This window comes from Numenius arquata, chromosome 1, assembly GCF_964106895.1.
Source record: "Numenius arquata chromosome 1, bNumArq3.hap1.1, whole genome shotgun sequence".
Classification (NCBI taxonomy): domain Eukaryota; kingdom Metazoa; phylum Chordata; class Aves; order Charadriiformes; family Scolopacidae; genus Numenius; species Numenius arquata.
Genome location: NC_133576.1, coordinates 138162318 through 138306496, shown reverse-complemented (window position 1 = coordinate 138306496; position 144179 = coordinate 138162318). Strand labels below are relative to the sequence as shown.

The window sequence follows — 144179 nt, the reverse complement described above, 5'->3', positions numbered from 1 at the left end:
TCCAACACCACTGCACAACCAGCAGAAGAACTGAAAGCAACAGAAGAAAAGAAAACAAGGGCTCTGCGAATGAAGAACTGCCCACAGTAGGAGAAGATCAGGTTCGAGACCTCTTAAGGAACCTGAAGGTGCATAAGTCCATGGGACCTGACGAAATCCACCCACGGGTCCTGAGGGAGCTGGCGGACGAAGTTGCTAAGCCACTTTCCATCATATTTGAGAAATCGTGGCAATCTGGTGAAGTTCCCGCTGACTGGAAAAAGGGGAACATAACCCCAATATTCAAAAAAGGAAAAAAGGAAGACCCAGGGAACTATAGGCCAGTCAGCTTCACCTCCGTGTCTGGCAAGATCATGGAGCAGATCCTCCTGGAATCTCTGCTAAGGCACATGGAAAATAAGGAGGTGATTTGAGACAGCATGGCTTCACCAAGGGCAAATCGTGCCTGACAAATCTGGTGGCCTTTTACAATACTGCCACAGGCTTGGTGGACAAGGGCAGAGCAACAGACGTCATCTACCTGGACTTATGCAAAGCGTTTGACACTGTCCTGCACGACATCCTGGTCTCAAAATTGGAAAGTCATGGGTTTGATGGATGGACCGCTCGGTGAATAAGGAACTGGCTGAATGGCTGCACTCAAAGGGTTGTGGTCAATGGTTCAATGTCCAGTTGGCGGCCAGTGACGAGTGGAGTTCCTCAGGGATCGGTACTGGGACCAGTGCTGTTCAACATCTTTGTCAGAGACATGGACAGTGGGATAGAGTGCACCCTCAGCAAGTTTGCCGACGACACCAAGCTGCATGGTGCAGTCGACACGCTGGAGAGAAGGGATGCCATCCAGAGGGACCTGGACAGGCTTGAGAGATGGGCTTGTGCAAATCGCATGAAGTTCAATCAGGCCAAGTGCAGGGTCCTGCACCTGGGACATGGCAATCCCAGGCACAAATACAGGTTGGGCGGAGAATGGCTGGAGAGCAGCCCTGAGGAGAAGGACTTGGGGGTGTTGGTGGATGAGAAGCTCAACATGAGCCGGCAGCGCACACTGGCAGCCCAGAAAGCCAACCGGATCCTGGGCTGCATCAGGAGAAGTGTGGCCAGCAGGTCGCGAGAGGTGATTCTACGCCTCTACTCCGCGCTCGTGAGACCCCACCTGGAGTACTGTGTCCAGCTTTGGAGGCCTCAACACAGGAAGGACATGGACCTGTTGGAACGGGTCCAGTGGAGGGCCACGAAGATGATCAGAGGGATGGAGCACCTCCCCTATGAAGACAGGCTGAGAGAGCTGGGCTTGTTCAGCCTGGAGAAGAGAAGGCTCTGGGGAGACCTCATAGCAGCCTTCCAATATCTGAAGGGAGCCTCCAGGAGAGCCAGAGAGGGACTCTTTGTCAGGAAGTGTAGTGACAGGACAAGGGGTAATGGTTTTAAATTGGAAGAGGGGAGACTTAGACTAGATATTAGGAGGAAATTCTTTACTGTAAGGGTAGTGAAGCACTGGAACAGGTTGCCCAGGGAAGTTGTGGCTGCCCCATCCCTGGAAGTGTTTAAGGCCAGGCTGGATGGGGCTTTGAGCAACCTGCTCTAGTGGAGGTGTCCCTGCCCATGGCAGGGGGGTTGGAACTCGATGATCTTTAAGGTCCCTTCCAACTCTAACCATTCTATGATTCTATGAACTCAGTCCATTCTCCACGGGTAAGAGAAGGTGGGTGTTGGCCTCTTTTCCCAAGTGAATAATGACAGGACCAGAGGAAATGGTCTGAAATTGCGGCAGGGGAGGTTTAGGTTAGATATTAGGAAGAATTACTTTACTGAGAGAGTGGTCAGGCACTGGAACAGCCTGCCCAGGGAGGTGGTGGAGTCGCCATCCCTGGAGGTATTTAAGAAACGTGTAGACATGGCACTTGAGGGCATGCTCTAGTGCCCGAGATTGTTGGTTTGTTTCTGTTTGTTTGGTGGTTTTTTGGGTTTTGTTTTGGGTTTTTTTTGTGGTTGGACTCGATGATCTCAAAGGTCCCTTCCAACCATGAAGATTCTGTGATTCTGTGAAACTACAGGACTAGGGACAATCCTTGTGCTAAGAGGGGACTGTGAAAAAACCATTGGGCTTTTGCCCAGAGAAGGAAATATGTCATGTTTCAAGTAGTGATCTATTCAAGACTGAAGTAAGGTACTCTTGATGGAATCTTATGTTCCACATAACACCAGCAAGAAATCTCTGTCCGCATTTGAAGAAGAGCATCAGTTTCCAGGGATAACATTCAGAAATAAGCAAGGTTAATGGAAGGAAGCTTTCCATCGTCTGCTATTTCTGTTCTGATTTTGTACTAATTTCTTTAGTGACACTAATTTCTTTAGGGAGGTCTTGGGGAGAGGTGTTCTTGACCACATGTAGTTTGATAATCCTGCCAAAGCCTTGGTATCAGTAAAAATCATAATCAGTTATTTACAGAGGACACAAACACTGGGGAAAAAAGCAAAGGATAAAGGCGAAAATTTATAACATAAGAAAACATAAAATCATATATATACAGGATCACAATTGAAATCCACACTTACAAGATGAGGAAGGTTATGAAAAGCAGCAATGCTGGAAGAGACTTGGGAGGTTGCTGCCCAGATGAACATAATCAACTGATGGCATTTCACAGTGCGCAAGTGGGGGAACTTTGTTCTGTTTCTGCTCAACAATGACTGTCTCCAGAATGAGGTACTAATTTTCAGTGTCTATTTAAAAACAACAAACCAAACAACCAAGCTTGGAAACACTCAGACAATTGAACCAAGTATAATTAAGGTGCTGAAAAATTTGCCTTGTAGCGAGAGTCACAAGGTGGTCAGACTGTGTAGCTGTCAAAGCTAGAGGGAAAAACATCTTGATCAGATTCGTACAATACTTAATTCACAAGCTGATTTAGGAGAATTTGTAGTTTTAGAGACAAAAGCAGAATGAGACCTAAAGGCTGGAGGTTAGATCTAGACAAACTGAGATTTAAAATAAAGGCAACAAGTCATTGGAACAGCTTGGAACAGGGAATGTGGTTGAATTTCCATTGCTAGCAGTTCTCCAAATCACCACAGTACATTTTTCTCCATTTCAAGCATGAATTAGCTGCCAGAAGCCTAATGGCCTCTTACGCAAGAAGTCAGACAAGACGATCACCATGGTCTCCTCTGATCTTGCAGCCTATGACTAATGTATCATGTGTTTGTTCTCTCATTGTCTCTGGGGGAGAAGGAGATGGAGTGGGCTGTTTTGTTTTGGAAGGATTATTGAGAGTTTTTAGTGTACTGTACTTATTTTAGAGGAGGTAGGTCAGAAATGTGTGTTGTAGTTGGAATGGAGAGTTGCAATGTTTGTGGGGGTTCATTGTTCCTGTGGGAGCTTGTCCCATCCTGGCCCCTGAGAACGCTCTGTATATTGTCACTCTTCTATTAGCAAGTGTGGTGGTGCCAGAAGAGATGTTCCCAGTCCTGGAGCTGTGGATGGTCTTTTGCCAGCGCCTCTGAACCCTTAAGGACTAGGGTTATGACACTGAGCTGTAGGAAACGACTGTGCACAGGAGAGGCATTGCATGCTTCTATGTCTCATGTAACTTGCTGTGGCGCTTTGGGCCCCGTGGAAAGAAATCCCATTGCTGATTTAGAAGATTCATGTTGCTCCTCTGCCCATCCACAGCCTTTCTTTCACAGAAAAGGAGCGATGTACCGCCCAGCGATGCTTGCCGAGGGGATAGCGTTGGCCCTCTGAACTGTGTCAAAAGTTCAAAGATGAGCGTCAGGGCTTCTGAGTCACTTTTCAAGTATTGAGATTGCAAGTGATATTATGAGCTATCAGCCAAAGATAACTATCTCGCTCTCATATATCCAAGCTGTGACTAATCAAAATTATTTTTAAGGGAAAAAATATTTTTCTGGGACAACAGCTTTTATTATTTTATTTTTTAATAAAAAAAGGCATTGCTTTACAGCAATGTTTAATGAAGCATGCAATATCACCCTTGCTGCTCATTTATTCTGCAAGAAAAAACTGTATTATATATAGTACATATATATACACACTATAGTGTGTATATATATACTATATTCGATTCAGGAAACACTGGAAAAAGGGAGGGCAAAGTTTTGTAAATATACAGCCAATCTTTACTATAGTGTTGAGCAAAACATTACCATCAGTCCATATAACAGTCCAATAGACCACTGAACTAAGGAGACAGTTGTTATTTTACACATAAAGAGAAGAGGACCACATGCACAAAAGGAGTCAGGTGCCTCAGTCCTCTGAAACAATAGGGACTTGGGTTTTTAAGAGTCTTTTTAGGTCCCACCACAATTAACTGGTCCAAAGTCACAGACAAAGGAATGTAATACCTGTTTGTTCATCCCAGCCTGTAAACAATAACTGCTGGATTATTTTGGTTGGTAAGACCTCAGCTTTCTGTTATGGAGGCTTTATAATTTATCCAAACCAGAGCACAAGAGCTAACAAGTCTGAATTTGAAATAAGTTTGGATTCTTATTTTAGATATGAGCTTCTTGTTTTGGTGGCCAACAGTAAAAATAGATAGGCAATGAGCATCGTGGGCAACATCTGCAATTCAAGGCACAGGGTTTAATCTGCAACCTCTTGCTGAACAACCCAGCCCTCAATGCTTTGATGAACAGAAGTAACCCACCAGGTTGAGCACTGGTTCACTATTTCTATAACAAAATCATCATTTGCCTCCAGATGTTATTCATACATGCATTAAGACTTTCTCTGAAAATCTTGCACCATGTTTTAGGGAAAACATATGGTAGAATGAATCGTTCAGTAAGAGGAGCAGAAATCAGGATTAGAACCAAGAACTTTTGAGCTTTATCATTGTGAAACTGCTCAAGAAGAGGAAATCCTCTTCCCTTCAATTCAACGGCAAAGTACCAACTTCTTGTTGGAGGTTACACACTTTGTCAAACTTATTCTTGACAGGTGCTTTTACCCTCCTCACCAGAACCCTTCCAATCTCAAAGCAAGGGTTTTTCTAAGAATGATCAATGAGAAAGTGCAGGTTCTTACTTATATTAGGCAATTTGTTAAGATGTTGTTTTGGGGCTGAACCCTGTGGGATCTATGACATGTCCCAATTCCACTGCAGCCAACTGCAGTTGGGGTGCTGAGGTCTATTTTGTGGAGTTTTGAGGGTGCCCAGCCATTCATGATTTTGCAGTTTTGAGGAAGGAAGTCAGATCAGGGAACTGATCTTGGCAAGTTTGAGTGGAAATCATGGAATAACAGAATGGTTTGGGTTGGAAGGGACCTTAAAGATCATCGAGTTCCGACTCCCCTGCCATGGGCAGGGACACCTCCCACCAGACCAGGTTGCTCAAAGACCCATCCAACCTGGCCTTGAACACCTCCAAGGATGGGGCGTGCACACCTTCTCTGGGCAACCTGTTCTAAAAATCTAAACCAGGTCCCTTCCAACTCTAACCATTCTATGATTCTATCCAAGATCAGAGCACCATAGAATGAATCATAGAATGGTTTAGGCTGGAAGGGACCTTAAAGATCATCGAGTTCCAACCCCCCTGCCATGGGCAGGGACACCTCCACTAGAGCAGGTTGCTCAAAGCCCCATCCAGCCTGTCCTTGAACACCTCCAGGGATGGGACATCCACAGCTTCTCTGGGCATTGCATCCTCTTGTTCCGTCAGATGTAGTGCTTAGAGCATCATATCCTCTCGTGCGATTCAGACCAAAGTAAGTCCTTCCCAAGAACCATTATGAGTGTTTTGCAGCAATATTTCTTTTTAAATCTCCTGTCCTTTGCAATGCCCTTTCACAGACGTGTTACGAGATTGATCCTGACACGGGCTGGTGTGAGCTCCCCGACGGTGCCAAGAACTGTGAAGTGCTTTTCGTTTCCTTTCTCCCGGCGCACTCCCGTGTTTCTGACGAATGGGCTATTGTAGTTCACATGACTCAGGTTTATTCAGCGCACTGTCAGACCTGGAGCGCTGTCAGACTTGTTTATTGCTTTTACGCTCTTCCAGGCCTTTTATAGGAAATCGCAGAAAGCCACTATTTCACCACGTACACCTCTCGTATCAACAAACCGCTGAGTAATACAGCCCTCCTTCTCTGCATGGTAGCTTGTCATATAAAATCTCACGTGGCTTGCTCACATTTCTGAAGCTAACCGGTTTTACCCGCACAGATGAAGTAGACTCAGACAAACTGACGCGTTTTTGTAACATGTCCTACACTCAGATTTGATACTCTGCACGCCATTTCTCAATTTTGGGACTGCGGAGAGGCAACAGAAAAGTGATTTAAAAAGCAGAAGTTCTTAAAATGTCTCTTTGAGATTTTTCTGCTAGCCAAGAATCACTGTATTTGGGGTAAATGCTTCCAAGCAATGTCAGTAATCACTTCAGATGTGCAAATCTTTAGAGTGTTGCTCCTTCTCAAAAGAGACAGTGTTGAGATAAAGTAAAGATTTATTCTTCAAGGGGGTTACGGGACCTTTCCTCAGACTTACAGCAAGATTTGTGCAGCCCCCTCGAGCTCAAATGGAATGACACTCCTCATCCCCTGCATGACCCCTCCTATCACTTACAGGAATGACCTTTGAAAAGCGGGTTTGAAGAAGGGGCGGTTCGGAGGTTTGGCAGCGCATCTCTGCTGACCTTTGCTGAAATCACTGCTCGCTGCTCAGCTGCCGTCGCTGTGCCTCGTCCTGCTCTCAGTCTTCCTCGGCTCCGCAGCGAAATCCTCGAGCTTAAATTTCTCCTCATGTCACGGTGGAGTTGTGCTCTTGCAGATTAAAAACTCGCACAAGCCAAGTACCAGTGCTGAGCTGACAAGCCGTAACTTCTTAACCACCCACTTGATTATATATAACTGTTTGCCTAAGGGCTTTCTTTTACTTTTCGACCCCCCATGCAGGTAGTATTTATACACATATTTAACTTTATGTATACAAGTGCCTGATGTCAATTAGCCCCCTCTGATAAATGAAGTGTAGCACATATGTAAATGTTTGCAAGAAGGAAGCTTTGATCCTGTTTATATCTTTCATATCGCTAAAGGAAAATAATCTATGGTCTGTAAATCCACTCTCTATGGAAAACTCATCTTGTCGCATCATTTTGCAATTGGCCAACGATATTACTGCTGCTGTGGGACACGAGCACTGCTAGAGGACACCGTCTGAGGGCTTGAGCCAGCCAGTCCTACGTAAAGTTCCTTCTACAACCTTTAAATATGAATCAAAAATGTCCAGAGTGAAGGAGAAGTGTCCAGAGTTCAGACATTGGGGGTAACTTTTGCCACATTCAAATCAAAGTCCTTGCTATTACTGATGGCAGAATTTTACCACTGGCATTTGGCTTTGAGCTTGTTAGAAAAAATAAATGCCAAGTTGCCAACTTCTAGTATAAAGTTAGTGTGGCACCAGGCTTAGAAATGAGGTGGAATGGGGGCTATGTTTCTGTTGAATGACATTTCAGTGTAGGGTGATGTTCCCAGAAATGACTGGGATTTGTTGCCTGAGAGGAACCATTCACCTCTAACTGTGCAAATGGTCACCCATTTTCTGACGAGACTGATCTATCCCATCCCTGCTCCTGTTGGAGAAACCTATTTAGCATAATGCTGTGGAGGACAGAGAGAGAAGAGGATCTCTGGATTTAATCCCTGATTTGGCATTTTGGTGAATGGGTAGTTAGGGTTTTAATTCCTTTTCCATACACGTAGGTAGAAATCTTTGCCTTCTCCAAAGACTAATTCTATGAATTGCGTGCTGCACTCATTTATCCATTCAACTTCACTGTAACAATATGGTAGAAGGTGATCTTCAGTCTATTTTTTTAAATAGTTTTTCTACCTTGAAATGCAAATACATTTGATTTCATCCCACTAGTTGATTAATTCCTTCTTGTTCAAAGCCAGACCAGAACTATTCTCACTGTTACAAATTTACATTTTGATGGAGGACGTACGTGGAATTTGGCTGCTGATGCAGCTTGAAGCACCCCACCGTGATTTATAATCACATAAGATTCTGGAGAATGTGCAATTTTCATTTCTACATTATCCTGTCCTCAAACCTTCCCCCTACTCCTCATCTTCTTGCTGAAACATCTGGTCTTTAGACAACCAGAAAGTGTACTGAGTTATAAACTGTGAGGTTGCTCTTCAACCTCGCACATTATCACTCAATAGCAAATATCAGAGACGCTTTACTTCTAATAAACATCACATGCATTGCAATGGCCTTGGAGAGCTTTCTCATTTGCTAGTAAGCAGGAGATACTCAGCTGCACTATCAAAACTGCAAATATTTGAGACCAAATTGCACAAGATGAGCTTTCTATTTGAACCATATTGGTGGGATTTGCCAGATTAAATATAGATGTATGTGATGTAGAAGTTTGCGTCTGAACTGCCTTTTTTTTTTGCCAGTGGAGAGAAAGAGGCACTTTTACAGAGTGATTGTAGAAGAGTCTGACCCAGCAACCGATCTTGATTCCATACGATCTTGTAGAGATACAGGCTGGGAAGGTCCCGAAGAGGTCACCTGTATCCCCACTCAGTCTCCTGGGGTGGATCAAGTACTTCTGGGTCTTCCTTAGCAAGTGTTTGTCTGAGCTGTTTCTAGTAAAAGGGAAAGACCAGGTACCGTGTTGGTTTCAGTAGAAAAAACATGCACAGGTGGCTTAACCCTACACTAATTGATGAAGTGTTAATGGTTGGATCCGACACCTTGTATTTCAGCTTCTGAAAAGTTATGTACCTGCTTTTAGTTGCTCTTCCACTATTAGCTGTAGAGAAAGAAAAGAATCTCTGAAAAACATCCTTCTTGCCCCAAAATATGTAGCATCACTCCTTGGTGACTTGACTCCTCTGGAGGTGCCTCTGTCTCTCTGTTGGCTATAGACCAACACCTCAAATTTTCTGCCCAGTTTGAAGTGTGATGGAGTGAGATGGGATGAACCCAAATATCATCAGGCCAGGACTCAGAGCCCTGATCTAAAAAAAAGATGTTCGTGAGATGACCTTGAAGGTTTTCAGATTCCAGACCAAACTGGTCCTGGTTAAAAAAAAAAAAAAAAAAGAAAAAAGAATAAAAAAAAGATAAAGTAACCTCTACCCCTCTACCAAAATGAAGACTTAATAGGCCTTTAAAATGTGTTTCTGAAAAATGTGAGCCCACAGAGCTTAGGTGGAAGAGATTAGCTATATAAAACAAAAATATCTGCCAGTGACAATCCGACCTCCTTACATGCTTAATTTGATTTAAAGGTGACATGAGAATTATTACAAGGCTGAAACCAAATGGAAAGAGCTAAATGACCAGAAGACCATCAAGTCTTCTCTCCCACGTGCTGTTATTTTCCTTCCATCTGGGCCTGATGGATAAAGTACATCTCAAAAATTCAGCACTTCTCTCTGATGGCAATAAGGAAAAGTGTTTCTGTCATTTGCAGTTGACACCAGGATATTTTCTAGGTGCCCAAGACTGTAAGTGCTGCTATTGTCATATCACATCCTTTAACAGGCATTTAAAGGGACTACTTGGGTAAGTTGAATTCACTACATTTGAAAAGCATTTTGAGTTCTGGTAAAAAAAATGAAATTGGGAAAAAAACCACAAAAAACATTTTTCTACATAGTGAAGTGAAAGGGTCTTCCTAGGAATTATTGTACTTCGTTCCTCAGTCTCAGTGCTCTAAATTCCCCATTCTGATTCTTTCAGAGCTCCCAGGTAGAGACACACTTCTTTTTTACAGGATTTTTCAATAATAGAGGTGCACATACAGTCCAAAACCTCAAAGTTAATGCCACTAACTTTGCAAAGTGCATAGGAAAGTAAATATTGTGGAAAGGAATAAGAGGATGACCATTACATAAATAAAGGAATTACTTAAGTGTCTAAGACAGGATTTCAGATGCCTGTTTGTTAATCATTACGTTATTATGCAATTTCTATATATCATTAACAGTCTCCCTTTGTAATCTGCATATTTTTCTAATATAAGATTCCTTTGATGACAGTCCATTTTATTACTCTTGGTGATGTTTCTAATTACCAGTGTCAGTGCATCGTTACTTTTGCTGTTATTGCACTCATTAATGATCTATGAAGTTTTTTTTCCTTTTTGATGTTTTTCCCAGCTCAACACATCATGAAACAGGCAACACTTTGCTGTAATGGGAAGTATAATTTTGAGAATCAAACTAATTTTTCCAATAACTTTTTTTCTGATATTTTCCCATTTTCTGTCGAAGCCTGAACACATGTTTGTAATCTCTCTTGGTGTCAGAATGCTGTCTACATGTTCTGGAAACTCTGAGAGCTGAACTGCACATTTTCCAATAGCAATGATGCAATGATTTATACCGGATCCTTTTAAGGCTGACTCTTAGTGCTTTTGATGTGCTCAACCAGTTGTACTTAAGCTTTATCTGGACTTACGTGGGTCCCACATCTTCTTCCAATCTCAAGTAATGCTGTAGAAGTAAAGGAAATCTTTCAAGTGTAAAACAGCACATCTTGAGGGTGGAATCCCAAAACTAGAACTTAATAAATATGAAGTCATTCAGCAAAATATCGAAGACATATCTGCTAGGAGTCAAAACCAGGAATAAACATTTCTAAACACAGACAACAGGTCAAATACAAGGAAGAGATTATAAGGAAAAATAAGTAGATTTTTTTACAAGAAAAAAACCCCAACCAAATACAATGTTTTGGATAACTCCTTTAAGAAAGGAACACAAACCAAGTTTGGAAGTGCAGATCCAATCTCAGTTCAGTCTTTGAAATACGGATCAAAGTTGTCTGTACCACGGAGGCGTCAGTCAGCTCTGCTCTGTTTCTGCTTCTTGAAGGCATCTGCTTTGTATTTCATCGGGACTACTGCAAAACTGCTTTGAGCCATAAATTTACAGTGACTTTTTTTTTTTTTCAGAAAACAAAAGACATAAGTGGGAGCTTATTAACAAACGAACAGTTCCTGGGCCCAGCTAAGCCTGCGTGTGCTACTCTGGAGGGTGACTGTCTCTGTCTAGAATTGAGCTGGTGGAGCTTTAGTTAATGAAGATTAAACCCATCACACATATTGCTGGTTCAGTTACCAAACAAGAAACTAAACTGGTAGATTGGAGCTGTATGATTTGATGCATTTGGACCAAAAACCAGTGAAAACGAAACCTAGGTTTATGTGCCATTCATGAAATGGAAGATCAGAAACAGCTCAATATCAGTCCCAGGGAAAAGAAATCAGAGCATCAGAGAATTGATTTGATTGGAAGAGGCCTTTAAGGTCATCAAGTCTGACCGTCGACCTCACACAGCCAAGTTACCACTAACCCATGTCCCTCAGCACCACATCTACATGTCTTTTAAATACGTCCAAGGGTGGTGACTCCACCCCTCCCCTGGGCAGCCTGTTCTAATGTTTGATAACCCTTTCTGTGAAAAATTTTTTCCTGGTATCCATTCTATACCTCTCCTGGCACAACTTGAGGCTTTTTCCTCTTGTCCTTTTGCCTATTACCTGGGAGAAGAGACCGACTCCCCCCTCACTACACCCTCCTTTCAAGTTCTTCTTTCAGAATGTCCCTGGAATAGAGATCAAGAATTCAAATCCCTTCAAGTCTCTTCTAATCAAGGGACACGCACTCCAAAAGTCTGGGGATGTCCACAGTGGTAAGTGCCATTCACTGTGCTGAGGTGGGTGGAGGACCCAGGCAACATCACAACTTCTTCCCTATTGGTAAGAGGTTCGTAGGGTTCGTGGCTCTGGAATGCGAGTACAGCTCTAAGATTTGCTTTAATATTTTAGAAAATCATTGGGTCGGAGAAGCCTGTTTCTCCTTCAGAGAGCTCTCCTTCAGGAGTTTCCTTCTTCTTTCTGGAGTGCCTGGTAGCACAGCAGTCTGAGTCATGCTTGAGAGGTTGAAAATGGGTATTGAGATGTTGTGTCTACCTTCCTGTACCCTCTCTTGGCATGGGGTCTGGATCTCCAGACCACATGCCCCATGGCAGCAACCTCCATCAGTGGCATCAGAGGAGCTGTCAGATGCATCATCATCACTCATCAGTGATGTCAGCAGCTTCATGTTGGCTTTCTATGGTTATTCATGCAAATTTTCATGTTGAAATTTGGCAGGATGTACAGCCCAGGTGCAGCCATGGTTTCAGGTTAGCCTGATGTGTTTTTTCAGAAGAAAGAAATAAGATCTCCTCAGCCTTGTTAGAGCCATGTGTCTGTGCAGTGAGGTCTCTCAAGTCTGCCAGGGTGCGTGATCAAAGCTCCACTCCACTTTCTCTTGTCCCAGCTGAGCAGAATAATGCACAAGTGACCCTTCCCTTGATTTTGCTGAACGAGATAAGATGGAGTCACATATGTGGTTCTGGGATTGTGTTGGCACGTTGGGTTAAGTCAGCAAGGCCTGATGACTGAGGTTATTTTTCCTCATTTCCATGGTAACCTCTCACAAACTGATGATACTTTATCCATATGCAAGATGCTCAACGAAGGCCATATGCAACCCAAATGTATATGACATCCTGTTCAAAAACTTTCTATACAACAACCACAGTTGACCCACTGAAATTTACCCTCTGCAGTTGGAGATCAGGCTGAGAATCTTTTGAAACTGGATTTTTCTGTCTCAGGTGGAACAGGCTAAAAATATCTACCTGTATTCCATGGACCCTGTAACAGCTTGTCATATATTTTCATGCTGTAGCAGCCTGAGCGGCTTTAGAGATCTTAAGTAAATACTGTGTATGTACAGGCACTGATAATTTTTTTTCCCCCTACTGCATGAACAGTGTCCTATTGTCTGGTTTTAATTTGTAGTTCCCTTCGTGCTCCTTTAGCTTCCTTAACGGGTTCTCAAGTTTCCTGTCTGACTTGGCAGTGGTGCCCTGGCTGGAGTCTTGCCGCCCTCTGCTTGGATACACAACCAAAACCCCAAGTGGCCCTTTTTTGGTTATGCCACCAATTAACCTTAGTGTGAAGAGTAACCTCTCCAACATGCACAACCTTTTATACTCGGGACGTCGGATAACCGTTATTTAGATGTATTGGTTAGTCTTTAGGGTATTTATTTCTCTGATGTTAGTTCTAGATTGCTGTTTATTTCTACTGGGCTGGCTAAAGCTGCCAGTTTTCAGAAATCTGAGCTCTACAAACAGTACAAGCAATGTAAACAATACAGGGATACGAGCAAGTGACTGTGACTCACAGCTTTTACATTCAATTTCCACCTACACTTCTACACTCAATTAACTCCTCCAGGGCTGAGTTTCAATATTTTACAAGAATCCAGTAGCTACATGGCAGTGCACTGTTTTGGACAGCCTAAGATGAAAGGGGCTTAGATATTCAAGCACTGATAATTAATTTAAACCCTGTAAATCAATGAATAATAATGATTAATTGGCTGTGATTTCCATTATTACCTAGTGATGACAGCTACTTGTTCTCCTCCAGACCTCTGCCCTCCCAGTGATACAATCCATGTGAACTGTGATCCGAGCCAGAATTTATGGGAAAATTGAACAAGAGGTCCCGCTAGCTCTGCAGCAAGCCAGAGCCACCTGAACAGGGAACGAGGGTGCAGCCAAAGGGAAGCTATGCCAGAAGGAAAGGTATTTGTTTTGCCTTGCAATCACCATCAATAATTGGGTAGAGAGAAAAAAGTGACAAAAAACCCCAATGAAAACCACTGTCCTGCACCCTGCGTCCTCATACACCCTCAGATTGTCCCTGCGCTACCTGGCACTTTGCAAGTGGGGGCTGGAGACCTGAAAGCATCCCAGGAAAAGAGTATCTGCTACCTTGCATGACCTCTGCCTGCACCCCGGCTGATTTCTCATGCCCCTTTGGCGATTTTCCAAGCCTCACCAACAGGGACAGTCCTCCCACTGTGAGAAAAATGTAATATTTGGCTTATTAAATAGGCTATCGTTTCTGCAGCTGATAATCAGGGAAGTGCTTATCTGTTAAACAGCCCCAGTCAGGAGCGGGCAGCCAAAGAGTCTGCATGAGTAACGTTGCTGAATCAGCCAAAAAAACCCTCCCCTGAGCTATTGAATGGCCTCTCTGCACCCCTCCCAGCCTATCTCCCCCCTCCAGGACACAGTGAGCAAAGGGCTGTGGTCTGCTTCCAGGGAGCACTTGAACCTCAGCCCCGTCCCATCTACCTCTTCGCTTTGCTGGAGTGTAACCATAATATTGCAGAAGTAACGAAAAGCTCATTGAGGTCCGGGTCACTCTTCCTCACCGGGAAGGAATGGACCGCACCCAATGCAGTCCTTAGGCGGGACAGTGGCTGATTTGTGAGAATTGACTGCAAAACTGGCTCCATCATTACTTGCTCCTTCATCTACAGGCACCAAACCTAATTCTTCAGTGGAGCATTACTACCCTGCAAAAAGCCATCGCTTTCTCCAGGACCCTAAAGGGAAATGGGGCTGCTTGTGTTGACTCATCATGCGTGCTACAGAGCAATGTACATTGGCAGCCCAGAAAGCCAACCACATCCTGGGTTGCATTAAAAGAAATGTGGCCAGCAGGTCCAGGGAAGTGATTCTGTCCCTCTACTCTGCTCTGGTGAGAACCCACCTGGAGTACTGGACAGGCTGAGAGAGTTGGGGTTGTTCAGCCTAAAGAAGCGAAAGGTCTGGAGACACCTTATAGCAGCTTTCCAGTACCTGAAGGGGGCCTACAGAAGAGCTGGGGAGGGACTCTTTTATGAGGGAGTGTAGCAACAGGAGGAGTAACGGTTTTGAACTGAAAGGGGAGATGTAGATTAGATACTAGGAAGAAATTCTTTCCTGTGAGGGTGGTGAGACGCTAGAACAGGTTGCCCAGAGAAGCTGTGGATTCCGCAGCCCTGGAGGTGTTCAAGACCAGGCTGGATGGTGCTTTGAGCAACCTGGTCTGGTGGGAGGTTTCCCTGCCCATGGAAGGGGGTTGGAACTGGATGATCTTGAAGGCCCCTTCCAACCCAAACCATTCTATGATTCTATGATTCTGTGACTCATCCCTCACATCCCAGCTGCCCGTCGGACCAGCTTGTGAGCATAACATGGGCCAAAGCCAAAGATTAACGCAGACACACAGATCGAGATACACCCCTCTTCAACTTGCTGGAGCTTCCCTACAAGCACGAGGCATGGCCAGAACATGATTCAACCCACTGTGGCTGAATAGGAGCCTTCCCTTCCCCAGGCACGGTGCAGGGCAGGCACCCTGGGCTTAGCTCTCCTGGGTTTGAGATGTTAGCGACAATCTTTGGACCATTCCCCAAATCAGACATGGTGAGCCCTGCTAGCATGCTGTGCTGTCCTTTCTGGGCTTTCTTTATGTTGGATAAAAGCGTCACTAAACACCAGAGCAATCTGTCTGGCTACTGAGTCATTGCTGCCAGCCCAAGTGGACTGAGGGATTGGCTGATTCCAGTTTTATTAGGCGTTTTCCTAATTAAATAATGAGGAGCGCTGTAGGGACAGCTACGTCACCTCCTGGCTCTTCAGACTTTGGCTTCACTTTGGGTTTGTCAGTGTAGCGAGACACTGGCAGGGCATGAGACAACCCTGTCTGGAGGCTCTGTGCCCATGAAAGCTCCTTGGTGGAAGCTGTGATCTCAGGCACATGGAGCCATGCAGATCCCAGCCAGAAGCTGGCTTGTGGCCGACCAGCTCGGCGCTCGGGTGGAGCAAATATACATCTGTCTGCACCCGTCCGTGGAGATGTACCCCTGGCGAGGTCAAAGAGAAAGACGGAGCTGCTGAGGAGGGTTGCCCAGTGCCTTTCCCCAGAAGCATTTTCGCTGGCACAAGACCTGTCTGGAGCAACCCTCCTCAGGGGGGCAGTTTCCTTAAGGGAGGAATGTACTCACAGCCTGATATAGGGTTGAGTTATAAAGACATGATTTGTGACACGTGCTTCTGTGTGAAAGGAAAACGGTAGCACCGAGTAGCCTGGGTCTGGGGAAAGCATGATTTATTCCCTACCACTGTATCTGAGAGCATCCCAGAGAGGCAGCAAGGCTGCTGCCAAGACCCCTGGAGTTGGTTTCACTCCTCCATCCCTCCATTGCAAGGAGGAGCGGCTCTTAAAAGTTACCCAAGTATTGCTAAACCAGAGAAAGGTGTTCTCTCTCATAACGTCCTAGGGGTCCAGCTCCCTTTTGGGAACCACAGATGGGTTTTCTCGACTGAAGAGAGGGAGTAGGGCAGCCGTCTGGCCAGCAGAACAGTACAAGGAAGCCCCATTCAGCCCAGCTTTGGAAAAAGAGACAATTGGTCTGGTTGGTAAACTGGAAGCTCCAAGTTTAGCTCCTACCCCGTGGGATCTGGAGAGACAGGGAATGGCCGTTGCAAGGAAATTCAGCAAAGATGCCTTGGGGTTAGTGCAGAACCCCCGCCTTGTGCACATTTTCACCCTTGGCCACTGCAAAATGCATTTTGTAGCAAAAATGGGGTGTGAGGTACCGCCACACGCTGCAGGGTGGGAGCTAATGTGCAAGCAGATATTTACTGCGTGAGGGTACTCCAAACAGAGTCACCTTGCGTAGTTTCTCTGTGTGCTTGGAGGGGGTTATGCAGGTCCTCCCCACCTGTGGAAGGAGCCAGGTTGTGCTTCTCTCCACCGATTTTTGATTGCGTTGGACTGGAAGCTCTTCAGGCAATTTTTGAAACACACATAGCACAGGGCAGTCCTGGTCCCTGCAAGACTCTTAGCGTGACTGTAATGTGAACAAATGCTCACCTGAGGAATGCAGAAAAATTATTCTTTCTCCACGTAGGTCCAAAGAGTGCATTGATTTAAAAATGAATTTTATTTAAGTTCAGAAAAAAAACCCCACCCGACTTAAAAGGATCTTTCCAGGTTTATAAGGTATTGGTTGCTGCTTTAAAGCCTCTTCTGTGTGCATGTACTGTGGATAATACACTCCACGAGCTGACAGATGAAACAAATACTTTTATCTATGCTTGGTGATCCAGACCCTGACATGGTGGAAATCAACAGATACAGGAAAATTAAAAAAACCATAAATTTCTCCCATGAAAATTTGACCTTCTACCTTTTCAGTTGGTCTATGGGTGTTTTTTTATGCCCATACTGCGAACAGTCAAGACTAGACACCATTTCCCCTTGGTCTCCATCCTGTTTTTGAGAACAATAGCTACATTTTTGACGCAGTGCCAGCCCATAATTCATGGTTGCCTGCATCCTTTAGAGCACAGACTTGGCTGATATTATAATATTTTGTTGCATTGAAATGACTGTTCCAATTTAAGCAGATTTTTTTTTTCTAATCAATAATATTATTTCTAAAAATTTACATGTTTTAGGAATGATAAACAAGGAAGAGAGGCCTCATCTCTCAATGAAATATGGGAGTATAAATTCCCTTGACCTAATCTCTCCAAGTCCGCTCAAAAATAATACAGTTCAAAAGTTCAGTTTAGGATAAAACTTCGTTGGGTTCATGTCCTGTTTGGGACAGAAAGCTTGAAACAGATGAGAAGAATCCAGTGAAGAACAAAGGGAGAAGGTGGCAGTGGTCACAATGGAGTAAACAGCACAGCTGGGGATGAAAAAGCAAGAAATGCATGAAAAGAACGAATACTCTGTACAAAGCCTCACTTTTGAAGTTGTCACCGGCTTTCAGCCAGGTTGTCATCTGAGCACAGTCCAAAAAGTTGCTGGATGCATCAAACCTGCTGAGCATCACCTGATGTCATTGTCAGTCCCCTATGGGTTGTTGGTACCATTTGTAGAGCAAAAAGTGAGTGCCAACAGCAGCGGTATCCTCACTGGTGTGAATGAAACTTTTCCACCCATGGGCTGCTCCCAGGAGGGAGTTTGGATACACCAGTTGAATTGTCCTTGGAGAAAGAAGCAGATTTTTCATTTGCAGAACAAGAAGAATTCAGGCACTCAGGATGATCTGAAAACCCTCCATGATAATTAGGGTTGTCTCAGAAGTCCTGAATAATTCACATTCCAACATCTGTAAGTCCAAAATGATGGGAAAGTGTCCACTCCCTTCCCCATGTATAAAGCCTCTTCCAGGAGTCGGTCTCTGCTGAGTTTCCCGGGTTCAGGATTGATCCCAACATACATTTATATCCACGCCACCACCAAGATTGTAAAAATCCACCCAACATTTGACTTACATTTTCTATATGTTTCTTCCTTCTTCCCTGCTGATTCAGAATGTTTAAAACATCCCTTTCTGTTTATATGCTTTAATTCTCCCCCTTCCACTGTGAACCAATTCTCATAACCTTTCTGCAGAGGTCCCATTTTTCACACCTTTCCCAGTTGCTGCTGCATCCCCTCTGAACTCTCTCACGGTGTCTGGCTGGAAAACTTTGCCAGGTTTTGTAACCTCATTCTTAAGAGAAAGTACCCGGGATCCTGAGGAGTGCATCTGGGAGCTCTTGCAAAGCGAGGCAGCAGAAAGGGGAGAGGAACAGCTGCCATGGAGCTGTCTCGTGACCTAATAAATTATCCCTGGTCAGGATGTAAATGATACTGGACATAGTATCAGCCTGTCCCATTTGTCAAGTAAAATGTGAAGATGGTTTCAACTACTTCACAAACAGGGAGAGGTAGGGGGAATTGTGAGGGCTTGGCTGGTGAACAGATTGTAACTCGAGCTCATTCACTTATGGCTCAGACAACTTCAAAACCTGCTCTGACTTAACCAGAAGAATGGTTGCCATTCCCTCCCAATGCAGAGAGGATGTTGTGCCTTTATTTCTAATTTTTCGGGGTATCTGAAACGGTGGGGTGGAAAAGCAAGGGAGATTTGGATAGTTGTATGCAAAACTTAGCTATGTTTTAGCTATGGTTTTTAGGCCTTTATTAATTACAGAATCACAGAATCACAGAATCTTTATGGTTGGAAAGGACCTCTGAGATCATCGAGTCCAACCATACACACACAAAAGACCCCCACAATCTTGGCCACTAAAGCATGCCCTGAAGTGCCACATCTACACGTTTCTTAAATACCTCCAGAGATGGTGACTCAAATAAAGCTTTTCTATTAGTATTGAAGGAGGAAAGTTAGGGAAAACTACTCATCTTATTTGATCCAAATAACACAAGATCTTTCTTTGAGATAAGACTTTATTCCCATAACAACTCTTGCTCAAGACCAAAATCCCAACAGGCGAGTTGTGAAATAAGAATTGGTCAGAAAAAAAAAAAAACACAAAACACCCAATACAACGTTTGAGCCATGAGATCCTGAAAACATTGCTCCGCAGATGGTAGTAAGTGGTTTGTTTAACTCTGCAGCACTCAGGTATATTCTGCTAGGAGACATCTGAGAAGACTTCATGTGGGTGAGCCCAGAGGTATCCTGAAGAGTAGGAAGTGCATGATGCAAACCAAATGAGGTGACACATTCTGTGGTGCACAAACACGTGATGTGACTGCGCTTTTGTTGCATTTACTCAAAAGCCTCTGCGTGAGCAGTCCAAGGAAGCAGGAGGCTGGAAAAGCAATTACACCGTGGGAAAAGAAGAAAAACAGATAACATGATATTGGATGTGCACAGGCAGAGAGTTGTGCAAAGCCTTCCTGGCTGAAAGCGGGTCTTAATTTCTGGTTTTGATTACTGTTTAAGAGGCCAAACTGACATTAGACTTCAGAGAGCAGATCTAACAGATCAACCAGTTAAAGCAAAGGCCTCAGAGAGCCTGTTTTTCAGACTGATTCTGACTTCAACAGTGGGTTTGATCGGATGCCCACAAACTGGTGTTCAGTTGCCTTTGAGATACACTGGGGTATGCTTCCTGGTCTCCAGCTGATACTCGAGAATAGCCTGGTTTTCTTTCTACCCTGTATCATACCTGCAAACTCTGTATTGATGTAGCCCAAACCCCAGGAACATCCCAAATGGCACTAGTTTCTTGCCATAAACCAAACTAGCTGCCTATTTTTAGGCAAATGACTCGTCTTTAGTTCTGGGTTAAGATTAAGGTCTGGCTTGTATCAGCAACAGTGTGTCTACTAGGACTGGGGTAGTGATCATCCCCCTGTACTGGACACTGGTGAGGCCCCACCTCAAGTGCTGGGTCCAGTTTTGGACCCCTCACTACAAGAAAGACATTGAGGTGCTGGAGTGTGTCCAGAGAAGGACAACGGAGCTGGTGAGGGGTCTGGAGAACAAGTCTTGTGAGGAGTGGCTGAGGGAGCTGGGGGTGTTCAGTCTGGAGAAAAGGAGGCTGAGGGGAGACCTTCTTGCTCTCTACAACTACCTGAAAAGAGGGTGTAGCCAGTGGGGGTTGGTCTCTTCTCCCAAGGAACAGGCGATGGGACAAGAGAAAATGGCCTCAAGTTGTGCCAGGGGAGGTTTAGATGGATATTATGAAAGATTTCCTCACCGAAAGAGTTATCAAGCATTGGAACAGGCTGCCCAGGCAAGCAGTGGAGTCACCATCCCTGGAGGTATTTAAAAGATGTATAGGTGTGGCCCTGAGGGACATGGTTTTGTGGTGGAGATGGCAGTGTTAGGTTAACGGTTGGACTTGAAGATCTTAAGGATCTTTTCCAACCTAAATGATCCTGTGATTCTAAGAGACTTAAATTTAAGTCTCTAGATGTAGACATCACCAGGTGAGCTGGTGGTCGATGCTCCTTTTGCAACTAGTGGAGATCTAGTCAATACAGTTAATGGAGGGTGAAAACAGGTTCAACTCACTATGTAGCAGGACTGTGGGTCTCCCAGAAGACCTGAGCCACAGCCTCCAGCCCCTGTAGATGTAGATGCCCTAGGGGACTTTAGATGTCTGTCAGGGGACTCAGATGTCATAATCCTTCATGATAACACCTGCCTTTTAACCTCCCTTTGTGACTTAAATGCCTTAATCTGGGTTATAGAGGGAGAGAGCACTGACTACTGGTGGGTCACATCCCTACACCTTCTGCATGAAACACAGCGATTGGAGGATGTGGTGGCTTTTCTTTCTCTTTTCCCTATAGCATATTGTTTAAAGTACCATGTAGACTAATGCACACCCTGACTCTATTTTATCCTCTGCAGAAAGGGGGTTGCTTTAATCAGTACATCAGGCAATATGGGAGCATGGTACTTCCCAAGTGTCTCGTTCAGGCTCTTCCCCTCTGCCTTCTGCAGCCCCAGTGGCCAATTTGTTGTGTTAAGGGCACAGTTCCCTCCTCCCCTCCCTCCAAGTGCTCCTTAAGGGGCATAACATTGTATAAATTGAGACAAAATTGAGGATAAATTGATAAGGTCCACCTAGCACTGCGCTTGAACTAGCAAGGAGAGCATCGCTTGAGGAGTAGAAAATACCCATCTGGGTAGGGAAGAGAATTGAACTGGGAGTCTAGGCATGGAGTTACGATGGCAGCTCTGTTTCCAGCTACACATTGTACAGAGCTTTATCTAGCAGCGATGCTTCAGCAATATCTACTTGCTTAGGAGAGTTGGCAGAGGGATGTTTGACATGAGAGCCCTGTTGGGGCTCACAAAGACATGAATAGTTTTGTGCCGTCTGCGGCGTTTCCAAATATGCCAAGGAACAGACTGTTAAACATTTCCGAATATGCCAAGGAACAGACTGTTAAATGCACAGGGAATTTCAACATCAAACATAGTCCTCGAAGAACTTTAGGCACCAGATGGAAGAATCAGCAGCTGAATGAGGACTGCAAAGATTTAGATTTTGGACTTGAATACCTAAAGTGGCAATTAAAGCACCCAAATCCTTTTCCTTCCCTTCACCTCACTGGGCATCATTCTTTCCAAATAGGAAAGGAGCTCGATTTTGGGGTGATGGGTCCAGTTCAGCAACTTGCCTGATGTCTATAACGAAACACGAGGGACAGAATAGAGGAAACATACGGTCCTGAATCACATGTGTAAGGCAAGAAACATATGCTAAGGTCTGTTACAAAGAGGTTTTTTTCTGAGAATAAGCAACAATTAATGAAGTTGAGGTTTTGAAACTCTTCAATCTGCGACTCTTGCCAGAATTTTTTGTTACAACATTTTAAAGTGAAAGGCAGTGGAGCCACAAAACTTGTAAATATTATAAAAAAGCACCAATTATCACAAAAGTACTCATGATGGAAGGAAATTTTACAATAAAAAACATTTTTGAATTAAAATCTTACCACATAGGTCTCTTCTGGACTTTCAAAAGGTTACTGGCATTATTTTATTTTATATTCTTTCTGTGCCCCAGCACTACTTCATGTATTAAAATGTGAAAAGATTTATATAGTTTCAACAGCTTAACATTTTATTTTTATTTTATTTTGTTTTGTTTTGCTTTAGTGATAATTGGGGGGGGGAGGGGTATTTAGCATGAGGCAATTGAAACATTTCCTCATCTTCTCTAGAACAAAGATAATAAAAGCAAACTGAATGTTGCAATTATTATTATTATTTTTATTATTGTATGAGAATGTGCTTGCTGCAGTAGGAAAAAAATGAATTAAAACTGAAGCTCTGGCCTTACAAAGCAAACGTTTCCCAACTTCACCTTTTTCAGAGTCCTCGTGGAAAATTTTGAAAACATTAATTTTAAATTTGAGCAATAAAAATGGAAAAAAAAAAAAAGAAACATTATGTGAACTCAGAATTCCACGCTCTAACTCACCCACACCTGACATCATCAGCTACTTTTGCCACCTCTCTGGACACTTCTACTGACAAATCCCTTCCACAGCTTCCATGCAGGGAGTAGATACCACTAACAGACCTTTGCTCAGAAGTTTCTTTGGTACTGTACTCCTCACCCAAGCGCATGGCCCATTCTTCTTGTTTTGCAAAGACTCAGAGAATAATTCAGGCTGGAAGAGGCCTCCAGAGAGCTCCAGCCCAGCACCCTGATCAAAGCAGGGCCAACTTCAATGTCAGAACTGGTTGCTCAGGGCCTTGCCCTGACGAGTTTTGAAAATCTCCAAGGATTTTCCAGAGTTTGACCTCTCTCATTATGAAGAATTTTTCCCTCTTGTTCAATCTGAACTTTCCCAGTTGCAACTCTCAGCAGTTGCATCTTGTCCTTTAACTGAGTACTCCTGGGAGGACCTGATGCTGTTTTCTTTGTAACTGCCCTCCCACTATTGATAAAAGGTTTCCCCCTAAAGACTTTCTCTTCTCCAGGCTGAACAAGCCTAGTTCCCTCCATCTCTTTCTCAGATACCATATGGTCCATATGCTGACCATCTTGGTGGCCTCTGCTGGACTCTCTCCAGTTTTTCAGTCTGTCTCTTGCACTGGGAGGCCCACAGCTGGACACAGCATCCAGATGTGTTGTTAGATGTGCCAGATAGAGGCGAGAAACAGCGTCTCTTGAGTTTCTAACTAAGCTTGTACAAATACAGCTCAGTACGCAGCTGGATTTTGTTGCCACTAGGGCATGATGTTAATTCATGGACAACTTGTCCACCCAGACCCTCAGGTTCTCTTCTGCAAAGCTGCTTTCCAGTCATCTTGTCCCTAGGCTGGAGCATTGCACAGGCTTATTCTGTCCAAGGTCCAGGTCTTTGCGGAACATCTGTAGGACCATTGCTCTGATGTGGAAGGTCCCTCTAAATAGCAGCCCTGCCCCAAACATATCAATGACTGCTCTGTTTGGTGTCATCCACAAACATGGTGAAGGTTCTGTCCCATCCGCTTAAATACAGAAATGTAGCTTAAAACGATGTGCAACCTTACTTTCCTTTATTTTTGTCTTGTAGTGCTGCACTCTCTGCTTCTGCTTTCATCTTGACCATTCCTGGTTTAGCTGTGCTTATTCCCCTTCTGTTCTCCCCACCCTATGCCTCCTGCCCAGTTGCCTGTCCCAAACCTACTTCTCCTTGATGGGTTTCCTGCCTGAAAATGGGTTTCTCTCCTTTTCTGATCTTGTCTCTGGAACCCTGGACTCCCCTTTCTACTTTGTTTTCTGGGAAAGTCAGAAACAGTAGAGGAATCCCTTCTGTTGTCACCTTCTTGAACATTTCTTCATAAAGAATACTGGAAAATGTGTGTCCTTGATGCAATGACTGCTAGAAATGGACAGGAGGAGGAAATCTGTGGAACTAACTTGGCTCTGTAACGTGACAGAACAGCCAGGATCAATAGCTTGGGAGAAAAGTGACTCTCCCAGTGCTCCAGGACTGTTCCCTTATATTTGCCAAAATTTTGTTTAGTATCATGTTGCATCAGCCGCCAAAATGTCTTTGCTCGTGAAAGAATGTTGCACAGCCCAACAGGCCCTCCTCGGAAAGTTCTTCTGTGCTTATTCAGTCTTTTTTTTCCCTCCTGTTTCGGTTTCACCCTGTTTCCTTGGTTACTATGTACTTCTGATTGTCACCCCTCGTGAGCTGATGTCCTCCTCTGGCTACATACATCACATATTTGCAGGCAGCTAGCATGTCACCCAGCCAAGGTGGCCGTGTCACCCCCTGCTCTGCACAGCTCAGCTCTGGCTGCCTCTTTGCAAAGCTTTTCCCACCCCTCTCTCTTGGATCACAGACTCACAGAATCGCAGAATGATATGGGGTTGGAAGGGACCTCTGGAGATCATCCAGTCCAACCCCCCTGCCAAAGAAGGTCCACCCAGAGCATGTTGCACTGGAACCTGTCCAGGTGGGTTTTGAATGTCTCCAGAGAAGGAGACTCCACCACCTCTCTGGGCAGCCTCTTCCAGGGCTCTGCCACCCTCAAAGTAAAGAAGTTTATCCTCATGTTTAGGTGGAACTTCTTATGTTCAAGTTTCATAGAATCACAGAATCATAGAATGGTTAGAGTTGGAAGGCACCTTAAAGATCATCGAGTTCCAACCCCCCTGCCATGGGCAGGGACACCTCCCACTAGAGCAGGTTGCTCAAAGCCCCATCCAACCTGGCCTTGAACACTTCCAGCCCAGGATGTGGGGGGCTTTCTGGGCTGTCAGTGCACATTGCCGGCTCATGTTGAACTTCTCATCCACCAGCACCCCCAAGTCCTTCTCCTCAGGGCTGCTCTCTAGCAATTCTCCACCCAACCCATTTGTGCCCATTTCCTCTTGTCCTGTCACTGGGCACCACTGAAAAAAGACCCGCCCCATCCTCTTGACACCCACCCTTTAAGTATTTATAAGCATTGATCAGATCTCCCCTCAGTCTTCTCTTCTCTAGACTAAAATGACCCAAGTCCCTCAGCCTGTCCTCGTAAGGATGCTCTTCAGTTTCCAGTTACACTTCTTGGTTACCCATCATGAAGCACTGAACTGTACTGAAATGCTCTTCTCTGTTCCATATCCCCTCCATCTTTTGCTTCTGCTATCATCCATCATTTCTGCTCCTCTGTTATCTGTCTCCTAGGCTCTCTTCTCACCTTTCCACTACAAGAGATGGGCTAAAGCTTCACAGATCTCCTCTAACCTCTTGGGCTGGGGAGAGGTGGGTAGGTACCTATTGCTGCCTGTTCCTCTGGAGTATTTTCAACTCTCCACTGCTTGGAGGGAATTACACCAACACTTTGTTTTTTCCTTTTCCCATCGCTCACCCTGAGCTCTCTGACATCTCTAAACTCCTCTCATCCCCCTTTTCTCTTACTTCTTGGCAAAATCTATTTGGATCCTCACCAATCCATGACCCTTGAGACCAAAATCTGCTCTGGCTGCATCGTTGCAGCGTTGTCAGAAGCCACAGACCCTAGACTTAATTTTTTTTTTTTTCTGATGGATAATTTTCCTCTTTCACTCAAATTAACCCACAACAGCAGGCAAAAGATTGCTCTGTGAGTGAAGAGATATTTAACTTGGTCCTTCTGAGAGCAGAAGAGGGGTTGGTGAGTAGCTTTGCTGTATTTCAGCTCTTCAGATGCTCAACACGGCTCTGACAGAGCAAGCAACTATTGTTAGAGAGCAATAAGTGAAAGAATTATAGATACCTCTGGACAATATCTTTTTTTTTCTAGGTCTTGTACAAGACATACTAAGGGTCTTGGTTTTGAGAAGAGATGGACCCAGTTTTCTGGAAAATCAGACTTATTTCAGGTGTGGCAGGATGCAGGCTGCAAATTTAGGCATCTGAAGTAAATCATTGATCGCTTTTGAAAATCTTGATCAAATTGCTTCACACAGACAGGCATGAAATCGGAATCCACAGGCACCGGCACCACGGGCTGGTTGTTATTATGGAATATCATTTAGTACAGGCTGTTCTAATTTAGGTTAAACAAAGCTAATCCTGAAGTGATGTATTTCTTACACTGACCTGCATGTGGCTGTGCCTTTGCACATGTGTGCACAAACAGAACAGGCAATTCTTTATGGAAAATAATAGATATGGCCAGAGGATACCTCACCATGCCAGGTAAGACATGTTTTTCTCTCATGTGGAGATACAGGGGATTCAGGCTGTGATTTTGCTTTTTTTCCTTCCCAGACAAGTAAAAGAGTACTGAATGGCATGGGGAGTGCACAGGAACCGGAAAGCAGATGCTCTGGGCTCCCAAAATATTAGAAGACACTTACTGGGTTTGATACTAATCCACCACGGTTGGGCAGGGTCCCTGCAGAGAGGTCTGTAACCAGAGGCTCTGGTACTCTGCTGGGGTATTGTTTGGTCTTGGGTTTGCAGGAAAAGCCAACACCTTTGGAAACTGAGACTTGACTTTCCGTGGATGGCCGACATGAGTCATGGCTTGCTGAACTTTTAGGGACTCTCTCTGGGAGTGTTTCTAGTGCTTCCAGTACTTACACCTACCTGATCCTGCCACTGAGGATCATTTTGGGGAACAAACCACAGCAAACTGTGGTAGGAAATATTTGAAAGAGATCTATTGCCCTGCCCCAGGCACACATCTGTAGAGAGGAAGCCACTAGTTGCATGCAACACTTTAAAACAAAAAAAAAAAAGAAAAAGTTTTCATTGGCTGCATAAATCCCACATGCTCTACTACATATCCTAGAATCCCAGAAGGATATCCTAGAATCCCAGAAGTATATTGCCTAGATAAGCAGCATGAGCTCTCTTTGCATCAACAGAGGCTGTTAAAAGGACTTTATGACAAAGCAGCGAATGAGGGTGTGATTTTTGATTGCAAAATCACAGTCAAAACAGCCTGTATCATGCCAGCCTACGAGGAACTTACTGGCAGGAAGATGTGCAATGTGTGAGTACTGGCTACATTTGATCCAGGATCAGGTACTTTGGCATTTTGACTTCTTGAAGGCATAGAAGCAGCCAGGAGAGGCAAGAGTTGGGCCTGTCATCTGTGTACCCATATTTTCATAGAATCACAAAATGGTTAGAGTTGGAAGGGACCTTAAAGACCATTTAATTCAACCCCCTGCCATGGGCAGAGACACCTTCCACTAGAGCAGGTTGCTCCAAGCCCCGTCCCACCTGTCCTTGAACCCCTCCAGGGATGGGGCAGGCACAGCTTCTCTGGGCAACCTGGGCCAGTGTCTCACCACCCTCATTGTGAAAAATTTCTTCCTAATATCTAATCTAAATCTCCCCTCTTCCAGTTTGAAGCCATTAACCCTTGTCCTGTCACAGCAGGCCCTGCTAAAAAGTCTATCCCCATCTTTCTTGCAGGTCCCCTTTAAGTACTGAAAGGCTGCAATAAGGTCTCCCTGGAGCCTTCTCTTCTCCAGGCTGAACCCTCCCAACTCTCTCAGCCTGTCCTCACAGCAGAGGCGCTCCAGCCCTCCCAGCATCTCCATGGCCTCCTCTGGCCCTGCTCCAACAGGTCCATGTCTCTCCTGTGCTGAGACCCCAGAGCTGGAGGCAGCACTGAGTGGGGGGGTGTCTCCCCAGAGCGGAGCAGAGGGGCAGAATCCGCCCCCCTTGCCCTGCTGGCCACGCCGCTGGGGATGCAGCCTGGGATTTTGAGGAATAATATCATTCAGACCTCACATTTCTCCCTGTTTTCCCTCTCTTTGCTCTTTTATTCATGTTTTCTTTCCCTCACACTCCTCATCCCATCCAGAATAACAGAATTAGCCAGAGCGGGCTCATGTCACTTCTTGGTTGCTTATGCTGCTAACAGAGAGATCCAAATGAGCCACGCTACACTTTACTCTAGAGGCTTATTCCTCGAGAAAGCTGTTTCTGCTCCCAGGGAAGTCAATGGAAGTCTAATTAGTCCCAGATGCTTAGTAATAACAAGCACTTCCTTTTGGTAGAGCCAAACAAAAGCAGTGTTAAAACCGTTAATTAAATGGGTTTGGCTCTGTCATCAGGTTATTAACTAGTTCCAGTCATGGCAGCCAAGCTAATACGGGCTCTCAGAAGGAGATATAATCTTACCGTGCTTGACACAAAAGGCATGAACTTATTGTGTGGGTAAATTAGCCCATGTCTGGGCACACAGCTCAGCTTACACACCAAAGGGAAAGATAACAGACTTCAGCATTGGGCTTCCATCTAATCCCCGGGTTTGCTGCTCGTACAAATTTTGTCCTACAAGAACAAGAGCTTGATCCAATGACTTCTGTAGATGTTAGATCAGGCCCTATTGCTCCTGGCTGTGCACACGCTTGCCTGCATCTTCAGTAGATCTCTTTGTTCTCCATTGTTTGCACTTTAAGATATTGAGCAGCTCCCCCTGCTTAAGGACTGGAAGGTAAAGGTCTAAGGTGAGTCTGAACACCATAGAAAAATAGGAAGACATAGCTGTTCATCTGTGGAGCATTCCAAGCTGGTGCTTTAATATATTCACAACCCTGTGCTTTTTACAAAATTCAAAGGTGGTTTTATTGTACAAAATTCCACAATGAAAACTACCAGCCAGTTTCTTACATAATCACTTTAAAAATAGAATTATACACCTCTTTGTAGTGTGTTAATTTTGACATTCACTAGCTGGAAGAAACAGAAGTGGAGCAGCAATTAGATTCTGAGTTATTTACCTGGACAGGTTTTGGTTTGACCTCTATTTCTCTTATGTGCCTTAACATACAGTTCTTGGCATTAACAGAAAACCTGATACAGCTCCTTTTGAAGCTGTTGAACCCTGTTAGTAGGTCAGGCTCCCACTGTTGATGACCTTCTTCTCTCTTCAAAAGGGTGAATCTACTATCAGAGTACAGGACATAACATATGTCAGTGCCAGCTTTTAGCAATGCAACAAGTTGGCCATGTTAAACCCATCACAGAATGAGGATCTACACAACTTTTCTTGCAGCTAGTCCTCTACTCCATAATATCTTTTTTCAGGGAGAGACAGTGGACATCTGATCTGAATAATGGTCCAGGACCAGGTTCCCTGTATTTTTTCTCACCTTTATCTTTAAAACACCTTTTTCCTGTTTAACCTGTGACCTTTAAAAATGGATATATTATTCTTTTGCATTGAAATGTAACTGTATGCAGTGAGTTCCCAACAGTTTTCCTTAGAAATATAAACATTTCAGTCCAATGTTAGCTGGTTGAAATTCATCCTCCAAGATTTTTTCTTTTAAAAAAGCATTCACCCCAGAGATGAATTTCTTCACATTAAACCCAGTTAAATATGTATTGCACGTGAGGGGCAAATTTCTCCTCTTTGAGTTGAACTGTGGACCTGTGACCTTCTGAGCAGGTCTGGGTAACGTATACTGTAGCTGTTTCACACCTGAGATTTCTCCTACATCCCTTATGGGTATTAAGTGCTAAGACTAATTGACCTCATCTACCTCTCCTGTCTGGCCCCAGTGGCTGGAGCAACATACTACAAGCAAAGAGAGGTGTCCAAAGAGGTTCCTACCTCCAAGGTTCTTGATTCCCATGGTTGGCTGTGGATTTTCTAAATGGCAGCCACGAGCACAACAGACACAAACCGTAATTTCCTTTTTTAGCTCAATTCTCATTGTTTTGGAACTCATGGGGGATTTGCAACCAACTCCAAGGAGTGAAAGATTGCATCTTGGCCTGCCCTCACGTAGGTTTGTATGATTTCAGTTTAAGAAGGAGCTGATCAGTTAGGAAAAAGCAAAGTTTAGACCAAATCAAAACATCTCATGGAGGCACGTGACTTTGAGAAGGGCTTTCCTACTCAATTGGTGTCATTTATGACTGTCATAAAAAGGTGATGCAGTTACAATGCTCAATTTTTGATAAAGTTTTTCTGTGAAGGTGACATCACAAAGTATCTCTGAACTTCGTGAAAAGTCTCAAGACCTTACAGCGCTTTTTCTTTTGGTGTGGTTTAAATTACACATCCCTCAAATCAACAGTAGAGCTTTACAGTGGTAGCCTCTTCCACCACTGTATAAGATTTTAAAGCAGATCTGCTTGTGAATGAAGCAAGTGCAAAACATGGCAAATTTTCCTTCAGTCCCTGCAACCCAGAGCACTGTAGCGGTGCAGTTGAGGGGCACTTTGAAACCATCTTAAAATCCACAGTTAAAGATCAAAGATGAGAATTTTACCCTTCATTTCTACACACCGGCAGTGTAGCACCTGATTTCTTCGGTTTTCAAGGCATTTTGTGTTCCTATGCTTTAAACTGATGGCTAAAGCTTTGTCTGCGGAAGCAAAAAAATGAACCCACACCGATGATGATCACGGATAAAACCAACACAAATGTTAATATAATTAGGAAGTTGGTTTTCTTCAGATCCTCTTTTTCACAGTCTTCTGGTCTAAGGTTCCCGATGTGTATTTCTTCCTGGTACCCAAAGTTCTGAGTGTAGTGGCATGTTAAGTGCTCCACGTTGGGGATCTGGACATTTTTGTTCTGGATCATTGACGAGAGCCAGGTGTTTCCACAGCAATTGAGTGGGTTCCCAGTGAGATACAAGTTTTTAAGGGAATTTTCTAATGCTAAAATATTGCTATTCTGTAGTGTACTAAACCTATTGTTTCGTAGGTCCAGAACTTCCAGTGGAGAGTCACTACCCCACTTAGGCAGCCAGTTCAGCTGGTTTTCAGAGAGGTTTAAATGTTTAAGGTGACTAAAACAAGGCAAGTCAATATTTAAATCTACCAGGCTATTGCCATGTAAATACAAATATTCCAGAGACTTTTCCAGTCCTGATAATGCTTTAACTTCTATTTTCAGTCCAGGGTTCATGGAGAGATCCAAGACAATCAGAGAAGTCTTGTAGAAAGTGTATGCTGGTAGGATGCTCAGCATGTTGTCAGCAAGGTACAAGTACTGAAGAGTAGGAGAATCAACAAATGATACACAACCATTTTCCTCTCCAGCAAGTCTTTGCTTGGCTAATCCTGAGTACATGCTGCAAAGGCTGATATTATTGCTCTGTAGATTAAGCAGTCTGAGGCTTGGAAGGCTCGAGAAGATATCAAATTGCAGGGTCTGGAGATGGTTGTTTTGAACATAGAGCTCCTTCAAATTTGATAACGTGCCAGCATCCAGGAGCAAGTTCTGCAAAGCATTGTAGCTCAAGTCGAGGACAGTTAGGGAGATCAATGTGCTGTCATAACTTACTGCAAATGCCTGAAGACAGTTTTTACTGAGATTAAGGGTGTGAAGGGACAACATTGATTCAAAGAACTCATCAGGAATGGATTTGATTTCATTATAACTTAAGTCTAAATATACAAGCTGGGATAAATAAAGAGAACTTTTGTTTCTACTTTGCTTCTGATCAAGAAGACGAAAAGAGGCATCCAGCCATTCATTTTCCATGTAGTCCATTTTATTACGAGGGGATTCAGCAGTGAGCTGGATTAAGTTCTTTGACAAATTCAGAGTTACCAGTTTATTTACCTGGGGGAAGACTGGGAAGTGAAGCAGTTTGTTTTCACTCAGATCCAAACATCTTAAGCTATATTCATCATCTGACTTTGCGGTGTGGAAGGTCTCAATGCTATTCCTGCTAAGGTCAAGTATCTCCAGCTGCCTGAGGTTGAAATCAGAGATGCAAGTAATTGAATTCATGGAGAGATTGAGTTTGGAAAGGTTCACTAGAGTCTCAAAAGCACCTTCTTCAATTTCCATGATGATATTGCTCTGAAGATCTATCTCCACAAGATTGGGAGATCCCTGAAACATCTTGTGAGATATCATTATAAAACTGTTGTCTGCCAAGGAAAGATACCGCAGTGCTGGAGCTTGTTTAATGAAATACTCAGCCATCCCGTTGTACAGGCTGTTGTGGGACAAGTCCAATATTTCCACCTTGGGTAAAAGTCCAATCCCCTCTGTCCCATTCTGAGCAAGCTCATATAAGTGATTGTTGGCTAAATTTATTTCCAGCAAGCTCGTCATGTGTGCAAAGACTCCAGGCGTGATGAAGCTTATCTGGTTAGAGCTTAAATCCAGGCACTGGAGGGAAGTGTAAAATGATAATGGCATTTCAGGGATGCTTTGAATCAGATTTCCAGACAGATCTATTTTGTTTACATTCGGATGGAGCCCACGAGGGATTTGGTGAAGGTCTTTGTTGTGGCACAATGCCTCCGAGTTTGCCTGCCAGAAAAAGAGAGAACAGGGGTTGTCACATGACAAATGAGAAACATCATTGCATGAAATATAAAGAAAATAGCATTCAGCATCCAGGCAGATCCTCCTTCTGAAACACTGATCACAGTATTTTCACTCAGCGTTCAGACATTAAGAACAACAATCCAAATTCTTTTTTTGCAGTTAACAGCACTCATTTCCTTTTAAAGACATTTCTGACTTGCAACAGTGAAGAGTTTTATCTGCATGTGATACCTACTAAATGTTCTCCTTTTTGTACCTTTCTCCCAGGCTCATTTTAATAGTCCTAAGTGAAGGAGTTTTGCCCTCTTTCCATCGCGATCAAGCACTGTTTCCTCACTTTTGTTTTGGTGTTTAATTTTCTCAGCTTTGCCCACCACTGTATTAGATTTTGCAAATTCTACTTGCCATACTAAGTAGTACTTACAGTAGCTCCACTCTGTTGGTAGCATAGCTCCCAAAGCAAGGAGGTGGAGAAATGTATGAGGATCCTATGGCACAAAACCCACCTCTCTCCTTTTTAATCACACCCCTTGATATTTAATCGTATCTTCCTTTGGCACAAAACCCACCTCTCCTTTTTAATCACACTCCTTGATATTTAATCGTGTCTTCCTTTAACCATGGCTTAGTTAAACAATGCATCTTTAACCAAATGGGTTGTTGAACTACTGAAACATTTCTGATGGAAGCTTCCAAACTCCTCCTCCTTTTACTATCCATGTTTATTCTCCTCCTACGGCAACAACAGTTCCCTTCTTCTTGTGTATGGAGCAAGCCTTATGAAATCACCCACACAAGACACCTGTGACAACACGGAAAAGCAAAATTATGTAAAGCTAATTTTCGAGAGGAAAAAAAAGCTGTGATGTACAGTGAGGGTGATACTTTTTCAGTCCAATTCTCAGCAGCAGAGTAGAGAAAAACCCAAGTGTCAAAGTAAAATTCAGCTTCTAGATGCATGGCTGTTTAATTGCAGCTAGCACTGAATCTGTGTCCAGAGGAAAATTTGGAGTGCGCGCTCATAAGGAACATTGGAAACATGAACATGCTCATCCTTGCATAAATGTCAAGCTGTATTTTGTTATTATGGAGAACATAGAGCAGCGGGAGGAAGTGGAATGTGAAAGGCTTAGGCAGCATTTAATTTACTGGAGGAAAACTCTTGTTATGAATATGTTTGGGTGACTGGGTCATGGACTGTTTGTAGAAAGATAAGAAAGAAAAGAAAAGAAAGAAAAAAAATCTGTTGAATCTTAACTTCTGTGGAGAAGCAGAATCCAGATTCCATGGCGCAAAGCTTTTCAGACATGAAAGAAACATGAAAAGTAAAAAAATTTTAAAAAACATCTGTTTCATGTGAACTTTTAGGTGAATGAAGTGGCAGGTCTGTTTAGGAGAAGTGGGGTAATAGTCAGCATTTTGTAAATCTCTTTTGCATCATGTGAGTTTTGGAGACCACACAAAAATGTGCCAGAGAAGTGCAAGTGCTCATCCAAACTCTAGATATACACAGGCTGCTCCGCAGTCCTTCCCATGATACAACTTTCCTCAAAGATCCCAAGTAAATGGCCTACTGAAACCTGAATCCCCTCCTTTTTTCCCTCCAACTCACTCACACAAACCTCAGCTAAATAAAAGAAGGGAAGGGAATTTTCTCGCTTCTTCCTGACATTATTTCTTTCTTGGAAAGCCACGGTAGAATTGCTTTTTTCAGCTAGAATGTGCACAGAGTTGAGTTTAGCTCCGAGGCCCAAATAACAGAGCAGGAAGTTTCTTCTTCCTTTTGTGGAAGGGGGAGAAGCCAGAAAGATGCAAAAATCCAGAGTGAAAAAGCAGCAGGCGCTTCGCAGCCTAAGGCAGATGCCAGGTTTCTTCCCACACTTTGAGCCAGATCTCAACGAGGGTTGAGCACCCTCTGCTCCCTCTGGGCACCCAGAGCACCCAGCACCTTAGCAAAGCCCTGATCCAACTCCTGTCGACGCCAGCTAGCTGGTTTTCACTGAAGTCGATGGGGGAGAGGTCAGTCCCAGTTCACCATGTATCTTGCAGGATTGGGCCTTTAATCTGCATCCACAAAACCCTCCCAGTAATAAAAGGGACTGATAAGATCTATACCTCCCACTGTCTGCCATTTGTTCCTATAACTTTTCCCCTCCCATTTTTTTTTAAACATTCATTCCTTTTCACTGACTATTTTGATCCTCGCTGAATTTCTTATCTAGTCTGTTCTGCTCCATCTTTTCTTCCCCGAGGCTCAAACTGCATGAATTTTATTCTCATCAGCGCTAGGAAGAAAAGATGAAGCACGTCTCACTGGGATGGAGCAAACAGCATCTGTTTGCATGTATCTCCCTTCCTCCCACCCCATAGCCCAATGGGTTGGCAGCCTGAGGCTGGAAAAGAGATTTTTGCCAGTCTCATGTTCTGAATTCATCATTTCTGCCAGTGCTGCCACCAGTTTGTTTGAAGTCCATTGGCAAGAACTACTGCAGGGTGGGGAGCACTTGTTCCCTTTGGTGTCTGGTCCCGTTCAGGTGCTAGTGAAAAAATGACCCAACAGCTCAAAAACTGAGCACCATTTGTATTCTAACTCCCATTCTTCACTGCTCAGCACTGGGTGGAAGTTGTCACCCAGCTTAGTAAGAGCCCTACAAAGAAAGCAGCTGGATCCAAGCCTCCGCTCATGGTCTCCTGTATCAACTCATGAGCGTTTGAAACCAAAGAATTTGGGCTGGAGCCACTTGGCACTGACTTGAACGATGTCCATGCCCATTCTCGAGAAGAACAGGAACAGGTTGCCCAGGCAAGTTGTGGATGCCCCATCCCTGGAAGTGTTTAAGGCCAGGCTGGATGGGGCTTTGAGCAACCTGCTCTAGTGGGAGGTGTCCCTGCCCATGGTAGGGGGGTTGGAACTCGATGATCTTTAAGGTCCCTTCCAACTCTAACCATTCTGTGATTCTATGATTCTATGTGGAAGATGTGTTTGTATAATCAGTGCAGCTCACTCCCGTATCAGGGGTCTGGTAGGGACTGTTTACTTCCTAACAGCTCTTTTAAAAGACTTTGGTTCAACGGCAGGAGCACCAGGGGTGACTCAGAGAGGGGCACGGGTTTCTGACTTGTGCCTCTTCCATGGGATCTGGGATGAAAAGTTCCATCTCTGAGCCTCTGCTATTCTGAAGGTATCACCACAGGGAAAGTACCATGTACAACAGCCAGGCTGTGATGAAGAGTAAACATATGAAGCAAGCAGGACTCTCAATGGACCCATCAGCTAATCCAGTAGCTCCCTCTTTCTTTAAGCTGTGTTTGGATTTACGCCCTTCTCCTTCCATTGGACCAAAGGCCCAGCAGAGGAAGATAATCAACATCGACATTAGCAATGCTGAGCTGTTAATTTATACCAGATGAACATCCCAGCCCCTGACTGCAGTGTGTTTTCTGTCAGGGCCGAATTTATCCCAGCCTCGTTGCATAGAGCCATGGGTTGTTGGCTTGATGAAAGCAGTTTATAGTGGAGTGGTGGAAACAAGCATGTGTTTACTTCTCAGCCATCGGCCTGATCTGTGACCCGTCAAGAAATGGGACGGGGCGAATCTGCTTGGATTATTGCGTGTCTCGCCCAGCCTTCATATGACTGTGATACATGGGACCCAAGCTGTCATGTTTACAGTGGCTTCATCAGTCTTCCCTCTCTAGCCAATGAATTGAGCTATCCGGTCACCTTCCCAAGATCTTTTTATATATACTAGGTCTTAATTTCTCTGGAATTCAGGAAGTGCAGCAATACAGCAGGGTGGGCCGGAATGGAATGAGTCCCATAAGGGAGATTTGTACAGCTAGCAAATTATTTTTTTTCCCTATTTTGGAAGTTCTTGAGGATTTGTGCTGAACAGTTTCAACGTTCAAAAAAAACAACAACAAACCACCATAAGTATTTTTAAATGGCCTGTTACAGTCAGCAAGCACTTGGATAGGGAAGGGAGCAAGTTCAGCTATGAATAACATTTATGATATTGCACCAGGTGCTTGCAAAAATTCAAGAAGCAAACTTTATACAGGAATAAGAGGCTTTGTCCCTTTTTCTACCTCCAGCAGAAGTCAGGTACAACTCCCCTGGCCACAATGCCGTGTCAGGGCAGAGGAGGTCAGACTCCCTGTTATTACCAAAGGGCCGGTGGAGATGTATTTTACAGAAGGTGTTTTATTTAAAGCACAAAGAACTGAGGCCTGATATAAAGGAATTGATTTTAGGTCTAAGTTCTTTCCCTGTCTCGGACACAGAATCCCTGTAGTCTTGGGCAAATCAGGTCAAATTTCTTTCAACCAGCTTCCCCTTATTAAAAAATGGAGATAATGACCTCTCTTTTTTCTCCCCTTTTATGTGCTGACAGTATAGCGAGGACATAGCCCAAGAACAGCCTGGAGAGCATCCACCAACTCAGCAAAGACCATCTCTGCTGTCATGGAGAGCCTGGTCCTGGGCGGTTTCCCTTCCCAGAGACCCGGCTACTTGTGCAGTGCCTGTAACAAATGGGTCTCCACCTCATCCAGGATCTCAAGGGGCCTGAGCAGGGAGACAGCCTTACCATTTCACAGGACGTCCCTTCCGTGGGCTGATTGTTAGAGGTTCCTCTGTTCACCACTGCCAGGAAGAAGACGATGTACAGTTTCATGGTTCTGCAAGAAAAAAGTAATTATGGTTAGATTTCAAATGTGACACGGTGGTCAATGCATGTGAAAGTTGGCACCAGATCATTGTCTAACATGGAAAAGCACACATGCAGTGCAACAAATTAACCCATCTCTGAGCCTACAGCACTTTGGACCTACCTATTCCCTTTGCATGCCTTTGAGGCTGATGGGAAAAAGAGATTTATATGAGGACTTGAAAGAGAGATCCGGTGTGATTTCAGCTTCTACCTAGAGGACACTCAGGCCACCCAATGAAGTCCAGATGCTCAAGCTGGGCCCTGTGTCTGGCATCACTGAGAAAAACAACTACCGGAGACCAAGTGACCTTCCAGAGTCACCTCACTCTGTCCATAGAAGGAGTTTAGACTCAGCCCAACTGGGCTGCAGTTTTGCTTTTGGGGTGCCAAGTCTTGACCAAAATGAATGGGTGCCACTCAGAAACACCAAACACTGGGATCAGTTTCCATTTCCACCCACAACATTTCCCACTCCTCTCATCCCAGGGTGTCAAAGGGCTTTTACAGACTCATCCAAATTTGTTGAGTCAATATAAACAGCTTAAAGAATGGACTGAGAACTTTTTGTCCGTGAAATGTCAATTTTCCATTTTATACATCCCAGGTATGGGTGTGAGCAGGCTTTTAAACACATTTGAGAGCAGATGCCTTAAAAAGAAACAGATACAAATGGTATGGTTTCACGTGAAACAAAAGATCCATCAGAGTTTAATTGTTTGGAAAGCACTCCAGAAAAAAAAGCATAGAAATAACTGCAAAAGGAGTCAAGCACGGAGGGGCCTGTCACTGGGCAATGGGAGAAAAACGCAAACAAGGCCAAGGGAAAGCATTTGTCCTTCAAATGGTTTGTTTCTAGATGGACACTACTGAGGTCTCTGCCTGTGGTCACCACTGACGTGAGCTCCAGATATCGCTTCTTTATGACAGTCCCTGTTGTAAACATGCCGAATCTGTCCGTATTTGTATGGCTTCTAGCAGGCAGGTCTGAGCTGGTCCTGCCCACATCCAGAGCCAGTGAGACACACGCCAGCTCCCCACTGGAAGCCATGCAGCAGTGCTTAGCTAGAACTGCTCTTAAGTCTTTCCAGGAGCAAGCCTGCATCTGGCAAACTCCAAACGCACGCCGATCCTGTGTGTATGTGCCGCCAAAAACCGGCATCAACGTACCATTAATCAGCGGCTTCCACCCGCAGAGCACCAGGAGGCTGGAAGCAAAAGAGATGGGATCATTCCCAGCTGGTGGAGATCCCTCAGTTTAGTCACTGTTTGAGGGACGCAGCTGATGGCCACCTTTCCGCGCAGCAATGGCAATTGCTGAACAGCAAAGCCAATGGGTTCACTATCATAGAATCATGGAATGGTTAGAGTTGGAAGGGACCTTAAATATCATTTAGTTCCAGCCCCCTGCCATGGACAGGGACACCTCCACTAGAGCAGGTTGCTCAAAGCCCCATCCAGCCTGGCCTTGAACACCTCCAGGGATGGGGTAGCCGCAGCTTCTCTGGGCAACCTGGGCCAATGTCTCACCACTCTCACAGCAAAGAATTTCTTCCTAATAATCTAAACGCCTTCCTATAATCTAAATCTCCCCTTTCAGTTTAAAACCACTACCCCTTTTCCTATAACTCCTCTCCCTCATAAAGAGTTCCTCCCCATCTCTCCTGTAGGCCCCCCTTAGGTACTGGAAGGCTGCTATAAGGTCTCACAGGAGCTTTCTCTTCTCCAGGCTGAACAATCCCAACTCTCTCAGCCTGTCCCCTGTCATGATGGGGAACCTGCCTATCCCTCCACTTCCCAACCAGAAAAAAGGTCTGTGTACTACACAGAGAGAAATCAGGGAAGTTTAGACCACAGTTGCTCTGTTTTCAGATTGTGCATTCCTCCTAGTTGAGGGAAACAGTTAGTGATGGATGATGAACTGGGACCCCAAGGTGAAAGAACTTGGAGTTTGTGTTTGGGGCTCAGCAGCAGGATCAGGATTCTGTTTCTCCTCTTCAGAACCAGACCAAGGACATTCATTCTCGACCCTTTTAATTACTGTTTGCAAAATGCACTGAAATCATCCTATGGAAGGAGGAATTGCTGGTATCACCATCTATAAAATCTCTGTCATTCCCTCTCTGCTCCTCCTTTCCTAGGCATAGAGGAGTGGGTGTCTCCTCTAAGGATAAGAAAATGAGTTTTATTGTTTGGGTATTAGCTTGCTGGAACTGAGAGAAAAGACAAATATACCAATGATTACAAGGCTTTACTCAGTGCCCTCGGGTGGAAATTGTTTCTGTTTAAATCCAATGAATTAAGCTGAGGAAATCTCCATGGGTATTACCCACAACATGGCACAACCCCGATGGAGAGTGTGAGTCCTGTGTGGTCTGCGGTGTCTTCTCTTGTCTTTGCCAATGCAAAAAATGCTCCCTTTGCTTCTTAAATGATAAACCCGACACAATCCAGGGTCTTAACATGCTTCTTTGAAACTTCCTAAATTTTAAGTTCATAAATCAACTGGGAAATTGATGTATATGAACATAAAAATGTGATTGAATGGCTTGCTGTGTAAGACAGAGCTGTAGTAAGCAAGGATGCTGTCCCTCAAGGTGTTTCTAAGGAGGCTGTCATCTGAAGCACTAGGATGTGGTGGTCTCGTCCATAAGAGACCACATGGACTCTGTCCAGAGGAGGGTAAGCCACTCCTCATGGTACAGTATGACCTCCTTGCTTATGGAGGATCCCTTCCCAAGGTGGTTTTCAGTTTAACTATCCAGATGAGGAGCTTTTCTCTGCCTGGTTTTTCTCTGGACAGCCTTTAGAGCCTCCTCAGGAACACTTATTGTGACACAGCACTGCATGCACAGGGGATGATCATAGGGCTGGAGCACCTCTGCTGTGAGGACAGGCTGAGAGAGTTGGGGTTTTTCAGCCTAGAGAAGAGAAGACTCTGGGGAGACCTCATAGCAGCCTTCCAGTCCCTAAAGGGGGCCTACAGGAGAGACGGGGAAGGACTCTTTATGAGGGAGTGGAGCCATAGGACAAGGGGTAAGGGTTTTGAACTGAAAGAAGTTAGATTTTTATTAGATCTTAGGAAGAAATTCTTTGCTGTGAGAGTGGTAAGACACTGGCCCAGGTTGCCCAGAGAAGTTGTGGCTGTCCCATCCCTGGAGGTGTTCAAGGCCAGGCTGGATGGTGCTTTGAGCAACCTGGACTGGTGGGAGGTGTCCCTGTCCATGGCAGGGGGTTGGAACTGGATGATCTTTGAGGTCCCTTCCAACCCAAACCATTCCAAGATCCCCCTCCTCTCTGCCCTCTGGACAGGTCTCAGGTGCCCACCACCCTCTCCCAGCTCAGGGCTCACAGGATCCCCATTGCCCTGGTGTCACAGAGCACCACCGCTGAACCATGCCTGCTGGCGCTGGTACTGGTGTCTCTAACTGGTGCTGGTACTGGTGTCTCTAACTGGCACTGGTGTCTCTAACAGCTCAAAAAAACAGTCCCAGAGCAACAGTAGCAGCAACTTGACCTAAAGGAGCTTTCATTGCTCTGAGGCTTTCCCAGAGGCAAAGCAGTTTCGTGCTGGGTGCCAGTTTTCTCCCGCTGGCAGCTGTGATAAAAATCCCAGCATACCTCAGAGCAGGACTCAGCTCTGAATAGCATTCAGTGTCACAGCTTTCCATCACGGTACTTCAAAATTACCCAGCCCCATCCACAGCTGAAAAATACAGGTGATTTCAGTGAGTAACTCCCCCAAGGAATCTTCTTAAGTGGGTCAAATAATTTAGCATCTAGAAAAGGCATGGTACCCGAACCACGTCAGCATATCCACTTAACACATGGGAGGGCAAAGGCAGAGAAGAGCACTGATTTGCCCCAAGACACATTTGAAACCACGGAAGAATCAGGATTTTATCTCAGTTTGCCCAGTTCCCCCTCCAAAACAATATTTGCCTCTGTCTCTGTTACAATATTAATCCTGAAACCACTTAATAAACGTTGCTTGTAACTAACAACAGCAACACCTTCCAAATTTCCCCCCAAGGTAATTTTTGTTACTGCTTAGACAATTAACAGAGACATTTTCCTGTGCCAGAGAGGTTAAATACGCGAGAACACACAAAACACAAACCAAACTCCCCAGGGTCTGATCCTTTTTCACACAAGACTCTTTGCTGCTAAATTAGAGCCTTCAGGGTTAAAAAGAGTGAATATTTCACATTTACCTTCTTCCAAGGGTTTCCCGCATCCCCAGACACTGCTTATCATGTCTTTAAAAAGCATATCCAGCTCTTCGAAACTGGCTCAGTCCCGGCACCGAATAAGTTGTTCTTCAGCTTCACGTTCACCCATTCGGGACGCCAAGAGGCTCACTCCTAACTTCGTAACGAAGGCATTTTCAGGGAAATAACCTTATTTGGGACAGTGTCTGCTTTAAATTAATGTTGCTTGTCTTCCTCCGGGCTCGTCTCCGGGCTCTTGCTGGGTCCTAGCCACCGCTGTGCTCCGGATGGAGTCAGCTACTGTGCGACATCCTGAAGCCCTTACTTGGGGCAGGCGTTGAGAAACAAGGGGGATTTTTTTTTTTTTTTTCCCCAGAGAAACTATCAGGATTGAGCCAGGGATTTGCTCAGGGGAATAAGTGACTTATCGTTGCCGATGCCATTGTTTAGCTGGATGTGTGGTGCAAGGCGGCGTGTTTACTTTAGGGTTGTGTGTCCGCCAGTTACGTTCCTGGAGGGTTGCAGCCCTCCTACCCCTCCACCTAAATCACTCTCTGCATCGTTAGGAAAGCAGCGCTCGAGGATCAAAGGTTTCACATTCACAGCTGATAAATGTAAAAACCCCAGAGTCTGGAAACCTGTCCTGGAAGAAATAACTCTTTGCAGTGGTCCCACTAATCAAAGTGTGATAGCAGTCTGCGGGCAGGACAGGGGTGACAGTGTCAGCTACAACGCACCTGATTGAAGGGTTTTTCATGGCACGAGGCAGGAACTAGGGATAAAGGTGGGGGGGGGGGGCAAACATCTGGTTAAGCTGCTGCTGAGTTTTTGGCAGCCAGTACATAGTGCTGAATCTACCTAGGAAAAATTCCCATTGCAAAAGGGATGCTTTTCTCATGCAGAAGATGATTTCAGATTGCCTGTGAGTTCAGCTTTTTATTTATTATTTTGTGCTGCCCTCTAGGGCTGGAGCAGCTGTCTAATTGCTGGTTTCCTCACTTCCTCTTGCTAATTAATACCTGCTTCTGGAAAACCTGCCTTTACATAGATTTCCCAGTTTGCTGTCTCCCAACCTCACGAGCCAGAACTGTTGCAATGCACTTTTCCCATGGTTGAAATACTAAGCCAAAGAGCTGGGCTCTTATCATCGCGTTTCCTTTGCAACGTGCCCTGAAATGAGAGGCATAAATGAAACGAAGAGGCAGCAGTATGCATGTGGGCAGGAGAAGGGCACAATTAGGTGCAATGGGTTGAAAAACCCACGTTTAGCTCTCAAGAGAGCAGGCTGGCAGTGAGATTATCACAACCCTGGACAGATTCCCCTTGACTGGGCTCTCATCAGACTGGTTTTCATCACCTTCCCCCAAGCACATGGTGTCTTGAGCTTCCCTTGGTCAGAGCTGGCTGCAGCTTGATCCCTTTGGCGCACTCCCTCGAGTCAAGCCCTCCCTCTGCAGTCCCCTTGGGGTAAGCAAAAAACTCATATCGAACCTGAGGACCGCTGTGGCGTCCAGAGGTTTAAATGCCTTTTGGATGCTCTGGGTGTAGAGTTCACCGTGTCAGCAGCATGCAACAGCACTTGAAACGCACAGCCACTTTCGCAAGGAAAACCTCAAGTATTTGAGGGCTTCAAGAAAGGAAAAATACTTCTTTTTTTTTTCTTTTTTTTTTTTTTTTTAAATAGGATATTTTGGTTTGATTTGGAGATGGAATTCAAATGTCATGCCTGTAGTGAAGAGTAGCGAGTCCCCTGGATGATTTCATCTTCACATTTTCCTACACCTGGGTGTTCAGAGCACTGTGGGAAGTTTGGACTTTCAGGGATAAAAATAGCAAGGCTTTTGTTGGTTGTGCTTTTTAAAAAGCCATATCTGCTCCTCAAGCTGTTTTACCAAGTGGCCAAGCAGCTGTGCCAGCCGAACTGTGAAGAAAAGCCTGGACAGAAACAAATGCCAAAGCAGGTGGGAATGGCACGCACTGATTCTGCTGCTCAGGACTTTGCTTCATTAAAACCACCACCTTAGAGGCCCACTGGGAAAGATCAGTGGTGTCCTTACCATCTTTGCCCCTTCCTAAAGGGGATCTGACAGTGAATAGTTTCAAAGACCTTGAAGCATTTGGCTGACTTCCTTTTTTCAATATTTCCATGCTATGGGCTGCCCAGCAGTTTATTCCCTTAAAGTGGTGTTGAAACCTTAGCATGGTGTGTGATTGGTAGCCACGTCTGCAGGGCAAGGCTCCTCTCCATCGGAGAGATTGGGTCCTCTCCATCGGTCAGATGGGAGAATCAACCTCTTTTGCCCACCTGCACAAAATAGTAAGGGCTGTCCCACCCCAGTGATGCCAAAGGGGTTGCACCTGTGACTAGGTGAAATCAGGCTCTTCCTAATTTTGCTGTGGTCTCCTCAGTGATTGCTGCCTGCCCAGTTTCTCCCAACTTCAGCCAGATTTCACCCCCCATCACACAAGGCTGGGGGCACTGTGGGGACGAGGGCTGGTGGGCACCTCATCAGACCTCTCCTCTCCTCCAAAACCCTCTTCTCAGCCTGGCCCAGAGCAAGAGGGAAAAGCAAATCCCAGCCGCTGGCTCTCGCCAGCCTGTCCGTAATCTGCTGTAGGTTCCCAAGGGTTTCGGAAAAAACAAGAATATGTCTTGACGATTATGCGTCTTGAACCTCCAGACCTTTTGGAGCCCGTCCATCTATAAGGCTGTTGCTTTCTAAGGCACTGCTTTTGGGTTGAGTCCTGCGTCGAGCCGCATGAATCAAACTCTCCAGAGAAGTAAACTAAACAAGCTCCCGCCTTAGAAAGTGGGTCTGAACTGCAAGGGCAGGAGCAGGACAAGTCTTGCTCCCTTTGGACTGGAATAGCTCCCTAGTGATTCATCCCACCAGGGAGCTGGAGATAACATTAATATTAATCCTATTAAAAAATAAATAGCCCATGCCATCTTCAGCCACAGCCTCTGAGAAGGAGGTACAAGCTCCAGCTCCTGAGACCCTACATCTCCAGGAGCTGATTCTCCTGCTTGGGTTTGCTCCTGCCATCTGCACTGTGCTTGGTCTCTCATGGGCAGATCCAGCCTCCTGCCTCTCTGGTGTCAAGTCCACACACCAAAATAGGGAGTCCTACATCTCCTGTAATCCCAGCGTGGTTTTTCTCCTGTCTCTCAAAGCTGCTGCCTGCCTGCCTTCTCTTTCTCTGTCCTCTCTCCACATGCATCTCTATCAGGTGTGCAGCCAACAGCCGTTCCCCACAAAAAATTAGCCTTTCTAATTAATTGGACACACAGCCAGTTCCCCTGCGTTATTCACCTTTTTTTTTTCCCTGCTCCTTTCTCCAGGAGAGAAAATTAAAACAAACAAGAATTGCATGAAACCCACCAGCCTGGAGACTTTGTGAGCGAGGGGCTGGGTGAAGGGACAGCAGTAGATGGGAAAATGAAAACACTTCCGTCAACAAAAACTGGTGTAAAGTGGCGTTTGAAGATTAAACTATTTGAACATTAAATACTCTCCCTGGAGAACCAAATTCCTGGAGAAACTCAAATCCAGGAACCAAACCAGAACCTTTTTCTCACCAGCTTTAATCTAAGCGCAGCCAAGAAAGAGAGAAATTGGTTTGTAATTCAGCAGTGGAGTCAGTGTTTGAGAGATGGAGTACTCAATTTATGTGATCCAACAAGAGATGAAATGAAGTGAGGAAAATTATTTCTGATAGATTTGACTTGTATGATACCGATACCCCCACCTCGAATCCATCCATCACTGTATCAGTAAAAGGCCAAGCACTGATACAGTCACTGATCTGTAACCATCTGCTTTAGAAAGAGGTGCCTGGTGGTGAATTTTTGTTACTGAAAACTAAAGGATTTCAAGCATTTTAGAACAATAAGATGATCCTAAGGTTGAAATGATGACATCTTAGTAAAAAAAAAAACAAACCAACAAATTTCCACTGTTGTGGAAAACCAAACTTTGGCTTCTATTTAAGGGAAACATGTTTTACTTTTATCAAAAATACAGCAGGGTCTGGCTTTAGAAAATTATCTGTGACTTTTACACAAACTAGGATTTTCTGAAACTTTACTCTTTCCAAATATTGTCTAAACATTAATTCCTCGTCTTAGCAGCCCAGATGCAGCAAAACACTACCAGTAAGTCACTGCTCACCCAAGGTGACATTCAAGCTGCCAGGATCTTAAGAGCAGGAAAATAGCCCTGCCATCTCACACCTCATGCTCCAGCAGGGAGAGTTCAATGACAACACGGAGAGTAAGAGGAGCAGACGAGCCAAAGAGCATTTTGTCCATTTTGCCCCCGGGGACTGTGTGATTTGCCCAAGGCTGTGTTAGGATTCGGTGTCAGAGAGAGCTGGGGGAGCAGCGTTTAATCGGCGCACGATGCTGAGCTCTGCAGCACTCCTGGTTCAGAGCGCTATAATGCAGTAACACCATAAATAGACTAAAGTCCTGTGAAGAAAGGAGAAAAAAAAAAAAAAACAAACCACCCCACCACATCTCCCCTTCTTCCACTACTGTAAACACAGAGAATAATAACAAAGCAGGCATATGACAACTGTATTGTTATAAACTAACCAGTGACTCCTTAATGTAAAGGATCTCACTCGCTGCAGTGCAAGTCCCTGATGGATTAAATATACAGCTGTGTTCATTAGAGCCCTCTACACTGTGTGTTTAGTCCCTTCCTCAGCCTATTCATAAACACAGTATATTTTATTTATACAGTACCTTCCTTAACTGTGTTATTTTTAAAAGGCTGCAGCTCTAAGTCACCGGAGCCCCCGTCTCTCCTGCCGGTGAAAGCTCAACTTTCCAGCAGGCTCCCGGTTTTCACACGCGTCTCCACATACCTGCTCTGTGGCTGGAGGAGGAGGAGGAGGAAGAGGAGTAGGAGGAGGAGGATTCGCCTCTGCTTGCAGCCTTCTGCCTCCCGGACTCTCCCAGCAGCCTTTCCAGCGCAAGCCGAGGAAGAGTTTCCTTGGGGAAGTCGTACCTCTGTTGCATGCCAGCTGACTAAAACTCTGCGAGCTCCGAGAGAAGTTTGAAGTCACAGGGAAAAAAAAAAAAATACTCCCCATAGACTGGTCCTTGAATTCATTCCTTCGCAGTCATGAGCTCTTATATATTCCCAGGCTCCCACGAGCACGTGAATACATACCTCCGTAATAGTTTTAAAATGTGTGTGTCCTCTGCGCTTCTCTTTATTTTCCATTTCGTTCATTCAACCTTGGCTTATTTCCTGCAGTTTCTCAGCTGGTAATTACGCTCCTCTCGCATTGACACATGAAACAAGTCTGTGAATACCACAAAAAATCCCCTCCGCAGGCTTCGGGGACACGTGCTTGTCTCTCTGAAGTTCACTGTGCCTGTCCCACGGATGTGAGCATGTGGCTTTCAGCTACGTGGACCTGCAGGTGCTCGGGGACAGGTCTCACCAGGGCTGAGGTAAATCACTGCCTGCAAACCCTAAACTCCACGTCCCTGCAGGATGGGGTGCGTAGGAAAAAAGTATATCAGAGGGAAGCGCCGTAATAAGGCAAACACATCGCCTTTGGTGTCCCAACAGCTCAGGTGTGTCTCTGTGGCACAGCGGTGGGATGGCCAAATGCACCCCTGGGGGAAAGGATAAATTCAATTTCACGCTTGAATGGGTAATAACATAAATACCTTCCAAAAAAGGGCAAGGGGACAGACCTTTATTTCTTTTCCTTGGGTGTGAAACTCCCTTTTACTTCAGAAGCAATGCTCTTTGTTAAATCAGTGGGACACCTGCACACTGTCCACTTCTGCTCAGAAGAAGTGCCTGGGCAGGTGTCCGCTGGTTCCATGTGCTAGTTTGCAGGAGCACGACCCTCTGATAGGGTTTTGCCAGCTCCTGACCAGGTGTCTTGGGTCCAAACTGAGTCTTGGCTTCACCAACCAGGACCCGACTTACCTTGGGCCACCCCACCAGGGATCCCCAACCAGGACCACTGCAAACCTCCTACCTTCTCCCCTAGGTCCATGAGGAACACCTCCACTGAGTGACCTCCCCCTTGGAGGAGGTGTGTGGCTTCAGCATCAGGTGTTTTCCCCCTTTTTCACCGTGATGGGCAATGATTTTCACCAAAAAAACCACAGGGTGCTGTCTCCCTTCTCCTGGAGAGCATAAATTCTGCCTCACTTTTCTGGATCTTCTTATTAAAATCAGATAAAAGCCATGTCCTTTTATACCACATGCCAAGCAGATTTGTGGATTCTGCTAAACATATGCTGCCTCCCAGCCTTTGCTTCTCTGCAACAGGTTACTGCTCATTTTCTGTAGCACACCAGCTCCTGTGAGTCAGAGTAGCTTCAGATGCTGCAGCATACTGGGAGGCTCAAGATGAAAACATCCACAGATGTGAAAGATGTGGTTCGTTAAATGTTGCAGTAAATATACTTTGCACATGTTGTTGCAATAAGTATGTAACAAGGGCAATAAATTTAATAGTAACGTGTACATAATGATCAAGAAGTAAACAATGATTTCATTACTGCAATGGCGATTGCCTGTGTGCATGTATAGCTGTATATATGTATTTATTAAAGGCCAAATGGCTTGAGGATTAGGAAGTAAATGATCTCTTATTGACTTGTCTTGGCAACAGTGGCAGATCCTATGGAGAAGCTTGCTTTTGTGCAGCAGTCCCCAAACCTTATCGATGTCCTCAGATCGGTGCTTTCAAGGTACATTGGGCAGTACCGAGGGGTGAGCTTATGATCTCAAAGTTCCATGCAAATCCTCCATGCAAATCCTAAACTGACTGTCCACTCCTGCTTCATCTTATGGCACCATGCCTAGTGAATACGGCCACACTGTTGGGTTTGGTATGAGCTCGATATTGATGCGTTGATGCTCACACCTCCCACCCAAGCCAAAACTCTCCTGTTGCTCCCTCCTAGCTTATTTGGTTGGGACTGACCCACAAAGAGACTTCACTGAGGCACAAGGGCATATTCTATCCCCGCCTGCGACCACGGCAGGCCAACCTGATGGCCAACTTGACACAGCAGCCAAGCCTGTTGGACAACTGTGGACCTGCTGCTTAGAGACATGGTTCCAATTATATTTTCCAACAAATACATGGCTAGCTAATAGGAAAATGACACAGAAAAAATCAGAAGTCTCCTGACAATAAATTTCAGACTCATATGCAAGCAGAAGTAATTATTCCCACAGATCCTGCTGTTGTTAGACTTCCATCTCTGGTGTGTGGGCCGCAGATGACTTGGGTCAACCTATGGCTGATTCTCAGTGACACCTGAGTGCTGATGCTTCTCCAGTTACGTCTCTCCCAATGAAGACGTGTCTCCGAGCATGTGATCCCTGACCTCAACCGTACAGACCTGGCCCCTCTCTAGAACAAGTTGCCCATGTCCAGATATGCAGCACTCAGATGTGTAGCTCTGTAGGGTGTCTCCACAACCCTGAGGGTCATTGTTTCACTGTTATGTGTCTTTCATGGTGCCTTGAATAATGTAGAGACAGTGTGCAAAGCCCACCGGGGTAGTGCAGGAACTCTTTGTGGAGCAGAAGAAGCCAAACCTGATGCAGGCCCTGAAGGAAACCCCAGAACTACACCCAGCTTGGAAGGAACAAGCTGGTTTGGTGGGGAAGGGCACCCATGAGAGAGCTAACCCACAATGTGGTTGACTGTGGGGAGCCAGATTATCTGACAACGTTGATGTACCCATGCAAACCCCATGAAAGAACTTGAGGACACCAGGAGGGACGCCACACCCTGAAGACTTGTAGCATCATGCCTCCAAAATTGCTTACGAGCACCAATCCTGCAATGATTTCTGCTGGTACCTGCCACACACAAATCCTGCACGCCTCCACACTGGGGCAGCAGGATGTGGTAACTGGCAAATCCCACTTCAAAAAACAAAAGGGCCACACGTCAGTACTGGTCACACAAGATCAACCCTGGGCTGTGTCCTGCCATAGGCTCAACCCCTCCAACTCTCATGGGATTCCCAGTCTTCCATGGGAGAGGTGAGCAGGCTTGGCTGGTGGGGCTGGCATGGAGACAAGCAAGTGCATAAACAGAAAGCAAAGCTCCCAGCTACTGAGATGCTCCAAGACATCACTGCCAGTATAAGCATCATTATCTTGGGCTGACGTTAACCCAGTTGCTTTTCAGAAATTACACTAAAAGAAAAAAAAAGAAACCAGCCAGGCAGAGAGGAACTGGCAGTTTCTAATGACTTGCAAAAGATAAGAGGTTGAACACGTGCTCACCTCACGCTTAAAATAGGTTGTGTCATGTCAACAGGATGCCCATCTCTAATTACAAATGATATTTCCCCAGACTAAACAAAGTTTGATATTTATGCTCCATTTCCTCCGGCTCCGATTATAGTCTGTTCTTTTAAAAAAAAATACATGAGGAAGAAGAGGGCCAAGAACTTTGCCCTGGCCACTATTTTTCTGTTCCTGCTGTTGTTCAGGGAATTTTGCCACAAGGAGCATTATGATGCTTTACATGGTAGGATTTTGGCTTGCCTTTGTGCTGATGCTGGTGTTGAGCAGGATAGAGGGGGATCCTCCTGGTCACCAGGTTAGCTCTGGTTCCTGTCCCATCTCAGACTCATCATATGGTGCTGCATCTCTCAGACACTTTGTCTTTAGTCATCCTGAAGGAAGATGCTGCTCTTGATATCTCTCAGGACCAGGCCTGGCCTAGTCCCCTCTGGTACCAACCATAGCCTTCCTCAGGTCCACCTGGCCTTGGGCCATGAAGACATTACCATTGCAAGATGCAGACAGCTCCACTTACAACTGCAAAGGAGACATACCTTAGCTAGCTCCAAATAATCTACTAGTGACCAAAGTGACTATGAAATTAATCCAAAAAGTAGGGTAAAAAACACATCTGAATCCCCTGGGACACTCCACACTCACCCACACAGATATGACTAGCTACGAAGGGGTCAGCTGTGTTCACACTACGATGTAGTGATTTGCAGGATGGGCATACTCCTGGCTCTTCTTGTCACTTGGGTGACTGCCTGTTCCCAGGCACTGCTTGATGCTTAGGCAGGCAGTGCTAGAAAATTGAATAAGAACATAATGGTGCTCAAGACATTTGTGGAGAGCTTGAGGGATGTTGTACATCACCTGGAGTAGCAAATACTGTTGAAACTCCCAGCATGAGCAGGTACCACCACATGATTTAGATGAGATGACTTTGGTGATCAGGTGACTCTTCTGCAGAGTGAGAGTCTACAGAAGATCTGAAGAGCTACGGATGTCATCTATCTGGACTTCTATAGGGCTTTTAACACCATCCCCCACAGCATCCTTCTCACTAAATGGAAGAGCTATGGGTGTGGTGGGTGAACTGGTCAGTGGATGAGGAATTGGTTGGATGTCACATCCAGAGGGTAGTGGTCAATGGCTTCATGCCCAGATGGAGACTGGTGACAAGTGGTGTCCCTCAGGGGTCCTTATTGGAACCAGTACTGTTTAATGTCTTTCATCAATGACATAGAGAGCGGGATCAAAAGCACCGTCAGCAAGTTTGCAGATGGCACCAAGCTGAGCGGTGCAGTTGAGACACCTGAGAGATGGGATGCCATCCAGAGTGACGTGGACAAGCTCGAGAACTGTGCCTATGGCAACCTCATGAGGTTCAACAAGGCCAAGTGCAAGGTTTTGCAGCTGCGTCAAGGCAACCCCCAGTATCCACACAGGCTGCGGGAGGAAGAGACTGAGAGCACCCCTGCAGAGAAGGATTTGGGTGTACTGGTGGGTGAAAAGCTGGACATGAACTGGCAATGTGTGCTGGCAGCCCAGACAGCCCCCTGCACCCTGGGCTGCATCCCCAGCAGCGTGGCCAGCAGGGCGATGGGGGGGATTCTGCCCCTCTGCTCCGCTCTGGGGAGACACCCCCCAGTGCTGCCTCCAGTTCTGGGGCCTCAGCACAGGAGAGACATGGACCTGTTGGAACGGGGCCAGAGGAGGCCATGGAGATGCTGCGAGGGCTGGAGCCCCTCTGCTGTGAGGACAGGCTGAGAGAGTTGGGGGGGTTCAGCCTGGAGAAGAGAAGGCTCCAGAGAGACCTTATTGCAGCTTTTCAGTACTTAAAGGTGTCTTATAAGAAAGATGGGGACAGGCTTTTTAGCAGGATATGTTGTGACAGGACAAGGGGTAATGGCTTCAAACTGAAAGAGGGGAGACTTAGATTAGATATCAGGAAGAAATTTTTCACAATGAGAGTGGTGAGACACAAACCCAGGTTGCTCAAAGAAGTTGTGGCTGCCCCATCCCTGCAAGTCTTCAAGGCCAAGTTGAGTGGAACTTTGAGCAACCAGGTCTAGTGGGAAGTGTCCCTGCCCGTGGCAGGGGGTTGGACTAGATAACCTTTAAAGGTTCCTTCCAACCCAAACCATTCTATGATTCTATAAGATAACACAAGTACAGTTCAGGAGGAAATGATGGCCAGGTGTGGGGGTTGATGGGACATGGGGCAGTGAGACAGTAAGCGAAAAAGAACGGGGAAAACGTGGGCAAAACTCCCAGGAAAGAAAAAGCATGATGCAGGAGCTGCAGAGAGTCCCATCATTTTGGGGGGTTGGAAAACAGGGCAAGTGGAATCTGTGTTTGTATTGTGGAGGGTCAAAACTGCCTCCAGAGTCCTCTGGTTTTACTTTCTGGTGGCTGTGGGCCTCAGACTCACACTGTTGCCCAGTGAGACTTTGAGGCACGGCTTGCAGGCAAAGTTGCCAGGTGAACACCTTGAGAAGACGAAAATAAGGGCAGAGACCTTCTGCCTTGCACTTGCCCTGCCAGATCTGGTGGTCGGAGGCAGCCTGCATCAAACACAGATTCATCAAGTGTCTCTGGGCTTTGTCTGCCCACCCCCACCCCCTCCACCCCCCCATCTCCAGGAGCGTCTTCGAGCCTGTGCTTGAAACATCCCAAGTTTTATCAACAGGTTCAGGAAATTGTGCTCTATGTGAGAAATCTGGTTTATCTTGAAATGGCAAACCAGACGAGACTGATGTGGTTTCTCTTGCAAATACTTCCCCTATCTCTGCCTGACACTGCAACAGCAGGAGGCTCTGTGAATCAGGTGGTGCCCAACAAGCTGCAGAAGAGTTTGCTCTGCCGTCTCTGTTAATGGGGTTAGAGATCATGTTTCTCTCTTTAGATCTTTTACTCCATTCAAAATGTGAAATATCATCCATTCTTTTTCCTTCTTTTCATTTTCTTTTGAGTGGAGAATGAAGAGGAAAACTGGTTTCTCACCTGGCTTTTTTAGTCCCCGCTGTTGACTCAGACCTTGCGAAAATCAACCTCCACTGAAATTACCAATTTTCCCTTTTTGTTGTCCCTTTTCTTTCCACCTCTTCACCGTGTTTACTTTGGGTAGGTGATGTCTTACTGTGGGGAAGCTATAATGAAGGCATTGCCAGCATTATATCTGGGAGGCCTTGAAGCTCATCATGAAACAGGTAATTTTCAGCTCTTGTGGAAAAGGGTTTCACCACAGTTGGTTGAGAGTGTGATCTGCCCGGTCTTTAGCTCCTTCTATGCTGATTTTTCAGGCAAACCCTGAAAAAAAGAAAGTTGCAACCGTGTCCTTGGGAGAGAAGAAATGACTTAGAAATGCTCTATTTTTGTCATGTTCCTTAAACCCTTTGATCCTTCCCATAGCCCCTTGATCCATCACTACGTCATCGCTTATTGAAAGCATTTTTTTTTATAGCCCACAGCTGGATTCTGGGTTATTTCCAAAATGTCTTTGCTTCCTGCCCAATGTGTTGGCTTTTCTTGAGTAATATAACTCCCACCCCCAATGATGTATTTTGGGTTTTTTTTGCATGGAGGGGAAAATATTTAAGCCCTAGCTTCATCCTTGCTGTGCTGACACAGTACATCATGGCAGTCCCTGCGCACAGTGCTTCGGGTGGAACATACTCCTGGAGAAGGAAGGTACCTGCACCATCTAACACCCCCCAGCCCACCAAATAATGAAGCAGGGGGTACTCTGAGAGACATGGGGGAATGAACATTAGAGTTATTTCATTGGAGAGAGAAAGCGGACATAGGGCAACAGCATGAAAAAATGTATTTTTAGACCTGCTCATTGGTCTTTCAGATTGTTCAAAACACTGGAAATTTCATTTGATGCCGAACGTCTCCTTCTAGATTTTGGAGGTGGGATGCACTCAGCAAAAGCTTTGGATCCATTGCACAGGCTGCATTTCCACTGGGAAGTTTAGTGCACAGGAGTGGTGAAATATGGAGAATATAGAAGCACAGATCACTATGCTCAAACATGTACCATCAGCCCCCTGTCGAGAACAAGCAGAAGAAGCTACAGCAGTAGCATTGAAGATCTGAGTAAATTCCTGGTCTCCTTTTTCTTATACAAATTTGTAACCCCAGAATTATGTCGTGGGTGAAAGAAGATGAGCTATCTCTGATCAAATGTAGACATCTGCAAGGTCGGCATCTATCAAATAAACCACTGATCTTGATATCCTCCAGCAGCTCATAGAGGGAAATGGAAGCTCTTCTTGCTCGTGATTCATCTCATTCTCCAGCAGATGAGTCACCCATAAGGAGCTCCTACTTTCTCCTGTGAACACAAAGGGAGTGGTGAGTGACTAATGCAGACACAGATTCAAAATTAAAGGAAATGAGTCCCTCGTGCAGTCAGGAAACAGAGAACTGGATTTTTTGCTGGTTGTGGGTATACCTCCTGCTGGTATAAATCCCAGCTTTCCTGCCCAGGTTGGACATATCAATCATTTAAAATACTTTCCAGATTTCCTTGGAAGAAGCCACTTGGGGATGGTATTGCCGGATGTGTTACAAACATTACAAGTGATTCTGCCATTCTGTTGTTGCTTTGAAGGTCTGACATCTGTCACCCCACTGAGTGAAGCACTGAGCAGGATTCCTGCCCTGAGGAGTGTCTGTACCCCTATAAAGCATCTCCTTCACAAATGCAAAGATCTTTGTGAGCAAGTTGGGATGTAACTTCTGGGGTTAGACTGTACATCCCTTTTCCTACCCAGGTCAAAGACACTGGGTTTTAGACAATGATCCTTATAGATCTCATGAACCATCATATCTAGAAGGTCTGACTGTGCCATATCATAAGCATCTCCTGGTTGGAGGACCATGTGCCTTAGGATTTACATTCTGATGTCAAGACTCCTGTATTTCTGTCCTCTCCATAGCATGAGTGAAAAGAAGATAAGCTCTTCTTTGCTCATTGTACCTATCATATAATCACAGAATGGTTTGGGTTGGAAAGGACCTTTAAAGTCCATCTAGTCCAACCCCTCTGCCATAAGCAGGGACATCTTCAACTAGATCAGGTTGCTCAGAGCCCCGTCCAACCTGACCTGGAATGTTTCCAGGCATGAGGCATCTCCCACGTCTCTAGGCAACCTGGGCCAGTGTTTCACCACCCTCATTGTAAAAAATGTCTTCCTTATATCTAGTCTGATATCGAGTCTGTCCAGAGGGTCCATGCACCTGCTAGCACACCTCGTATCTTAATGGGTGAAGTAAGCTGTTCCTAGGACTCAGGACTACGAGAGTAGCCACATTGCTTATTGGTTCACACCAACATCACTGGATTTGGATCTTGGTTGTTTTCAGCTGTTCGGTAAGACAGTCTTGATAAATGTTTAACACACCCCAGATGGGACTAGGCTTTTTACTGTACATTGGTGAATATCCACTGATTAATAGCTTATGCCCACTGAAAAGTGGAGGCATACAGCTCCCACTGACCTTCCCCTTTCTCCAGACACACACGTGCCAACATCCATTCCTCTTTCAGCCGCAGCACCGAGGAAGCTTCTCACCTTTCACATGTGACACTCCCTGTGGTTACCTCATGGTGGCCTGCTCCCAGCTCAGCCCATTTCATCCTGGAAAAATGCAGATAATTTCTAAACAAAGAAATGAAAAAAAAAAACCACCAAAACACCCAAAAAACCCCAGCGCATTGTGCAACATGAGGTTGTCTTAAGGCTTGAGATTCAGGGTAAGAAAGTCACTGGAGATGGTCAAAGAAAACATTGGCAATTCCTTTCTGGCCGCTGAAAAATTCGCTCATTGACACGTGCAGTGAACACATTGGACAACTGATTTACATATACTTTGCCTGCCCTCTGGTGGTGGATGGCTGCTGATTAATTGTATGTATACCTATCTATTTATATATACATGTTTACACATATATGTATGTACATACATATATGTATGTGCATATGCATATGCATTGACATATATGGGCGGAAAATGCTTGCACCTGAATTGTACCTTGAACCTGAATGATGCAGATGTGAGTGACAGTTAATTATTGCCACTGGCTGTAGCTGGTCTTTTTTAATGCTGAAGATTTTCCACCTTGCTGTGATTGTGTTAACATTTAGTTCAGTTAAAATAATTCGGCATGAAAATAATAGAAGTATAGTTAAACGTTTGTTCCAGCTTGGAGAGACCAGTGAGCTCTTCATGTGTCCTTTTCCTCTCTATAAATAAATTCTGGCGAAACTGGGTGAGCTGTACAAAATCAAGAGCAAAATGTTTTTCCAGGACCAGTTCTTACAGAAAATGCAGGACAGCATAAAAATAACTGCAGCAGCATGGATGTGCTTTCCCCTACACAATGCCGGGCTGGGTTAGCAAGAGGACAGAGACAAAGGTGGCCCTGGGCTGAAAGCTTGGAGGAGATATACACCTTCAGCCCCTCAACGGGGTTTATTTTTAGTTCACCAAGGGCTCAATATTGTGTTTCCACTCATTTCCCCTTGTAGCTGCGAAGAGTAGAGGGATTTCAGCTCTCCACATCTACAGATGTGTCCAGCACCTGGGCATTAGACAGTGAAGATAAGTCTGTTCCACATTGCAGTTCTCAGGACTCATATAAATATAAGAAATGTCACCTAAACTTGGTGTTCCCAGCCTTTTCTCTTAGGGATGACCTACTACAGTGGGAAGGGCATCAAAGGTGTCTTCTCAGGCTCTATTCACATTGATGGGATTTGTCTATGTCTAGAGGGAAGTGAACCAGAGAAAATTCTTGTTTCAACACCTCCATTCACCACTCAACATTTCCAAGTGAATCTACAGCCTTTCCTGTTTGGGAAAAGAACCTTCAGCCCTTGGAGACCTTGAGATTTTCAAGCCCTTCTGTAGATTAATGTCCCAATTTCATATTTGCCTTGGATTGTGTTTCAAAGCCATGCAGAGGGATGAGCATATCTTGTCCCCGGTAGCCTTAGGCAATGTGGAGGTGGTGTCCATAGTGTCCAGACCCAGCATTTATAGCACATTGTCCAATGACTGTGGCAGTACTCATCTTCCTTTCTGTCTTACAGTAGTTCCATCTGAACCAGTGACCAGTTGCTGGGTGCTGGATTCGACTGTTAAATTGCTACCACCAGTGGTCCCTTGACCAATAAGCACCACCCCAAATAATCTTGGGGCATATCTGGGACCAAAGATATTCCTACCATGTAGCTTGGGTGTTTGGGAGGGGAAGGCAGTTTATTAGCTGGCTCCAGTGCCAGGGAAGGGTGTCATTTAGTCACACAGATGTCACCATTACTTTCTGAGGAGCATCCCTTTGTGCTTTTCCATTTCTAAGGCCTCAGAAGTTTCATGCAAGGTGGATTACTCTCAATGCTCAGGGCTGCCTAATGTTCCAGATGTGGGGGAATGATTTGCTGGAGCCCTCTCAGGATATGAAACCTACTGTCCTGCCACAGCCAGAGGACTTCCCAGCTAGGGAGGTTCTTCACTCAGTTCCTTTCCACTTGCTCATCTTCTGCTGGCTGGGCACATGTGGACAACAGTGCCTGAACGTACAACCAAGGCAGGTTCATCCCATCTAAACAAAGATTTAAACAAACCTTTGTATTCTAACCTTACCTGGTCTCGTATGTCCTGTCCCGTTCCACACACACAAGTGTTGGACAGTCTGCACCCTTCCCAGTGAGACCTGGGCCACCAGGACAAAGCTACAGCAGTAGAGGTAGAGAGGAAAAGGTTTCCAGGCTGATCCCTCCTCTCCATAGCCCAAGAAGCAGCGTTAACTGGGTCATCCTGCAGGTTGGACCTGAGGCTTGGACCCACCATGAGTACTGGGTCATATTTCCCTCTTGGACTGACTGTGTTGCAGTCCTGACAGGTGCCGTCAACCAGAGCAACCTCAATGACATCCCTCCACGAATAAACTTTGGCACCTTATTTGGATAACAACCTGTGATTATTCCCTCTGGTGCTTTCTACGCGATGATGGTGTTTGGGGAGCTAGAGTTACGGATTTGACCGGGCAGACAATCACCTCCGCAGGGAGCCCACACAAGTAGGTTAAACAAAAGCTTTATTTCCACACTGCATTCTCAGGACACGGTGCCAAGATTTCGCAGACGGCTCAAAACAAGGATTGGCGAGGAATGCTCTGCTCCTGTGATGCTTTCTTTTTACAAACAGCCCTGAGTCACAAAATGCATGTTCAGAGCCAAGCCTGAACTTCCTTTAAAATCAGAAGTGTTCAGATTAATAATTTTCAGCTTTGTTCTTTAAAGCAATAATGTACCAGAGCAAAGCTCGCACGCAGAGAGACGTAAGGAGTTTCTACACCCCCAGACACTCATACATAGTTAAACCCCTCTGGTCCTACAACAGAAGAAACATTCAATAAGCCACGGTTATTAAAGCAGTTAATTGCGGTACATCTGCCATCGGATATTATTCTGTGCTACGTGACGTTCGGACGGTGCATAGCTCCTGGTGAGCAAAGACCTGAAGACCAGAGCTTCAGCCACGTTTTAGTCTGTTTCGCTGCCTTCTCTTCCTGCCCACAGTTTTCTGACTAGCACGGAGAAAGGTCAGTTGGTTTCCTGCAGGATTTCAATATTTTGAAATGTTATTTCGGCTCCAGCTTCTGAGCGAGAAAATAAATAAAGAAGGAAATTGGATGTGTGTGGAGGTTAGATCAGAGACATCTGCCTCCGGGGTTGCTTTGCAGCGAGAGGCTGGAACGGGTGATGGAGACAGCCCAGCAGACGGGCAGCTGAGCTCCCTGGCAAACAAACTGCTAGAAAACCAGACCATTTTCCATCAGAAAACTGCAGAACATTTGCAACTTGGCAAACCTTGACAATAATAGCAAAAAAAAGCTTCAGCGCTAATAAATGCCTTCTGCTCAAGACCAACTGGAATCTCATGCATCGTATCATGGTTTTCATTTGGACATCAGGTCTATGTAGATATAACACACTTCAGCTTTGGTCATTGGCCCTATATCCCTGAGCTTCTTTGCATATGTTAATGAAAAATGTTCCAGACATTTAGCTTTGTGAAAATTAGTGTATTTATTTTCAGTCTGTTGTACGTTTTTTTTTTTTAACTGTGCCTGCAGTCTGTACTATCTAGTTTGGCTCCTGGACAGCCCCAAGTTGCAAAGAGATAGTGGCAAAAGGGACATTTAATTCCTCTGAATAAAATAATTTTAGTGTGTCAATGAAGCAGTCCATAAAAGAGAACCAGCTGATAAAATTTTTCTTGACTTTCATGAGATCCTAAACAGGTCTGTACAATACAGGAGACTGTATTGCACCAAGTTATGACAAAGTGAAGGGCAAAGATCATGGATTGAGACTAATGTGGAGGCAGGAAGCAAAGAGGAGAATTGCATGACCAGGATTTATTGTGCAACAACTTTTAAGGGTGATCTTCACAGTTCCCTGCTGGGTCCTGCACTGTTTAGCAGAATTGAGAGATGCTCAGAGACCTTGGTCAAGGAAGGAAGGAGAACCAAGGGAGACTGACATCTGTAGATATCATGAAGTAAAGCTTGGGGAGGATTGTGAGGAACTCTAGTGAATGAAGAAAAAGATGGTGAATGGAATTTAATACCGAGAGCTGTAAAGTCATGCCACCAGAGGAAAAGCATTAGGTGCTTACACCACACAGAACATGGAGCTGGTTTCATCAGCTCGGGAACCCTCCCTGTGGTCACTGGAAGAAGACTGTGGGAGTACCCTGGTGTGGGACAAACCCTGAAAAGCTTCACTTACCTGCCTGACTGTCTCACTGGCCCAGGAGACCTGCGTGCTGCTGCCCACCACTGCCTGCAGGACGCTGGAGGAGAGGATTGCAATGACCCAGGTTCTGGAAATCATTCTGAATGCAATGGCTTTTGGTACATTTTGGAGGTCTGGTACAACTCTGCGCTAACCCAATCTCCCCTTACATCAGCTCTCTATCAGTGCTGTTCCCACAAGCTGACACAGCAATCCCATAGCTCTTCATCAGGCTGAGTTCTGTCTGCAAGAGCTTTATCTAAGGCCACCATTTCACAGGGCTTCATCAGGAGTGTGGAGAGTTCTATTTCCTCTGCCTTCTCCCATCTATACAATTATCTAAAAGGAAGTTGTAGAGAGGTGGGGGTCAGTCTCTTCTCCCAAGTAACAAGTGATAGGACAAAACGTAATGGCCTCAGGTTGCACCAGGGGAGGTTTAGATTGGATCTCAGGAAAAATATCTTCACCAAAACGGTTGTCAAGCATTGGAACAGACTGCCCAGGGAAGTGGTGGAGTCACCATCCCTGGAGGTATTTAGAAGCCAGGCAGATGTGGTGCTGAGGGACATGGTTTAGTGGAGGTTTTGGCAGTGTTAGGTTGATGGTTGGACTTGATGATCTGAAAAGTCCCTCCCAACCTAAATGATTCTATGTTTCTATTCTTTTATTCAAACAGTTATTTTTAATACAAATGAGGTCAGTAATGGGAGTCACACTAGGACTTTGTGGTACGACTGAAGGAAAATTTAAGGACGTGTGGCTACAACAGTAGAAAATCCTTAGCCCACCTTCACCAGAGATGTCCATGGGCTTGCATCCAGGTGATGACCACTGATACAGCATGTGAGTAGGTGGGTGAAGGAGGAGTGAGGGTTTTCCTGTGCATACCACCTTGCCAAACCATGTTCTCAGTTGCATCGAGAGAAGGGAGCAGATTGCCCTGATGCCTCCCAGGCATTCAACAAAGGGACAAATCCATTGCTGGTGTGAGGACAGACAGTTGACCGCGTAGTGACCGCGGAGCTGTCCCTGACCTCACCACTGAAGGACATGTCTCTACAATGCCAAGGTAAATAACCAGAGCTTCAGGGAAGGAGGACACGCTGATGGTTTTGCATGAGGGTGTCAGGACAAAGACAACATAGTTTCATGAGTTCAAAGAGGGGAAATGCTGTGGAAGACTTACCATCAGCCTTGTTCCTGCCCTCACCCGGCTGCAGTCCCAACCCCCCAAGAAGCACCTTGATGTTTTCCAATGAGAAATGTGCTGTGGGGAGTGGTATTGCCCCCTCTCCGCTTTAGTACCCCCTCTCATGGGAAACTTTCCTTGCAGCTGTTTTGATACCCATCCAAGCCGTGGCTACACCATACCTTCCTTGGGTTCTTCTACATCTCCTCATACCCCCTGTGCTTGACTGTCCTGCTGCTTATTTGTGTATTTGGAGGTCTTTTGGGGATCTGCCTCTAAATTACTGAATAATGGAGTGAATATGTGAACAGGGATCTCCATAGAGGTCTCCTTATCTGCTCCGAGAGCTGGAAAGTAAGCTGCGATGAGGTTAAATATACAAAGAACAGAGACTTTCAGGTGGAGGGATAGGTCTCCAAGGATCTTTATTGGCATTTGGTTTTAATTCACTGTTAAAAATACTGTATGAAATATGAACTCTACTCAGACAGTGCATATTGTGCATAAATACATCTTCTACAGCTCTCAGCGGGTTTGCATAATTATATTAAAATTCACCCTATAACGTTAGTGGTAAAACCTCTGGCAATCACATGGTAAGTTCTTGTTGATAGTGGTTTCTACAGTGTGTGCTTCACTATCCGAGAAATCCACCAAGTGACTTGTCCACAATCGCCTGAGAAGTCTGCTGTGGAGCTACAAAACTCACATTTGTTGCTTCCAGCCCCCATCTTCCTCATTACAACATCCACAGACTAGTTTTAGGAGCAAAATAACAAGAAAAGAGCTTCATGCAGTAATCATAGTTAGCATAGGAAGAAATCTCATGAGTAGACCTAAACCTGTCTAAACAGAACAATGCCAGGAAAATATAAATATATTTTATGGCTCTCTAACAGCAGAGGTTATCACACTCGGGGATGAGTCCTTGGCCTCTTCCTGTTGAAATTAAGAGGAAAAAACCCACCGGCTTCAAAGAGAATTAAGAATTATCCTGGGATTACTAAAGTCATCAGTGATCAGAACTTTGCTACTCTGCTACCCTTTCCCACAGATTTACTATTTTATTTTTTTAAATAAATTCGAAGAATGTTGTTTATTTTAGAAGACTACAGGCTGAAGAAAGAATCCAAAAACTGTGTGCAGAAGGGCAGATTGAAATCCCCTTGTTTAAATCGTCTTCAACTGGAAAATTCAGGTTTTGGCTACCCAATATTTTCTTAAAATGCATTAACAAAAACGCACACTCAAAAGATTATTTCTTAGTGGGTAATAATGAAAAAAAAACTGAGTACCCCCAAACGCAAATATATATGAATCTTTACATATGTGTAGATATGAAAGGGAGAATATATGTATAGTGGTAGATTGAAGAGTTGTGTTGGGTTTTTTTTTCCCCTCATGCATTTACAAATGTTTAATTTGATATATAGCAGAAATAGAAGGTCGTTGTCCCTCCTGCTCACTGTCACATTACCAGCTAAATGGATCAATGGGAAGGTTTTCAGGGGGAAGTCGCTTCACAGACTTTATGTTTTCTGCTCATATGTACCTTCCTTTACATCCATTTTGCCTGTGTGCTGGGAAGAACAAGTGTTTTGGAGAGGCCTAGCACATCTAGAAAAGCCAAGTGGCAGAGCTTCCAGACCCAGGGAAAAGGTCAGGGAGTCCAGCACCTCCTCTGAACCGGTGATGGTATCTATGTGGGAGTGAGGTTCATCCAACTTGACTTTAGTCATCTGTGATGTAGGTTTCTCCACCTGAGCTGATCAGTGCAGCTTCTGTTAGAGTTGACGGAAAGCACTTTTCGGGCATGGTTCAATCATCTTAATGCAGATATCTGGGGTGGCATCCATTTTCGGGTTAAGACACCTCAACTTTATTTATCTCATTAAACATACCTGTCTAGTACTATTTCAGATCTCGGGGTCTGCTGTCTGGCCTCCAGCCACCATTGCAAAAGTATCTGGTCCTGTGTCTTATTTATCAGATCTGTCTGGATGTTGCAGGTACTCTAGGGCATCCTAAATGGCATTAAGCACCTCTGTATCAGCAGCTGAATTGTATCACAGATATCTCAATTTGGGTATCTCTGCATGCATGAAGCTCCCATTGCTTGAATGAAGACACTGCCAATGGTCAGTGAAGCTTAGGGGTGACTGTGTTAGCCAGTTGTAGGCACCCATTTTAGGCTCAGCTGAGTTGCGCCAAGGGAGATTTAGATTGGATTTGAGAAAAACTTTCTTCACTGCAAGGGTTATCAAGATTTGGAACAGGCTGCCCAGGGAAGTGGTGGAGTCACCATCCCTGGAGGTATTTAAAAGATGGGTGGACATGGTGCTGAGGGACATGGGTTAGTGGTGGACTTGGTAGTGTTAGGTTAATGGATGGACTGCATGATCTTAAATGTCCCTTCCAACCGAAATGATTCTATGATTAGGCTCCTTGGACCTTTTGACTTGATGTCCATTAGCTGCAATGGGAGCTGAGACACCCATCACACACAGAGTTATCCACATGTAGGGGCCTAAGAATCACTCCTGGGAAGTGCCTGTTTCCCTTCTCTGACTGTTAGGGGACCTGTCTGGGTGATTGTCTTAGACTGTACCTTACAGGTCTATGTTTAAGCCAGATGATTCTCCTTTTGCACATCATCGTGAGTATTTCTCTTCATATGGAGGCCAGTCTTGACTACACACTGGCCTTTCCAAGCAAAACCCATTGATGCAACTCTCACTTGCATGGAAACACTGCACCAAGAGCAGAGGGAGACACCATCTGTCCCCCATAGAGAGGATGTGCTTTCTACCTGCTGCAGCTTGCAATTCTCTTTAGCCAAAACATGAGGTCAGGTTGATTGAACCCACACCATTACGTAACAGAAAAGCACTGATCAATGTTTTTGACGGGGGAAAATAATGGAAAATACATGAATTATACAGAAGTTGTTTGATTTTAAACTCACGTTTGCACAGACCAGTCCAGATAACGTCCCTCTCTGGAACTGTATATTGAGGTGTGTTGTGTCAGAAATGCCTGGCCCATGTCTCTTCCATAGGACTTTATTCCTGAATGAATTTGTAGAGGGTGAGCACAGAGGAGAAGGTTAAATCTCTCCTAAGCCCTCTTTGACAGCTCAGGTATCATATGAGCCTTTAAGAGGTGTCTTTCAAGGGTCAATTTCCCCCACCTGCAATATCAACTCTCATCACTAAATAAGCAAAAGCTTCTTTCACAAAACCAGGTGCCACAGAGTAAAATCTTGTTATTTAAGAACATTAATGATTTTCCATTCCATTTTCACTTTTCAGATGTTTATAGTCCAAACCACTCTTACTTTTGAGAGTACACGTGTTTTATACTTGCTACAATGAATTAGTTGTGAAAATAGTATCTTCTTTAACTTTGTGCAGTCTGTCTTGCCTCGTTTCATAAAGATATTTGCAATAACCAAAGAAGGTCTGGTGAGTGGTTGTTGACTATTATTTATCATCTGATTGATAAAAATCTGCTCTGGTTGCTCTGATGAGAAGAGTTCAAACTGAGCTTGAGAAAGGTCTCCATGTTTTCAATGAGCACCTTCTGGTGGTCATACTGATTAAATTACCATATCTGCTGTTCTCTTCAGCCTTGCAGAAGAGAAAATAATAATTCCCAGAAGTTTGTTAGAAGCCGGATATTGAACAGGAGTAAAAAACCTGGAAGGAGAAGTGGCCAAGAAGAAGAAAATTATTTGACCTTGATGAAGTGTGCTCTGTGAGAAATACCTACAGGCCAAATGCTGGCCCTTTGCAGAAAGGTATTCTTACCCTCTGGGAGGCTTACTTTGAAGACAAGTGCCTTTGAGACCACTTGGAGACTGGGAAGGAAGAAGATTAATGTGTCCTAGGCTTTGCACTGCTTAAGTGATGTACTTTTCATTCCCTCAGCTCCACTTTTGCAGGAAAGAAAATTCATATCTTATGAGTATTACTCAGCTAAAGGAACTGCAGAATGTCATCCTCTGCATCTTAGTTTTCCAATACCTTGGCATTCCATTTTCATCCTGCTTTGGGATGAAAAGCATAAAATGTTTTAGATATGCTATATGTGTGTGTGTATAAAGCTAAACAAAATGTTCTTCCAGTTTAGATCTGGAATTGTGAAGATGACATATTTTGACATTTTGAGCAGAATCGCATTTTGGCATTTGGAAACAAATATTGATTCATACCAAACTGTTTCATTTCAAAACTGTCATTTCAGTTTGAAAATAGCATTAAAATGGCATTTGCAGCTGAAATGTCAATTTAAAAGAAAATGTTTCAGGTTAAATTGACACAGAGCAACAAAACATTTTGATCCAAAATTTCCCCTTGTGGGGGAGTAAAAAATATTTTTTGTTGTTGTCAAAATCATTTTCTTCTCAATTGCACTGATTTTCATGAAACCATAGTTTCCTACAACAACAACAAAAAACCTATTTAATGTAAAACAGTTAAACCATTTTAGCACTTGGCATTATTGTTCAAATCCAGGCCCAACTGCAGCCGGACATGGTTGTGCTGCCGTGCAGATCTAGCTAAAATGTTTTCTGGGCTCATCCTTGTGACAGATGCTGATGGAGAACTGGCACTACCATCACCATTCCCATCGCTTTCCTCCCCAGTGGATCCTTGCCAAAAATGCAGACATACAACTGTGAGCTGGTACCCAGTTTCACAAGAATTGATGGTCAGGATTCACCTGCCTGCTCAGGTTCACCCTCTGCAAGAGCTAAGAGGCTTCATCAACTATACTGGTTTTGGCTGGAATGGAGTTAAATGGAGAGTGTGAGCTCCTCTGCTGGGTTGGCTTCAAGGTATCCACCCTGATCTTACTAGTTCTCGTGCTGTGCTCTTCTCAGATTTCATCCTCTTCAATACTTATTCCGGCCTCCTTCATGCTCCCCAGCTCTTTAAATGTTGCTTTTGTCAGTGTCCTCTTTGTGCCCCTCAGGACAGATTTGAGTTTCCTGGTCAGCACATCTGGCCAGTTGAAGCTGTAAAATGGAGAAGAGAGGAGGAGTTAGGAACCTTTGCTTGCTAAGGAATAGCCTTTCGTTTTGCATCATTTTGTGTCAGACAAAGCAGAAACATTAGATGTTCTCAAAGCCATCAAGAAGCACCAGGCAAGGAGGGATGCTGGTTGAGAACCACAAAGACGTGGTGGTCCCAGTAGACCATACAACCATGGGAGCTGTTGCATGGATTAGTGGGATACATAGAGCTTTCATCCAAGGTTACTCACTTTACAAATGTAAATTACATTTAAATAAAAAACAGGCGAGGGTTTCAGTTGCTCATGAAAAACATTCCCAAATGCACATCACAAGCCTCATAAAGCCCCTAGCTGATAATAACAGAGATTCCCTGTTCATCAGCTGAGTTTCTCTGGGTTTGAGGTCATTCACGGCCACCAATGAGAAATCTGAAGGTCCAGCTGCTCTGACAGCCCCATGATCTCACCAAGCCCCAGACAGGATGACCAAAGAAGCAGGGAGACCCGCCATCCATCTCAGATCCAGGTGTTGTTTCCCTGCCTTAGCCTGGCACTGTTCCTGGGAGAATAAGCTCTGCTGGACTTAAGAGCTGGGATAACTGAGAGACTACATCTAGGTCCAGGCTACTAAACCAATGTGAAGGGGCTGAAGAGTATCATTTGCTATGATGCCTGAAATGTTCCTGATGCCCAGGTTCTACCATCTGTCAGGAGGCACAGATTTAGCATAACATAATGGGGGTTTCAGAAACAAAAAAACTTCAAGGACTTGTGGAAGGCCAGGAGCTGAGTGTATGGCAGGGCTTTAGGTAGGTCTCAACTCTGCAGCTGTCCCGTCCTGCATAAAGCACTATATGAAACAGTAGAATAATGTATACACCATATGTATAGTAGAATAAAATATCATTCCAGCTGTTGTAAACCAAAAAGAACCAAATTCTAACCCATACTAATAACACCATTGTGATTATATAGATATTAAAAACAACTAGTTGAGAAATCATTGTGTATATACAAATATATACGGCTTTAAATTGTACACATCATTGTTGTGTACAATGAACAAGCAATTACTTTAGAACAGAAATATATGTAAAACCAACTACATGAAACAGGGGTCCCAAGACTGTAAGATGTGAGGTCTTGAAAGGAGGGGAACAAATGTTACTAAGCGCAAGGACTAGTCCCCCTAATGACCAATTATTAATATAGAATTGTTAAGCAGCCTCATGAAACTGCCTTTAATGACAGCACAGCATGAGCTGTCCTTAAAGCATCTATTAGATATCTATAAAGTATATACATACACTTTAAGGTATGTATAAGACTATAGCAAAGTCAACTAATAGCACTGGCACCAGGACCAGGTATGCAGGGTTGACCACTCAAACACCTTGTAGTGTAACACCATATATCTAATGCTTTTTTGTTATCATTCAAGGCAATTTTATTTTGTTATTTGACCTAAGGTTCTGCAGGTGGTGTTTGATAGTCTGGTTACCTGTGCTTGAGGACTGGCTATCAAATCTGGATGCAACAGGAGTAGTGCCAGGACCTCCAAACTCAGCACACATCATGGTCCCTGCACTCTCATACTCAGTGGGAGACCAAGGACAACCAAGGACAAAAACCAGGAAAGGGATCTAAAGGTAAACTCCTGAATCTTAAGAAATCACCCAAATGTATCAACCCAATGCGATTTCAGATTCAGTGGAGGATCCACCCTGAAAATTCATTCTTTGCACTTAATGAGAAAAAGCCGATGCCCTTGTCAAAGATGATCTCAAATGTTTTACAACCACTAAGGGAACAAGGAAAAGAAATTTCTTCTTTTTTTTTTTTCTTTTAGGCCTCTCTGGTGTTGGACAAAGAAGATATGCCTTCCAGTGTGCTGCTGGGAGATGTCCCTGCATAGCAAGAGAGAAGAAGTAGCTGATGCAGACCAGAAGAAAGGGAGAAGAGAAGAAAGATAGGATGGGGGGGGGGGGAAATCACTAGTAATGAGTGCTTGGTTTCTGCAGTTCTGGTTTTAATCTTTGGAGAAATCGTGCAGGCAAGACCATCTGAGATTATACCCGCAGTGGGGCTAAAGGTGTGAGCTGTAATTGTATGGGTTTCTGTGTAGGCGTGGGTTTCACCTTTGAGGATAGAGAAAATCTTTATCAAAAACCCTGTCCTGAATGAACTTTCAGATCTTTACCGCTGATCAGCCACATCTTGCTAGTGTATGGCTTGGCCAGAAAGATGCAATGATTTGGGTGCTTACTGTATTTCCTGAATGAGAGAGAACCCTGAGGGATCTCCTGTCACTAAGCTGAGTTCATGGGTTGAGAGGTCAGAAAAGAGGGAGAGGGAAAGTCTTGAGGGGGAAAAAAAAAAAAAGGAGAGAAAATAACTTTAAAAATTGAGTCTCGGTACTTTTAGGTGATCCCAGACTGGTCCTTTGTCCATGCAGGACACACTACTTGTATACTTATATATCTAAAGGTCAGCAAAGAGCAATACAGGTGGCACTACAATTTGTGCACCATCGATCCCTCCATAAACACAGCAGCTACCAACCACACTGGGGTGAAATCTCACCCCTTTGAACTCCACAATGAACTCTGACTGACTTGCTTGGAGTCTGAGTCTCACCTCTAAATTGAGATCAATCTAGGGATCATGGGGAGTCATTAACCTCTCTGTGGGACAGTTCTCTGCTGAGCCTTGAAGGAAAAAAAGAAATCCCTTTCTCTATATCAAAAGCACCATAAGATGCTTGGAGTGGGATTCAGCTGCCTGAGGATACTGCCTAGCAGTATTTGAGATGTCATAGTTTATCCTGCTTGGTCGTCAGCTGCTGTTTCATCTGCCAGCCTGGCACAACTGTCATTGACAATCATGGTGCTCCGGGCTGAATCCCACCTGCATAGGTGGGTTGGTAGGTCCATGTTAAGATCCCATATCCTACTGCAGGAGAAAGCAGAAAGATCACTAGTGGCTATCTCCAGGTTACTGGAGGTGCACTTCAGTGTTCCTCATGCTTTGTTGCACTTTTTTATCAAGATCTGGCCAGAACCATCACTTGCCTTCAAAAACAGGTGTCCACCAAGGAAAACAGAGTCCACAGTCACTCTTTCAAGGTTAAAGCATTCGTTTTCTGAGCATGGGGAGCAGAGTTTTGACCTTCCTCTAGACTCCAGGCCAGATGAATGCTCCAAAAGTCCTGAGACGGGGATCCCTGTCTTATCATAGCAAGGACTCTGTGAGACTGTTAACAATTTACAGTCCCAGGATAATGGGACTGTAAACTGGGTGAATGGACTATAGATTACTACATCTGAGACCCTTATAGAGCATCCCTTTATTGCTATAAAGGAAAAACAAGCTTATTGATGGCATGATCCCTTTCATCATAAATGTCTAAGATAGATTAGCTGGAAACATCACTAAGGCACCAAGCAGGCACATGGGAACAAGTGGCAGCTGAGGACATAATTGCCTTCATTGAAAGCTTCATGCACACAAGAAGGATTGAACTAGGACTGCTGAAAAGCTCCAGGTATAAGTGCCTTATTGATTTTTCTGCTGTTTCCCATTAATTGAGCCAAGTGGGCTAATGAGGACCTTCTGTTCTCCATAATGCACTGCTAATCAGCCTTGCTTCAGTGCAGAGGTTTAAATCTGTGGATGATATATGTGCTAAATATTTTACTATCGGTATACATGCAGATTTTATCAAGCAGGGCTAACCCAAGTGAGAGATCCTCTTTGGCCTTAGAGAGGTATTGTGCTTATAGGTGTAGATCAGCAGAGCAGTCCTCTGTGCCTTGGAGCTTATATTTAGCAGTGAGTGTTCACATATGGTAGTGCTTATGATGGTCTCTGCACAGTATGTCCCATATTTAAATCTTTTTTTCTAAATGAGGAATTTCTGCCCAGCTCCTAGAATAGGGAGAGCCTCAGACAAAAAAATTAAAAATCTCTTAAGGGAGATAAAGCAGCCCAGTAACACCCCCTGAATCTTTAAAAGCTGTGGTTGGGAAAGAGTAGCACAGCCAAAAGTGCTCTGCTGAGTTTTTTCCTTGTGAGAGAATCAGATGGAGCTTTAGTCTTTAGAGTAATCTGTCAGCTTGATATAGGCTGGTTTGTAACCAGCCTGTATCTAGGCACCTTTTTCTAAGAAAGTAGAAATTATGTTAGTTCAGAAGCACTGAACAGAAGCATTATAGCTGTTTTCAGACCTATTATTGAAAAAAACCCCAATCATACAGCATTTTCACAGGACGTCAGACCTTCTATGTGCACATGTGGGTGTGCATGCTGTTATGCCACCAGATTTGCTCTGGTGGCACCTATTTTATCAGGCACCTCAGGTCATGCTGTTATACTCCATGTAGCTTCTGAATTCCAACCAAATCCTCCTAAATCCACGTTTATTTCTTGTACCGGTAGGTACCATAGTGTTGAATAACAGAGCTGCATCCTGTTTCTTGTCATGAGATACGGAATTACGCTAGGCAGGAGACACACGTTACAGGAAAGTAACGATAGGCAATTTGGATTCTCCCAGGCTTGAACCCCAGCTTTATCTCTGTGTTTACCATGGACTGGGCTCTTCCTGGCACAGTGCACATTGACATCCAGTGGATCGATGATACACTGCAGGTAAACACAGTAATACTGTATGTCTTTCAGGAATTAATGTGATAACAGGTCATGAATTTGCCAGGAAATCACCCAACAGGGCTACTGCTACCTCTAGCCAGCTTTGCTGCTCTTCCAAGCACCTTGAATGAGACACTTTAAAAGTATAATAGGTATTTTTGACCACAAAAGAAAAAAAAAAAAAAAGAAAAAAAAAAAAGGCATGACACTAAAACCAGCAAAGTGCAGACAAATAACACATAAGCAGACACTAAACAGCGGAGCTACGTTGGGACTGTCCTACAGCTACTACCTCAGATCTAGGCCTTTTTGCCAAGGAGTTTTTCAGCTTTCCTCCTTTTGAACTCTGCAATTTCTTCCGGGGGTAACCCATGAGCTCTACACCTGCAGTGAACATGTAGGCCATTAGAGAAAGAACCAGTTCAGTTTCATCTGCAATAAAGAATAGACCGTAACAGAGACCGAGTGAAAGACAAGTGTCTTCTGGTGTGAAAAAGGAAAAAAAAAACACTGGGTCTGGTCCTGATTTTATTTGTTCCCCTCTTGTATCACTTCAGCTTGACTTATTGCAAAGGGCAAGGTTAGCTAATTTAATTTTAAGTGTCCCAAAGTCAGGTGTCTGCTCTGAGACAGGCATCTTTTGTCATCTGTATAGCCCAGCACTTCCAGAGGACACTTGGCATGTCTTATATCCTTCTCCCAGGATGAGATGAATGACTTCATTGATTGAGGAGCACAAACCAGATATCTATCATGGTTGTATCCAGAATCTATTAGACAAGATGAATCCTGGGAGAATTATTTCATTATTCATCTGATCCGCCCCCTCATTCATCAGAGGGAAGAGCAGAACAAAACTGCTGCAAAGATTTTGGCTTCGGTTAGTCCAGTTGCCAGTCCTCAGTGTCTTTTGGTCTTCCAGGGGTGTTGCTTTCAGAAACTCTCAGCTCTCAAAGGTATGGGCACATTTCCAAATGGAAATCCTATTTTATTGCCCCTAGGGATGGCCAGTTTTCCCTGAAAGCTTAGCACAAATTTAACAGCCTTTCCCGAGGGAGATCGGAGTCAAGCTTCAGCTCTTTTGCCAATTCTGTCCTACAAATGGAAACGTCCAGTCAAGCTTTCCTTCCATTCCTTATCTAAATCCTCAGCTCTGGAAACATCTTTCCTTTTTACAGAAACATTAATCCATGTTTATAAACCCACCCATGGGTGCTGGAGCCTTTAGGGCTGGGTCCCAAGGACATGGAAGCCAGGAGGATACAATCCTGACAACCTGAATGACGAATGGTTTCTTCTGGGAAGCTACAACTCAGGTGGGATTTATCTCTCTGAAAGTTAGCTATCTGCAACAGACATGCCTCCATCTGAGCCAAATATTTTGTCCTCTATTCTGAGCCAGTGGAGGGAAGCAGGCACTGCTGGACCACAGTGTGGGTTTATCCCGAAGTAGATGTCCTCTGTGGGGCAGAAGAGCTGCATCTAGAAGTTCCTGTTTCTCTGCATTGACTCTAAAAGGTGTGTAAGATGACCAGCTCAGATGGAGGTGTCTATGCTAGAGGTAAATAACTTCTAATAAGATGAAATCCTACCAGTTGGAAGATGAATACTTTGTCTCTAGTCCCTTTATGCAAGCAGTAGCAAAATTCAGCCACACATGGGTAAGCGTGAGGGGCAGGACTTCATCCACAGGGGAGTGGAGGAGGTCACTGCCTGTTTCTGCACAGTAGTGAAGCAGGTTGTGACCCCCAGAAGGTGAAGACGTGACCAGTGTATTTGGGGATCAAGTGCAATGTCAGGTTGCCTGACCTCCACCTCTAAACACTGCTCACACAACTATCAAATAAACCTTTGATAATGACTTGTCTTTCATCCACAGCACCAATAACAAGAAGAAAGATCCAGTGCAAACAGCACTGACCCATCTCTCTGGCTTTAAACTAAAAGAGGGAAGATTTAGACTAGATATAAGGAAGAAATCTTTTGCAATGAGGGTGGTGAGACACTGGCTCAGGTTGTCCAGAGAGGTGCCCCATCCCTGGAAACATTCCAGGCCAGGACTGGATGGGGCTTTGAGCAACCTGATCTAGTTGAAGATGTCCCTATTCATGGCAGGGGGGTTGGACTAGATGACCTTTAAAGGTCCTTTCCAACCCAAGCTGTTCTGTGATCCTGTGATCTCCTGAACTCACTAATGTCTGAGCAGCTGGAGAAGCTGATCCATCCCAACCTCTTGCAAACCCCCTCTCTCTGAAGTCAGATGTTATTTTTCCAAGCCCCACTCTTCCCACCCCCTTGTTTCCAAAGCCAGCAGGAGAAAATCTGTAAGGTCCTGCACCCTGGCTCTCTGGACCGTTAAGGAATTTGCCTTCTCTTTTCTGAATGTGGTGCGTTACAATGATTTTTTTCTGAACATTTAAAACACAAGCCCTTGACTCGAACCTTAGGCAGCCACAACAGCTTCTAGTTCCCAGTGACAAAGGGAAAGTCTCAGACTGATACACAGAGCATCTTTACTGAATTTCACTGAATTTTTTTAGAGTTGGAAGGGACCATAAAGATCATCTAGTCCAACTCCCCTGCTGAAGCAGGGTTGCCCAGAGTTTTTATGACTTTATGACTTGGCCACTCTGTACCCTTTGGTAAGAACAACTACAACTCAAATTGTCTTGAGACCTGGGTCATAGAGGTGGAGACACAGTCTTCTCTGCCCTTCTTTCTCCCTGTTTCGCATAAACCCATGTGCCAGAGCAATGCATACCCTACTGTGAGGCACAGGTATCCTGGGCAGCCCATTACATCTCAGCTCCGTGGACCTGCTCCAACAACCCCCAGAGCCCTTTCATTGACTGCTTCCCACACCTATGTCTTTAAACCAGTCAGGATTTTCTCTGGGGTTGCTTGTTTCTGAGGTGTTTTACTTTATTTTAACTCACGTTTCATCATACTCCAGTTTTTCTTACTGTAAATGGCTGGTAGCTTTGTAGAAGCAGTTGGTTGGGGAGCAGAGGAGGCTAAAAGCAGCTCTGAGATAGTTTCTCCTCGGTAGTCTTCCCGCTTGTCCCTCAACACTGTCGCTCATAAAAGAGTGTTTGGGCTGCTATGTAACAAGAAAGCCTGTTTAGATAGCATGAAGGAGAGCAGTGTACCCTGATGGGAGAGAGATCTCACTTGGCCAGCCCACGCAGGGGGTGCAACACAGTAAAAATGTTCCTTGATTCAAGCTGGCTCCTGTTCAGACAGCTCAGATCACTCATCACCGGGCTTCCCTCTGCTTCTTTTTTTTAAAGGGATCCAGGGAGAAACACCCTCAAATGAAGTCCTGCAGCCAGGACCTATCATAGTCAGCCTCTCCTGCTGGCAAGGTGCTGGCTGCTGCTTTCTCTGTCCCTCTGCAAAAACGTCCTTCAAAGGGACCTTGGCCTCCCGCTTCGCCTCCCAGTCTGTCTGGGTGAGACAGGAGAAACTACTGGGCACATCCAGGCACGTCTGGGCACACCTCAGCTGTGCCTGAGGCCGTACCTGCAAGCCAGAATATGATCCACAAAGCCAGCCAGATCCTGAGCACAGTTCCAGAACTACCTTTCCCTAAATCCACAGAAATATCCATGGAAGAAAGGGTAACGCATTGAATCCCATCTTCCAGCCAAACAATGCCATTGCCTGACTTTCTGAACACTGCATTTAGGGTTTCTTGCTTTTGGCAGTAATTCTCTAATTTAATATTCCAGACAATTCCCCCAGAAACAGCTTGCTCCAAAAGAGCTTTTTTAAATACATCAGCTGGAGCAACAGCATTCCAAGCCAGAGAGCCTTGTTCTGGAGATAAGCCACTGGCTTTCATTCCCTTTCTCCCCTCAATCAGATTTCAGAGAAAAATTCTTCTTTCTCACCTGCATTATACCATAGCCATGACCAGAATATTCCTTTTTCCTTCATTTTGCTGCTGTGTTAGGAGTTCAGAAATAATTTGAAAAGAAAGCACTGCCTGTGAAGCAAAAAGCATCTGTCCTGACGTTGGGTGATCAAGCCTATGAGCCAGAGGATGCTTTGATTTCCCCAAATAACTCTTGTTACATGTTATATAAAGTTTATTTATGAAATGTTGTGGTGCTGTTGTATAATTCCAGCTATGTAAGGACAGCAAAAGTTTTTCACTGCTGTTTGCTTCACAAGTTCTTTTATTTCTGATTTAAAAGTGCATTGGGTGAAAAACTTCAAATAGGAGCCTGAATGGAAATGCTTTTGCTTATCCTCCCAGAGAAACACAGCAGCAGCAACACTAGGGACTCTCTATTGATCATCTCCCATCCTGCCAGGGTGCCTCAACACAGACAAAGCAATGAGAGCCTTTTACTGGGTAGAAGAAGCTGTCATGTTGTCCTACTGGGTGTCATTTTCCTGGCTTGTAAAAAGGTGTTTCTCATCTGGTGTTGGGAGATGGATTCTATGAGCATCCTTCACTGCTTCTCACCCATTTCATTTTCAAACAAGGATCTCGGTAATTCCTCGAGGGCTGATCTTCATGTATGTGAGGATGGGACAGCCCCAAAACTTTCTCCTATCCATGTCTGCCTCTTAAGTTTTCAGTGATTTCTCAAGTCAGGTTCCACTTATCGTTGTGGATGGTGGGCTAGATGCTCTATCAGCCCATCTGGACTTAAGACCGACTGTATGATTTCATACAACAGAAGGGATCTGGGTTTGATGACAAAAATCCAAAACTCTCATATGTTCTTTTCCTGAACACTGGTTTCATGCTGAAAAACCCTTGAGAGGACCCACAATCTGTATCTTTCTTCACTGAATGGTATTCTTTCTCCTTTTTTTTTTTTTTTTCTCTTTTTTTCCTCCAATTAACTTTCCCAGCTAACTTAAAAGAGTCTTAGAAAGGGAAAATTTCTAGATAAAACTACCTCCTGGGATAGAGGGCTCCTGCTGCTTGAAAGCACCATTTTCAGTAGCAGAGCAAAGGATTTCTGAAACAGGATGGTAAAAGTTGGAAAGTCAGAAGACTGATTATGTCGCTCATCTCCTTGGAACTGCAAATGAACATGATCCTGGCTCTTGGGTTGTTGTTTTTTTTTCTGAATTTCTTTAGCTATTGACTTTTTCCTAGTGCTAGATATTTTTTCAGTGCTTTGCCAAATAGATCTGTGATTTTGCATTATATCTTTTCTGCTGTTCTGGACAAGGAGGAGCACTCCACCGGCACTGATGAGGTGCTGCCTGTCCCAGAGCATCACAGGATGCCAACTTCCAATATCCCACATTTATAAACTAGCAGGCTTGTGCTTTTTCCATGGCTGCTCCTCAGCCCTAAAACTAGTCTCCTGGTGCACCCCCAAAAAAAGCTCACAGCCTTCCTTTAAACCTATCTGACTGTGAAATTTCAAAAAAATATCTCTCCTAGAGGTAGGCTGCTGCTCGACTGCTCAATATGCTTGGTTTTGCTATACCATCATTTTGTTCATCATTTTGCTATCTCATCATCACACCTTCTCTATGTCCACCCCAATTTGCTATTATTTCTTGTGGCAACACCAAGCTTTTGCAGAAAGCTTTTTTCTTCTGTGGCTATGGCACAATGGAGCCCCAACCCACAAAATCCTGAGATGCAGCAATACAAATCCTAGCAAGCTGCAAAGAAAAAGGAGAAATAATATTCATTACAAGGCAGACCTCTGCCAGGAAAGGCGTAGAAATTTGCCTTGGAGCAAGGAAAGGACTAAGGAGCCTATTGAACTGCTGCCCTGTTCTACGAGATGAAAAGTTAACCTAAAGCTCTCATGTAAAGCAGGTAAAACTGAGATTTGACCGGACCTAGAAAGAAGGAGGTTATCCTTCAAAAAGGAAAATTCTCAGGGGCAGGAGCCAGGACTGCAATCTGGACATTAAACTTGCACTTTCCCTGTGTCCTGGTACTACTACTGAACCTCCACCTTATCCCATAAAAAGAGCTTGTGAAGCGGTTTCTTACTTGATTTCCAGTAAGCTTTTTGCTTCTGAAATCAGATATACAGACCCTGAGCAGCTTGACCTTAGGATAATTTTAAGAATAGCCTTTTAGTTCATTTGATTTTACGCATGGTTGGAAGAAAGCAGGGGTGCTAAGAAGCATATTCAGTCTTTTAATTGAACGACACTTCCCCTTAATTAAAATGTTTTGTATCCTGTGTGGGCCATGTCACCGACAGCACTTGGGTTTTACAACTAAAGCCTATTTATCTGAACATTCTTACACAACTGAAAAGGTATGAAAACCTGGTGCAGACAGTGGAAATCAATGAGAATGTTCCAAGTAATGCTTCCAGTAAGTCTGTAATTGGGATTAAACAGAGAGGTTGGTAAATATCCATTGAATTCCAATTATGTAGGTGCAATGATTGTTCCTTTGTTAGTCATTTGGTGGTGGCTTGAGGTTTATTACTAGACAATCAGATGTATTCTCTCAGCAATTTCAGCAATGCCAGAAAGGGTTGTTATGCCAGTATTTTACTGGACCATTAGTATTAATCCAATCACATAACTAAATATTCTTCCATATTTTTAAGTTTACTGAAGTTTGGCTCCTAACCTTGTTATAAATTCAGCTTTGTAAGGTCAAGGACCATTCTCCAGGTCTCGGGTGCCAAGACTACCGGGAGCACAGTAGGATAATGAAACTTGATTTGTCCTTAGACATCTGTGAACAGCTCTATGAGCAATAGATCTGCTCATGACTGCCTACCAGAGCTGGAAAAATGCTGCCTTCTGTCAAGAAATCCTGCCAAAGACTGTGCTTTTGGCTTTAGTGTCATGGGATTGGTTTTATGTCATGGGAAATAATAGAAAGCTAACTTTTTTTTTTTTTTTATGTTACCTGCTGTCTTTTTCACAAGCCTCTGCAGTGCAGGCTTGAATTACTCCATATCTTAAGGGCTATGACTTGTCATGGCAGTAAGAAGCATTAACAGACCATGAGTGAAATTAAGCTCATCAAGTTGTTCAGGTCCGTATGAGTTCCAGGAGATAACTCGTGATGTCAAACACAGATCCAGAGATTTTAATGAAGATGAAATAATTTTTCTTAGGGTTACTTTGAGCCCACTTTTCACAAAGAACTTCCACCTCTAGGAGATGACCCTTAAATCCATGGCCCATAGGTTTACATTTCCACAGTAAGGACATGAGACTAAGCAGAATTTATTAACCTACTCTTAATAAGTACGACTTGCCAGCAAGACCTCCACAACTGTCCATCTGTAGATGTTTAGGCCACCCAAGTCACAAAATAAAATGTGAGATAGAAGCAAATGCTCATGGACCTCTTGGAGAGGAAAAACCGAAATAGAGGATGAGTTGCTTCAGGACAGGGTGAAAAAGACAAATAAAAGAGGAATTTATTCAGTACCTCCTCCTGCAGCTCAAAAGCCTACAGATGAGGAAATCCCCATGGAAGTGTATGAGGCAGTGACTTGAAAACAGCATATTGGCCAATAAGGGAGAAAAAACTTTCAACCTCTTACAAACTGGTACAAAACTGAATCAGCAAGATAAGGCTGGAAAAACAGGATCTAACGTCGGATACCTATCTGATAATAGCACAGCCTATGCATGAGGCAGTTATCCAAATATTTGCTTTGCTCAAACACCAGGTTACTTCTTGCCATTTGACAGTTGACTTCCATGGGGCATAGCTTTCATTTTGACCCTTCACTAGGACAGATTCAGTTTCCTATAACTTTTTTTTTCCTCTGATTACTTTCACAACCATTCAACTGCTGTACCATCATCTATGGGGACAGAAATACTGTAAAAGAACAGTGAAGTCAGGGCCATGGGACAAGAGCAGAAGATCCCCTCCCTCTCTGCAATGCTACTGGTGGATTATTCTGAGATTAGACAAGAATGCTCAAGATCCCCTGATCCTGGGTACGTGGGAAAAGTTTTTGCCTCCTCTTATTGTCCCCCTGGACCTGAAGTATTTTCTGTCATTTGCAATCCATGTTTAGAAACAGTTTGGGCCTGCATAAGTCTGACTTTGGCACACATGACCAGAGGACAGGCTCTTTGAGGATTAGGGAAAGAACCTCAACAGTCAACAGAGGCCTAACACATGACTTTTAGATGGTAAAACCAGGGTGAGAAGAACCTGCTCTCGAGGTAGAAGTCTCGGCACTTCCTTGTTTGCAGGGGAAGTCAGAGCCAAAGTAAAAACAGACCCTGTTTGCTGTCAGACATCTGTCTCTGAACTAGTCACTGCAGGACCTCTTTACAGTCAACAAAACAGGCGCCTTACAAGGGCGATTCATCATCTAATACAGACATCCAAGCAGGCCAGTCGAATCAGACCCCTGAGCATGTATCTCTCTTTGTTGGCTATAAAGGGAGTCAAGGTTGACCGGCTTTAATGTGGGTGACTACGCTGTTCTTGTCAAACAAGTCCCACTCCTGGTTTTTATGTCCTGACCACAACGTCCTTTCCAGGCAAACAGCATGTGACAGCCAAACAGGGAGTACTCCATTTGCAAAGTCAGGCATTGCAAAGCTACAAAGTGGCTTAACGAATTTCAATCTTTGCTCACCACCACTTGCATGGCGGCAACATCAGCAAGTCTTTAGCTACGTAATGCTTTTTACACATTTTTACACGTTTTTACAATACAAACTCTCCCTATTGTTCTGTTTGGATGAACAGGGAAGAAACACGTTTAGGTGGTGAATGAGGCTGGTGTTTTCTGCAGGAGTTTGGTGGAAGGAGAGAGAAACCTGAGTGTCACCCATACACTAATGACAGCAGAGTTATGAAAATGTCCCTACCTGTGCATCTCCCATACGCACACAGGGTAGGAAGGAGGCTCAGGAAGGAACCCCCTGGTGCTCCATCTCCAAGGGACTATAAGAAGGAAGCAGCAAGTTTCCCCACTGCTTCTTGGGAACTGTGATTAAGGAGAGGAGCTGAAGAAACTGTGTCACTTCTGAGTCCCAGTACTATGCCTGAAAATGTAAGTCACCTAAGGAAAATTATGCAGACTTTGCAAATGGGTACCATGGAAAGAGAGCTACTCATCCTGTGAACTCCAGCAAAGACCTTTTAGTGAATGGATTGAACAGTGATGAAGTCACACTTACCCTGGCTTTATTTCAGGAGGTTTAGGTAAGGGCTTCAGAAAGCCTTTTTTCCCAACTAGCCAATATGTGTCTTCTACTCCTTTACCCTAAAATAAAAACAAAAATCCAGATAAAGAGCAGCTTTCTGACCACCCTCTTCTCAATATGTAACATCTTCACTGGGTTTCTGAGGGCTTCATGTAAACCCAGAGACAAAGCAAGGCTGGAAATTCTGGGTTCTCCTTCACAATGGTTCAGGAATGATTTGAATTTCCCTATCCTAAAATAGGACATCTTGTTCAAACTGTCACCTATAAATGATCCTCATTGATCTGGGTCATTGAAACTACACAGTTTAGCAGAAATGAGAAACTACAGGGTCTCTAATCATCTTATTTGGCAGCACTAGCATCATTAATTGAGAGATTTTACAACTGTTGCTGGGCTGAGTATCAGACTAATAACTTCCTCTTCCACCACTGATGATTTAGCTGTTAAGGTGGGATGCGCCTGATGAAATGTAGGCATCTACATCAGAGTCGATCACCCTTGAGTGAAGAACTGGAGGAAAACAGATACTTCTAGGGCAACATTCCTCTTCACATAAACTGGACCCTGAAAATAAGTCAGGTTAATAATTTCCTAAAGTGCCAATTTATCTCCATTAACTATGTAAAGGTTTCTTTCCATTGACTAAGCCTGGAATTATTACCTCAGATCTCCACTTGCAGATATATGAACTCAGATGAGAAGATTACAGTTGTCATGGGAGATTATGGCAAGAAATGGAATCACTCTTGGCTCGTTGGTCTAGGGGTATGATTCTCGCTTAGGGTGCGAGAGGTCCCGGGTTCAAATCCCGGACGAGCCCTTCTTTTGCACGTGAAAAATAAGGAGGTGATTGGTGACAGCCAACATGGCTTCACAATGGGCAAGTCATGCCTGACAAATTTGGTGGCCTTCTGCGAATGAGCTACAGCATTGACAGACAAGGGGAGAGCAACAGAAAAATAAGGAGGTGATTGGTGACAGCCAACATGGCTTCACAATGGGCAAGTCATGCCTGACAAATTTGGTGGCCTTCTGCGAATGAGCTACAGCATTGACAGACAAGGGGAGAGCAACAGACGTCATCTACCTGGACTTATGCAAAGTGTTTGATGCTGTTCCACATGACATCCTGGTCTCTAAACTCGAGAGACACGTATTTGATGGATGGACCACTCGGTAGAGAAGGAACTGGCTGGACAGCCTCACTCAAATAGTTGGGGTCAACCTCTCAATGTCCAAGTGGTGAGCACTAATGAGTGGTTTTCCTCAGGGGTTGGTACTGGCACTGGTGCTGTTCAACACCTTTGTTGGCAACATGGACAGAGGGATTGAGTGCACCCTCAGCAAGTTTGCCAACAACACCAAGCTGTGTGGTGTGGTTGACACACTGGAGGGAAGGGATGCCATCCAGAGGGACCTGGACAGGCTTGAGAGGTGGGCCCATGTGAACCTCATGAAGTTCAACCAAGACAAGTGCAAGGTCCTGCACCTGGGACATGGCAATCCCAGGCACAAAGACATTGGGCAGACAATGGAGAGCAGCCCTGAGGAGAAGGACTTGGGGGCGCTGGTGGACGAGAAGCTCAACATGAGCTAGCAACGTGTGCTGGCAGCCCAGAAAGCCAACAACATCCTGGGCTGCATCAAAAGAAGTGTGGCCAGCAGGGCGAGGGGGGGGATTCTGCTCTCATGAGACCCCACCTGGAGTACTGTGTCCAGCTTTGGAGTCCTCAGCACAGGAAGGACATGGACCGTTGGAACAGGTCCATTGGAGGGCCATGAAGATGATCAGAGGGCTGGAGAACCTCTGCTGTGAGGACAGGCTGAGAGAGTTGGGGTTGTTCAGCCTGGAGAAGAGAAGGTTCTGGGGAGGCCTTATAGCAGCCTTCCAATATTGAAAAGGGGCCTACAGGAGAGCCGGAGAGGGACTCTTTGTCAGGGAGTGTAGCAGTAGGATGAGGGGTAATGGTTTTAAACTGAAAGAGGGGAGATTTAGATATTAGATCTCAGGAAGAAATTCTTTCCTGTGAGGGTGGTGAGACACTAGAACAGGTTGCCCAGGGAAGCTGTGGCTGCCCCATCCCTGGAGGTGTTCAAGGCCAGGCTGGATGGGGCTTTGAGCAACATGGTCTCTTCAGAGGTGTCCCTGCCCTTGGCAGGGGGGTTGGAACTAGATGATCTTTAAGGCCCTTTCCAACCCAAACCATCCTATAATTCTATTATTCTGTGATATTCAGACCCCTTACTGTAGGTGTTTAAGGCAAGCAAAGCTCCTGCCTCTGCCTATTGATTATGTAAGGGGACAAGTGATGTTTTGAATTATTTAATGTTGTCTTTTTTGCACACTGTGAAAAGTCGCAGCTTTTGTCAAGGGTGGACTAAATAAAGTCCTAAAGAAATACTTAGACCCAGAGTGTACAGCTGATTGTTTTATCCTATGGTCCTTCAAGAACTACCTCATTTACTGAAACAACTGATGGGGATAATTTGGGAAGGATCCAGCGGAAGAGTGGTGGATGAAGGCCAAACAAGAGCTTAATATGAAATGCCTTAAGCAAGAAGATTCCCCTGCAAAGTGTTTTGCACAGCCCTGGCATTCTTACCTTCAGTTCTGTTTTTCCCCTCGGTATGATTTCGTAGCCTTCGTTTAGACTCCGAAGCGTATCCACTGTACTTTGGCTGACATGAATTCTGTAAGCTGGGAATGGAAAGCAAAGCAGCTGGATCACTCTACTGCACACACACTGTGAATCCCCCACTGCTGCATCCTGGCAAGGAAAAGTTCTCCAAGGCATGCAGGAGTGTAGCTGGTGTAGCTGTGTGGTGTTCCTCTACGTAGAGTATGATGCTGATGGATGGATCCTTCCATGCAGGGCTGTAACGAGTACAGGGTGAGAGGAGATCTACACTGGGGGCTTCCTGGAGAATTATACCAAACACACTAAGTGTTTTAGGTAGTTCTCTCTACAACTCCCTGAAAGGAGAGTGTAGCCGGGGGAGTGTCAGTCTCTTCTCACAAGGAATAGGCAATAGGTCAAGAGGAAATGGCCTTAGGTTGCACCAGGGGAGGTTTAGGATGGATATTAGGAAAAGTTTTTACACTGAAAGGGTTATTAAGCATTGGAATGGGCTGCCCAGGGAAGTGGTGGAATCATCATCCCTGGAGGTATTTAAAAGGTGGGTAGACGTGGTGCTGAGGGACATGGGTTAATGATGGTTTTTGTCAGTGTTAGGTCAATTGGACTCAATGATCTGATTGTCCAACGTAGACAATTCTATGATTCTAGTCTATGATTCTATTCTAAGAATAGAAGTCCAGCTCTTAATTAATGTTTTTTCAGCAACGTTGCCAGCTGGAATCAAGAATGCCATTTTTATCTATTGTCACAGCATAATTAGGCAGCAAGAAAGAAAAGAAAAATAACCAGTTCTCCTGCTCCAGACACCTAATCTCATTTGAAAATTGGGATGAAGAGCAGAGATATGGAGTTTGCAAGTGGAAATAATGAAAATGTGGCTGTGTATCTAGATCCATCTGTAGGTTTCAGTAATTGATTCCATCCAGAGCTGCCATTAACAGCCTATGAACAAAAAGGGCAAAGGTGGAGATGTTTTTCAAATTCCCAGCTCCCCCAGCTTGTTTTACAGTCATTGCTGGAACTCTCTGAAGTTTGTTGTTGTTCTGTTGGTGTGTTTCTAATTCAAGGAACATTCCTAAAACATTTTCCCCCCAAGATAGTTTTCTTTGGTTTTGTTTTTGTTGAACTTCTGTTTCAAATCTGACAGTCACATTCCTTTCCCCCTTGAAGGACAGGGGATGAACCAATTAAATTTTTTTTTTGCAGAATAATCAGGAAGAAGAACATTAGTTCAAGTATACAGAGGAAGACCACACAGCTTTGAGCTACGTTTCCTGAGACACTAACCTACAGTATTCCTATTACTCTCTGTCTGTATACATTTCTATTGATGTATAATGATGCTCCTCTATCTGCAGTGCTCCTGCTGTCTTCAGGCTCAGTGAGACACTTCCAAGGGTTTAAACCCTGAGATTCTTCAAATATCTGTCTTGCCATTAGAAATCTGCCATCAAAGGATTTCCTCCTTTCCACTGCTTTCCAAATGCAATGCATGCCTCTTAAAACAAGCCAGCCGTAATCACAAGAAAGACAACATTCCTTAATTAATGATTAGCCTAATTGTTAGTCTTAATTAGTCTAATAAAAATCACTAGAGCTAGAAATGTGAGGATTGTATGAAAGAGTGAAAAAGTTCCAATGTGGCATATATAGTGGAGCATATTTCTAGCCTGGCAAGACCGCTAGATTTTAATATTAAATATCTCAGACTTTGTGTAGCCTGTAAACTATCCATAAAGGGTAATTTCTTATAGCTATTGAAATATCAAAAGGTAGACCAGGGATCGGGGATTAAAATGTATGAGACATTGACTTTGGAAATTGTACTGATAGCCTGGACATCAAAGCAAATTCGAAATTCATCCAGGGCTCTGACATTGCTGTCCACTGTGTCATCCGTAGTTAGTTCCACTATGGTTTACAGATCCATGTCTTAGCCAAGGACACCAACAAAAAGCAGACCTGAATGTACATATGACTTAAACAGAGGGAAATGTTCCTTCCCTACCACCTCTTTTTACATGTCTAGAAGGCTCCAGCCATGGGACAGTAAGAACCAGCTGAGAGATGGTATTGTCTTATCTGCTGCAGCTATTGGTTCTGTGTGTGTAGACTTGCCTTTTATAACTGGAAGCCTCAGAAAAATAAAGGCCAGAACTTGAGGGAAAATAGCATGAACATCAACCCATCAAGAAAGACGTCAAGAAAACCCAAAGAGGAAGGGAAGGTTAAGGACTTTTGTCTGCCAACTTGTGGAGTTGTTATTGCTGATAAATGAAGCGCGTCACAAATTATGCCCTTCATGTTGTAGGACATAGTTGGCTGTGGTTGCCCACCTGTGCTTCAGCTCTTCCCTTGTACTGGCCATGACAGGTAAGTACATTTTTTTACTGTGCAAGAAGAGGTCTGAATTAAGGGTCTCAGCACTGACTGAAAGATCCAGGCCACATAGGAGAAATCTAGGGCAAAATTCATGTTCATTTTGGTTGATGGGATCCAAATCAGAGGGCCACAGCTGGAAGGCAGGGTATTAAAGCTGATATACTAATGCAAAGATGGTGACCTCCCCTCCAGACTGCTTTGAATTTTGTTGTTTGACTTGCCCTTTCTTCAGAGCCAGTTCAGTTGCAATGCTTATAATTAAAGATGCACATTTCTTGGTCTCTCTTGAGAAGTTTGTCAGCCACCCACCCTGGGGACTGTCCCAAATACTCACGCAGGCCCGTGGACTCCATTCGTGATGCCGTGTTCACTGTGTCTCCAAAGAGGCAGTACCGTGGCATGGTAAGCCCCACCACGCCAGCCACACAAGGCCCTGAAAGACACGTCATCTGTATAACCCAGAAGGTACTGCACAAAGCAAGAAGCCCACCGACAAAAAAATCTCATCCTCTCCTCTGATATTGACAAAACACTTGGGAATATGGGACTCTTAAAGATCTCACTGGTCTTGGTGCTTGCTACAAGCAATCAAAGACAAAGCATTGCTCTGGATTGCACAGTGGTGTTTTATCCCTGAAAAAGGTCTTGTGTGGTAGGAACCTCAGTTCACCATCGTCCGGTAGAAATTTGTTCAGAGTTCACGGAAGCTCAAGAACTATTGAAATCTCATTTTAAAGAGACCTCCTCTTTCATCTGAAAAAAACTAAAGTCCTGTGACATTCCCTGTGTCCCAGTGAAGCAGGACTGAAAATCAGCCTTGGACATCCAGGGATGCTGGCAACACATTGGACCACCCTGTGTCCCCTTTCTTGTGTTCCCCTCCTTGGAAAGGAAGACATCATTAGCTCGCCTGTCTAGCCAAAAACTGTTTATTTTTCCTCTCTCTCATTCTTTAGACGAGATCCACTTCCTTCCAATCCAGCTCCCAAAGAACCACTGCCAAGTTCTCAGGGAAAGGCATGTGTGCAGGATTCCCGCAAACATGCGCACACACAGAAAAAAAATGTGTGACAAGCAAACAGCACAGACAACCGTCATCTGGGGCACCCGGGTTAGCTAATGTTTGGACTGTGCTCTGAGGAATGACATGCTAAATTTCATCACCCTCAATTTAAAACATCAGGCTTGCAAAATAAATGCAAAAAATAAAAAAAAAAAAAAAGAAAAAGATAAAAAAAAAAAGAGAATGCTCTCAGCAATGTAAGGAGGTGTGGGTCTTCCTGAAGACAAAAGACAGACCTCTTTGTATTTTGCACTGGATGCATGTATAGAATGGTTAGAGTTGGAAGGGACCTTAAAGACCATAGAATCTCAGAATCATAGAATAGTTCGGGTTGGAAGGGACCTTAAAGATCATCCAGTTCCAACCCCTTGCCATGGGCAGGGACACCTCCCAAGAGACCAGGTTGCTCAAAGACCCATCCAGCCTGGCCTTGAACACCTCCAGGGATTGGACATCCACAGCTTCTCTGGGCAACCTGGGCCAGGGTCTCACCACCCTCACAGCAAAGAATTTCTTCCCAAGATCTAATCTAAATCTCCCCTCTTTCAGTTTAAAACTGTTCCCCCTTGTCCTATGGCTCCACTCCCTGATCAAGAGTCCCTCCCCATTTCTCCTGTAGCCCCTTTAGATATTGGAAGGGGCTCTAAGGTCTCCCTGGAGCCTTCTATTCTCCAGGCTGAACACTCCCAACTCTCTCAGCCTGTCCTCATAGGAGAGGTGCTCCAGCCTGTAGATCATCTTCGTGGCCTCCTTTGGACTTACTCCAACAGGTCCATGTCCTTCCTGTGCTGAGGACTCCAGAGCTGGACACCGTACTCCAGGTGGGGTCTCACAAGAGTAGAGTAGAGGGGTAGAATCACCTCCCTCGACCTCCTGGTCACGGTTTTTTTGATGCAGCCCAGGATGGGGCTGGCTATCTGGGCTGTGAGCACACATTGCCTCTCATCATCGAGTTCCAACCCCCCTGCCATGGGCAGGGACACCTCCCACTAGATGTATGTCATATGACTTTTTAGGCTCTGCCTGCCTTTTCAATTTCATGATCCTTCTGGATTAAGACTTAACAAAACTGACAGCTAGGAAATCTTTTCCCATGCAAGGTGATGAGGGATGTGATAGTGGTACATCATCAACAGCATCTGAAATGATGCTATAGATAAAGTTTTTCATAATGTGAAAGATTGTAGGTTAAAAAGTTTTTTTAAAAATAATAATAATAATAATAATAATAATAATAACAGCCTAATTTAGAAGTGATCAGTTACTTGTTTTAGGACAACGTAAATTTTATGGTGATTTTAGCCTTCTTAGTTACAAAAATTGATTCTTCATATCAGTACATCTTAAGGACAATGATACTCCATAGCTGAAAGCTATGGGGAACTTTGCAAGAGCCCCTCATGCTGTGACATCTGAAAAGTTGTTGCTGCAGAGTCCAAGTAACAGGATTTTAATATAAATTACAGAGGATGCAAACTGAGAAGTAAGACAGATTCTAATTCCTGGCTGATGAAGCATCACTTGCTTAAAGATTGGGGAAAGAAAAAAAAAAAAAAAAGAGAAAGAATATTTCATACCAAAAATGTTAGAAGGACTTAAACAGAGTGTCCGGGTCAAACACAGCATGCAGGGACTGCTGGAGATGAGGAAAAGCTGATTTAATGGTGAGGTTTTTTACTGCCAATGTGCCGTGCAACCTTGGATAAGACACTGCCCCTCAGAACCTCTTCTAATTTAATTCCCATCCTTATCAGTACTCACTAATTTGGTTCAAGCTCTTCAGGAGAGGAGCTGTATCCACTAGAGGAAGTTTCTTCAGGTTCTAGTCTATAGACACTTCTATAGCATAACTGTGTAGACACTGTTGATATTACGGGGTCAAGGTCCTAACACTTACCTAACCGGTCTTTAATGTGTGCATAAAAAAGGGTCTTATTGGAAATATTTTCATTCGTGCTTCAATAAGAGCTTTCCCTGAGAAAACACTAGTTCACATGGCATCACCTCTCTTCGTCTTGTGGTGGTGACATGACAGTGGCACCCAGAAATCTCAGTAAGGATCAAAGCTCCTGCTGTAATGGGCATTGCAAGGGTACAAAAAAGTGGTTCTTGTCAAAAAACAACCCTCGGATTGGAGGATTTGATTCAAACCACAAATATAGGTATCTGAGCTCCTACTGTAGTTGGTGAAGGCCAAGTCAATGCAGTCAACTGAGCTGGGAGACCCTTTCCGCTCCTGCACCCAAACAGCTCACCAGGGTCCACTTACATGTTCACCAGATCTCCAATGACCACAAAATGAGCACAGGCTCCCTAATACCCCTGGAAACATCTCCACGTGGGTGCCCATGGAAGTGGTGGAGTCACCATCCCTGGAGGTATTTAAAAAAATGTGTAGATGTGGTGCTGAGGGACATAGTTTAGTGGTAACTTGGCAGTGTTAGGTTAACAGTTGGACTTGATGATCTTAAAGGTCTCTTCCAAGCAAAACGATTCTATTATTCTATTTAAATTTAGGTTTCACACTCAGTCAGTGCAATCACCCAATCATTTCTGCAAAGCTTACAACAGAGGATAGGCAAGATTTTTAGGGCCATGTACTATCATTCTAGAGCACTGCTTTTAAGCCTGTCCTCTTGTTGCAGAAAGTTATTATTTCAAACCCAACCCTGCAGTGTAAGCATGGCCAAAGGACTTCTCCATGTTGAAAGCATCCAAGAGTTAATTCACTCACTGCCTTCGCTGCCTGTGTGTGTTCCCCTTTGTCTAGACAGCCTCAGCAAAGGGCTAACAAAAACTTCCAGCAATAAATCTCCCACAGTAAGGAGTTTCAGAGGAAACCAGAGAACCTGTGATGAGAACATTATGGCCGAGTTGTTTAATTATACAGGTTCGCTGGTTTGTTTGGAAACAGTGCTCTGCCAGGGCTTGCAGGGTCAGTTAATGAGCCGTGCTGGCTACGACTCTGCAACAACCATCAGTGGAGCCATGGAGGTTAATAAGCTTGATCGAAGTGTGGGGCTGCCTGCCAAAGAGCCTGACCGATAAACAGATCCTCTTCAGCCTCCGTGGAAAAACTTGTCTTCTCACCACTGCTCTCCCCATCTGTCCAGCTCCAGCCCAGACAAGGCTGGTGTGGAAACAGCTGAGTCAGCTGAGTTTTCTGGCCCTGCAGCCAGGACTCCAGGGTACATTTAAAGCTGGGGAGAAACTGCAGGCCAAACACTGGTCGTTTTGTCCTCTTCGCCTTACCCATGCATTGCTATAAGAGGACCATGGGCATGGGCCAGGAGAAGTTCCCAGAGCTGCAGCTCTCCGTTAGGGTTGGATGGACATGGGCAGCCCACAGCCAATTGGCATTTACTGCTTTTTCAGAAAGGGGATCATGAGGTCTTCTTGGCACCAGTTTCCAGAGAGCAGTTGGCCCACAAAACTGGTGGTCACACCCATTCTCCATCCTTTCCAGGAGAGTGAAAGTGTTAGCCAAGCCCTCCTCTCCCCCAAGTGCTTCCTCAATGCTTTCATGATGCTGGTGATTCCCTCATTGTGCTTCTTTCCTCAGGGGAAACGGGGTCTAGGGTTAATTAAACTCTGCTGTGGCACCAAGAGCTGGTTTGCTTTGGAGCATGCATTTCTTGCTGCTCCCATGACAGTAGGATGTTGCCAGATCTGTGCAAAACAAGATCTGGCTTCTGCTTCTTTAGAAAGCAAACACCAATTCCTCCCCTCTTTCTCTCACACCCTACACAACAGCTGATAGCAACACTGCTTTCCAGATACCCAGAGTTCAGAAAAACAGGAAAAAATGTAACTACCCCCACACACACATCACCTAGGGATAGATTTTTGGCTGGGTGCATGGAAAACCTGTTGCAGAACTGCTGTCAACAGGCAGCAGTGGACGTTGCACGCCAGATTCCCCTCTTTCCACATTGAAAATGTGCTGCTGGTGCTCCAGAGACTCCTGCTCTGGGCAAGAGGAGCTGGGGCCATAGTCTCATCTCATTTCTGCCAGAGTATAAAATCCACAGCACTCCTGCAATCATTCCTTAACGCTTTAGATGTCTGTGAAGGGCCAGCCAAGACCCCCAATCTGCAAATAAAACAGCAGGGAGATGAGTTTTCAGAGATAACCCCAAAAGAAGAACTCATATGGTCTAGGAGGTATGAAATATTGATTTTAGCCCTGCTCAAGTCACAGCTCTGTTCTTCATATATTCTGGGTGAGATCTTTCTTTTTCTCTGCTCTTCTTTCCCTCTGTATAAAACAGGGACCAGGATATTGACCTCTGTAAAACACTTGCATGCCAAAGCTGCAAAGATGTGGGCATTTTCAGATAGGATGAAGGACAAAAACCCCTGTAACACTGGGTCAAACTCCTGGACAATCTTATTCATTACTTGCCTTCCTGCAATGGATAGTACCTGGTGCTTTAGAGGAAGATGTAAGAAGTCTGGTGACCAACAGCTGGGAAAAATTTATTAATGGATGACTATGGCATGAATTATGAAATTTCATATCTCTTAAAAAAATATTGATTCCATGATAACAGCAGATGACTTTTCTCCCATTTAAAAACCCAGTCATACTTTTGGTTATCTGGAATCCTACTGTATGTTTTGTTTTATTTTGTTTTGCAGTTTCATTACACATTGTATTAAAAAAATGGAACTTATTTTCGTTTTAAACAACCCACTTTTCTGTTCATCAAATTCTGAGATTATGAGTTCTGTATTAGACATAATTTACTTTCTTTGTAACATGCATTTTTTTTATAGCTGTATCACATATTCTTCCAGTTATGTCCTACTCGTAATAAATCTCCCAACCTTTTTCATTCTTTCACCCCATATGCCTGTTTTTCTGTGCTTTTTCATTTCAGAACAGAGTTACAAACATATCTCCGTATCACACCAGTGAAGATCCCATGGCACATCAAAGAGTCACCCTTGCAACGAAACCCCTGTGACTAACATGTCTGATATAGACAGAATCACAATTTCTCCCCCAAATGATACTGAACCACTTCCCTCCTTGGGGTTTGTGTTTCTATTTTAATGCCCTTGTTGCTATGGAAGATTTTAAAGCATCTTCTAAGGGTGCTTGTTTTGGGGCAGGGAGGGATAAAGCATTCAAAGAAGGAGTTGTTTGATGTTCAGGCTCAGGAGACCATGGCTGCCTACCTGTGTGCAGCCCGATTCGGATCCTGAGGGGGATGTCTGGCATGTGTCTCATTTTAAATGTTCCCACCGAGCTGAGGATGTCTAGGGACATGTTGGCTATCTCAGCTGCGTGCTTGTTTCCATTCCGTTTTGGGAGCCCTGAGGCAACCATGTAGGCATCGCCAATTGTCTCCACCTGGCAAATACCATGGCATTAATAAGTAAATAAATTAATTGAAAGAGATGGGAAAGAGCAGTAGAATAAAACTACAAGAGTGTTTGACCCAGGCATGGCTTGATCCTCATGCCCAGGTGCTCCTCACCTTGTAAACATCATGGTTTCCAAGAACAGCATCAAACAGCGTGTAAAGGTCATTTAGAAGGTCAACAACTTCAATGGGTTCACTGAGGGCTGAAATGGTCGTGAAGCCCACGATGTCACTGAAGTAGATGGTCACCTGGTCAAAATACTCCGGCTCCACAGTGCCACCAGTCTTGAGGGCTTCTGCCACCGATCTGAAATAACAACAGAAGCAGAGATGATGGGGCACAAACCCTTGCTGTAGGGAATGCCCAAGAGCTCAGAAACTCCTGTGTTACTGTGCTCAAAAGATCTTCCAATAAATAGAAGGCTGTATCTATATGGCTGTAACAAGCATTGATTAAAGTTTCTTACTTTGACTGGAAGGTGCCTGTCAAAATTGGAGGTCAACTCTGCAATTTTGTTCACTTCTGCAGAACACTTTTGTCCAGTCTAGATATAGGGGTTTTTTTTACCGTCCTAAGTACCAGTACTTACGGGGGGAGCATTTGTGACAGTAGTTTTTCTGTCTTCTGTTTTTCAATCTCTAGCTCTTCGGTCCGCTCCCTGATTAAATCTTCCAGGTTGCTCGAATACTGCTCAAGCATCCTGAGCATTGAGTCAATGATATTGGTTTTTTTCCCTTTGTTGATGGTTTTGAACTGGAAGAATCAAACTAGAGAGTTATTTCTCCTTCTCATTACACCATTCCAGCACCCTAAGTTTGGAAAGGAACAAAAAGCAAACACTTATCTCAAAAGGGACAATGCTGAAAACTGGCTTTGTCAGTGGCAAGACAGCAACAATAAAGACAAAGTAGAGGGTGAATTTGCATCACTAACTATGGAAGCTGCCCAGGAGCATGTTGCTCCTTTATGAACTTTCAGTGAGATTCAAGTGAAACACAACCTGCCATGAGTTGGCAACGTGTATGTGCGTTGTTATGGAGTCCTATCATGTTGAAATTTGCACCCTCATTTATCCCATGACCTGCCTTTAAGGATGACTTGCAGCCCTTTGTATTCAGAGGTGCAAATGTCAGGGCATTAGCAACACTTAGAACCTGGTTATCTATTATTGGTCTTACATCCACCTTTGCACACTATCACATATGTGTACTGCCACCCCCCACCACCATGTCTTCATTGGGATGTCCTCTCTCCTCTTGACTCAAAGCTGAGCCTCTGGACCATTTGGATAATCTGTGGCTTCAGATGCTGCTTCAGATTCAACAGTGGAGTCCCATGGGTGTGAAATTAGTCACAGTTTCATAGAACTGAAATGTGAAAATTATGGATATTGGTTTACCTAGTTTGACCTTATAAGAACATAGTACTGCTGGATCAGACAAGGGGTTTATTTTGCCAGTACCTGTCCGTGAGACTGGCCAGTAACAGATGTCTGGAAAATAGCCATATTTCCTTGGGATATGTTCCCAGCCTCCACCAATTTGCAGTTCAGAGACCTCCTATGCCAAATGTTGTATCTTTGTGTTTAACAGCCTCTAGTGAATTTTCCTTCTAACATAGTCACCTTTTAAATACTTTAGAAGATCAAACAACATAGAAGATCAAACAATATACTGATCGGAAGGTCCTGTCATAATTTACAGATCTTTGATCTCCATGAGACCCTCTATCAAGACCAGGTACACCGCAGATGTGAAGACACCAAGCCCATGTCCAGCCTGCTTCACACCCCATGTGATGGTGCCATGGCAGCCCAAGTTCAGGACAAGATGTAAACCAGGCCAGGCCTGGCCAACAAAACCAAATATCTAAACACCTTGAACCATAAAATAATACAATAGAAAAGGCAAGACTAGAGCTCTGGGACTTCTTCAATCATTAGGGCTCACTTAAAGAAATAAAACACACTTTCCTGCCAATTACAAACAAAGGATTGCACCTACTGGTCTATTCACCAACCTTATGAAATACCTCCTCAAAGGTTGGACGTCGCTCCGGGGCTTCACCCCAGCATTGCTTCATTACCTGGATGCACTCCAGGGGGGCCAACTCAGGGGCTATGTTTGGGCGGCACAAGGGAGGGGGCTTCTTCACTTTCTTTATGATTTCTGTGACAAAGAGAAGAATGGGAAGCATGTTGTGAGATGGGTGGTCTTGGTGGGGACAAAGAACACAGACCTTTTCGCTTGTCCCTTGCTCGCTCCTTCAGCCATCGCAATTATTCCTCACCACCCACTGGCTATGTCAAATGGACTGGGAGGTTTCTGCTTTCCTCTGCCAGGATTATTTCAGAGGACTTGAGATGAGATTCATATGCCTTCTTGTCCCTGGAGAACCAGGCAGGTTATGAGCAATAAAGGGCCTGGATGGGGGAAGGTTGTGTGATGGACGTGTGAGCCTGCAGGCTTGTGCTTAATGAAATTGCCTCTGACTTTCTCCATTGGGATCTGCAATCCTCTAAGGGAGCAGAGGGTTATGGCCGAGCCTGGACAGGAAGGATACCAGCCTCTGACATTTCATCATTAACTGGGAACCAGTAGATAGGAGGCAGATGGGAATGGAGACAGTGGAAAGTATTTTAAGAGGAAGAGTTTGGGTTCAAAACAATGTCTGGGAGTTACTCCCTATCCAGAGGTGAAATAAGACCAATAAGGAACTAGGCTTGGGCTTGCAGACCCTGAGAAGTCAGCCCTTGAATCTGTGTTTTTTTAAATAAAACAGCCCTACAGCGAAGGAGCAGACCTGCAGGTTTTGCTGACAGCCGAAGCACGGACAAGAGAGTGTGATGTCTGAACCCAACCCCAACTTCAGTTTTGGTATTTCTTAGTAAGGACATCCTGGAGGAAATGCGGGGATTTTTTCACCCAAAGTGATTGTATTTGAAGGTTTCATCCTGTGTAGTGCAGAGCAGTCATCTGGAGTGAAAATCACCCTCTTTCTGGCAGGAGCCCTTCATTTCCACAGCTGTTACTGTGAGTACCCAAAACTTTTCAGTGTTGACAGTTTACTTTAAAGCTCTTTGGCTCATCCCACCGATCTCCACCAAATTAATTAAACAAAGCACCTGGCCCAAATATTTCCAGGGGCAGCCAAGGGGAAACGCCTTCCCCAGACGGTTTTAAAGTTCACGCCACAAGTGAAAGCTCCTGGAGGGTTAGGATGGAATGAGTAGAAATCCATCATTTCATCGGGTGAGGAAACTGAATTGTACTACGTGCAACATCTGCTGGAGGTTCCCCATGGGGACTAGGTAGGGGGACACCTGATAATTACATCATAGGCTACATCATAGGTCCAGCTCTGAATTGCAGAGCGGGTTACATCAGAATCATCATTGTCATTGCATTGTTGCAGCAGCTTGCGGCTCAGGTGGGTCAGAGCCCCATTTTTTCAGGCGTTGAACTGGCAGATACTGCCAACACGGTTTGAACTAGTGAAAGTTGCACCATGAGCAGTTCCTAAGGAGTTCACCTATTTGTTATTTCTGATACAAGCCACCTTAGATATAAGTCAGGGGGGTCAGGATGCCTCACTTTGATCTCTGCTGACGAGAGGACCTCTTTAAATGAGGAAGTAATTAAGGAAAAATAAATGGGCAGATGGACAAAACAGGACACTAGCGAGGGGTCCAGCAAAAAACCTCAGCCCCCATGACATACAATAAAGGGCTGATGAGTGGGAAGCAAAGGAGTTTACAAGCTACGGGAAATTCTGCTGTCAGATTTCACCCCACACTGTGACGAAAAGTCAAAGTTTGGACAGGGAACTGGAGATGTGGCAGTGGCCTGACTGTTGGCCAGCTTTGAAACATCTTGGGGGGGACCCAGAGCCCCAACCCCATTGATAGCAGTGATGAGTCATGTACAGTGGCTGAGATCAGAACTACATATTTTGATGTTTATTATGGATGTTTTGATGAAAATAGCCTTTTGTCACTGAGAAAGGTCATGAGATTGGGATAGTATTTCCATACTAACTTTTTACCCTGGGGGCTTGGCCAGACCCTTTATAAGCACTCTGTGTAAAGCCTTAAAAATGTACTGAAATAGTTGCCTACCTTCAGCAGAGAGTTCTGACATGCAGTATGGTGGACCCCGAACAACCACTTCCTGTAGGATGATTGCAAAGCTGTAAATGTCCCCTTTGAACGTGCCTTTTCTGCACATGTCTGGGTCTCTCAGTAACTCAGGAGCCGTCCAGAGCAATTCTAAAAAATTCAAGATCATCCCACTTCTTACACTTGAGTTCAGACTATTGCAAATTAAGTGCTTAAATAAACACTTCATTTCAGCCATTTGAGGAAAGGTTGGGACATACTTCATTATTTACTAGATCAAATCTTTTATTTCTTGTGATGTGTTAGAAATATTAAACTTCCATCCTGAAAAAAAACCTGAATTTCCCAAGTTTCACTTTACCTTTTAAAAAAATCTTACTGCGCCAACAATTTACATCCTATAACACTAACCCTGAACTTCAACATAAAAAGTCTTCTCACTGTTGCTAAAAGCTTTAGCACCTTTTTTTGTTCGAAAATGTCACTCAGACAAAATGTTGGCGCTGAAGCCTGGTTTTCTTGTTACTGTTGTTCTTTTACAAAGCAACAGTTAATAAAATATTTTCTGTAGATCTTCTTAAATGAAAGTAGTTTCCATGAAAGCAGTTTGTGTCAATCTGAATCATGATCAGTCTTTATAATCCAATACTTCAAGTGATGAAAGACACAGTTGTAAAACATCAAGAGCCTCAAAGCCTCATCAAGAAATGAATCTTCTTCAAACCGGGATATTGTTACCCTAGAAACTGTTTATTTTGAGTAATGGGAAGAAGGAACTTTTCAGCCACTGCAATATATATCACTTTTGTAAGGAAGGAGAAGGTCTTCTGGCAACTGCGCTATTTGAGGCACTGGAAATGTGTAGAAATCAAATCCTGTGGCAGAGGGATCAAAACACGACATACTACTTGAAACCAGGTTTGAAGAATAAACTGGGATACCAGAGGAAACCTAAGGCAGTGTCCAGGTGAAAGAAATCCTATCAAAGACTCCAAACCTGGTCCTATGAGATGCTGTCCCTAAGTGGTAGGAGTGTCATGTGTCAGCCTTTGGTCCTTGGTGTGTAGAGGACCTATTTCAAAGAGACCTGTATCATCTTGTGTTTCAGATGGTTTAGTATTACAAAACAAGGCATTTGGGTTAATCTATCACTTCAAATATAAGGTTGGGGCCAAAGATGTGAAGCCAATTCCACCGGTCACAGAAATTCAAGTTTGATCAGATTTCAGGGGCGTTTAAATCCTTCTCCAACTACAACAAGCTTAAGTTCTGTCACTGCTTACAATAAAATCTTTTTTCCTTACCATGACACTCTGCTATTCACTCCACTTTCAGGAAGTCTGAAAAAACTTTTCTTATCCTTTCCTGTAACAATGCATTGTACACAGGTAAATAGATGTTGTGAGATTGAGCACGTAAGTCCTTATGTGGCCACTGGCCTGCAATTGCATCAGGACAAGCATCTGTTAAATCAATGGACAAATATTTAAAAAAAAATCATCTCCTTATGGCACCTACCTTCTGGGGGTGGCTGAACATACGGGCATTTCTGTGCTTCTAAGAGCTCATTATAACCATAGTCAGTGATCTTCAGCACAAACCGGCCGTCCACAACACAGTTACGAGACTTGAGACGTCCATGGGCGAAATCTCGGTGATGCAAATATCTAATTCCCTATGAAACACAGAAAAGATTGAGGCTGTTCCTTAAGAATTATATTATTTGTCAGCAGACACCAAGCCAAACTGTCACCTTGGATAGCATCAAATACAGCATTGACTTTCTGTGAGATGCACCACTGATCAACTCAAGAAACTATGGGAAAAGATCAGAAATGGATTAGGAAAAAGAATTCTCTATCTGCACCCTAAAGTAACAGTCAGATGCCTCCCTCTGTAGCCCGAGGACTCACTGCACTCAGAAGTGTACTTATAGACAAGGTGGACACAAAGGAAGACAGGCTGAGAGAGCTGGGGTTGTTCAGCCTGGAGAACAGAAGGCTCCAGGGAGACCTTAGAGCCCCTTCCAGTCCCTAAAGGGGCTACAGGAGAGATGGGGAGGGACTCTTGATCACGGAGTGGAGCTATAGGACAACGGTTAATGGTTTTAAATTGAAAGAGGGGAGATTTCAATTAGATATTGGGAAGAAATTCTTTCCAGTGAGGGTGGTGAGACGTTGGCCCAGGTTGCCCAGACAAGCTGTGGCTGCCTCATCCCTGGAGGTGTTCAAGACGAGGCTGGATGGGGCTTTGAGCAAGCTGGTCTCTTGGGAGGTGTCCCTGCCCATGGCATGGGGGTTGGAACTGGATAATCTTTAAAGTCCCTTCCAACCCGAACTATTTTATGATTCTATGATTCTAAGTGATACCCAATGATTAGCTCAAGGGAAGCTGTTGAGAGCTGGATGCCCTTACCCAGCTCCTTCAAGGAGGATCAGAAGGTGGACCATGTGCTGTAAGAATGGTTCTGGCAGTCTGTCCTCTGTAGGACACCTGTCCCAGATTCGTAGTTTACCATTAAGGGATGAAAACACATGGGACATAATTGGAAGCATGTGAACACTCTTCTAAAGTGACCATACGCATGGCCATCCTGTGACAGGGGATGGCTACAGTTTGGTTCTATGGTGGATGCATTTCTCACATGACAAGAAAGGACCTTTGGAAAGTAAGAATCTGTCACCAAAGTCTTTGTTCTAAGTGATCAGTTCTAGCCTGATGCATAGTTTTAACATCTCATCCTGCTGAGTGGAGGTAGTCCTTTTACCCTGAATAGTGCTTCTCTCTGTAACAAATCAGGAATAAGAGGCCCGTGTATACCAGTATAATTACATTCACATTGGTTTTCCCCACATTACTATAAAAATCCCTAAGTCCTAGATGAAATAGCAATGTCAATATAAAAGTCACATGCAGGCCATGCCTCAGCAGGAGCAATGGATTTACTTTAATTAGATCCATCACAAGAGAGGACTTGAACATCCAATCCAGTTTCATATCTTCGTTTCTCAGCAAGTCCTCCAGGCTTCCTCGGGAGCAGTACTCCGTCACTATGGCAAAGATGCCACAGTCAGAGAAAAAGCCCAGGAACAGATTCACATTTTCGTGACGCAGATCTTTCATCTGAAACAAGACAGTGAATCACAGCGAGACCAAGTCAGCCAGACATCTGCTCAGCAGCTCCTTTATATCATTAGATGTCCTTAACATTCCTGTACTCCCAAACAGTCTTTCACACAAGGATGGGGAAGCCAACAAAGTCTTTGCTGCTTACTTTCAGCTATCCCACACTCTTTTTAAAACTTTGCTTTTCTTAGTCTATCCGTTAAGACAGAGAAAGCAGGATAGGAACAGCAAACTGAACAGAAATTTGTTTTTCTTTAGACAAGCTGGATGGGATCTTTCACTAGGACAAAATGGCTTTGTGGGGGTAAACTGAGTTCAGCATGTGGAGTCTTGCTCCAGCTCTGGTCTGATCTGGAAAGCAATACCATGCCTGGAGGATCCAAAGTCATCCATCAATGGTGGCTTTGGAGACATGCCCTGGTAAACGTATTACATCTATAGGCATAAAAATGCCACTCCTATGTTAGCAGTAGCTGCCAACAACTAATGGGCTTGAATTTGGAAAATAAATGTGTTCACTTGTCATTTAGTAATAGTAATAAAATGGAAGACTAAAAGTAAAGTTCTAACATGCATCTTAGCTGGAAACACAAAGCAAGTCCTGGAGAAACGCACAATCATGTCTGCGCCCCATTGTCAACAAATAACACATGAAAATAGCTCCCAGTGCATCCTCCTGCCCTGACACAGGCAGGGATGATCTCCTCCAAACCACCCTGCCTTTCTAGACCAGGCTACTTAGAGGACTCGCTGTACATTCAGCACCGCACCGGCTTTGAAGTGTCAGGTCCTGGCTGGGGTTTTGCCAACCGCTGACTCCAACACATGGGTCATTGGTAAGTTTGCCAGATGCAACCTTGCATGGTCCATCTCAACAGATTTCACTGGGCAAGACTCATTGACAGCCATGATAAACAGCAGATAAGGAGAATCAAAATACCCTGCAGCCACAAAGGTCCCCCAAGCAACCTTCCCTCCACCTCCCCAGTCATCCCCTGTTCCTACCTTCCTCAAGATGCTGGTGGAGCTTTGCCGCAGTTTGTGGACCGCTCCCGTCTCAAATTTTTTCAGCCACACCCAGTCTCCCTGTCCACAACACAGGTGGGTGAATGACAGAGCAAGTCTCTGAGCAACAGCTAACATTGGGACCTAGGTCTGAATTCCAGATCCCTGATTTTGAGGGTTTCTGGGGATTTTCAATGTTCTTGGCAGTAAATTCTTTCTATATTGCACCCAAATAAGAATATCCACGGGAAACCCTCAAAAAATGGGGTGGGACAGGACCTTCACTTGGATCAGAACTTCATACCTGAAAGGTGTATTAGTATCTGATAAAGAATGATAAATTTATTAAAAAGGAAAGTAATTCTGACCAGAGCTTTAGCTCTTGTAGCTCTGGTGTTGATCCAGTTGATTTTGCTCCTTTTCAGGAAAAATTGCCAAGCCATTTTTTTCAAAAAGTTTTTAGGATAGAACCGAGGGATGGCATGAGTTTTCTTGGCCATTGCCTCTGCTTAAACTCCATATAGTCCTGTTTGCACACAGGAAATTTGATAGCCTTTATTCTACATATTTGCATCCTGTCTTGTAAGAAAGGTCCTTATTAGACCTGTCATTACCTAAAGGCTCTATCTTTTAAGAAAGGTTCTTCACAGTGCGTTCAGGACATCTCTAACAGGGACCAGACCTGGCAACGCTACATAGGGATGTCAGATACCACCATCCAACGTAACTCCAAGTGTTGGAATGAGGGTTGGGGTAGAGTCACCTTAAGCACTGGTAGGTCCATGCTTGGCAGTAACTTATTTTCAGCCTCAGGGTCCACCAACATTCATATCCTGGGACCTACAGTACTGCAGCCCAGGACTTTCTTCACTTGAGCAGCTCAGTGGACTGAGGCAGTGGGAGAAGGCTGCATGAGGTCCCTACCTACCTCATACAAAGCCACGTTGGAGGTTTCGTGGGTGGCAGCTGCGCTTTTCAAGGAAAATGAGCGGGTTACAGATTTCAAGCTTCTGCCATCTGCTGCTACGCTGTTTGCATCCGTCAGACTGTCCAAGGTCAGTCTCTGGAAGGCAAGGAAAGCAAACGCAAGACAATTATCACCTCTGGATGTAAACCTCCACTCCAGCTCTGCCTCAGGGCATATGTTTCACCCATGCTAGCAATCTCCCAAACCTCCCAAACTTCTCATCTCATTTCTAAAAGGCTCATGAGGTTGACTCTGTACAATACCTTCAAACACTACAGCAGCACTTTAGGTGATGGAAATGCCATGGCTCAGGGGATACAGGTATTTCTCTGAGCAGGGCACTGCGAAGTGTCTCCTCTGGCACAGAAAAGAAGCCTGTACCTGTGCCAGTGACCTGGGCAAAGGAATTGCCCCACAGCAGTCCGTATCATTGGCATGGTCCTTGGGCATGGCCCTGCCAAATAAGGCTCCCTCAGGAGATCCCCAGGTCTGGACAGGAGCCAGCACAGGCCAGGACCAGTTCCCAATAGGTAGTTTGGATACAGACACTTTATTTTAGAGGGTAAGATGATTTATCTATATGGACATGAACTATTCTATGTCATCCAACCTCAAGAACAAAGAATGAGCTCTGGCTGTTACAACAAACACAACCAAGGGTACTATTTTACATTATCACAGCAGCTTTGACGCTGCATGTGCGTCTAATCTGAGACTCAAAAACACTCAGCATATGTGAAATTTTCTGATATGCAGGGGAAAATGAGACATGGAGAAGTGAATGACCTTCCCAGAGCTTCATGGGTATGAAAATACCACACAGTAGACCTATCTCTGAGTGTCCCACCAGATTACTTTCACAAGTGGAAGGACTTACCTTTTTATGTAGCTCTGGGTTGATAAAGACAAGGTCATCCAAGGTCAGTATTATCTTGTTGGGTCCCTTGAAGAGCTGGCTGTTCAAGATACTATGCCTGTGAGATTTGGAGAGTCACGGTTATAATTTTTAGGTAGGTAACGAGTTTACACTGCCTTCGAGTCCCCCACACCTGGCTTCCCTGCAGTATTAGGAAAGTGCAGCATGCAGTGTGGCAGTAGATGAACATGGGTGAAAGCAACAGACAAACCATGATGACCTGACTTGGACTGAATTCCCCGAGTCAAACAGCAAGGGTTACCCAATTCACAGACAACAAAAGCTATGATCTCTAAGGGTCTCGTCACAAATAGACATCTTGAGCCAATCTGGTTACAAATATGAATCGGATATCTATGTAACGCATGCTTTGTTTTGCTTGGGTTTCTTTTTCATATCCCCAGTGTTCCTCTGTTAGGAGACAATAATAGATTTTATTAGACCAGCTAATCTGGCTGGTGAGCAAACAGCTCTCAGGCACATCAGCCTTTCTTAGGGATTGAAACCCAACCGCTGATAATATATAAAAGCTGCCTGGACACAAGTCACCATCAAAGCGTACTGTGGGTGGATCTCTACGTTGTAGCATGGTGCAGTACAAAGCACACAGCAAGATACCACCTTGGAATAGAGGAAAAAGCTGTGGGGAATGAGCAGTTTGGCGTGTGTGGCATAGTGCAATGCAGCGTGGAGGTCTTGGAAGCAGTATTGCTGAGCTAGTGCTGTTCCTCTCGGTCAGGAGTAATTAGAACAAGAAGACTGTGCTGATGTAGATCTACTTCTTCCAGGACCTGAGCCAGATGGGATGTCTATCACGCGCTGTGTAACACAGGACAAATGTGCTTCTGGCATCTCCACACAATGCTGCCACCCATTTTCCAAGGGATGACTCTCTGCACTCCTTGACAGGCTACCAGGTTTGCAGAATTGGCAGGAGCAAGAGAAAATTCAGTATAGTCATCAGACCAGCAAAGACACTATCTGTTGCTTGACTACATCCTGCTACTTGCCCAGCTTCTCCTGAATTTGCAAGGCAGAAGAGATGACGATCCCACTGTCAAGAACATGGGACAGTACAAACAGGCTTGCGTCCACTTTGTGAAAATCAATATGAAACATTCCAGAGTTTCATTGTTAGTTACCAGCTGAGATTCATCTGATATTAGTACCCACCACATGGCCATCTTAGGGACTCAGGGAAGAGGCAGAAGTCTCACCCCATCATTTTGAACCCACTCTTTCAATGGACGTCAAGGTCTAACACTGAGCACAAAGTCCAAAATATCTATTAGACAGTCAAGAACTCATCAAGCAGGAACAGAGAACAGAAAGAAAGGCTCCCCCACTGCCTTCAGTGTCACTGTTTTTGTTTAATGAATTTTGTTTACACTACAGCAGATGTCTCATCTGCACACACCTAAGACTTTGCCTGATGAGGTGGGCAATAAGGTGCCTGTTGCTAACTGTATTGTAGCAGGAATGTACTTCGCAAAATATCTATAGATCACTACAATTTCCACTGCACATACCGCTCCAGGCATTATAGAAGAGCACAGACAGTTTTTTGGAGTTCAGAGGGAGCCTTGGCCATATGACCTTGGTCATAATCACCTGAGATGATTTTTTATAATCTTTCTGTAGCCACTTGTCCCAAGCCACCCAACTCATCTGCATGCAAAAATGTCGTTACTTAGGTACTTGACCTCTCCTCCTGATAACCTTGTTTGGTCAATCCCATCCTCTCCCCCAGGCATGGAGGAAATCACCCTTCTGCTGAAAGCAAAGCACAGAGAGTGGAGTGACTGATTTAAAGTCGTGCAGCGGATCCCTGGCAGAGCTAAAACCAGAGCTCCCACGTTTGAACTCAGACCAGGCTGTGGTTTAAATTTAGTTCCAGACGTGCCCCTCCCTAACATAAATCATTGTCTGAATCATGCTAGACTTTTTTTTTTTCCCTTGCAGATGGCCATACATCTCCACTCATGACTGAGCCTTCCCAAGCACAGTCTGGCACTTGTGGAACAGCTTACAAGTAGAGTAGGCAGTAAGATTGTCTTTTATTTACGTAATTGTAGAGGCTGGTGGCCAAGGAATAGAGCAGGGCTTTAAAGTGCGGGTGGATGGAGGCAACCTTCTCAATGCCTGCAATTATAAGGTATCAGAAGCAGCTGTGTGTTATACGCAGGGGAACTGTTTGGGGTGTCGCTTGCTGGGTGGGCTTATGTCATCTGGGTTTGGAGGGATGATTCAGGAGTGGAGAGAAAACATGTTTTGGGACGATTTGAGAGACATAGCTGAATGGGAAAATCCAGAAACCCTGCTCTGCTGAATTCATTGCTGCTGATTAAATTAATTTCACTCTAATTTCAGTCATGCACCATGTAGACATCAATAATGAGAGACAGATTACCCCAGGGGCCAGTTTGGAGCAGATTACCTTAGGTTATGGCCATAGCATCCTTGCCAAAGAGTACCCAAAGTTCTTGGACCAACCAGGCCATGCTGGCTCATGTCCACCTTGGATATAGAGTCGGGACATAAGTGTGGCCTATGCAATTGTTGGAAACTGTCCCTTCCCCACCAGACCATTTCATTTGCTCCAAAGACCCCATGCCCAGACCAATCTATATGACCAAGTAGCTGGACTCTAGTTCAAAACAGGGAGTGAATCAGCTTGGTAATAAAGAGATATCTTAATTAATTGCTCCGAACCCTCTCCAGAGATATTCTTTCTCTCCATCTCTTTAGTACATGGAGAACATAAAGAGGGTAAGCCTGGTTGCTTCATTGGAAACATGATTATAGGGACAGAAATCCAGGAAAGAATGATCTGGACTAAGAAAAAAGACATTTCACATGGCAACCCACTCAGTCTCCGCCCCAATGTTCTTAAAGCAGATTCCTGTCTTTGGTTTGTAAGGCACTTTTTGCAATTGCAAAGTGATAGTCACTTTCCTAATGCTTCAGAGGCATCATCCAGCAACTGCAATGTTCTTCCAAACCTGAACAGGATTGAGGGTAAAATGGCTCCTCCTGAGCCTGCAGAACCAATGCCTGCAGTGCTCAAACCGCTATCACTTCATAAAGTGAAGAGATATGTGGATGGAGAGCAGAGTCCACAATTAAACCTGCTATGAGTTCACACGGTCCCAACTGCTGGTTAAAACACAAGTCTCCCGCAGAAGCGAAAAGTGGCACCAAATCAAATACATACTGCGCTTCTTACCTGATGAGAGAAGCCAGGCCCACAGCACAAAGCACCAGGGCAAATATCAGCATTACTCCCAAAATCATGACTTTAGGTTCAATCCCTGCACGAAGAGGGGAAAAGAATCAGTAAATTAGAAAATCACCGTGATTTAGGCAAAAACACTGAAAATATCAGTATCAGACCATTAGACTACAAAGTCAAATATTCAGCCAGAAGAATGCTACAGGTCAATTTTTATGTGATGTTAGTTTGTGAATAGACAAATGCTTACTGGCTTTATTTACATGATACTGCAACTACTTTAATTATTTATTTCCATGCCCTTTTTTTTTTCTACCAGATCTAGAGCCCTAGTTCAGTGGAAAAATATTTTTTTTTTCTTCAAGTAAATAAAGACAGGACTTGCAGGGAAGAATTCAGTTTTAGAGGCAGCTTCTGCAAAGTTCGTAACTTTTGAACATTTGACCCTCTTCTCTCCAGGAACTGAAACACTGAAAAAGCTTTATCATGTGATACCAAACTGACGGCCAGTGTGAGTCACCGGCCCATCTGGGATTTTTCATTCCCTGCTACAGATTTCTAAGGCTGAGAAGAGCAGAAGAGGAGGAGGAGAAGGCTGATGTCTTCCTCAATGGGCCCATCAACAGAAAATACTGGAGACATACTTTGCTCATGAGGGTCTTTGCTAGAGAGCTAAGGGAAGCTGACATGAGTGTATGAACTAAATTCCACTGGGAAGTGTTTGCTGTCTCTGTCTCTTCTGTCTTCTGTTTACTTCTATTTTATTCTGTCTGTGTTCAAAGATCCTTGAACACAAACAAGCATAGAGAAACTTGTGTTTATAAAAGGTTCATGGCTCTACGTCATTCTTGCACCTAAACCCACAGGCCTTTTTGCAAGCACTGAGACTTAAAGTTTCTCAGTGAAAGCTGCAGGAATTTTTGAAAATTAATGTTCTTTTCAGGAATAGACAGCATTTTAGTTGAAATTTTCCTGTTGGGCTTGGACTTACTTTCTGCTTCAGCCCAGGGCTCCAGTCCCTGATTGTCCTCATACATACAGTGGAACAGGTTGCCCAGAGAGATGGGAAATGCCCCATCCCTGGAAACATTCAAGGTCGGTTTGAATGGGGCTTTGAGCAACCTGATCTACTGAAAGGTGTTCCTGCCCATGGCAGGGGGGTGGACTAGATGACCTTTAAAGGTTACTTCATAGATTCATAGATTCATAGATTGGTCCAGGCCGGAAGCGACCTCCAAAGGTCATCTAGTCCGACCTCCCCGCAGTCAGCAGGGACACCCCCAACTAGACCAAGTTGCCCAGGGCCTCGTCGAGCTTCACCTTGAATATCTCAAGGGAAGGGGCCTCAACCACCTCCCTGGGCAACCTGTTCCAGTGTTCCACCACCCTCATGGTAAAGAACTTTTTCCTAATATCCAATCTAAATCTCCCCTTCTCCAGCTTAAAACCATTGCCCCTCGTCCTGTCACTGCAGGCCTTTGTAAACAGACCCTCCCCAGCCTTCCTGTAGGCCCCCCTCAGGTACTGGGAGGCCGCTATGAGGTCTCCCCGGAGCCTCCTTTTCTCCAAGCTGAACAACCCCAGCTCCCTCAGTCTGTCCTCATAGGAGAGGTGCTCCAGCCCCCTGATCATTTTGGTGGCCCTCCTCTGGACCCGCTCCATCAGGTCCGTGTCCTTTCTGTATTGAGGGCTCCAGACCTGCACACAGTACTCCAGGTGAGGTCTCACCAGAGCAGAGTAAAGTGGCAGAATCACCTCTCTGGATCTGCTGGCAACACTTCTTTTGATGCAGCCCAGGATGTGATTGGCCTTTTGGGCTGCAAGAGCACATTGCCTGCTCATGTCCAGCTTCTCGTCAATCAGCACCCCCAAGTCCCTTTCCTCAGGGCTGCTTTCTAATACCCCATCCCCCAGTCTGTATTTATACTGAGGATTGTTTCTTCCCAGGTGCAGAATCCTGCACTTGCTTTTGTTGAACCTCATGAGGTTCATCTGGGCCCACCTCTCCAGCCTGTCCAGGTCCCTCAGAATGACATCCCGTCCCTCCAGTGTATCGACAACACCACACAGCTTGGTGTCATCTGCAAACTTGCTGATGGTGCTGTCAATTCCTCTCTCTATGTCTTTGATAAAAATGTTAAACAGTACTGGTCCCAGGACGGACCCTTGAGGGACACCACTAGTCACTGCTCTCCATCTGGACTTCAAGCCATTGAGTACCACCCTCTGGGTGCGACCATTCAGCCAATTCCTTATCCACCGAACCGTCCACCCATCAAATCTGTATCCCTCCAATTTGGCAAGTAGAATGTTGTGAGGAACTGTGTCAAAGGCCTTACAGAAGTCCAGATAGATTACATCCATAGGTCGCCCCTTGTCTACTGACCTAGTCACTTTATCATAGAAGGCCACTAGGTTAGTCAGGCAGGACTTGCCCCTAGTAAAGCCATGTTGGCTGTCCTGAATCATCCCCCTGTCCTCCATGTGCCCAAGCATGGCATCCAGAAGGATCTGCTCCATGATCTTCACAGGCACAGAGGTGAGGCTGACAGGTCGGTAGTTCCCAGGGTCCTCCTTTCTTCCCTTTTTAAAAATGGGTGTGATGTTTCCTTTCTTCCAGTCTGCAGGGACTTCACCTGACTGCCATGACTTTTCGAATATCATGGAAAGTGGTTTTGCAACTTCATCAGCCAGTTCCTTCGGGACTCTGGGATGGATTTTATCAGGTCCCATGGACTTGTATGTCTTTAGATTCCTTAGGTAATCATGTACCATGCCTTCAGTTATAGTGGGATGGACTTTGTCACCTGGATCCTCAACTTGTGGGCCATCAATACAAGAGCTAGGAGGAGAGGGGTTGCCAGTGAAGACTGAGGCAAAAAAATTATTGAGAACTTCTGCCTTCTCTTCCTCCATTGATACGAGTTCCCCATTGCTGCTCATTAGGGGGGGTACATTTTCTTTAACCTTCCTTTTTTGGTTAATGTACCTGTAGAAGCCTTTCTTGTTTTTCTTTATGTCCCTTGCCAAGTCCAATTCTAGCTGTGCCAACCCTAACGTTTTTATGATTCTACAGTACTATGATTCTGTATAAGAAGTCAGTCCACTTTTGTGCTCCAGCCTGGAACTAGCTTTGTACACCTCCATCTGACAAGAAATCTGGGCACAGTAGAGTCAATACTTCATACCCATTTCTCCACCTTGCAGACAGTGTGGTTCTAGACCAAGGTTTCACTCCACCAAAGTGCAATTGAGACACAGCCAGCTATCTTCAGGAGGTGCTCACCATGAATACAGGAATAAGCAAGGCCACATCAACCCAGCCTAGAGGCCAGGGTTTGTTCTTCATACAAAAACAAAATCAGAGTGCTGTGGTTCCTGTAAGAGCAGGTGACAGCAACCCAATGTTCATCTGTAGGAGGCAAGGGAACTGCCAGGGATGTGTCCCCCTCCAAAAGGGTGAGGGTAAAGCCAGAGTCATGTGAAGCCCATAAAGGTCTTCCACAATGCTAGATCCATGGAAAAGGAAGGACTGGATCAGTTTAGAGGCAGACTTGCAGGAGACCTAGCGCTCTGGACCTCTGGTCACTTGCTGAGAAATTTGTTACTGAAGAAAGAATGAGCTTTGAATAGCCCAGTCATAGGGTCATGGGTTGGTTCTCTTGCTGGACAAAGGAAAAAATGCCTCTTGGACAAACCAGTGATGAAGTGTAGGGATATGAAAGTCTCATCTCACATCTCTGAATGGCCTAACATTTTCAGAGAGAATCTGTAACCCAGACCACAGTGTGGTAGGAATAATGTGGAGTTTGTTAATGCTCTCTTCTGTATTCAATCAGGGATCTATTTTTTTTTTACTGGAGCTGTCTCCTAAACTTCCACAGGTAGCCCCCAGACACCCTGCTCTCTGAACCAATCTCCTTTGAGAAAGAGCCTCAGAGAAATTCTTTTGTTTATTAACATTGCATTTTACAACCCATAAGGGCTTGAACATACTTTAGAGGACTCTAAGGCATTGTGGTACTTGAACGTGATACTGGAAAACCGAGGAATAGCAAAGGGTCTCTCCCTGATCATGCCCTTTGCTCAAAGTATGGGCACTGTCACCCATCATGACGTGAGGACTCTTCCACAGCTGGAAAACATCCAAATCCAATTTCATTTACTGAAGCAACATCAGATAAGCAGAGAGCAAGAGCTGGTTGGAGCACAAAATTCACTAGGGTGAACCAGAGACAGTAAAAAGATGAGAGAAGTAGAAAATAAACACCCAGATAAACAAACCCTAAGGAATAGGAGACAGTGAAAGCAATACCAAAGACCAGAGTGCTCATGTCACTGATGGATGGGCCATTGCAGAGACGATGCAAAGCCTTGAGAAAGCTCAACCAGAGCTTTATAACTAATCAGAAATGAAAGCAAGGTTATCATGGTCTCATGGGAAAGAGCAAACTTACGGCATACTTGAGGGGACTTGTGGGATTGTGTTAGACTCATTAGGGGATGCTTTAAGAGGACTAGGGGAGTATATGAAACTTCTTATGGGATGTTTAGAGAAAGGGAAAAAATGGGGAAAAGGAGGGATGGGGGTGAATTGGGGAGGCTCAAGCGTGGGAAACTGGAGAGGATGGGGATGCTGGTCACGCATAAGCATGTTGTGCATTTTTCCAGCCAAACCCTCCACCTGATCATCACAATCTATCCTGCCTTCTTCTTAACCCCTATTACTTTTCTTTTTTTTCCTGGATGGTCTCTGTCTGCATGTGACATTTGTAGGCTTCATGTCAACCTAACCAACAGGTAAGATAAGAAGCCCTGGAGCCTGCAACCCAGGAAAGACTGCAGATCTGGAGACCAGCTCCTGCAGAGACTAGAGGGTTTGAGCGCTGGCTATGGGGGAATGACAGGTCTGGACCACCTACCAGAGGATGCACTTGTGTGTGCACAGGCGCTGGGTTTATGAGATCTGGTAGCAAGCTTGGGGCCTGATGAAGTGGTGCATAAGAACAGGAACAGGTTGTTTGTGTTGTCCCGTGTTTTGGCAATGCTGGTTGTGGGCAGTGGTGCCTGTAAACACACGTTAGTGTGTTGGTGACTGGCTGTGTCTGCATTCTATGTGTGTGTGTGTGCACACTTACTGGGAGCACACACTCAGCCCTACTCCTGATGGACCTTGAAGTGTTCCATGCCCCATCCCTGGAGGTGCTCAAAGCCAGGCTGGATGGGGTTTTGAGCAACCTGGTCTAGTGGGAGGTGTCCCTGCCCATGGCAGGGGGCTTGGAACCAGATGATCTCTAAGGTCCCTTCCAACTCGAACCGTTCAATGATTCTGTGACCTGGGCTCAGGAACCACAGAAGCCTTGCAGCTTCACACCCAACCCCCCTCCAACCCTAACTCCATACAAAAGCCAGACTGAGGCCTGAATTTAATTCTACTCATAAAATCCAGTCTCTGAAATATTAGTAATAATAATAATAATTTACTGCTTCACTGAAAAATGCCTAGAGATTTAAGCTTTTGTAAAGGTGTGAACATAAAATCTGATCTCTCTAAAAATCAGTGGGATTTTTCCAGAGACTGCAATGGGATGCTAAATTGCTACGCTGTTACTAATGGCACTGCAAAATTAGATATATGATAGCATTATATTTGTCTCTTCTATAGCTTGCCAGCTGCTGTAAGATCAGTATATCCCCAATTTCCATGGAGCGACACTGATTTAAACCAGCTACGGCTGAGCCAAGGGGAATGTTTTTCTCAGCTGTTGAATGAAATATTCTGTAGATGTGGTTAATTTTGTCTGTTTAAGTCATATCCTGGAGCAGTAGGAGTAAATGCTTGGTAGTATAAGTAAATACGTCAAGTGAAGGCTAAGTATCCTACCCTGAGATTTTGGCTTCCCTGTGGACTTTAAAACTGCACCACAGTTGCCTCAAATTAAAAACAATAAGTAAAACCAGTGCCTGGTCTCACAAACCTAGGAAGCAGCACAGATATCTCTGCCCCCAAGTCTTCAATTACCACCTCTGTTGTCTACAGTAACTGAAATTATTTTGAGTAATGATTATCATCTTTTCTTGATGAGGTGAGCTCTGATGATCCTTAAAGCTGCAGAGCTAACTGGGTAAAGAAGCTGGGGTTAACCAGGAGAAGTGGTGAGAGCATCTGCTGCATCTTCAACACAAATCCTCTTAGTGCCCTGTCCCTCAGAAGGACAGGGACACAGTACTGGCTGGAGCTTCTGGCATTTATTGATCACTATCAAAATAGGCAAATGTTGACTGTTAGACCTGGAAAACTCTTTCCAGCACACAACAGTGACAACAACCTTATTGACCTAAAAAGCAATAAGAGATTCTTGTGGATCAATATTGGGATCTCTGTATAGCACTCCCACTACAAACAGCCTGATGACTTGTCATATTTATATGAATTTCTTGAGTTTGGGGTTTTCTTTTTGGAGTGCTCTCCCCTGGAGTAAGAGAAAAGATGATATATTTAAGAAGCATGGACCCAATGCCATTTGATCCTGTATTGCTTCTTTCTTACCTCCAGTGCAGACAACATCTGGATCAAACCAACAGCTGGAGTCTGGCTTGGGTGGAGCTCCACTGGGAAAGTGGATGGCCTGGCCCAGGGACTTCAGAGAGCCTGAAGACATGTCTAGCAAGTGGGTTGGGAAGAGCTGGTTCCCACCACCGTCTGTGTCCAGTATCACGTAGTTGCTCAGCCCTTTCCCACAGTTGTCCGTCTCTACCCAGTGACTAAATCCAGGGAAACTGAAGTTCTTTGTGTGCCCAGCTATGTTAGTTCCAGAGATTCTGACTCCTTTCCTCCGAGCACTGTGTATAGCCATTGCCATGAAGTAAACAGCATCATAGATTGTTCCAAAAAGTGGAGAAACCTAAAAATACAAGAGAAATTGAGGTCAGGATATACTGCTGCCAACTTGTGGCTTGAGATCTGTGGCAAAAGATGTCCCACTGGATAAGCTGTAAACTCAAGAATGGAGACACCTGAGCGCTCAGGCTCACAGAGTAATGTGTTTGAAGAATCTTAGGCTGGAAGTAGCTCTGAATCGACCCGATATGTGCGTGACTTTGAATATCTGTCTTTTCTTATGGATGCTTCCCAAAATACAATTTTAAAATATTTTTAAAACCATGTAAAATTGCTTTATCGTGGGAAGAGCCAAGGCTCTGAGCCTGATGTTCAGCTGGCATTTTATCACAGCCTGACTCAAAACACTGCGCTAAAACGTCTCCCACAAATAGAAGATCAAAGCCAGAGGGTCACCTCCCTACCCAGGTGGGGAAAATGTCATGCCCAAAGGATCTGTTCTCTCTATCAGAACATTGTTTATTCCTAAGATGTAAAAGCCACAATGCAGAGCCACAGCAAGCTCGTTCTCTGGGGTGCCAGAGTTTTTCTCCGTGTATTGCTCCCTTCTGTGCCAGACTTGACTTAGGAACCTTTAACTGTACACACACACCCCACTACAAACACCCACGGTGGCTTTTGCAATTACATGGTCATTCACAGTTGGTAGGTGAAGAGAGGTTATAGCCATGCACTCGTGATAAAATGAGGTGTGCTCTTGGGAGCCACAGAATCCCATCTGTGTTGGGATTTGTTGACCAGATATAAGCACTTGCAATGAAGAACCTACACTCATTATAGTTAATCTGGGCTCTCATTATAATAATGGGAAATAAATGGATGCTTTCAGGGCATGATTCATCATCTCCTCCTAAAGCAGACATCCCTGCAGATCTGATAAATCATGCCTTAAAAGTACTTATATTTTTTGAAAGATCATAGTGAGATTTGAAGATTAGTTCAGCTCAATTCTGCATCTCTTCGCCAGCTTGGCAGATTCCCCAATTTTTCTTGCAGTGTTTTGAAGGTCACAACTGACTTTGGTTTTTTATAGGCTACTGGTGACAGATAGAGAATTGTGCTGAGAAAGAATAACTTTGACTATAGTGTTGAAAAGAATAATGCAACGATGATCCTAAGCATTTCCCTCTAGAAGCATCCAGTATTTTGTTTGTCTGTCACATCTCCTCAAATTCTCAGGCATGTGGACATCTTATTCTGATGCCTTAAAAACTCCATGGACTTTATTCACCTTAGGAGACACCTCTTCAGCTTGGGCCTACTGCAGTTAGCACATAGCAAATCAAATCCGAGAGCCTCAGAGACAACTCCTTTCTCTTGAATTTACATTAGAAATGAGGAAAAAATTCTTTACTGGGAGGGTGGTGAGAGACTGGCCCAGGTTGCCCAGAGAAGCTGTGGGTGCCCCATTCCTGGAAGTGTTCAAGGCCAGGCTGGATGGGGCTTGAGTAACCTGGTCTCTTGGGAGGTGTCCCTGCCCAGGGCAGGGGGCTTGGAACTAGATGATCTTTAAGGTTACTTCCAACCCAAACCATTCTATGATTCTATGAATTCCCAGCATGGTCCTGCAGTTGTACTAACTGAGTAAGATTGTCATATATTCAGGAGAAAAATCCTTTCCAAACTAATGCAGACCACATTCAACTTTCACCATATTTTTCTCAATATGTCTCTCACCTGTACTTTCTCTATAACTATTGCTTGTGTCATGTCAAGAAAAAGATAGAATGAAAGAATATTAAGGTCCCTTCCAACTCTAACCATTCTGTGATTCTATAATACTTGCCTGTGTGGCTTCCAAATCCCCGGCTATTTCACCACTTTCTTTAGCTTCCCTGAATGCGTCATAGAAAGTCCTTTCTCCAGATGCCAGTGTGACAGTGAGCACAGCATCGTATGCTTCCTGGAGCTTGCTGTTATTGTCAAAGACATTGAATGAGTTGTTTTGGTAAGGAAGACTGTACAGCAAAGTGTCATATGGAACGAAGACGTATCTTCCATCTGCTAGTCCCATTTCCAGAGCTTTTGTCAGTAAGGTGGCCTGTTCCTCCCCTCCAATGAGCACAGAATGCATGCACAGGAGTATAACTGAAACACAAGGATTGCAGTGTTGTTAATCCATGTGTGCGTTTCAACACAAAATAGCTCTCTCCCCAAATAAAAGAGCTGTCTGGACTGCTGTGTCAGGTCAGACCCTAATGGTCCCCACCAGTGTGGTGTTCTGAGGAAGCTGGGAGCTACAATCGTTTTGATCAACCTCTGGAGGTCTGCAACATCTATCAAAGGAGGCCGTGAGCATTACCCGTTCCTGGAGCCATACAGAAGGAGCAGCGGAGAGAAATTTTGACAAAAGTGAGGCAGAGGCCAACATGATGGGAAGTCATGGTCCTGCGCTGCCATCGGGTGAGAGATGTGAGCTTTCTCTTTGTGTGCCCTGAGCTGAGAGACACCACACAGGCGTTGGCAGTGCCCCATCTCCACCCATTCACCCTGTCACCATATATTTTATGTTGGGCACTGTGTTGTGTTTCAACATCTGGTCCGTGCTTGGCTGTCCCAGAGTCTGTGTCTTTGCCCGCAAAATGCCATGGGGCCAATGTCCCCATGTCTGGTGGGGAGATCTGGAATACAGGTGTATCTGTTTAACAAGCTTTCCACGGTGCTCACTGGCCCTTCACGAAAGGAAGCACTCCTAATCTTTCATGCAAGACAGCGCTTCAAAACTCAGTCAGTGAGAGGAACAAAGTACGGCAGCGATGGGAAGGAAGGGTGCAAAGGAGACCTGCCTGCTACTAAACCAGGAGGGAGCGGGGTGTCTAGAGTAGCTGTGGTCTCTCCTTAGGAGAAAAAATAACCTTGGCTAAGTAGAAACCAAACTGAACAAGAGCATTTTCAGGTTTCTGAATTGCAGTAAAGAAGCAGGTACCAGGCAGTGATTCATCCCATACTATAGCAGAGAGCTTAAGCTGGTGAGATAAGTCTTATGAGAAGCAGCTGAGGGAGATGGGGGTGTTCAGCATGGAGAAAAGGAGGCTGAGGGAAGACCTTATCACTTTCTACAACTACCTGAAAAAAAAGGTTGTAGCAAGGAGGGCATCGGTCCTTTCTCCCAAGTCACAGGCAACAGGACAAGAGGAAATGGCCCCAGGTTGCACAAGGGGAGGTTTAGGATGGATATTAGGGAAAAATTCTTTGCCAAAAGAGTTATCAAACATTGGAACAGGCTGCCCAGCCCAGTGGTGGAGTCACCATAGATTCATAGATTGGTCCAGGCCGGAAGGGACCTCCAAAGGTCATCTAGTCCGACCTCCCCGCAGTCAGCAGGGACACCCCCAACTAGACCAGGTTGCCCAGGGCCTCGTCGAGCTTCACCTTGAATATCTCAAGGGAAGGGGCCTCAACCACCTCCCTGGGCAACCTGTTCCAGTGTTCCACCACCCTCATGGTAAAGAACTTTTTCCTAATATCCAATCTAAATCTCCCCCTCTCCAACTTAAAACCATTGCCCCTCGTCCTGTCACTGCAGGCCTTTGTAAACAGACCCTCCCCAGCCTTCATGTAGGCTCCCTTCAGGTACTGGAAGGCCGCTATGAGGTCTCCCCGGAGCCTCCTTTTCTCCAAGCTGAACAACCCCAGCTCCCTCAGTCTGTCCTCAGTAGCAGAGGTGCTCCAGCCCCCTGATCATTTTGGTGGCCCTCCTCCGGACCCGCTCCATCAGGTCCATGTCCTTTCTATATTGAGGGCTCCAGACCTGCACACAGTACTCCAGGTGAGGTCTCACCAGAGCAGAGTAAAGTGACAGAATCATCAGACCATCCCTGGAGGTCTGAGTGGCAGACCATCCCTGGAGGTATTTAAAAGCTAGGCAGATGTGGTGCTGAGGGACATGGTTTAGTGGTGGTTTTGTCACTGTTAGGTTGATGGTTGGACTTGATGACCTTAAAGGTCTCTTCCAATCTCAACAATTCTATGATTCTATGGTTCTAATCATGTTTGAAGAGGAACTGGTTCTCTCCATTGATTATGAAAGGAGCCCATCATTTCTAACTTACATGGAGAGCTGTGATGGTGATGAGATGAAACCACCCAAGGTGGGTTCGGTCTCAAGCATAGATTTGAGCACTGACAAAACTCCAAGTTAGACAACACCTTGCTACCGTTGTTAGTCTTTGGCATAAAAGTCAAAGTCTTAGCAAAAATGCATCCTCATCTGAATTCACAGTGCTGACCGCAGAGGTGTACATGCAAGATCAGAACTCCATCACAGACTTCCTAACAAGACTCTGAACCGGAAAAACATAACTATTCCCCAGCATTTTCTCAAGAGAAAAAAGTTCATTCTTTACTATATGCTGTGTATCAACAAACGCCCTTCCACTGCTTTAGTATGTGGCGTATGAGACTGTTTTTAACTTCTGCTACCTTCACTGAACACAAGTAGCAAAGACACAGCATCAAAGCATGAGATTTTTGATAATCCATAATCCAAAACACTATAAATTTAATACCTTGTATAAATCCCTCTTTACACTTGACAGGGTCAAGCACAGACACCCGCCTACTAAATATTATTTTTTCAGACAAGCTATACCTGATCTTTCATGTTCTAGAAGACTATTTTGCCCTATCTCCATCACATACAAAATGCCCAACATTCTTTTACATGAAGCCCTGGCTCCGTTGGGGTCAGAGATAAAATTCTGCTTGACTTAAATGACTTTAAAATCTCATTCTCTAAACTACATCCATTGGATAACAATGTAGTCCTACCCTGGATAAAATTAAAAAAAAAAAGAATAAGACTCAAAGCACTTACTTTTAATGCCAGCAACTGCTTTAATCTCATTCCAGGTGTCTTCAATGCCTTTTTCTCCTTTACGCACAGATGTAACAATTCCCACAGGAAGCCCCTGGTTCCTGAGTGCACTCGCTAACTTGTTGGCCGTGTCCATCCAAATATCCTCGTTGGAAGCAATGATGCCAACATGAGCCCAGTTAAAATATTTCATTATTGTAAACAAAACTTGGGTTGGAGAGGGCAGTGTCCTTGCAAATGTAGGGTGGTGGATGGTGGAATCCAGTTTATAATTCATGCACATCCATGAGAAGATGGCTTTATTCCAGTTTTCCCCTAAAAGTGTAGCCACCTCACAGAAGCCAGGGTTCAGAGGGCCTATGAAAGCTGAAGAAAGCTTTCCAAAGTCAATGAATCTAACCAGAGCTCTTGATGTCTCACATTCTTCTTGCAGGACCACATAATCCAGTCTGTGGCCAAGATCTAGCGAAGGATCTTTGCTTATTCGTCCCACTGCTAACCTGGCAGCCACGTGGGGAAAGGCTTTGGAAAAGAAGGGGTCACAGTTCCAGGGGCCAAGCAGTCCAATTTTAAAAACAGAACAATGTGCTGGAGAAGAAAGTAGGATTATTCCCAACAGCAGCCACCAGAGAGCCTGGAAAAATCTCTTGAATGAATTTCCAGCGTATAACTCATGCAATCTAATGCGCCTTGACAGCACGCAGAACAAGCTCTTAGGACACAGTAGGAGAAATGACATTGTTTTACCAGGTGGGTAGATCTGCGCCAAGTTCTTCAGGAAGCCCAGGCAGTGTGTTACCAGCCGCTAGAAGAAAAGTAGATTGCATTTGCCTTCCTGTATACGTATCTGTTCAGTGTGTGTAGATACAGCTGAGTCAGCCCAAATTACGCAACGGTTCTCGAGGTGCAAGTCCATGAAGTGCCAAAACCCTGCGAGACACGTGGACACGCACCACACCGGCCACTGCACCACACAGAGAAACGTCCAACTGGTGTCATAGCCCTTAAAGGCACACCTATATAAACATTTTTAAATGCTTTGCAATATATTCTGAAAGCAGGCAGCGAAGAGCGAGTCTGCTTTGTTTGCAGCCGTAAACGCAACCTATGGATGCACTGCGTTTTGAGTTCTTCGGAAGGATAATTCCCAAATCACCCAGAGAAACACGCATATAAGAAAATAAAAGGGTGAAATGCACTAAGTCAGCAACTTTTGCCCATCCAAAATCCTCAGTGAGGATTATGAATCAGAGCCCCCACAAACATAAATATACACACACATATATAGACCCATATATACATATACTTAGAGATATATATGTATGCGCATAAGATTTAAAAAGTTGCTGAAAAGGTTTTTCGAGGACAACTCATGTCAGACTCTTAAACCTGGCAAAAGGAAAGGTGGATAAACAGGTAATCACAAGAGGAGGGAAAAGGAGGATTATGATTTGAATTTAGATAAAGAACTGTTAAATAACTGTCAGGGCAAAAGCTTTGTGTTCACTCTTGGCTTAAAATATTCTTGGTTAAAGACCAGGAGCCATAGGTTTTTTGAGGAATAACAACATCACCCTTCACAGCCAGGCACAGAAATCGCAAACCCACAACAGTCTACCCACCATCTGCAGTGTCACCCCGTGGCTTAGAAAATTTGCTGATCCAGGCAGGTTTGGGCTCTAAAAATAGCATCCCCTTACACCAGCTTACCTGTTCATTACTGGAGAGGTATTTTTATGCTGGATCCTCAGCCACCGAGACACGCAACACAGAGCACTGCAATGCAGCGTGTGCTGTAAACACACCTGCAGGTCCTCTAGCCTGATGGAGAGAGACCTCCAGAAGGAGCCACCCACCAGCAGAGCAGCTTCTCACCGGTGGCGGTGGCTATCCTCGGACAGGGATCCCTCCTCAAGGATAGGTGATGCATGGTCAGCCTTCCCTGCAAGTGTGCTTGGGTGCCCACCTCCTTCAACTTCTTGCTTGCATGGGCCACTCCAACTGGGTGGGTGCCCTGGGACCCTTCACGATGTGTCAAAAAATTCCCATGTCCGTTTTGGTGAGGGCCATTCTTCTCCTCCAAGGTTTCACAACTTGGGGTACATCCTCCCAAGCCCTTAGTTTCTCAATGAAGGTCTTGCGGAGCTCCAAGGCTACCTCACTCTGAACTGCTGCAGGGCACAGACGTACTCATATCTAACTTAGTAATTGTAGGAATGGCATCTTAAAGCTCTGCCCTTGGATTAGTGGGATTTAGCTCCTGGGATCTGCCTGGGCGGAACAGCTCCTTAAGTCTCTCTGCGCCACAGCAGGGATAGCTCCTCTTCTGCCCCGTAAGCAGCAGAGACAAGAGCTATTTTAGGTTTGGGGTAAGCAGAATATTTGATTTTAGGCCTTACCATGCTGCTGATGTGTTATGTTTCCTTTTTCCCTGTTTCTTCCTTGTACCCATCATGACACACATAGAGATTTTTACACTTGCATCAAAATCTTCTCGGTTATTTCCCTGGATCCTCTAGATATCTCCCTACAGCTGAGCCCTCCAATAACCCTCTCCACACTCCCAGACACCTTCTTTCCACAGTGGACCTATCAATAAAACTGTCATCCTGGAAAGACCTCGAATGTCTCCACGCCTGTCCTAGCAAGGAGGATCCTTGTAATAATTTAGCTGAGGTCACAGGACCAGTGCTTGTGGTCTAGAGGGAACCATTTATAATTCAATGTTTTAGCAGTATTAACTTCAAATACATCATATAAATTGTACATGTCTCATTGGTGTGTATTCAGGAGCAGTTCTTCATGGCTAATGATTAAGGGTTGCCATAAAGTCTTTCAGATGTAGTGGAGAGAGCAACTCTCTCCATTCATTTCATTTATTTCCTTCTATACATTGATTTCCCTTCACAGCCCAGATCTGGGAAGGTTCCTGGACATGTGCTTCATTGAAGACTGGTACAGCTTAAGATAGTTATCAGGAATTAACAAATAACTTCTTATTTGAAAAGTGCCTTAAAAGACATGCTAACGTCAAGCCTAAACTCAGAGCGTTGCTTTGTATGCTGCTGGTGCATTAGGATTTGACACTAGGTTTTAATCAAAGCAGGAAATTAAATAAAGTTTTTGCATCTAGGGGTCTGTTTTTTTTTTAACTGAACTTAAAAGTTTGATTTCTCCATATACAAATATATATACAAATATATACAAATATACAAATATACCTACATCTCTATCCATACATCATATGCTCACTGCTATCTCATTTCTTTTGATATCAAAAAGGGTGCTGCACAGCTTAATTCCATTCAGGGTCAGCACTCCCAAAGTCTCCTGGAGTAGCTGCAAAACTCCAGTGACTCACTTCCAGGGGATGTTTTTAAGCATTAAAATCTCCTGTGTTGAAAAAAATGTGGCTCAGGCACCTAACAATGAAAGATTAAAAAATAATCGACTTGGAGAGCTATTTATTAGCATGATTACCCTGACCCTTAACAATTCATATTTGTCCATAGCTAAGTAGGTTCAAACCTTTATCACCTTCTCCCTTTTCTTCTGCTTCTTGTTTGCCAGTGGAAGAAAAGACCCTCCTGCAATGAAGTAATAACAGTGGAAGGAATTCACCCTCCATAGCAGCTCTGCCACGTCTGTCCCATACTTAGAGTGTCCAGGACTGGGGACAACACTCCTACTTTTACAAACCAAGCTCAGGTCCTGACACTGCCTTATTTTACTTCACTAATAAACAAGCAAGGTAAGCCAAACAGCTGAAGAAAAAAAAAAAAAGTGTTATCAAGGTAAAAAATTAAGATGGCAAATTTAGTGGCCTTCTACAACGGGGTTACAGCAATGGTATAAAGGGAAGAGCAACTGACATCATCTACCTGGATTTGTGCAAAGCATTTGACATTGTTCCACATGACATCCTTGTCTCTAAATTGGAGAGACGTGGATTTGACCCATGGACCACTTGGTGGATAAGGAATTGACTGGATAGTCCCACTCAAATAGTTGGGGTCAACCTCTCAATGTCCAAGTGGTGACCACTAACGAGTGGTTTCCCTCAGGGGTCGGTAGTGGCACTGGTGCTGTTCAACACCTTTGTCAGCAACATGGACAGAGGGATTGAGTGCACCCTCAGCAAGTTTGCTGATGACACCAAGCTGTGTGGCATGGTCAACACACTGGAGGGAAGGGATGCCATCCAGAGGGACCTGGACAGGCTTGAAAGGTGGGCCCGTGCAAACCTCATGAAGTTAAACCAAGCCAAGTGCAGGGTCCTGCACCTGGGTGAGGGTAATGCCAGGTACAAATACAGGTTGGGTGGAGAATGGGTTGAGAGCAGCCCTAAGGAGAAGTGGGGGTGTTGATTGATGGGAAGCTCAACATGAGCCGACAACATGTGCTGACAGCCCAGAAAGCCCCCAGCATCCTGGGCTGCATCCCCAGCAGTGTGGCCAGCAGGGCGAGGGGGGGGGATTCTGCCCCTCTGCTCCACTCTGGGGAGACCCCACCTGTAGCATCCAGCTCTGAAGCCCCCAACATAAGAAGGGCAGCATGGACCTGTTGGAATAAGTCCAGAGGAGGCCACGAAGATGATCTGCAGGCTGAAACACCTCTCCTGTGAAGACAGGTTGAGAGAGCTGGGGGTGTTCAGCCTGGAGAAGAGAAGGCTCCGGGGAGACCTTAGAGCCCCTTCCAGTCCCTAAAGGGGCTCCTGGAAATCTGGGGAGGGACTCTTGATCAGGGAGGGGAGCCATAGGATGAGGGGAAACAGTTTGACACTGAGAAAGGGGAGATTTAGATGAGACCCAGGAAGAAATTCTTTCGTGTGAGTGTGGTGAGACCCTGGCCCAGGTTGCCCAGAGAAGCTGTGGATGTCCAATCCCTGGAGGTGTTCAAGGCCAGGCTGGATGGGTCTTTGAGCAACCTGGTCTCTTGGTAGGTGTCAATGCCCATGGCAGGGGGGTGGAACTCAATGATCTTTAAGGTCCCTTCCAACTCTAACCATTCTATGATTCTATGATTCTATGAATTCATCTATCTGGAATTAACATTAAAGTTTTAAACCTTGCACATGCCTTCAAACCTTGCTTTTTTCTCACATCTTAAGCTCGTCATTACTACAAGAACCACATCACGGAGCAAAGATTTCTTTGTAATGCTGCGTTATTTGGCACCATCAGATCAGTTCCCAACACTGTTCCGTACTCACTGAAGTGAAGTGAGAGATGCACACATTCATACAGCCATAACATTTCCCACGGGAAGTTTAAGCCGCAGCTGTATCACTTTGCTTTAAATTTTTAGAGCAGAAGAGGGTGCTCTAATCTCTCGCTCTGACCTCCCACATCAGCCTGGCCAAACAGCCTCCCAGAAGCTGCTGCTGCTCTGAGGTCTTCAAGTGTCCTGGAAATAAAATGCATTTTGTAATAAATTATACCGGAGGGTACAGCTGAATAAAGCTGATTTCTCTGGAAACCCTCGGCAGACAGTAGAGAGAGACAGGGAAAAGACTTGGCTCCTCTTCTGACTCTCTGCAGAAAAGACTCGTATCTCCACTGATAATAGGGAAAATCAAGGGAGAGCAGCATGGCAACGCTCGCGTTAGCCTTTCTTCATGTCCTCAGAGCCTTAATTAAAAGCTCCAGCCTTGGAGGATCTACCAGGTTCCCACGTCTGTTATTCCAACTCTTAATTACCCTCAACATTAAAAATACCCACTTAACATCTAGTGTGTCTGGCTTCAGCTTCCTGCAACTGGCTCTCACTCCGCCTTTGCCTGTGAAAGAAAAAACCAGGAAGCACAGTAAATATCACCTCCCTGTAGACATTTGCACACCATAATTAGCTCACATCCTAGTCATCCTCTGAGCAAAATAAATAAACATCTCCTTAAGGCTTTTGCCACAGAGCCTGCTTTCAGGATTTCATCCTTGCAATGTTCTTTTGACATTCATTTTTAATTTTCCTTTTCTTTGCTAAATTAAAAACAGTGTCCATTAGTAAGCCTCACTCCTTAATGCTGAATATAGAGGTGATGGCATCTTTTATCACCTATTTGATTTTTCTCCACTTTAATTCCGTACTTCAGATGAACACAATTGCAGCATCACTGTTTTCAAGCCCACCTCTGCTTTCCTTAATGCAAAATCTGCCTGGGAAGTGTGGTATGAATTCTTTGCTCCCAGATGTATACAAACCTCTCTGGTTTTAGTTTAGTGGGTTACTTTTCAAATATGTCCATTTAATGAGAGGTCCAGACCAATCAGCAAATTTTATGAATAATGATTTTTCTGTTTTTTCCAGATAATGTGATACAGTCATTGAACAGCACTGGAAAAAATGAGATCCCAGAGGCTCCACCTGAAAACACCACCAAAGGAGACTCCTCGTCTACTATTTTATTTCAAAATATCAATTAATAGTTTTTAATCTCTTTATGACATGGACACACTGACTATGTAGCACTAGTTTTCTCTCTCAGAATCACCTTTCAGTAGGATGACAACTTGTAGGGGATTAAGAAGACAATGTCACCACTTGACTTGACTTTACATGCCAGACTTGTGACTCGATCACAAAAATTATGTAAAGTCAGACTGACAAGATTTATTATTGCACCAGCCTCACTGCTTGGCATTGATTAACCTCCATCCTTTAATTCCTCACAAGTTCCTCTGCATTTTGTCCTTTCCATGACTTTGAGTAAGCTTGCTATCAACCCCATCTGTCATCAGTTTCTTGGCCGTGCAGCTTGGGAAGGGTTTGATGTCCCACAGTTTTGGTGAGGCTGTTTGGGGTTTTTTTTGGGGGGGGGGGGAGGAGGGAGTGTCCTGCTGTGCCATATTATCCTGTTTTCAAGTGCAGTCCAGCATGTGGAAGCCCTTTTTCTCCAGATTATCTGCTTTGCATCACAGCAGCTATATGTCAGGCCCGAAGAGTCCTGTAGAGTCAGGTTCAAGTGGGTCCACTTCTTTCCCCAAATGGCTGGATTTATTTGATTTTCTTGGAAGCTGATTTTGTGAGCTGTGAGACCTGAAGTCTCTGGCACTGGCATTAGTGGAATATAGGACGTTGCAGGTAGTTTGGACGGTCAATATTAGAGCTGGCAGGAAACAGTCTCATAACACCGGATGAGGTATATATATGTGTATTTATTTAGGCATCAAAACCTGAGTGTTTAATTTGACAACCTCATCTCCAGAAGCTCATTACATAGCAATACATAGAGAAATGCTCCTCTTCCAGGGGACATTTCCAAACCTCTTAGAATCCAGCTGTGATTCAACTTAAGAAGTGGCTACTGTTCATCATTTTCTTTACATGAGGCTTAGTGAGGCTGGATTTTTAATAAGCAAGTTAAAACCAAATACTGAAGGAGATGAAGTGTCTCATGGTGTTAACTGAAAAAGCCCTTGCCCAATGTGTCTGGAATGTTCTTCTTGAAATATGTCAAACTCAAAAAAAACTTCTTGCATGTCTGGATCTATGACTGGAGACCTTAGAGACTGCCAGGTGTCTTACCTGGGAATAAAGATATCAAGCAGGTCTGTCTCACAGGCAGGGAAGCTGAAAGTGCATGAGCTTTTGGTATATGCTTTGGAAGCCTCACCCACACGGAGAAGCCTGGAAACCAGCTACAGCAGCTCAGTGACGATTTCATTGATGGCTTTAACACACAACCTGAGGGCAACAGCAAACCCACCCAGAACTTGCAGACTTCAGGAAGCTTGTAGTCTCTTGTATATTTAAAAAATAAATTGCTTCATCGCAAAAAAAAAGAAGAAAAAGTAAAAAAATTCACACTAAATCTTCTGGCAGACAAAGAATGATGGGTTTTGGCCAATCCTGTCCTCAGTGAATGGTAACAAGACTTCCAAATGCGTCAACGGACTCATGAATGGCTGGCTGACGTTCTGCATGATGACTTACCCTATGCTATGTTGCAAACTTTCCCGCAACAGCATAACCTCACTGAAGCATTCATCAGATCCTGCCAGATCTGATAATGGCATTTATCTCTAAAATCAAGCTTCAACATGACACTGAGTTGCACTTCCTTTACAGCAAGTCTTTACAAACGCCATGGAGGAAATAGTCCCAGAACATCTTCTGTTCCAATAGGTCTCTCCTACCCTCTGGCACCTTTGGCAGCTTAAAAAAAATGCCAGTTTTACAACCTTATCTAAACATCTGAGTTTTCAAATGTTTGCTGGAGAGATTTCAACTTGAATACTGAACCATAGCACAGGCCATACAGTACTGGTGTTATATGATCAAAGGGCTGGAGCCCCTCTGCTGTGAGCACAGGCTGAGGGAGCCTGGGGGTGTTCAGCTTAGAGAAGAGAAGGCTCCAGGGAGACCTTATTGTGGTCTTCCAGTCCCTAAAGGGGTTCCAGGAGAGACAGGGAGGGACTCTTGATCAGGAAGTGGAGCAATAGGACAAGGGGGAATGGTTTTAAACTGAAAGAGGAGAAATATGGATTAGATATTAGAAATTCTTTGCTGTGAGGGTCATGAGACACTGGCCCAGTTTGACCAGAGAAGCTGTGGGTGCCCCATCCCTGGAAGTGTTCAAGACCAGGTTGGACGGGGCTTTGAGCAACCTGCTCTAGTGGAGGTGTCCCTGCCCACGGCAGGGGGGTTGGAACTCGATGATCTTTAAGGTCCCTTCCAACTCCAACCATTCTATGATTCTATGATCTTCCTCCACCTCTCACCTTGTCTATGACAATATATACCTTTGTCCCCTTGTTACCAGGCTACCCAAACATCTAGTCAATATTTGGTGGCAGAACAGCATCATTAGCATCTTCTGAAAGTTTAGAAACTGAGGACGCACAAAGTTATCTATCTAGCCTAGCTTGCATAGGAGATGCATGTTCTAGACCTAAAGCTTTATGTTTATTTTTAGTATGGGATGAAACAAGACCAGAGAGGTATGTTGCCTCTGTTATAACTGTAGACTTCTAACATGGAGGACATCATAGGCCAGAATTTTTAAGGCAAGGTCTCATCATGACCTGCCAGATGTTACACAGAAGATCATACAAGAGCAGGAAAAGAAAACACCCCAGGTTCTGAGCTGCATGTCCACGCAGGCCTAAATCACTTTGACAGTTTCTGGGCTCTCCGACACCCAACTTCTACTGCATAAGAGCTCTTCTGCAACATGCTTTTTTAATTTACCAGCACCTTATGCAATAATTTCTTATATCCCCATTTTCCAACACCACTTCATCCATACTGAAGAGTTACAGAAAATAAATAAATAAAAAAAATAACTAATTAATTAATATGGAGAATGAATTAGATATGAACTTTCATGGATACGTAGAAGGTCTTAGGAAGCAGCAGCCTCCAGCAACCCGATGGCTTCATCTCTCCTGCTTCAATTATATATATATATATTCACTTATATACATATATTCAACTTTATATATATATCCTCTGGGCTGCTCTGGCAGTGTCTGGCAGCGTGGCAGGAGAGTCACCACCTGGCTGCAGTCTGGCCCTGCTGACTCCCTACAAAGCCCTCTTCCGTGGAAAGTCCATGGTCTTCCCGAACCTTCCCACCAATCCCCTCTGTGCCCACAGGGTTGGGCAAGTGCCTGCCCAATTTAGTGGTAATTAACTGCCCCTATTTCAGACTGGCAGAAAAGCTAATCTGGCGGAATTTGTAGTGGCATCTTTTAAAACTGTATTTAAAGCCTTTCTGAGAGCCCTCCCTGAAGGAAATATTTTGATTTCACTTCATTTCCAGAGCCTACACAAAGCTTAATGAGGGTCAATGTACCCAGTTTCAGAGCACACCTACTTTTTAGTGCTCTTTAATTGTCATTCATAAAGACAACCCTTGAGGTGACTACTTCAAGGGACATTCAAACCACATGGACCGTTATTTTGTAGTGCTGCTCAAACCCAGTTAACCCAGCTGGAATGACATCTCTTAAACACATACTTTAACTCTTCAGTAAAGCTAAGACCAGAGATAACAGAGCAAAACATCCCCCTATGTCTCTTGTTCTTTGCCTCCTGCGGGTCTAGAAACAATCAGTCCTAACTGCCACCCAGTCATCAAATAACCAGCAATACCTGCAATTCAACCAACCACAGAAGAGAGGGGAAAATAAAATAATCAATTGGTTTTATCTATCTTCATGCCAGCCATGTGTCTATTTTTTTCTAAAAGGAATTACAATTTAAAGAAGATGTTGACAGAAGCAAGACAGAGGAGAAATCGCAGCGTAAACATTGCTGGAGTCTGCAGGAGTTCCAAACAAGCCCCCAGATAATAATCCCTTCATCTGAAACACGCACATCCAGGCTAAGACCTCTCTAAGTCCCCATTATCTGCTGCTGTACAGCATGGTGTGCTGCAGCAGGGCAAGAGCTGCAGTACCCTCGGAGAGAGGGAGAGGAAAAACAGATCAAAACTACCGGTGAAAATAAGCACTGACCCAGAAGGCAGCATTTTAAAAAAAGCAGCAGCCCGCTGTGTCCTGGCACAGCTTTTCAGGGTGGCCCATCACAAAGGATCCCTTCTAGAGTGGAGAGGGACATAAACAGTATGTTCCTCATGGAAAAGGAAACACTTGGGAGAAATTGAACTTCCAAAGTATGTCTGTGGCTGAAGAGCTGGAGCATTAGCAGTTGGGGATCAACATGGCATCGTGGAGCAATTAATTTCAGCTGGGATGAAGAGAAGAAGAGTCCCAAGAGCTGCAGCTCGGCTCTTCTGGTGCCCATTTAAGGGAATTGATAATGTCTTTGTCTCTTTGGGTGTGAAAGTGTCTCTGCTGATTAAAACCCCCTGAAGACCTACATCTCTTAAGCTGATAACGATAAGCCTCTCAGGCTGACTGTGTGCTGCTTTGCTACCTCCAGTGTTGCTGTGGATGGGCAGCAGACATGAGGCATGGGTGGTCATTGCTGAGAGCTCTGCAAGCCAGAAGGGAAGTCTCGGATGCTGAGAGCCATGGGAGAAAAAGGCAAGAGCAACGTTCAGGTCTGGGGAGGTGTTGTGGAAGGGATCTGCAGGGAGATTTATCAGAGGTGGGTCAGGAAAACCGCTTCCTTGGTTCTGATGGGCTGGCCCTGACTTTCCACAGTTCCAGCTTCATTGGCCTTCACTCCCCCCATCAGAGACCAAGAAATCCAACATCCAATCTGAGCCCAGACTCCAACCCTGGCCAGGCCAGTTCTCATGTGACCTTTCAAATTGCTGTCAGAGTGTCTCTGTGAGGCTTGCAGTGCTCAAAGGCAGGGAAAACAGAGAGATCTGGTGAGAAACCACCTCCCCAGGTTCTAGGACTGCCTCCTTCTCAGATGGATTCAGGAGGCGTGAGGCAACGGGGAGAGGAGCTTGCCTTTTCCTACTAGCTCTGCTGGCTGCGTGCTGTGAAAAAGGGATACAGACGCTGCCTCCTTTCTTCTATCGCTTTACCTTCTGCAGCTGTCTCTAAGGCAGACCAGAAAGTCTTATACAATAAGACACTGGAGTCTGGATTTCCTTTTCTGTGTTTTAAAGAGCATGAACACCTCCAAGCCTGTATCTGGATCAGCATCACTGTGAGTGACTGAAATACTGACTAGATAATGCAGAAGATGCAGCAAAGAGCTGTCACTTCTGCTTCTTCCCTAAGACAGTAGACACACATGCAAGCCACGTTTTACCCCACATTGAGCAATCTATGCTGTTTTTCCTAAGCACTAGACTGTTTGGATGAGGATCTGCCAAAAGATTTCATACCTGGCTGACTGTCAGGGAGGATCTCAAGGAGAAGCATAAATAGCCATCGGGTATTCAGCTGATGGAGTGAAGATGCTCATCCACAGCAGTATCAAAAGCTAGTTCTGGTCCTATTCCAACCTCTGAGCATTATTCTTTGAGTGGAAAGGCCAAGGAAGAGTTCTTCTGCATTGGGAGGAACGTCAATACAGTAAAGATGTAAGGATATGCTTAACTGTAAGAACCAACATTTCGCACATTAGCTCAGCTCCATGTATTGGAGCTGGGCTGGAAAAGGCTCCAGCTGTCTTCCTGGGGTTTTCTAGTGGCTATTCTAGTTTCTGAAAGCTCCTGTGCCATGAGATGCACCAGAGATGGGTACATGGTTGCGATGAGAGCAGAGTAACTTGCATGTTCTTCCTGGTATATACCAAGGCAGGTCCAAAGAGGTGGAGGGTACTCCAGGAGGTGAGAGAACTGTTTTCAGGGTTTCCTGCTTTGACACAGGCTTTTTGTAGGACCATAAGCAAATTCACCCCCACAGCAAAGATAAGAACTGTGGCTGCAAGACTTTAAAAGGAGAGATACAAGTCAGCCTTGAGCAAACCATCACACACCATATAACCGGCTCTTCTTCCCATTCCTCATCTGTAGTTTCTTCTTCCTCCTTGTGTTCACCACCTTCTCACCATCATGGGCAGAAGAACACCCACCCAAAATTTCCTGGTCCTGCTGTCATCCTCAGATGATGGCTACTTTACCAAAGCCCTCACAGGGGGGTGTTCTCATAGGGTGTTCTCACAGGGGGTTAGAGCAAATCCAGCATGTCTGTGCGTTGCGGCGAGCTGTCCTCCATACTTCTGCAGTCCACAGCCCCCAGCCAGGGGCATCACATGTTGGACCTTCCTTTTCATCTCAGCTGGCCTCAAAAGCAGTGCAGTGTGTGCCAAAAGTGGCTCTGACACTGGGATGGGGGGGAGGGGCTTATTTGTTTTCCCTCTTCCTTGGTTCTTCAAGGAGAAGATCAAAACAAGCTGACGCCTGGTTGCACTTTACTTCCGTGCTGGCTTGTGTCATGTCTTTCTTCCACAGTCTTTATTTTCTTTATTAATCACCTCTGAGCCAACAAGAGCTGACACATGCTCTGCTCATGCCCTGCATAGCCCACGAGAGAGCGCTCCCTTGCTGGTAGACCGCTCGCTTTTCCAACTGGTCAGGCTGGAACGCAACTCAGCTGGGCTGCCCTCTAATCCCACCAAAGTCAGCTGCCTGGGAAGCAGACACCGTACATCAGCATCTGGTCTGTCAGAGGAGTTATTTTTTATCCAGGAAAGAGATTTCTGCAGGACACAAGCACTTGCAAGGAAAACAGGAGAACATCATAAGAGGAGGGGGTTTCTATCCTCCCAGCCACATGTTTTACCAAGCACAAGTGTGACTTGCCAGTTCATCACCCAGACTAAACTGTCACCAGCAGGATTTTGATCCTCAGAGTAAGCTGAAGTCACTGCTGGTAAAATATATTTCACTGCCCTCAGCCTTTCTTGTCATATTTAGGGACCTCCTGTCCAAAAGAGCCTCGGTCGTTCCACTAAGACACCGAGCACAGTTTGTTTCTCCGATTAAGCAGTGAGCTGCTCTGGAGAGAAGAGTGGCGAGCCTCTCTCAACGCCTCATTTTAATTAAGTTTCCCTTGTGGTGAACGTCTGAGGATGACAGACAGTTCAGAGGACTCCCCAAATGCCAGACTTCTAACCACTCCTGATTTTATGTTATTCTCAGGGTGGTTTTTTTTCCTGCTCAGATGATCGCTGGGTCTCATCGAGCCATGTGCGTAAGAGTCCTTGCTCTAATGAGCAAGTCGGAGCTGCAGCCCCCCACTTAACACGCCCTGCAGCTGCGAAGTGATGCTATAAAAACACTTAATGAAGCGTGATGCCTGAAAAACACCCAGCTCATTCCTCCAGGGAACGGGAATGCCCTCAGCCATGATTAAAGTGATGCTCAGACCCAGTGGCTGAGGGGGAGGATGGTGTTGCCTGCCTGGTGTGCTGTATCTCTCACACGCTGCTCTGTGTTGGATAGCTGTGAAACCTGTGGTTGATCCACCACCCTGCTGCATTGGGAGAGGGGAAGAAAGGCTGCCCTCTCTGGAGCGGTGGGGCCAAGACATTGCTGATGGCAAGATGAAGACTCTGCTTTAAAACTGGAGGAAAGGAGTGGTCCAGCACCCTATCAGTGGGACTAGGAGCTGGTCCAGTGAGTGATCTCTTTGGATGAACAGCGATGGACACTAGGTGGGAAGCTGTGTCCTCCAAAAATGTTGAGTTTTCCCCTCCTTTGCTGACATCCTTTGAAACTTCCTTTCCTTACAGCCCTTCAGCTGTAAGAAAAGTCCTCCCAGCTGTGCCTGGTGGCAGACTGCCCCTGTGGCAGCACTGGTGTGGGTTTGAGCCCTCCAGCCAATGCCGGGACATGTCTCTATATCCAAGGGTACCCAAGCTCCCATGGCAGTTGGTGTTATTGGAGCCATCAGGGAGCCTGGAAAGTAACTTAGCTCCCTCTAAAACATTGGAGGAACTGAATAGCTCAATGCAGCTGCACCATCAGGTATATAGTGACATAATGACGTCCTCTGAGTCTAACATATCAGTATGGTGTCAGACATGCCTCACGTAGGAGTTGCATGCTCTGCTGGAGCTACAATGACCAAGACCATCTCCTGTTCCACTAAATACCCAAGTGCGGTCACACAAATCAGCCTAGATTCTCTAATGCCTGAGGCCCCCAAGGTGTCCCACCTGGTCTCCTATGACTTCAAAAGAGGTAGGGGTCTCCCATGGGCTGTGTTATACCTATCATCAGCCCCATGCAAATGTCTCAGATACACCAGGGCATCTCAAATGACACAAGGTGCCTCTGCCCGGGTGGCGGACCCAAACCCAGGGGTGCTCCTTCCCCTCTTCCAGCCTGTGTGTGATCAGTGGTGCCCAGGAGAGCTGTACCTGAGGCAGGTAAAAGGAAAGATCCAGGCCAACGGTTGAGAGGTCCTAATCTCTTGGGATCCTGGAAGTACTCTGTGTTCCTGCAAACTGATGGTCGAGCAGCACCTCAGCTCAGTGTGAATTACAGAGTACCAGCAGCCAACAGCCTCTGGTGGTCTCCATCCAGCTGCCAGTGGACATACTTCTATATCATTAGCGCTGTAATTGGCATCCCCAGGAGGCGGCTGAGCAGATCGTGGAGATGAGCTATGGGCTTGTCAGTCTTCATTAGTGAGGAGAGGAGGGAAAGAATAGTCAGTTTATCCCACCACTGGTCCTGGTAGGTGGGAGTGGAATGAGCTGGGTGTTTTACACTGAAGAGAGGGAGCACTGATCTGCCCAACTGAAGGTTACCTGCTACCATTGCTCCATTTTGCATGCACCAGCAACAGGGCAGTGACCAGAGAGGACCAGTGAGGACTGGGACTGGGAAGGGTAGGATGGGAGAAAAACTGGTCGGAGAGGAAAACCACCTAGGAGGAGCATGGTCAAATGCAGTGGGCAGGCACAGACATGCAAGAAGGGAGCAGACAAGCACCACCTTGAAGGGCAAAACCAGGGAGATGGCTCAGCCCTGGATGGTCCTCCCTGTGCTGTGGCCACAGTGCAGAAGGGACATGTCAGAGCCTGTGTGTCCCCATGCATTGGGATGCTCAGCCTGCCATCCTGCCAGGGAGAGTGGCCAGCCCCAGTTCTCAAATCCCAACATAAATACTAAATTCCCAGGACCAGGGGTATAAATGAGAGGTTCTGTCTTCAAATTACACCTGCAGGAAGCCTGGCTATGTTTCAGGGGAATCATCTTCAGATTTTATCAAAACCACTATGGAAGAAAAAAAAAAAGAGGGGAAAAATGCTAATTGCTGAGTTTTGGGTGGCACAGTGTTGGACACTGAGGGAATTAGTTTAATTTCCTGCTCAAACAGTGCATTACTTTGTCCTTTCAAAGCTGAGGGTCCTGTGTGTGCCTGGTAATTGGTGTCCAGTTACTGCTCTACAGTGAGGGGCTGAGATGGGATAGCTGCCCATAAAGAGGGGGTTTAAATGGAAGTTCCCACCACACCCCAGCTTGTGTGGATGGGAGCTAATGGGAGGGATGTCACCATGAGTTAATCCCCCTGAGATGGTGCCTCCAGGTTCAAGTACACACAGGCGTGTGGGTACCACTGTGTCTGAGCAATAAGAGACATGGTAAGAGGGATTGCTTTGGATCAGTATTCAACTTTGCGATCTTCCAGAGACCTCCTAGCATCCTCTGGCCAAGATTTGCTGTCTCTCAGCACTGTACTTAGACTCCTTTTAACTGGCAAAACATCTTACATCTGCAATTCCCCCTCCTCCCAAGGAGGGAGACACTGGGACAGGTCAGGGTTGGGGTGCTGGTGTCTGGCTCGCTCCTTGCTGTAAATCAGGGTATAAAAATGAACCTACCACTTCAATTAGATGCTAAAAGAGAGGAAGTAAAACACCTCCTGCCGTGCCTTGTTTCCCCATCTGTAATGTGTAGACAATACCTCCTCAACTCAGGAGAGTTTTGCAAAGAAAAAATACATGAAAATGGTAAGGCACTCCATTGCTATGGCAACGGGAGCCATTGAATTATGGGTGGATGGAGTCAAGTTGAAATGATAATGGAAACGCATTTGTGTCTCCTGCTCGCTGTTTATACATAGGTCTTTATTCTCTGGTGTTCCCGCCGTGTGTTCATCTAGGAACAGAGCTCAAAACGTAGTCGCCACTCCCTGGCCACAAGGCATGGCCTCCCGCAAAGGTTTTATGTATCCTTATCAGCATTCTTTATTTCTGAGGTCTTTTAAAATACACACGTCTCCTCCAGAGTTTGTTTAGCTGGAACTGGCTTGCTATAAACATCCAGTCAAGGATGGGAGCTCTAACCCCTATTATTTCATTGTCTGGCAGAAAAACAGATAAATAGAGGAAAAGAAAATAATTCCCCTGAGTGGACATCTGTGCTGATGCTAAAGGAGCTCCCAGCAAGAAATACAGAAAGGATCATGCTTTGCAGTGAGTTAACTTTGGCAGTAGGCGAGAGGACCGTATTAAAGCATCTGTTCTGCACAGAACTCGTCCAGCCCTCACCCCTGGAGCTGAACCCTCCAGCTGGGCGGGCATCTCTGTTCACAGCATCCATCTCTTCACAAGGAAGCCTTGTTCCAGGGCAGAGGACACGTTGTTCCAGGGAAATGAGCCCCCGACACCCATCAGTGACTAAGCAAAGACGAGGCGAAGTAATGAAGGAGGATAAAGTTTATTGCTAGCCAGATTTCGGTTCGCACCATCGCAATGTCAAAAAAGCTGTGTATTTAAACGCAGTTTGCCTAGTGACACTGCTAGTTTAGTTCAGAGGGAGACCAGGAGAGAAGACTGGCTGTACCATGAACAAAACTAAATGTCTTCACAAACTATACAGCCTGGAACTCAGTAATGTTGGCTTAGGTTTCTGTGCTACATGGATGTGATACATGAAGCCAAACATATCAGGCTGAGGTCTTTGGGTCTTTGGAGAGGCATCAAAGACAGGTTGTGGCTCAGGTTTCCCAGCAAAATTTCAGGTTTGATTAAGAGCTAGAACATGGCACACTGTATGTAGGAAATAAGGGAAGAAGGCAGGAACAGAGCTGGAAAAGGGGGAGAGGTGACTGTCCTGGAATTGTCATCGACTTTCCCTTGAAAGTCCATTGCCACAGACAACTGATGGCTATTCTTGGAGAAGCTGGTCTTGATGGCTTACGTCTACCTATCATCCTGAATTAGTTTGAACCAATGCCAGAGCATAATGTTTTGGGTACAAAAGGGAAAGTCGTCTTCTGTTGACCATCTCTTTTCCAAGCTGTGGCATCTTTTAGGGCCTTTGCCAAATGAATTTCCTTCTCAGTGACATTGAATTGCTGCAGGTCACCCCTGTAGGGTTGCAGTGTAACATGTAAGGTGCCGTCCTCAAGGTAGGTGGATGGCTAAAGTCACTGCCACTGTGGAGGTAGGGAGTGATGCCGAGAGCAACCATCCTGAATAACAAGGCTCACACCAGCACTCACCTACCCAACACAGTGTCACCTGCTGTTGAGGGTAGTCCAGCTCCATGTTTGTCATCAGCTCTCTGTGGTGGGAAATGGCAGCTCTGAATTCAGCTGTAGAGCAATAAACCACTCTGTATATCTCAGACTTAGTTGTTTGATCTCCTCTGATGCAAACTGTGCCCTCAGCTAGCTGGCCAGGACAGTTTTTCCAGATTTGCTCCAAAATAACAGATACCAGAATCTGATACTGTCCTTTTAAGACTCAGCTGTGTATCAGTATGTAAATTTCTTGAGGTAAAATCAAAGGAACTGGAAGACTAGAAGACTGGAACTTTGACTGGAAGAACCCCTGGATAACATCCTGAGTTCATCCAGCTCATACAGCTACAGCAGATGTGGTCTGCATCTGTCCCAGCAGAATACCCCACACCAGGGCAGGGACTCTAGCACAGTTCTGCAGTATTCCAATCTATTTTAGTGTTTAGCATGAGTTGGTGATGTGTTGTCTTGTGTTAGCAAACAGATGAGGCAATGCCCAGGCAAACTGGAGAAGAGCACAGGTCAAAGGCTGCTCCCATTAGGCAGCATGGAGGAGATCACTCTTTTTTTTGGTGAGAGAAACAAGCTACATGAACGCAGTCTGAGCAGTATTATTTAACCCTAGTCTTACAGAATATTCTTTAGGAGAACAGATGAAGCAGCATAATCCAGAGAGATTAATAGAAAAACACCAAGAAGATGTCACAGCTTCCCGAAAGCCTATAGAAAACTCAAAACCTTTAGCAGAAAAGACCAAAAGCCACAAGAACTACAAAGTCATATAGCAAGAACGCAGAAAGAATCAAGGGCACGCATACATATAGGAACCAGGCTCTGATTATGTTTTTTAATCCACCCTCTTGCCTGCATCAGTGGTTGGTTATTAATGTTGGTTAAAGTGGGTCACATCTCTAGGCAGCAAAGGATAAGTGCCTACTCCTGGCTATCATTGCCCCATGCTGAGTATTGTTTTATGGGCAGTGGAAACCTCTGCAGCAATTTGCTATGAAGTGAACATTATGCTTAAGCAGCATATAAGATCTCCATATATGTCTACAATATATGCAAAAGATCATTATATTTTTATGTGCGATTCTGGAGGGGGAAAAAACCCTAAACCAAAGCCAAAAAACCAAGCTAGCAAGCAAAATTTTGAATATGTTTACCTCATGTGTGATATTTTGACTAGAGATGAAGCAGAGGTGTTTTGGAAGCTGTTTACCCAAAAGGAAATTAAGAGTCTTGTCTGAGAGGAATAGGGTGAAATCTCAGAGTTCTTTGTCAACACCCTTGATGGATAACTTTCCAGGTGCTTCTAAAAAGCCTCAAGGTATCTCATGGATACAGTTCTGCAATAACACCATCGACAATATTAGAAAGCCTCATTAGTTTTGGTCTGATGCATTTTCCTACGGATACAGGGAGAAGGAGGTACAGCATAACAGCCGTAACGAATAACAGCAGTGGAAACACACAGCAGCGCTCAGAGCTTACATCAGGTATTGAGCAACACGAAGATTGGGCCTGATTGGATTTGGCTTTGTGGCTTGGCCCATTATAAAGAGAGGGATTGTTTGCAAAGCTCCAGTGTGGGATTAGATTTCCAAACTCTTCAAAGTCTGAGGGATGCTTGGATGGAGAGCAAAGGTTTGGGCTATTTGCTAAATAATAATAACAGCAGCTTCTGGTTGCTATGTTTGACCCAAATATTTGCTTGGAAACAAAGCACAGCAGAAGCTTTTGCCAAGTGGGATGAAGCTGACTTGAAACCAAAATCAAAGTGTAAATAACAACAATCATTTGGAGGGGAAGAGAGTTAGCAAAATCTCAGTTAGGTAACCTGCAGGTCAATTAATCTACTTGGCCTGCTTTTTAGAAGATGATCTGTACAACCATGAGCAGTGCAGAGAAGGGGAGGATTATTCACTGATTTCTGATGAAAGAACTTCTGAAGAAAGTTCCTTGTTTCATGTTTCAAACAGGCAGGAATGGCTTATTTCTTTTTCACTTGGTGTGTGGAAATTTGCTTCTAGATGGCCTCCAAAAAACATATGTACATGGTCGCTACACAGAAAACCTAGCCCATATTCAAACTTGAGGTCAGGAAGTCCTAAATCACCTGCTACTAAAAGCTAAGAAGGTCTGTTAGGAAATGTTGGCTTCATCTTTGCCCATTACACCTTTTCGTACAGGTTCTAGACTGAGATGTCAGAGACAGGACGCTCTGACTCAGTAAAAAACATTCTTGCATTTTATTCTAGTTTTTCACATTTCTCTAATACATAATTTTTTTGTCCAAATCACTACTATAATGTTAAGAAATCCAATGCATTTAGCTGGGATAAAAACGTATGACCGACTAACACAATGTCCTAAGGGCTGTCGTTCCAGCCAGTATGTGTCATTATGCGTCACAGCGCTTATGTCTGAAAGCCCTGCCAAAATGAAACAGTATGTGAAGATATGACCCCGGTGGAGACCTGCCAAGACCTGGAAGGATGAATCTGTGGTTAACAGATGTAGCAATGATTGTGTTAATTATTGGCTTCCTTTTTGAATCTGACGCCACAATGCAGTTCATACTTTCAGATAGTAGAGCTAATGTGGTAGGAAAGAAGTAGTGAGCAGGTGTGTCTTCAGCTGCAATCAAAAATGACATCTTGGTGTGACTGGAAGATGACTAGTCAAACTAGGTTCTGGTTCACTCTTCTAGACTATCACATCCCCAAATGAACCCACATAATCCTCACTTTTGCCTTGTTAGATTGTCTGCCAGTATTTTCTTACCCTATTCTGCACACCAAGGTGTCTTGGGTTCAATTAGAGACTGGAATAATCTGTGATTGTTAGTAATGATGGCCATATGTTTGCAGCAGGAAAGCCAGATAATAAATTACATTCTTTTCAGCGAAATGGCCATTGGGTATTCTGAGCTGCTCAGCTCCACCACTGGGCACACAGCCCTGTGTGTCCTCCAAGCAGGCACGGTTCATGCTGCTGCTGCAATGTTTCTCACTGTTCCACGTCTGGGGCTTGCACAGATGTGTTTGCAGCTACGCAATCACCTCTTCCAAGGTACCTGATGGAAACCGTGTGCCCAGGTGGATCGTCTTTCATGTAATGACATGACTGACTATTCAGCATTTCGCTGAGCATCTCCTGGGCTTAGGATAAAGACATTGAGATTCTGGAGCAAGTCCAAAGAAGGGAAATGAAGCTGGCGAGGGGTCTGGAGCACAAGTCTTATGAGGAGCGGCTGAGGGAACTGGGGTTGTTCAGCCTGGAAAAAAAGGAGGGTGAAGGGAGACCTTCTCTCTCTCTACAACTCCTTGAAAGGAGGGTGTAGCCCAGGGGGACTGGGTCTCTTCTCCCAAGCAACAGGTGATAGGACAAGAGGAAATGGCCTCAAGTTGTGCCAGGGGAGGTTCAGGATGGATATTAGAAAAAATGTCTTCACTGCAAGGGTTGTCAAGCATTAGAACAGGCCGTCCAGGGAAGTGGTGGAGTCACCATCCCTGGAGGTATTTAAAAGCCGGGCAGACATGGTGCTGAGGGACATGGGTTAGTGATGATTTTTGTCAGTGTTGGGTTGATGGTTGGACTTGATGATCTGAAGGGTCCCTTTGAACCCAGACAATTCTATGATTCTATGAAGTCTGAGTCAGAAGAGAAATGGTGAATCCAGCTGCAACTAATAGACGCAAAGGGAAAGAATTTGGGAACAGGAGAGGACTCAAACACCTCTCTCAACAAGGCTGCTAATAAATACAAACACATGGAATCAGATTTTCCCATTTTACAGGAAAAATCTGAGATGATACAACAAATATATTGTACCAGTTGTGCTTTTCAAGAACTCCCCACTGGCTCTTTCCATTAACGTGGCACTCAGAGAAAATGTTTCTGCATTTCTATAGATAAGGAATGACTTGTTTCCTGGTTTTGGTTAAGGAAGATGTAGAAGTACCTGGGGGACTAGACTGTTCATAGCACAAATGTTTTTGACAAGTAAGGTCACAAGTAACATGACTGAAATATATCCCTCTGTAACGCACCTTCTTTCCAATGAAGGACTCCCCATCACACCATTTCTGTTACCTTGGCATCCCTTTTAGCAGTTGCCCTCGACAATATTGCCCAGCATCTTGCGATCCATCAGGTTGCACCGTGATTCCTGGAGCTGACGTGGGGCTGTCTAGGGACAATGCTGTGAAATGTCACTGTCTGTTGGTTACATCACCTGCCCACTCTTATTTTTCAGGCCATGACCTCTTCAGTCCACCCTATGCAGATAGAGGTCTCGATGCAAACATCTTCAGATTCACCCAGGCCATAATACGGACCTTATTTAATGCTTATTTTGCCTTGCACTGAAATGAGAGCAAAATTTCAAGATTTGATGGCAATTGTTAGAGGCGATTGGAAATGAATTTTTCAAAAATGTTTTCTCAGCTTCTCATTATCTTATGCCTTTTACAAAACACTTTTCTAGCATTATTGCCTGGGAAGTTTAGGTAGAAATAGGTCCCCTGTTACTGGGGATTTCATCTCCTCCTGTTCAGCATTAGATGTCATATGTGGTTACTACAGCAGTGCCTTTTTGATGTTTGCAGACTGAAGATGGCAATGCACAGCAGGACATAATCAAAAGAAATGAAAATGTTGTTCGCCCTAGTTTCCTAGGGAAATGAGTACTATGCAATCATGCTACCTTCTCGATTGCCTCCCCGTGTCTTTGCCTGCCTAACCATTCAGTCCTTTTCTTTTTTCCCCCAAGTATTTTTGAACACGTTGTCCAATTTCAATCACTTTTGACAGAAAGGTGGAGACCTCGGAGGTATTCTACAGTTGAAGATTTTCTGCTCATAGTCAATGGAGAAAATCTTTACTGGTTGTCCAGAGGGAAAGTCTGTAGCAAAACCTCAACCCTTTCTAGACATTAGAGGACCAAGCACAAGACATGGACCCATAGGAAAGTAGGTTTTGGTAAATCCAGTGCTCAGAGCACTACATGTCAGAGTGAGCCATCACTATAATAAATATGGGTGAGGGCCGTGCTGCCATCCTGGCCTATGTTGGAGAGAAAGGGGTGAGTTAATTTAGGACTTCTCCAATTCCCCACTTCTTTGTGTGCAATTTCACTGCTCTTGTCTCCTCTCCCATCCTTCTCCTGGTGACAGTGGACTGTCATGTGGATAAGATCCCTCTCACTAGTTGCACACAAGTTGCCTGGCACAAAGCAAGCCAAGGCTCCCATACGCTGCTGCTGTAATATAAGCATCTCAAGGGTGGGTTGAAGGAGGAGGGAGCCAGACTCTTTTCAGTGGTTGCCAGTGAGAGGACGAGGGGCAACGGACACAAGCTGGAACATAGGAAGTTCCAGTCAAATATGAGAAGAAACTTCTTTCCGGTGAGGGTGACAGAGCCCTGGAACAGGCTGCCCAGGGAGGGTGTGGAGTCCCCTTCTTTGGAGATTTTCAAGACCCGCCTGGATGCAGTCCTGAGTAATATGCTCTGACATGCTCTGGGCAATCCTGCTTCGGCAGGGGAGTTGGACTAGATGATCTTTATGGTCCCTTCCAACTCTAAAAATTCAGTGAAATTCAGTGAAAAGAAGTGCAGAAATACTGTGAGGTCTTTTGTCCACTGAGAAAACAGTGTGTTAATGTTAACTCCAGGCAAAATTCAGCAGTTTGTGGACACACTTCCCCATTTTGTCTAAGGACCTTTTGGGTTTTTTTTGATGTGTAAGGCATTACAGAGAAGGAAAAGCTGGAGTTGAAGGTGTGTGGAGTACCTTTTGCTCATTATCAGCACTGTGGTAGTTGTAACAAACCCCTGCCATCCTGAGACAAATGTGGTACAGAGCAGAGAACTGACAGCGTAGGCTTTGGGCAAAAGGCAGTAGGTGAATACTAGAGGGAAGGAGGATATTAGCTTGGAGCTGCCCTGGCCAGCAATAAGCGGGTAGCTTATTACTGCTGTAAAGTAACACTCTCTGAGACTTCGGTTTGACTTTTATAGAACAAGTTGATGTTTACCTCCAAGGCAGAGTAATTTCTTGTCTGCTGGTCCCAGTACATGACATAGAGACTAACTCCAGCCTTCAAGGATGGTGGTGAGTTTTACTCTCAGGGAGCCATTTGCAGGGTGTGTGTGAACCTCTGAAGGTGGATCTTCCTATCCCATCTCTCTGTCTTGAGAGTATCATGTTGCTGTTCTCCTCATTGCATTCATCAGGTCATGGACAGAAGAAATGGGGGTCACATGGCAGAAGGGTCACCATAGGGAGTATGGTTTCTAACAGAAATCCTTTAAGCCCCCTCTGAGCACCCACCCTGCACAGGACACCCCCTTGTCATGGTTTTCACCTCCTCTGTGACCCCATGGCCCAGTTCAGCTCCTCAGATAGCCCTTTCTTTGTGTCCACGCAGCATCTCTCATTTATTTGGAATGTCCAAGAGCTTTTTGTCAAACCCCTCCAAGCAGCTGTAGGGCCACAAAGGGTTGCAAGACATCTGAAGTGGACCATTCTAGTGCTCACATCTGCAATCATAGAATCATAGAATGGCTAGAGTTGGAAAGGACCTTAAAGATCATCTAGTTCCAACCCCCCTGCCATGGGCAGGGACACCTCCCACTAGAGCAGGTTGCTTAAAGCCCCATCCAGCCTGGCCTTGAACACTTCCAGGGATGGGGCATCCACAACTTCCCTGGGCAACCTGTTCCAGTGCCTCACCACCCTCACTGTAAAGAATTTCTTCCTGATATCTAATCTAAATCTCTTCTCTTCCAATTTAAAACCATTGCCCCTTGTCCTGTCACCACTCTTCCTGACAAAGAGTCCCTCTTCAGCTCTTCTGTAGGCTCCCTTCAGGTATTGATAGGCTGTTATAAGGTCTCCCCGGAGCCTTCTCTTCTCCAGGCTGAACAACCCCAGCTCTCTCAGTCTGTCTTCATAGGAGAGGTGCTCCATCCCTCTGATCATCCTCGTGGCCCTCCGCTGGACCCGTTCCAACAGGTCCATGTCCTTTCTGTGTTGAGGACTCCAAAGCTGGACACAGTACTCCAGGAGGGGTCTCACGAGCGCAGAGTAGAGGGGCAGAATCACCTCGCGAGACCTGCTGGCCACACTTCTCCTGATGCAGCCCAGGACACGGTTGGCTCTCTGGGCTGCCAGTGCACACTGCCTGCTCATGTTGAGCTTCTCATCCATAAGCACTCCCAAGTCCTTCTCCTCGGGGCTGCTCTCCAGCCATTCTCCACCCAACTTGTATTTGTGCCTGGGGTTGCCACGTCCCAGGTGCAGGACCCTGCACTTGGCTTGGTTGAACTTCATGCAATTTGCACGAGCCCACCTCTCCAGCCTGTCTAGGTCCCTCTGGATGGCATCCCTTCCCTCCAGCGTGTCAACTGCGCCACCGAGCTTGGTGTCATCAGCAAACTTGCTGAGGGTGCACTCTATCCCACTGTCCATGTCACCGACAAAGATGTTAAACAGTACTGGTCCCAGTACCGACCCCTGCGGAACACCACTCGTTACTGGCCGCCACCTGGACATTGAGCCATTGATTGTAACCCTTTGGATGCGGCCATCCAGCCAGTTCCCTATCCACCGAGTAAATGTCAGCCTGAATCCTCCTTCATTAAGCCTGACATATCTCTGGCCCTGGCTTTGCCTGACCACACAAGGCATCCATTATTTAGTGTGTTGATATAACCCTCCCTAGCACACCCTCACAAGGTCTTCTGGAGTTCTTTGACATTTTCCTGCTCCAGGATAACACAGCAATGACAAGTCCCACCCAGGAGACATGATCACAAACTGGAAAAGGAAAGGTTGTTAAAAAGTGCTTGATGTAATTTTACTGACTAAGAAGGACAGGGCAAAACAACTCAGAGAAAATTAAAGAGGAAACAACATTTCCACCCAAGAAGACTTGTTCGACGTGATGGTGAGAATATGACATCAGCCTTTTTATGTTTGCTTTTCTGACAGTTTTGAAAAGCTTGAATAAAACTTTTCTCATCTCTCAAGCAATCTCCTAAGATTTTCCTCCTTTTTAGGAAAATGCCTATGTGTGGTGCCTCAGTCCTCTGTCACACTGCCTGTACTAGCCCTGGGCTATGGTGAGGGGACTGCAGGAGAGAAACCAAGGGACCAGGCACAAAAGTTGAAGCCGTGACCCTTTTTCTATATCCAGCCTGACTCATAGTGTAACTAGCCCCAGGCCATCTCCAACATGTCAAAGCAGAGGAGCAGAGGTTCACTGTACTTCTTTGCCCATCCTTCATGCAAAGCAGATGTGATTTCTTCAAATTCACCCTGTAGTAGAAAGAGACTGTGGACCCAGGTCTTTTGAACCCAGATTTCTTGCCTGCTCCGTTGAGACATCATTTCTTTAAGAGGCACCAAGGACTCTGATCAGCAGAGCTTCTAATTCTCTGAGATTGTTTAAACACCCATAACATCATCCAGAAGAGCATCCTGTATTAAAGGGCTCTTGACCATCTCCTGCGGCCCAGGAGGGGGGCAGATGGTATCAATCTATAGAGAAGGGTCTCTGCAGCCACACACACTCAGCATCAGAGGATTTTCAGGCTCACAGTTCCCTGCAGTGGAAGAGGAGAGCTTCTGGATTGAATTTCTGCCCACCCTTATACTGCAGCACATGTCTGCTCCTTAGTAGTCATCTTCAGCCTGTGCACCCTGCAGACCTCCTGCATCTCCATCTGATCTGACTCCAGGATCAGAGTGCATTGGAGCCATCTCCTGGGACTTTCCCAGGCTCTTGTCCATGTGCCTGACAGGTTCCTCTGACAGCCAGGTTCAGGGATTTGTCTCCAGGTAGACAGTTTTAGTAGAGTGCTTTGAGGAAACTGGTCTACCATCTGTCTGTGTCTACCTGTGGCAGCTTAATGGAGAGTAATGATCCTCCATGAACCCTCTAAATGAAAGCCATTAACTGAACCGATGAGAGAAATTGAATTATTGTCTCACCCAATACTTCCAATTTACCTGCCAGTTCATCTTGTCCCAGACATTCCGAACACAAACGTTGTCTCTGTCAGTCACCAGATTGCAGGAAGAGAGAGAGATCCCTCTTTTTGCCTCCCCAGGAAGGTTAAAATATCCTAGCAAAGTCCTCGGTCAGTTGCTGATGGATTTTTATAACTTGCTATCTCTCCCTGTGATCTGGACTAGTTTGAGACTGTTTTTTTTCTTGTGGTTTGCACTGAGAGCAGGTGCATCCATGAGCTGATTTCCCCAAAACCAAGCCTGTCCCTGCCTGAGGCTGGGACCACGCAGGGGGTGCAATACTGGTGGTCACAGACCCACTGGGTGAATCCATGCTGTTTCTTCAGTCGGCCTGAGGCTTCCGGGGAGACCAAAGTTAGTGCCTGTGCAAGCATTAAACATCCCTGGGGGTGTTCAAGGCCAGGTTAGATGGGGTTTTGAGCAACCTGGTCTAGTGGAAGGTGTCCCTGCCCATGGCAGGGGGTTGGAACCTGATGATCTTTAAGGTCCCTTCCAACTCGAGCCATTCTATCATTCTATGATTCTATGAAAGCATAAAGATAAACATGAGTTCATGGCTTCAAGGATGCATACCAGCAGGGGACCCTAAGCACTCCCCACACTAAGCATGTCCTCAGTCCACTGGCAGGCAGCACAGCAGGAGAGCTTGCTTGCAGATTTTCCAATTTGAGGCAATATCTAACAAATTAACATCCCTAAAACTGAAGTACTTGCAAACCAATTTGATGCCCAGAGTACAGGGGTGCTTTCTGACTACTTGCTGCAAAATGCAGAGGACTCAGAGTAACTCAGTAATGTGTTAAAAGTCATATATTCTTTTCTTGCTCATCATACATCCAAATATGGGCAAAGGGGACATTTTGTCCTTGATGATGTTTGATGAAGTAGATTTAATCAGACAGGACATTGGCCCTGATAGCATCATGTTATCCCATCTATTATTCAGGTTTTGTATCTGCTGCTCCCTAGATGGATCGGTGTGTCTCCCAGATGTTCTTCCCTGTTCATGCGATGTCTTTTTGTTTTCGTGGTTGATAACCTTGTGCTTGGTGTGTGCAAATCTAATTATATTTTGGTCTAACAGAAAATGTCAGCTTGCATGTATCTCCAGGAATGATGGATACCCTATCTCTGGAAATAGCAGAGCCACAAATGGGAACTATCCACAAGTATGAAGTTAACACCGCCTATTTGCAAAATAAAATACAAAACCTCCAAACAAATAACACAACACACCTTTATTCTTTGCTTTTGTGAAACTGCAGCAATAAATGGAAAATGGCAGTAAAGGAGAGAATAGCAT

At 44.9% G+C, this 144179-nt stretch overlaps 2 protein-coding genes and 1 non-coding gene across 3 annotated transcripts; 1 reads left to right on the top strand and 2 right to left on the bottom strand.

Moving 5' to 3' along the window:
* Positions 1–28659: 28659 nt before the first annotated feature.
* LRRC32 (leucine rich repeat containing 32) lies at positions 28660–41615 on the bottom strand. Its single transcript, XM_074154881.1, has 3 exons — positions 41337–41615; positions 37003–37093; positions 28660–32395 (listed from the first exon to the last, which is right to left on the bottom strand). The coding sequence occupies exons 1-3, from the start codon at positions 41357–41359 to the stop codon at positions 30455–30457; spliced, it is 2055 nt and encodes a 684-aa protein (XP_074010982.1). The 5' UTR covers positions 41360–41615; the 3' UTR covers positions 28660–30454.
* Positions 41616–65515: 23900 nt separating this feature from the next.
* On the bottom strand, positions 65516–116723 carry GUCY2F (guanylate cyclase 2F, retinal). The gene is made up of 18 exons (XM_074154376.1): positions 115985–116723; positions 112955–113256; positions 110818–111172; positions 104262–104346; positions 100997–101093; positions 100081–100215; positions 99153–99233; positions 97968–98144; positions 96540–96696; positions 95022–95171; positions 92924–93072; positions 91494–91657; positions 91018–91210; positions 90716–90890; positions 84803–84901; positions 82051–82145; positions 79418–79503; positions 65516–65654 (listed from the first exon to the last, which is right to left on the bottom strand). Exons 1-18 carry the CDS (start codon positions 116721–116723, stop codon positions 65516–65518), a joined length of 3378 nt encoding a protein of 1125 aa, XP_074010477.1.
* On the top strand, positions 80196–80267 carry TRNAP-AGG (transfer RNA proline (anticodon AGG)). Its single transcript has one exon. It is a non-coding gene; the product is annotated as a tRNA-Pro (tRNA).
* Positions 116724–144179: the final 27456 nt, after the last annotated feature.

Excerpts from the sequence above, each read along its gene's own strand:
- LRRC32 (XM_074154881.1), bottom strand. The coding sequence starts at position 41,359 with ATGCGGGAAACCCTTGGAAGAAG. Across the intron at positions 37,094-41,336 it reads CGGGAAACCCTTGGAAGAAG|AACCATGAAACTGTACATCG; the intron begins GTAAATGTGAAA and ends TTTTTCTTGCAG. Across the intron at positions 32,396-37,002 it reads AAGGGACGTCCTGTGAAATG|GCAAACTCGGAGGCATTGTG; the intron begins GTAAGGCTGTCT and ends TTTTTCTGGCAG.
- GUCY2F (XM_074154376.1), bottom strand. The coding sequence starts at position 116,723 with ATGTCATTTCTCCTACTGTGTCCTAAGAGCTTGTTCTGCGTGCTGTCA. Across the intron at positions 104,347-110,817 it reads AGATGTTGTCTGCACTGGAG|GGATTGAACCTAAAGTCATG; the intron begins GTAAGAAAGAAG and ends CTCTTCGTGCAG. Across the intron at positions 98,145-99,152 it reads CCACCAGCATCTTGAGGAAG|ATGAAAGATCTGCGTCACGA; the intron begins GTAGGAACAGGG and ends GTCTTGTTTCAG.